This window comes from Muscardinus avellanarius (assembly GCF_963383645.1).
Source record: "Muscardinus avellanarius genome assembly, chromosome: 2".
Taxonomy (NCBI): domain Eukaryota; kingdom Metazoa; phylum Chordata; class Mammalia; order Rodentia; family Gliridae; genus Muscardinus; species Muscardinus avellanarius.
Window position 1 is genome coordinate 159,784,277 of NC_137787.1, and position 144,179 is coordinate 159,928,455.

Here is a 144,179-nt window from a genome sequence, read left to right on the forward strand (position 1 = left end):
CTTTTTTATGCCTCAGTAGTTTTTAATTTCACTATTTCAATTTCCCAAATTGTATTTAGTTTAGCAATACACCATATTGTTTACTGTTCCTATGCCCTTCATTAGTTTCTTCAAAGCTGTAACATCGGATTGTTTTCTCAGCTATTGTTCGGCCAGTTTCACCCCTGAAGGAAAAAAATAAATAAATAAACAAGAAGTTCCTGTAAATGTAATCCTAGGGATATCAAAGGACTGAATTTTTTATATAAAATGCCATATTTAGTAGGGCGTGGTGGCGCACGCTTGTAATCCCAGTATTCAGGAGGCTGAGACCTGGAGCATCGTGGTTCGCGGACAGCCTCAGCTACTTAGTGAGGCCCTCTACAACTCAGTGAAACCCGGTTTCAAAATAAAGAATAAAAAATAGGGCAGGGGGTTTAGCTCGGAGGTCAAATGCCCCTGGGTTCCATCCCCAGACTCTCAATAAATAAATAAATAGATACCATATTCAATGTTCAAGAAAATAATGAAGCAGTACAGACCCTGACATTAATTTTACTTTTCAAAATTCTTTTTATTACTTGTGTGTACATTTCTATGTTCTGCAAAACAGAAAGAAAGCTATTTTGCATTTTTCTCAACTAATATTCTTAGCTATTCTTGATAGCAGAACAGTAGTTTCCTTAAAATATTTTCAGATATTTATATGAAATCTCAAAAGATAAGTGGATATTAGACAGAAGATAGATAAGATAGATAAGATAGTTCAAGCAGAAACATGCACATGGATCTTATACTTTTTAGTTAAAAAATAACATCCTTGAGCCTCAGTTTCTTCACCTATGAAATGAGAATAAGAGTATGCAATGTTATTGCTATGAAGATTAAAAATCGAATATAAGCTACTTTGAAAAGTGATGGATTCATAATAAATATGAAATGATTGTTAGCAATTATGCTGTTACATCGTGTGTACATAGGCATTGCTGTAATCTGTTTAGGCATTCTTGAGAAAACTAGGGTGAAATTACATGTCAATAAAGAAAAAAATATGCAAAGAGGAAAAGTGAGATTAGTGTTGAAACATTAAATACATGTGGTCTTAGTCACAAAACCATACAAATACTAATAAAACAGTAGCTCAGTTAAAATCTTAATAGGTTTTTGTATGTGATATACAGTCACTGGATCTTTGTAACCTTGAACCTGAATTGTAACTTTGAATCCTGGAGTGTTAGTTTCTTTTTTTGAGGATGATCTTCACCTGCACTGGTTTCTTATAAAGATTTTTTGAGAAAAATGTAGTATCCTATGTAGCAACCTAAACTTGTATATATGTACAGTAGAGATCTTAATTATAATGGTAACTGTAGCTAGTCTTAAAGCCACCAAATCTCACTTGAAGTAAAAAAAAAAAGGTTTACTTTATTATCATCTCTTCCTTAAGGCCTTCATACATTCATAAGGGTTTCCCTTTAATTGTGAAGAAAATATTTACCCCTTGAACACAGCAATATAATGAAGTTTTAGTTACGCACATAGATCATTACATTCTTTATAAATAGTATGAGCAAATGTACATTAAAATACAATTATAGGAAAATATGCTTCCTAATATAAATGTCCAACATCAGTAGGATTTCATCTGAATACTCAAAAATACTATTTAAAGCTGGGTGTGGTGGCATATGTCTGTAGTTCCAGTATTTGGGAGACTGAGACAAGAGGATTGATTATAAGGCTCAATATCAACCTTGGAAACTTAACCAGAAGACCCTGCTTTAAAATAAAAAATAAAAAGGGCTGAGTGTGTAGCTCTGAGGTATAATGTCCATGGGTTAATTCCCCAGTAGCAAACAGCAACAAAAATACTGTTCATTTAATTTTTTTCTTATTCTTCAGCCCTGTCCAATGTGAATGCAAGCTGAGTAATGCAAAAATCACAGGCAGACTTTATGCTTCTTAAATTCATTAAATATACTGCAGTCATGCTGTTAAGATGGGTAGCAGTGTTAGATACTGCCAACCTCTCCCTCTCTTTTGAAGCATTGTTTATTCTTGACATCCATGACAAAGTTCAAATTTATTTTACTTCTAGATTATTAGTGGGTCCTTCCTCGTCTATTGAAATGTAATAATACTTTATATAAGTATTTCTAATTTATGAATTATTCAAGGGCATACCTCTGCTTACCCTGTAGCCTTTTCATTAGCCATTTTATATAAATCAAGTTTCAAGATACTAACTATACAAAAAGGTTTGGCTTTTTGTTTGTTTGTTTGTTTGTTTTGGCAGTACTTGGGATGGAACCCAGGGACATTCTACTTCTGAGCTAAACCCTCAGCCCAATTTTTTTTTTTTTTTTTTTTTTTGGAAACAGGGTCTCACTGAATGGTAAAGGGCCTCACTAAGTAGCTCAGGCTCTCTGTCAACCAAATCCTCCTGTCTCAGCCTCCCAAATGCTGGGATTACAAGTGTGCACCACCATGCCCGGCTACAAAAGTTTTTATTCATTTTTACTTTTATTTATTTATTTATTTTGTTGGTACTGGGAATGGAACTCTTCTACCTCAGAGCTACACTCCAGACCTATTTTATATTTTATTTGGAAACTGGGTCTCTTAAGCCAGCGTGCCTGGCTTCTCACCTGAGCAATTCTCCTGTCTCCGCCTCCCAAGAGCAGGAATTACAAACTTGCACCACCACTCCCAGCTCAAAAGTTTTTTAATTGTGTGTTTTTCAGAAGTTCCCCAGGAAACCTTGGTAATTTAACCTTCAATCCTTCCTTAAATTTTTTTTTTTTTTTTTTTTTTTTTTGTGGGTGGTCTGTGGATCATTGGTCAGTCTTATAGCATTCCACAGGAGCCCGTATTCCATTTTCACCAGGGAAAGGCATCAGATATGCTACCCTCCTCTTCTCTCACTGAACGCTCTTCCTCTACACAGGTAATGAACTCTTATTCACAATTCACAATTTCCAGTTCAAGTACCATCTCCTCAAGGAAAGCAATTCTTCCACAGTTTCTTGAATGGGGCAAAACACTCACATGTTTTATTTCTTACAACTCTTGATCATTTTATTTGTATATGCAGGTAAGTTTGTATGTTTATTAGCGTGTTTATTTGATATTTTGTAAGACTCTGTTGGCTTATGTGTGTATTTGATCATTAAACTTGTATGTGTGTAATGCAGTTTGAATGTTTATTTGATATTTCTGTCTCTGTTATAGAAATCAGTTTCATTAAAGTAGTAACTCAAACATTCTGCAAAACCAAAATATTTAGCCTTATCTCATGATAAATGCTTAGAAAATATTTAGTGAATTAATGTTTTTACAAATAGCATAAAGATTTGTTTTGACACCCATTATTTTGAAGAAATTTACACAATCTTCTAAAAAAATACTGATGAATCAATGAAATAGCAGTTTTAATATCTCAGAAAGGTTTCTGACTTGAAAAAAAAATCAGATGGTTGGAAATGCAGATGGACAGTGATTGAAATCTAGTAGGTCCTACTTTGTGTCTGTGTTTTCAAAAACCACTTTCTGGTCTAAGGAGACTTGGAGAGACACATTTTCTTCTGTAGTATCTTTACCACAATCCCTGTAGACATTGACAAGTACTCTTCAGCAATCTGCCTTACCACAGATTGTCCTCCCATTGCTAAAGCGTCAGCTTTGCCAATAATGGTGAGAATTCAGTGTTCAGTAAATTACTTCCTTTATAATATGTATTAATCTCCATAAAACAGTCTCTTTTATTATAGTCATCCCAATGGGTGTGAATTGGTATCATCTATGGCTCTTATTTGCTTCTCCCAGATGGATAACATCTGGGAGATGTTGAACATCTTTTTATATACTTGTTGGCCCTCTGTCTTCTTTGGAGTAACATTTATTTGGAATGTTCACTCGTTTTGTAAAATTAGATTATGTATCCTTTAATGTTGACATATAAAAGTTCTTTACATATTCTAGACATTGTTTTCTTCAAATAACTGGTTTTAAAATATGTTTTCACATCTATGCATTATCTTTTTATTTTCTTGATAGCCTACTTTGATTTTTTTTAATTTTAGGAAGTTCAAATTTCTTTTTTACTTGTGTTTTTGTGTCATATTTAAGAATTTATTACTAACTTCTATTATTTTTTGGGGGGTTGGAAATTAATATTAGCTCTTATATTTATGTCACCCAATTTTAGTTAATTTTATGTAAGCTATCAGCTTAAGTTCCAACATCATTTTTTGAATATGGATCTATAATTTCCCTGGATCTCTTATGAACAAGACCAAAAGACCAACTGACCATAAATATGATGGATAATTTTAGACTCTAAATTCTATTCCACTGATGTATGTGTCTATACTGATGCTAGTACAGTGCTGTCTAGATTACTGTGTTTTTGTATTTAGTTTTGATGTTGGAAAGTGTGAATCCTCCAATTTTTCTCTACCATTTTAGGACTGATTGGGCTATTCTAAATACTCTTCACCAAGTTGTTTTACAGATATTTTATAAATCTATGTATCAACTTGGGTAGTATTCATATTTTAACTGTCTTCTAATATAGGGTTATGTAATTTCTTTCAGTCTACTTAGGTTGTCTTCCATTTTTCAAATAATGTTTTATAGCCTTTAGTACATATGTCCTGCATTTGTTTTGTCAAATTTATATCTTTTATTATTTATATGTATTGTAAATGAATTATTTTCTTAAATTAATTTTTGAGTTTTCTGTTGTTAGCATATTAAAATCTACTGGGTGTAGTAACTGTTTTTACACTAATGAAACATGAGCACAGTACTCAGAATGTATTTGGGATTAGTACATACAATCCATTGGGAACTAAATCACTTCAAAAAGATATAGAGAAAAAGGTTTTAATGTATATGAATTTCTCAAGTTTTCTTAAGAATATGATTCCTTTTATGACATATAGAAAATATACACTCATACACATATTTTAATATAATAAAAGGTATAAAATATAATTATTATAAATGAATTTTTGGTTAAATTTACCTTTGTAAAAAAGGTGTTATAAAAATAGTGCAATATGTTTGTTTTGATGTCTTTTATTTCACCGTAACTTTTATGTATAAAAAATGTCCATTTGGCCTAAATGCAGCTATCATAACAAGACTGTGTGAAATCATCTGATTTTATTATTGTTTAATTTTCTAGTTTTCATGTAAATATTAGATATTGTACTCTTTAACTTTTTAAAAATTTTTATTTGTGCATTGTAATCATACATCTTAATGGAGTACAATTCTTGTTAACTCATTTCAGAGAGCAGCTATGCTGAGTTTAACTTATAAAAAAGCATTTATATTTGCATTTGTATGTCTCTCTAATTTCATCACATTCATAATTATGCATACATATCATATATGCACACTTGAATATACCACATACACACACGGGCGCACGGGCGCACGCACACACACAGAGACATTTTTCTCATCTCATTTTCATCAAAAGGACAAAGGATCTCCATCATCATTTGTCAACTGGTTTATTTCTGAGGGGTTTTACTTTAAATCCATGTATGACTTTTAATTATAATTTCACCACTTAATGAACCTCACAATAGCACCATTTTAGTATCTATGTACCGTGGCAGATGGCAAACTAATGAGGCCTGCTCTACTTGCACACTGATATATTTCTGACGTAACAATTCCCTGATCAATAGAGAGGTCAAAGAGCAAATGTTATTTATCTTCTTTGTTTCATTTGGTTTTTAAATATAATAAAGTTGACTATTAGAGAATATACATTTTACGCTTCATAATTGCACTCATTAATATTTCTATTATACTGATACAATGGAAAAAACGGTGCCTAAAATATGTTTTAACAATCTGAAAAGTTAAATGAAGTTTGGGGTTAACTTCAATCGTTTTGCAGAACATTAATTAAGTAGCCTTATCCTGAAGCAGAAAATAAAACGTTGTCAATTTATTTTTTATATATTTGAACACATATATGTATATGCATTAATACTTGTATATATGCATATTTAAAAATGCATATGTAATTTTACAATGGTTTATTAAAAATGTATCTTATTAATAACTTGTAAGTGCCTAAGATCTTCCCTGAGGCCTAAGCAAGCTTTCACATTTTAAAGACCAATCCATTAGTACTCATTTTAGTCTGAAGATAGCCTAAAATTTATCTCCATAGTCAGTGAATATTCATTCTCAGAAGCAAGTCCTCATTAAATGAAATTAGTTTCATGTGAGGAAATGCCTTATCTAGCTTGTCCATCACTAGCCTTTACAATGGTTGGCATAGAGTAGCTGTTCATTACATAATGACATAAAGTAATTGCCTTAATATTCAATTTATCTTGATACATTTCCATCTCTTTCAAATGCTGGTCAAAAGAATAATTTTGTACAATGAAAAGGTCTTATGAAGAGTTCAAAACTAGCTTGAAGTTATCCATAGCCACTGAACTAACATAGCTTATGTCAGAATTACATATGGCAAATATTTCTAAAAAATAGATAATTAAAATGCTACATTTATCAAATAATTTTAAACTTATGGCATAATATAATGTGTCAATACATGCATTCATTTTATTTTTGCCCTGTATACAAGACAGACATTGAAATTATTTATAATTAATTATTCATTTAACAAAAATCTCTCTCCTTATCTCTTTAGCAGTTTTGATGTTTGTATCCCTTTATTACTTTTCCCCCTCATGATTGATGAGCTTCATCAAATAAGTATCCCTAGTTTCTCACTCTTTTTTCATTCTACATGTCCAATTACACACTATTTTACAGAAACCAAACCCTCTGAGGTCACCAGGCGCCAAGTCAGTTACCATTACACAGTGGTTGACACCTACCTATCCTAAGTGATCTCTGTGGAGATAGTATCACTGTTTCCAATATTGCTATGTATTCCAAGTCTTTGTGGAACGTATTCTCATGCTGGACTGCTGAAAGAAGCCATGGTGAACTTAACCCAGTGAAGTTAAACTCACCCACTCTACCCAGGCCTGGGAAATTGCTGCAGGACACTTGTAGGATAGTTTGATTCTAAAATAACCCAAATCCTCAATATCAGATATAAGGAAACGTTTTTCTCTCTACTCCTGGAAAAGAAACCATGTGTCTCTTCAAAGACAGCCAAAAGTTGCCTTTCCTCAGGATGACTTTAGAATTTCTACAGCCAGGTAGACAATCATAGCTAGAAAAAAGTTAACACAGAAACAAAGAGGGTAGGTTTAAAAAGTGAACAGTATAAGAGCAAGCCATAAAGAGAGAACAATACGCTTTTTTTCTAGTAAAATAATCAGAGGGGACATGTGGACATATATTAGTTGAGGAGGTTTTACAGTAGGCCAAAAAATAGTGTACCTTGGCTTAGTCAAAATAGCATTTAATTGTCTATTAACTTGGCTCAATATTAATCTCCAAATAACTGATATTCTACTACTCTGAGACAATTCTGCTTTACATATGAACCTATGTAACCCACTTTCCCATTAAACTAGTTATTGCATGTTTGTTTTTACTGTAAAAATATGAACTTCTCTATAGGAGAAGCTTTAATTTATTCATAAGGGTGGACCCAAACTGTGGAATATAATTGAAATTCAATTATTATTTGCTGGAGGACTTATTGTATAGAAAAAAAAACAAAAAAAATTGGTTAATGTGCTTACTAAAACAGGATTTATCACTTAAAATTAGTTAATTTGGGATTCTTTTTATATTGGTTCATTTATGAATTTTACAACTTTTTGAAAAAAGTGATGTGAGTTTATTCTGTAAAAATTGTATTTGACTGATATAATCTCTTTGTTCCATTAATTGAAGAAACTCTTGCACAAAATTATTAAAATGTTCTATAGAAAGTATATTGTTCCCAGACACCTATAATTCTAGACACCTGTGAGGTTGAAGCAGAAGGATTGCATGTTTGAGGCCAGCCTAGACATCTTATGAAGACCTTGTCTAAAAAAAAAAAATTTAAGTATGTTGATATTTTTTTATAGTCACTGTTAGCTACCTATCAATACCAATCTCATTAAAACTAAAAGTATCATGTTTCTGTCTTAAGACAAACAGAAGAAAATAATGCTGAAAATTTTTTAAAATGTGAATCACAATTGTGTGTGTGTGTGTGTGTGTGTGTGTGTGTGTGTGTGTGTGTGTTACTGTGGGTGGAACCCAGGGGCTTTTCTTCCTCCAGGCTATACTCCCAAACCTATTTTATACTTTATTTAAAAACAGGGTCTCACTAAGTAGTTGAGGCTGGCTTTGAATCTGTGAGATCCTCCTGTCTCAGCCTCCCAAGCGCTGGGATTACTAGAGTGTGCCACCACGCCCGACCACTTCACAATTTTAATACAATGATTTCTAGATTCTGAAATCATTGGTCTGCTGGAAAACTAAGAAGGAAGCCACTTTTACTATTTTAAAATATGATAACTTTGATGGGCACAGTGGCACATGCCAGTAATCTCAATACTTAGAAGACTGAGACAGGAGGATGGCAGATTCAGGGCCAGCCTCATCAATTTAGCAAGACTCTCAGTGACTTAGATCCTGTTTCAAAGTAAAAATAAAATAAAGTTCGGGATGTAGCTCAGAGGCAAAATGCACCTATGTTCAATCCCCAGTGCAATAAATTATTTAAATTTGGTACCTTTAATAAACTAGAATGAATGTATACATATATCTTTTCTTGTTTTTGTTGTAATTCTATAAATTAAATATTTTATGCTAATTAGATGAGATACAAAGACAGAGAAAGTTGAGTGATGACAAATGAATATGACAGGTGCAGAGATTAACAAATTAATAATAAATATTTAATAAGTATCCTCTTAATAAATGAATCCAGTTTGGCAGTAGGTAAAGGTTAAAAGTCAATAAAATGGTTGTTCAATGACAAAGTTGGCGTCACTACAGACTTTAAATTTTTTATAATAATAAAACTTCTAATACTCAAATTACAGATTTAGAGATTTTGTTTCTGATCCACTTATTAAAATTCTCCAAGTCACTGTACAAAATAAAATCAAATATGTAATCTGGCAACAAAAACAGAACAAAGGTAGGAACCTGGCATTATTGACATAAGAAAAATTAAAATATTGTTGGACGATGTTGGGAATTGAATACTTATCATGTTCAGAAGTAATTTTTCCTGGACATTGTTTTTTTGTTACAGAAAGAAAACCGACATGAGAATCTCTTTTCTATTTCTTCCTGACTAGGTAGTTTGTAAAAGGACACTCAGGTGACCTAAGGTAGTTCAAAGAACACTTACATTTGAAATGAAGGGGAACTTCACAGAGAAGCCTGGCTGGTCTCCCAGAATACAGCATTGACTTATTCAGTTCAAAACTGGCCCTTAGTTTAAAGGCTAAAACTGGCCCTTAGTTCAAAGGCTAAGAAAACTGATTTGTCAGCAATTGGCCCGAGAGTGCAAATCTGTCTCTGAGAGAGGGATTCCTGTTAACTATGCTCTCAAAAGTGGGAATATTTAATTCACAGTATGGAGGATGGTGAACATCAGGGGCAGGGGGGGTGTTCTGTGGCTAAGCTCATTTTTTCTTATAGAAATTCTTCAGGAGTGTCAAATATACCTAATATGCAAATGCGTTTACTTGGAAAGAACCTTTTTAAATGATTTACCTAAATTATCTAATTTAACCTTCCCAGTAGTCTTATGAGAAAGATATTCTTGGTAACCTCATTTCACAGATGAGGAAACTAAGAGTTAGGTTAAGTAATTATCAGTTAAATTGCTGAATAATTGGAGAAGCTCAAATTTTAAATCAAGCAATCAGATTTAGGAATCAGGGCTTTAATGCAACATGTTACACTGCCTTTCTTGACATATGATTTGACAGTTTCATTTTTAGTTTAATAGTAATTTTGCCATACTAGAAAAATATTTGAAATCAAAAGAATACAACCTCTGCTTCAGAACCCCATTATCCTAAGCCAGTTATCTGGTAGATTCTACAGACATTGATGGTGGTAATTCTCTATTGACTAAATTTTTATCAAAAATATATTCTCCTTAGATATTTAAGTACTATAATCAAGCCATAGTCCAATTATAATTTTAAAGGCCTTGGAAGCAATTTCTGGTGGCCTCACATCTCCTTTTTTTGATTAATCCCACATTGGTTTTATAGTGTAACTTTCAGAGAGGTCTATGAATTGTAAATTATTAGGAAAAAACCTGCAATCCTCTTGGTAACTAGTAAGTAAAGATCTCTTTAGCTGCTTCTATTTTGCAAGGACAATTGAGTTTTTTTGTTTGTTTGTTTGTTTGTTTGTTTCTCTTTATCTGCAATAGGGAGATAGGAATATGTATAGGAGGAAACTTTTTCTTGTCAGTCTTCCCCTGTTCTATATTCTACAGTGATAGTTAAACCAATATGATAAACAACAGGAGTTTCAGCCATACTCATTATTATAGCCTCTAAGGGAAATTCCACTTGAGGTCTTTTAATTTTGCAATTAACAAAGAAAAATTTGACCTTGTCTGGAATCATGTCTAATTGCACAAAGTTCTAATTTAAAACACAACCTCTAAGGATTTGTGTGCTAGACACCTCCCCACATTGTGTGCTCATGCATCCACATACACAACACACACACACACTCATACACACAGAGTTCCTGATATTATAACCTCAGTGCTATGGTATGTTGAGAGGCATTAAAGGTGAAATCCTCAATCAACACTGACTGTGTCTATCACACAGAGTACCTCATTATTCTTTTTTTTCTATAAGTAGGACATGTTATGCTTAACGGCAGCACAATAAAAGTAGAGAAGAATGCAAGGACTTAAATATTAAATGCAAAGTTTAAGGGCTTAAAATATTAGTTATATTCTAATCTAATATTTAACTTGATTGTTTAATTTGACATATGATTTTTGTGTATTTTTACCTTCACTATCTCATGATCATACATCTGATTAATGGCACAGCCAGTAATGGAATTGTCAGAAACTAAACTAAAAATTTCAACTCTGATACACAGATTACCTCTTCATTCTGTAAAAGGCAAGCCACCTAAACTAACTATACTAGAAACCAGAGTAACTCCATGTTTGCCCCTACATTCACCCCTGCCTTCAACCTACAGTAACTGAAAATTTCCCTAAACCCTCACCATCCAATTAGCTTAAAGGTCAGGTCCCCAGGGGCCTAGAGAAATAACCAACATTCTGTTTCCCAGATCATGGCGCCCTGAACCTTGATAATTCCTTGACAATTTCCAGACCACGATGTCCTGAACCTTAGCAATAGCCAATCAATACCCAACACGGTTTGATAGCCGCCTCAACTGAAATGAACACCTGCTATTGCCTGTGGTTTTAGTCTTTATAAACCCCTACTTCTGGCCAGTCGGCACACCCCTCTAGTCAGATTTCTGGACTGAGGGTACCGCTGTTGGCTAGCTAATAAAGGCGTCAACTGGCACATTCCCTTGGACTCTCCAGTCTCTCATTTCTTGCTAAACCTGCATTCAAAAATTTAGTTTCCTTCTTTATTTTCAATTTGTTAATTTTTATTTTATTTTATATTTTTATTGGTGTATTGTAATCATACACCTGTTGAAATTCAGTGATAGAGGAATACGTGTGCACAGAACTGATTGAGTCCTTGACTAGTTCCCACTTCATTCCCTTCCCTTTTTCTCCTTCCTGTGGTCAGGACAGTGATTGGCTCCTCCTTTACTCCATTAAGGTTTGTCCTCCTTTGTTTGGAGTCCCTCCTGTGCTGCAATTCTTCCCTAGCTTCCACATATAAGAAAGAACATCCATCCAATCTTTCACTTTTTTTAATGACTAATCTCACTTAGTACAATGTTTTCCAGTTCCAGCCATTTCCCCGCAAGTTACACAATTTTGTTCCTTTTAATGGCTGAGTAGAATTCCATTGTGTACATATCCCATAATTGTGTAATCCATTCATCTGTTTATGGACATCTTGGCTGGTTCCATAATTTGGAAAACACTACCTCAAACAGAAATAACAATTCAAAATGTTAGACCTTAACTCTCCAATTAAAAGACATAAGGTAGCAAAATGGATTAAAAATCATAATCCATTTATATATTGCTGTGAGAAATTTACCTTATAGGTAAATATACTCACAAACTAAAGGTGAAGAACTGAAGCAAGGTAATCAATGCTGATGAAACTCAAAGACAAGCAGGGATAGCAAGCAACTCTCAAATAAGACAAAATAAACTTCAGGTCTCAACTTACCAGAAGAGGTAAATCATGTTATTTTTTACTAGTAAGAGGAACAATCCAGCAGAGGATATAACAATAGTCAACATTTGTACTCTAAACTTAGCTGCAAACATTTTTATAAAACAAACTCTTCAAGACATTCTCATATAGTTTTCTCATATATCAGTTCCCTAGATTATTTTATATGTCATGCTATAAAATTCAAACCTGTAATGTATAAATATTCAAGTGTAACAATCATATAAGATTTACATATTTCTGGTACCTAAAGGGGTTATAATTCTTGTGATCTATATATTCAGAAAAGCATCTGCAAAACAAAATCGTAAAATCTACTGCTGGATATTAAGGTCCTTCGGCAGTTGTTATCTCTATTCTGGACATTTAGTAATTGTGGTGGAAAGTTATACAAGGAATTGTGTAAAATTCTGGGCTACCCTTTAAAGTAGTAGCAATAACTTGCAGTGCATTTCTGATATGAGAGAAGAGTACAGAATTTATTGTGGACTTGAAAAAGGATATATTTTGGCCTATATCCATGCTAAATATCTAGGTTCAAAAAAAGTGCAATGGAGGTGAAGAAAATGTGTCAGAATCTCACCTTAGATACATGCATGTTCTTCTAGGCAGCTGCAGAGATTTAGAAAAGTTACTTCACTCTGAGTCTCTGCTGTCATCAGTGACATGAGCAGGGAATGTGGTAGGATTTCAACAACGACTTTCTTCTTTTAATTGTTCCCCACAAATTCTTATCAACTTTTCTGCAATCTATTGATTTATGTCCACCAGTCCAAGCCCTGGTGCACAGCACCCAGATTATTAGAAGACCCTTGCTCTGCTCGTCTTCCCACAACAATAGTTTAAATTATGTCATTATATTTCCATCACCAGGTACTGTAACGAATATTTTCCATGCAACTATTAAATTAACTGCTTAGATACGATAACTATTCACATTTTATATATGATTATGCTTCAGAAAGATATAGAAACTTTCTTTTCTATTTTTTTATTTTAATGATAAAAATTGATCTCAGAGTTTTATACATGCTAGGCTGCTAGGCAAGCACTACACCACTGAGGTACCTCTCCAGTTCCATCTCCCAAATTTTTTGAGAAGTTTTTCCAATTTTAAGCTACTGCTGGGTTTAAATTTCAATATTCTAACTTGTAACTTTTGTGATTAATCCTTTTGAGTCTGTTTATATTCATATAGCTAAAAGCACGTTGATATTGACTTATAGAAAAAGAACTTGTTACAGAGCCAGACACACCCAGGTATGAATCACATGTCTCTTATTTCAGTGGCTCGATTTCTAACTTTGTGAAACAAAAACTAAACTTTATTTTGTAGATTTTTATGGGAGAGAGGCAGCAAGGAATATCAATGAGTAAGAGTGAAACTGTAAGGGCAATAACTTAAGACAAAATAGGAGCACTATAAACTGAGAACGAAAACAAAGTTTAAACTGTCACTTATGTTTAGAACAAGAACCAATCAATACCTTAACAACTAATTGAAAACAATCGCTGTTTCAAGAAACAGTAAAATTGAAGTTGCAAAATTATAGAGAATTTTTTCTTATATAAACTTTATTATATTATAAATATTATTTTAAAATAGCAGTTGTTATTTTCCTACTTAACTGTTCAGATGAAGAAATAAGCCCAATGTCTATATTATCACATAATCTAATAGCTTAATAACCATATTGCTGATTCATTAATGATCAAGATGCTTATATAATAAGAAATTAAACTAAACCCCTGTAAACTGATTATAATTCAGCATCTGCCACACACTGAGAAACTGAAATGCTGTTTATATTTGTAAACTTGAAATATACTTCTGTATTTAGCCAGCATATATGAGTGTTTATATATATTATAATTAATACATTACTTTGAACTTAAGAAAACTGATTATTCATGCCAATTTTGATTGTTCTGTTTTTTATGGTTATATATGTGGCATTTAGGAGTTTTTTTTCAGTATTGTCTATTCAACATAAGGGGTTTTATGAATATGATTAAGTGCACAGTAATCTATTCATTATCTTAATTATTTGCATGGAATGCAAATTATAGTCTGAGGCTCTTCAATCAATGTATTTTTGGAAAAGTCATGCAGGGAATCAACATTAAACAAGTATTTGCTTTCAATTAAGAATGTGTGACTTTCTTAGGGCCAATCATTTGAAAATATAATCTGCACACTAATTGTAAATTGCGAAGTCATCTTCGAGTTCCACTGCTTCTGCCTCTTTTTTATAAAAAATGTTAATTGTAGCTTTTCATCTCTAGATGGTGCTCTAAGTATCTGCATCACAGCCAGGCCTATTAACAACACTGATATAAAAGGCAGAAGAAAGGAAAACTTAAAAAGTGCAGGTGAACCAAATATATTAATGTAGAAAAATTTCTGGAACTTTGTTTTAGATCAGAAGAGCATATCTGTCAGGTGACTAAGCCTAAGACAAAGATGAATGAGTAAGGTCCTTATTAAGATTAGGAAAACAGCTACCACAGAGAAATATTTAAATCTTGTTAGCAAATTCCTAACTGACATTTTCCAAACTAACTTATATTCCTTTTATGACAGGTGCATCCTGTATAATTAAATACTTGGTAGAAAAATAAATAAATATACCTAAATATATCCTTAAACTACAAATTAACTTTGTTCAAGTTCTTTAAGGTATCTTGGGACTAAAATTCTATTTGAGAGGTACAGATGTTACAAGAGCTTAGAATATTTTTACATGTCTAATTTCACTTTTAACTTTAAAAATATGCTTTGATTCATATGAAAATCATAAATTAAAATTTCTATGTCTATAAATAAAAGTTTCAAGGGGCACTGCCAAGCTTATTTGTTCAGTGTGGCCACTATCACACTAAAACAAAAGCTTATATAGTATTGTAACAGGGACACTATGCCTTCCAAAACCTAAAAAGTTATTATCTGGCCTTTATAGAGAAAGTTTGCTGACTTTTGGATTCAGTGAAAGTTAATGATATCAGTGAAAGTTAAATGATTTGGTTCACTAGTAACTGGTAATGTGTTTTTTGGAAAAACAACCCAAAGAAACATACTGAACTCTAAACCTGTACCCTAAGTTATAATAACAATTGAAAAAATTTAGTAATTCCAAGTGGAAAACTTAAGTAATTTTTAAATTCAGTACTTCAGAAAAGTAGTAGAATCACTGATTCTTCCATCTATCTAGAAAAAATATATTCAAAGATTAAATATTCAACCAAAGTCATCATTTGGTATTATGTAGAGAAGACAACAGCAATGCAAACTCATTGGAATTTTAATGAATTTAACTGGGTTATGTGAATCTGCTATCTAGACTTTGTTATATTCCACAATTTTCCTAATATGGCACTTGCATAATAATGAAAACTTTAGTCCTCCTAAGTATGTTATTTTTCATCAATTGTTCCAAAAAAGTATTTCTTTTGAAAAGAATTATAGGAACACATTTCTCCTGCTACACTTCAGAGCCTTATCACTGCCCTCTTTTATAATCCCTATGACCTTCATTCTTAAAATTGTGTTATCAGTATGCTGCTTTGCAAGAGAGAGAAAAACAAATTCAAAACTACTCAAGAGAGAGAGGAAAAAAGAACATTTAGGTGGTTTGGTTCATGTAATAGAAATGAAAATCAGAGTGGAATGATTAACTTTATTCCCCAATATGATTGTCTGTACTTGGCATTTTTGTGCTCTCATTTTATGGTAATGAACAAAGTTTTAGAGTACTTAAAAACATAAGAAAAAATAAGAACTAATTTTGAGAAAAAAATAATATTCCTTCTGTCACCTGTTCTTTATGAGTCTGTGTAGCATAGGTAATGGTGAAGTAATTATATAAATAATTGAGATATTATATTTGGTGTTGTTTCAGTATTCCATTCCCTTTTGTTAATACAGATTATCATATTAGGGTCAGAGTTATCAATTGTACAAGTACTATATATTCGGTGAGTTGTGAAAAAACAGTAACTGTACCAAAATATTGGAGGCAGGTGTTTGCAGCTACATCTTGTGCCATCTGATTTGTACTAAAATTATACCAGGAACAGACATTCTACCCACTTAACTAGAAAGTTTTAGAATATAATATTCTTTACAAATATAATAAATAGAAATTATTGATGCACTGTTTCTAGATAATAAAATAATGGAACAAAGGATAACTGTTTAAGATATTTTCTTTGGCTAAATGGCCAATTCAGTTTGCTGCATGGTCAATATGATTGACTGGGTAGTAACTAATTGGCAATTAACATGGACCCTACACAAACCACCATGAACTAATCTGATGACTGAGTGTAGAAAGGACCACTGTTCTGAACAGCATGCTATCAAGTAGAACTGTATTATTACCCTTTTGTAAACATTTTAATATATATTCATAGAAAATATATTCTGAAATGTATCCATTTATTTATTTTCTGCATTTTAATAATTTTCATGCATTTTAATAAGTTCTGACTCAATCTTTTAATATAAAAAGTCCAACTCTTTTTTCATATATCAATGTTTCTAGAATTTGTACCTAATCTCCATTTCTCTTTTTCTCACAACAAAATAAAATCAACTTTTAGGTCATTTCCTATTATTACATTATTTCTTTTTGTATCATCACCATCAATTATCCAAACTATAGTTTGTCTGTGACTTCTTTAACATATAGAGCCCATGATGAAAGTACAGATAGGACATTAATATGTTATTTATATGTCTCTAGTGTACTGTACTTTCGACAACTATGTTATGCTTTCTCTACAACAGTCTGACACATTCTAAATATTTTGTTTCACACTTGCTTCAATAAAATTTTGAATTCCATCCTCATTCTTACAGTATGACTGATGACTCCAAACCATCTCACACCTGCTGTGCCTAATCACTCTGCAAAATACTGTTAGAGATCCACAAAGAAACAAAAACAATGAATTATTTTTAAAAAATGAGTTAAAATTTGTTGCATAATTTAAATACAAAACCTGAAACCATAAAACTCCTAGAGAAAAATAAAAGGGGAAATCATCTTGACAATGTGTTTGATAGTGTTTTCTTGAATATTATACAAAAACACAAGCCATAAAAGGAAAAGTGAGCAACTGGGACCACATCAAATTGCAAGCTTCTGCAAAGCAAAGGTGTTATCAGCAGAGTGCAAAGGCAGCCCACAATGGAAATGGATAAATTATTCTCAAGCCATATATGTGATAAAGGTTAATTTCCAAAACACATATAGAATTGCTACAACTTTATAGCAAAATATAATAAAAGTAAGCAAAGACTTGAATACATATTTTATCAAAAATGGCCTATAAATGGCCAATGGGTATATGAATAGGTGCTCAGCATCACTAGTCATCAGAAAAAGGCAAGTAAAAATACCAGTCAAATATCACATCTGTTAGAATATTCATTATCCCCCAAAACTGAAAATAAAATGCTTTGATAAAGATATGAAAATATTAGAACTCTTATATACTGTTGATAAGACTGTAAAGTGGTATAGCCAGCTGCTAGGGTGCAAACATATAATATGGGAAATAATATGAAGATCCCTCCACAAATTAAAAAATATAGGTACTATTTTAGCCTTGCATTTTGGAGTATCTGTCTGAAAGAACTGAAAAGATCTCAAAGAGACCTTTGCACTATCCTGTTGATCATAATAGGCAAGAGGTGAAAGCAATCTAAATGTTCATCTATCATCAGTGAGTAAATGGATGAAGAGAGCAGCCTATTTAATTGAAATGGAATATTATTTAGTCTTATAAAAAGACTAAAATTTTGACATATGCTGCAACATTGATTAATCATGCCAAATGAATAAAATGGTCACAGTAGAACAGCTACTGCATGAATCCATTTACATTACATATCCAAAGTAGTCAATTAGTAGAAACAGAGTAAAAAGGTGGTTGCCAGGAAAGAGTTGGAGAAGGAGAAACTGGTAAATTTCTCTTAAATAAGATTAGAATTTAATTAAAGAAAATGAAAAATTTTAATAAATTTGTTGTAGCACAATTTGAATATAGTTAACAAGTGTCTACCATATACTTAAAAGATTTTAAGAGGATATATTTATGTTTTTACTATTATAAAAGTAAATAGATAAATGAATGACAAGAACTAAATAATTGTTAGGTGAAAGACAAGATTTTTGTTTGAGGAATTTGAAAAATAATTCTAATTAAAATAGAACCGAAGCCGGGCCTGTTTGCACATGCTTATAATTCCAGTGTTTGGAAGGCTGAGACCTGAGGATCACAGTTCTCAAACAGCCTCAGCTACTTAGCGAGGCCCTTCGCAACTCAATGAGAACCTGTTTCAAAAATAAAAAGAAGCTTTGCGTGGTGGCACACACTTGTAATCCCAGCACTTGTGAGGCTGGGACAGGAGGATTGTACAGGTTCAAAGCCAGCCTCAGCTACTTAGTGAGGCTCAGAAACTTAGCAAGACCCTGTTTCCAAATAAATTATAAAATAGGTCTGGGAGTATAGCCCGGAGGTAGAAAAGCCCCTGGGTTCTACCCCCAGTACTACTACTACGACGACTACTACTACTACTACTACTAATAATAATAATAATAAATAGACTAAAACTTAGGGCTGGGGTTGTAGCTCTGAGGTACAATGCTTCTGGGTTCTGTCTTCAGTACTGCAAAAAAAAAAAAAAAAAAGAAAGAAAGAAAGAAAATGAAATTGCTTCTAACATGGTTGCCTCAAATTGAATAAAATATTCAATACAGTCTTAGAGTGTGAAATTTTTTAAACAGTCTAGATATTTGGAAAACAGATTTTAGTCTTAACTGTTCAATTTACCATCTGAGAAATTATGCACCAATTATTTAAACTACAGCTTTCCCAGGTCAAATAAGTGTGAGAAATACTGCCTTATTTGCTACTTCCCAGATAATCATGTATTTCCACACATTCCCCCCAATTTTTCACACTATTCCTTCTGCTTGAAAAGCCCTTATTCTCATTTGGCTAAACATTTCATCTTATCCTTCGATTCTCCCATAATATTTTCCAATGTCTTCTCTGTAATATCAAAGAAAAGGGAACTCTGAGCAGAGAATGATAAAGGTATCAGTTAAGGAATGTTGGTCTGTCTCCTTACAGGAGTGCATGTGTAAGCTTTGGATTGGAGAACAGAAGGACACTGAGGGGTATCTTCAGGGACACCTGTGGGGAATTCTTCACTCATGTTAAAAATAAGATGAATGGGTTACAAAACTGTGGTATATACAAACAATGGGATTTAATTCTCCCATAAACAATGAGTGAAACTAAAGAATATTATGCTAAGTGAGATTAGCGAGTCTCAGAAAGTGAAGGGTCATGTGTTTTCTCTCATATGTAGAAAGTAAAGAAATTGAGAAACAGAGGGGATTTCAGATAAATGAGGAGGAATACCAATAGAACAGTAAATTTGGGGAGGGTAAAATAGAGAGGATGAAAGTAACAGTTTAGACAATCCTATGTATACTCTTGAAGCCATCAATACTAATTTCAATATTATGAATGGGAAAGAGAGGGATCGTGAGGGATTCCGCACCAGTTGCTGTGTGCCTGTCTTTTTATGAGACTAAACCTCAACATATGTTTAAAATATACCAATAAAAGTATATATTTTTTTAAAGTCTCTAAAATTGCTTTCAATGACACCATAAAAATGCCACTCTTTTATGCTTGAGACTGAACCCAGGGATATTCTACCACTGAGCTAAATTCTTCAGATATATAGATTTTTTTAAATTTTGAAATGAGGCCTTGCTAAGATTCTGAGTGCTGGCTACAAACCTGTGATTCTCTTGTCTGTGTCACCCAAGTACAGGGGTTATAAACGTGCACCACCACTACTAGTCAAGTAAATGCCTCTTTTATTGAAGCAATTACATAATAACATGTTATTTTCAAGATCTTTTTCAGAGGTCTGTAAAATTTTCCTAATTGCACAGAGATGAACTGTATCTGTTTTCTTCACCACTCAGCTTTCCTGAGCAAATTTTTTAGAGTATAGCCTCACTGTAGTTCAAGAAAAACTTACCACTAGTTATTTTTGCAGAAAATGTATGTTGTCTTGCCATATGTCTAAATAATGCTTAATTTCCAGCTCACCAGGTACTAGATGAGTCAGTATAAGTTAAATAATAACATTTCTCAGTTTGGTCTGGCTTTTTATGTTTTCCTAAATCACAACATTGACATGCTTTTTATTTCATTATTCATAGCACACATCCCAAGTGTAAAGCCACGTAACATGTCAATTGTGGAGTTGTAACTTCTGGTTGATAAAGTGATTTGAAAATAGTGATTTGTTTTTATTTTATTTAATTTTTACTTCAAAGCATATTATGACTTATTGTGTGAACTGTTAACTATTGGCTGAGAAGAAACAAAACAGAATGAAACACTGTAATCATAACAAAAGCTGAGTTCTATACCTAGGTCAATTCATCATTAGCTGAGTAATCTTATTTTTTGTTCGCTTTGCTGGTACAGGATATTGAATCCAGGGGCATTTACATCTGAGCTACATCCCAGCCTCATGTTACTGTTTTTATTTTGAAACAGGGTCTCACTGAGTAGCTGAGGGCCTTGACAAATTGATGAGACTAGCTTAGACCTTCAATCCTCCTGTCTCAGTATCCCAAGTACTGATATTACAGGTGTGTGTCACCACACCAGACTGTGAATAATCGTTAAAAATGAATTTCTCTGAGCCAGGCATGGTGGCGCATGCTTGTAATCCCAGCATTTGGGAGGCTGAGACAGGAGGATCATGATCACGGTTCGCACACAGCCTCGGCTACTTAGCGAAGCCCTTTGGAACTCAGTGAGACACTGTTTCAAAATAAAGAATAAAAAATAGGGCTGGGGGTGTAGCTTGGAGGTCAAATGCCCCTGGGTTCCATCCCCAGTACTGCAAAACAAGTAAATAATTAAATAAACAAATAATAAATAAATTTCTCTGATAGTTTTATTCTGAATGAATGATATGCACTAGGCCACACCTTGATAATTCTAAACCTTGTCTTTATTTTCAAAATGAGTTAGATGAATTAGATGAATCCCAATGTATAAGCGAGTTTACCTGGAAGTGATTAAGCACTTTCACCAATCTTTTCTAGATCATGGTTTTAATTTGTTCACCTTACCGATTAAATATCAAAATTTAAACAGAATAAGTAAAAGCATTAAAACCATTCAAACATTATAACAAAAGTTGAAAGCAAAAAAAACAACAGCTCTTCTATATAGAAAAGAAAAGCTGTTTGTTTTACATTTAATAAAGTTAATGGAATACCTTTTAAATCCAATGCCTGTAAACTGAAAATTAATTCTGTTTCTCCAGTGGGCAGAATAAGTTATTTAATGCAAAAGTTTTCTCTGAATGAAGTTTCTTCAGTTTGTATAGCACTTAGTGCTGTAAACACTATTCCTGATATACAATTCTACTAGACCTCAACAATTATACTGAGGAGTGTGTAGGGAAAAGTGAAGCTAAGGGAGAGAGAGTTGACTGGCACTGACCACTAAGACAGTGGGGCAAGTGAGTGGCAGTGTGGTGTTAGTTTCTACCCACTGAGAAAAAGCAGAACTACAAGAGTTAAAATGCTTGTCCAACGGCACAAACCAAATAAATAAAAGACTTTGATTTGACTTAAAGTTATGAATTCAGGTGCCATATTCTCTGTTTCTCCCCCTAGGAGATATGGGATTTTTAAAACACCATTGTTTTTAAAAGTAGAGGAGAAATGGATTCTTGATGAATAAACCAAGCACCAATATCTTATTTTAAACAATTTGCAATATTGGAAAACAGTAAAATTCTATTACCATTTAAAACCTTGAAGAGCTGTTTTAAGTAGGATGATAGAGGTATATCACATATGAAACAATTACTTAATGTAGTTGCTAAATTTAAGTATTAACATATGCATTTCAGAACAAAGGCTGAATTCATTAGCTAAAAACACTAGTTCCACAAATTGTTATTCTGACCAAAGATAAATAAAAATGTATCATGGAAGAGCATGACCAAAAATTTAAAATACTGTCAGGGGCCATCATTTTCAACCCAAATAGTAGCAGTTCTCTGGTGATTTTGATTGGCATTTTGAAATGTGCTTGTGAATAAAACAGAAAGGAAATGGCATACCTCACATGCAAATACCCACACAGAGATAATAATGGAAGCAATGTTTTATGGGTCACTGGGGAAGGCAATCCCATCTGAATATTTGTTCCCGAGGATGATAAGAATGTAGTGAATATTCTTCTGCATCATATAACCCAAACTAGAGGAAAGACTGATGGATGGTGATTGATTTAATACAAAGAGCCCGAGCAACAGACAGTGGAAGAAATAGAAAAAAAAAAAAAAAAGAACAGAAATTCTCCTGTGGTCTTTGACACTGTGATAAATTCAAAGCACTAAGTCCTGAACCCAGCCCTAGGTGTGCATCTCTATGAGTCCTCTTATGCCCTTAGGTGTAAAAGGATAATGGAACTGTTGAGAGAAGGCAGGCAAACTTTTAAGAGACAAGGCTTGTTTTCTTTTCCACAATTAGAATAAACACCTTCTAAACTTTCCAAGTAGATAGACATAAGCTCTAAAATGAAAGACAGTGGTCAAGGAGTTTCTCCAACTTGTTCAATAGCACATGGTCTGTGCTAGAAGGCAGTAATCAGAAACAAAATAAAATCCCTCTTAACACAGTGTTTTCAAGAAAGTTTGCATTTGCGAAGCAGCATGATAAATAGGATTGTCCTGTTTCTCACTGCTCTTTTGCTTTCTTGACCACTGAAAACTGCCTCCACATTCCCTCCCTTGTCCCTCATTCCTTATTTTAGGCAACTGAGTATAGTATTTTTAGGGACAGATGAAGAAATAAATAAAGATTAGTTAATATGTTTCCCTAACAGTTGTATATAAAAGTTAACTGGAACAGGGTGTGGTGATACACATCTGTAATTCCAGTACTTGTGAGGCTGAGACAAGAGGATCACAGGTTCAAGGACAGCTTCAGCAAAGTTGGGAGACTCTTAGCAACCTAGTGAGACCCTGTTTCAAAACAAAAAATAAAAAAGGACTGGAGATGTAACTCAGAGGTAGAATGCCAATAGGTTCAATCCCCAGCACCAAAAGAGAAACAAAAACAACAACAAAAAGACATCTAATTCATCTGATTCTTCCCTTTTTTTTTGTTTCACTAAGTAGACAAGAAATTATGCATACTCTATTGACCTGAAGCTGGTATATATTGTATTCATCTCACAGGCAAGAGAAAAAAGCATTTATTTTGTACAATAATTACTTAGATCCTGGTGGGAATTGGCCAGGTGATACTTTTGTCCATCAGCACACAAATAACACACTCACACACATGCACACACAGTTTGTGTGACTTTTATGGGATGACAGTTTTTGATAGCAGTTTAAATTCGCTAATGTGTTCATGTGACTTAAGTGTTAAGGCACCCTGACTGTGTTGCATTCCTTATTCAACCTTTGCATCAGCGGCTTTCTATGAACAATTAATTTGTTAACTGTCGGTCACTGTTAACTATACATTTAATGTGGATAATAAGCAAGTGCCTACAATTCACCTTTTATGACTTTGAGCATACTTCTGGGAGCAGTAAAGATGCCAAAATAAAATGCTAATATGAGTGATATATGAGGTACAACCAGGAGTTCCTTTAGGCTTTATCACTTATAGAAAGATGGACCCAGATACGAGAGCATTGTCAAATAAGATTTCAAACCACAGTGATTTTCTGTACAAAGATGTAATCAATGTTATATTTTTATGTTCTGTGTTTAATAAAATAATATAATATGATATGTTTAGCTTAAGTTCATTAGATATGAAAACTCAGAGGATGATGATTGGGTACAAGCAAAATAGATATTTTGTACGAAGAATATGTACCCAGGATTGCTTTTTATTTTGGAGAACCAAGGGTGAGTCCTAATATCAGTTTTGACAATATAATGTCACTGATGCCATTTTGTTTTATTTTATCTTTCTTGTTTTGTGGTATTCAGAAAATTAGACTAATCAATCAAACAAAGAGAATCAGCAATTTGACAGGAATATCAGGGTGACCTGTCTGAACATTTCATTGTGGTTTTGAAATGACATATTGTACTTTCTCAGATACAGTATTAGCATAAATTCAGCAAAAAGTGTAATAAACTGATACATCTATAAATATTTTTTAAATGCTGAGTTATATTTTGTTAATCTTCATCCTGAACTTTTCATTTTTATTTTTTGGTGGTACTAGGGATGGGTCCCAGGGGCATTCTACCTCTCATCTACAACTCCATCCAGCCCTATTTTTTATTCTTTATTTTGAAACAGCATCTCACTGAGCACAAAAGCCCTCTAAGTAGATGAAGCTGTCTGCAAACCACGATTCTCCTGTCTCAGCTTACCAAATGCTGGGATTACAAGCATGCACCACTATGCCCGGCTTCATCCTGAATTTCTCTACTTTAGATTTAATAATTGGAAAATGCTATTTGCCAAATATCTTTGGGCTTTATACTCATTCTAATTCTCAGATAATATCTATGCAAACTCTTTAAAGAAGGATAGATAGATAGATAGATAGATAGATATAATGTGGATGATGATTCTAAAACCTATATTCTACTTTATTGAGACTTTGGACAACTAAGAAATATTCTACCAGACTAGAGTTTCAATATTCTACCAGACTAGAGTTTCATTGGCATTCACTTAGTAATTTCTTGGCTAAATACTTTTATATTCATAAAACTTTTCTAATTTTACTATTTTTTATTTGGGTTGCTTAGTCAAAATGAAATACTTCCACTTGATTATAACTAGCCACATCTTGCCCTTTAACATAACTGTACAGAGAAAGTAAAAAAAATAATTACCTGAAATCATGACTTTCAAAAGATCATGATTGAATCAAAAGGCAAATGATTAAAAAAGAATCTCGGACATATTATAAGGTTAGAAGTGATGAAGGATAATGAAATTAAGAAAATATAAAGCCAGGCATGGTGTCCCACGCATGTAATTCTAGTACTTGGGAGGCTGAGTCTGGAGTGCCTGGGTTTGCAGCCTGCCTCAGCTACTTAGTGAGGTCCTCTGCAACTTAGTGAGACCTTGTTTCAAAATAAAGAATAACATATTGGGCTGGGCATGTAGCTCAGAGGTAGAATGCCCCTGAGTTCAATCCCCAGCACCAAATAAAAAAAAAAAAAGGGAAATTAAAAAAAAAAGTATATAAACCTAAAGGGGAGGCCAAAGTCCATACTCTTTCAGTTTTGATCCTCAACTCTAGAAAGCTTGCTTATGAGGTGTTGATCGCAGTTATTCTGCTGTTCAATAATAGCTGTCATATGACACAGAGGGTGCAAACTTGCGAAGGCTTTCTCTCGCATCTGTTCAAATGGAAATTCCTCATATTGCATAAGTGGCTTTGTTGAAGATATTGAAAAAATGCTCTCTTTCTTAGCAAGATAAATTATAAAATATTTCACTCATAAAATATTAGACCAAAAATAATGAAATCAAGTAAAGAATCTTTAAACCTTAAAGTTTGACAGCCTCCGTAGGAATAGAGATGCAATAATGGGCAAAATAGCAATAGAAATAACAATGATGATACAAAATACCATAATCAAATAAGGTTTAAAAAATCTGGAGAGGCACAACTTCATCATAGAAACTGGTGGAAGACCAAGTGGTTTTCCCTGAATTTATTTGTGTGTAAGGCAGGTTCCACTTTTATAAAGAACATCAGCCTGTTGAACACACTGTGAAAACATTACTCAGAAAATACCTTGGAGATTAACAAAAAGTTGCTTTCAATAAACACCATGGTATAATTTAGATAGGAAACTATATCCACAAGGAAAATAGTTTATATTAAATAACCAAATGGCTGCAATTGACTCAGGGTTTTTTCACTTGTTGTTTTGTTTTGTTTTTTTAATTACCAATGGTTCTGAGCAGCAAAGAGTTAACTATTTTTGGGGCTCCTGATGCTGATGGATATCTTTCATAGGTGTTTTACCCATTTGGATATTGTGGACAATATCCTCTAAACCCTTTAAAATTCACCTACTTTAAAATTGTTCTAGACACTGCTTCTAGTATGTTCACTTCTTTGTAAAGTTAAGCGGGTATTCTGTATTCCCCCCTCTTGAATCTGGACAATGTGAAATTCACTGGCATTTACTGTAATATAGCAGAAGTGACAGATACCACCCAGCCAAGGCACTTTTCTCTAGGTATAAGAACACCTGTACCTGGAGACCCAACTAAAGGAGCTGACTGGCCCAAAGCCTTCATTCTGCCAAGAAAATCACACAAGAGCATGGGAGGTCATTCCATCTTCTAAGATATTTACTAACTTCTTTTTTTAATGTTTTATAATTTTTCTAGTAGAGAGTTTTTTTAATTGGTTTTGTTTTACTTTCAAGGACCTCCCAAGTTCTAGTTAGGCAGAATAAATGTCATCAAAATGACCATTCTTCCAAAAGTAATCTACAGATTCAATGCAATACTCATTAAAATACCAAGATCATAAGCTGGGCATGGTGGTGCACGCTTGTAATCCCCACGCTTGGGAGGTGGAGACAGGAGGATCACTCAGATTCCGAGCCAGCCGTACTGGCTTAAGAGACCCTGTTTCCAAATTTTAAAAAAGTATAAAATAGGTTTGGGAGCATAGCCTGGAGGTAAAAGGGTTTCCAGGAACCCCAGTACCACCAATAAAATAAAATAAAATAAAATAAAATACCAAGATCATTCTTCATAGATATGAAAAATCAGTCTTTAAATTCTCTTAGAAAAACAACAATAATAAAAGAATAGCCAGAATAGCTCTCAGCAATAAGAACCATGCAAGAAGGACCACAACATCTGATTTCATATACTACAGAACCATAGTAATAAAACCAGCATGGTATTGGCACAAAAGCAGACACACAGACAAATGGAACAGAACAGGAGTCTCAGAAAAAGAAATACACACACAGCTAACTGATTTTTTGCAAATCAGTTAGGGCCAAAAACATACACTGGAAAAATAATAGCCTCTTCAACAAATGGTGTTGGCAAAACTGGTTATCCATATGCAGAAAAATGGAAATAAACCTCACTTTCTCACCCTCTACAAGAGTCAACTCAGGATGGACCAAAGACCTGAAAATTAGACCAGAGACCTTACAGTTGCTGAAAGAGGTCATAGGAGCAACACTACAGCACACAGGCACAGCCAGAAACTTTCTCAACAAGATCCAACAGGCACAAAAAATTAAAATAAGGATCAAAATTAAAATGATGATACAAAATACCATAATCAAATGTTTGATTGCATTAAACTAAAGAACTTCTGTGCAGCAAAGGAAACTATCAAGAACTTCAGGAGAAAGAGATACCTACAGAATGGGATAAGAATTTTGCCATCTACTCCTCTGATAGAGGACTAATATCTAGAATATACAGATAACCCACCATCAAAAATAATTCAATCATAAATGGGCAAGAGAACTAAATAGACACTTTACAAAAGAAGAAATACAAGTGGCCAATAAATAGCCAATAAATGAAAATTATTTAAAATCATTGACAATCAAAAAGATACAAACAAAACTAGCTGTAGACTTCACCTTACATCAATTAGAATAGAATTTTTTTTTTTTTTTTTTTTTTTTTAGTGGTAGTGGGGATGGAATCCGTGGGCATTCTAACCTCAGAGCTACACCCTCAGCCCTATTTTTTTTTTTTTTAACAGAGTCTCACTGAGTTGCAAAGGGTCTCACCAAGTAGCTGAGGCTGTCAGCAAACCATGATCCTTTTCTTTCAGCCTCCCAAATTCTGGGATTACAAGAATCTGCCACCATGTCTGGCAAGAATAGCAATAATTAAAAACACAAATAATAATAAATGCTGGTGAGTATGTGGAGAAGTAGAAACTTTGATACACTGTTGGTAGGATTGCAAATTTTTGCAACCACTTTGAAAAACTATGGAGGATCCTCAGAAAAATGGGAATGAACCTACCTCATGATCCAGTAATACCACTTCTGGGTATCTAAGCAAAAGAATGGAAACCAAACTACCAGAGTAATGCATGCATATCTATGTTTATAGCTGCACAATTCACAATTGCCAAACTAAGGAACCAGCCAAATGCCCATCAACAGATGAATAGGTTACAAAACTATGGCATATGTACACAATAGAATCCTACTCAGCCATAAAGAAGAACAAAATTCTGTCATTTGCAGGGAAATGATGGAACTAGAGAACATTATACTAGGTGAGATTAGTCAGTCACAAAAAGTAAAAGTTGGAAGTTCTCTCTCATATGGTAAGGATAGGGAGAAATTGGGACATAGTAGGGACTCCAGACAAAGGAAGAGAAATTTTAGTTGAGTGAAGAAGGGATCATAACTGAAAAAGATGAAAGGTGCAAGGGGAGGGGTAATACTTCAGTGTTCATTATGTACACACACAAACTTTTCAGAGCCAATCACTGCGCTGAGCAAAGGAAGTGGGGAAGAGGGAGGGAATAGGCTGAGAACTGGGAGAAGGCTCAGTGAGTACTATGTGAATGTATACCTCTATCACCCTGAACTTCAATAAGATGTATGATTACAATGCATCAATAATTATATATATATATATATATATATTTGCCTATATAATTATATATGTGTAATATATGCAATAATAACATATGTTCATATATAACCACATATTTTTATGAAAACGTTTGCATAAGCCCTTTCAGAGAAAATACATGGATAGATCCTGAAACCACATCAAGAAAAGAGATGTTCAGCTACCCACAGTCTGCTCCAGCTTTTCTACCAATTCTGACCACAGTCCAACTGCAACCTCCTGACACACTCAGAAGCAGTACTCTGAGGTTTGAATTTCTGGTATGCATGGAATTTCTCTTTTGAGCCCCTGTATTTTGTGATGAATTTTTAAATAGTTATAGATTTAATTCTCATCTGTCTATGCATGGGATTGGTAAACAAAGAAGTATAATTCCAAGATAGGATTGAAGTGTGGTTCACATTTTTAATTATTCAAAATCGAACCTTTAAGCCGGGCGTGGTGGCGCATGCTTGTAATCCCCGCGCTTGGGAGGCGGAGACAGGAGGATTGTGCAGGTTCGAAGTCAGCCGCGCTGGCTTAAGAGACCCTGTTTCCAAATAAAAATATAAAAAATAGGTCTGGGAGTGTAGCCCAGAGGTAGAAGGGCTTCCAGGAACCCCAGTACCACCAAAAAAAAAAAAAAAAAATAGAAACTTTATTTTACTTTTAATATTTTAAATATTTTAGTTACTTTTTTGGCAGTAGTTTTCTTTTCTGATAAAATTTAAATTATTTATCAGATTTATTTTGATTTCAACCATTTTTTTTCCCTTTGCAGTACTGGAGATCCAATACGCAGCCTCACACATGCTAAGAACTACCTCTGAGCTACATTCTCAGTTCAGATTTAATTTGAGTTTAAAGAAAATGTATATTCCTTCTATATAGTCCTCATATTTCATTTTGGGGGTCCTGGAGGTTGAACCCCAAAGCATTTACTTCCTAGCTATACCCTCAACTCTATTTTTTTGTTGTTGTTGTTTTGAAATAAAGTCTCACTAATTTCCGAAGGCCGGCCTCAGACCTGTAATTCTGTCTCAGTTTTCCAGATATTAGAATTACAGACATGCCTGGCTTCTATGCCTTCACTACGTACACTTTATAGGTCATTAAAATGGCAAAGCTTAGTATTACATATTAAGTGAGGTATAGTTCTCCTTTAGTGTCTAATTTGCTAAGATTATATCAGTTTAACAAAAGGGACAATATGTATATTTACAGAAAGCTGTAATATCAGATTTCATACTAAGTTTTAAGAGAATATTAGTAATTTGGGCCTATATTGCATGCTGTCTCTCTCCCTCTCTCTCTCTCTCTCTCTCTCTCTCTCTCTCTCTCTCTATATATATATATATATATATATATATACATATATATATGTACTCAATGAGTATATATATACATATATGTACCTAATTATGTATATATAGGTATATATATATATATGTATATGTGTATATATATATATATGTATATGTGTATATAGATACACTCTCTCTAAATATATATATGTGTATATATAGTCAACCTGTATACATATATATATACATACTCTATCCCTATATAAATAATCAATATATAATTACATATTTAAATTTATATATGTAATATATAAAGGTAAATACATATGTGTAAGTAGTATATATAAGATATTAATATATTAATATATATGTTTGCATTTTATATAAAATTTATTTTGTATAAGTATACTTTATTTATAAGTGCTCTGCGTGCGACAAAATCAGGTAAACTTTATTATAAAAACGAAGTGAAGGTGATTTACAGATCATGAGTGCTTTGTGAGAAAGGTTCTCAATATGAGGTGTCTTTGTAGAGTCACAGAAAAAAAGAACATAACTATTTTAGAAGTCAAACCTGGACTAAAATGAGTAGATAGATTAAATAAGTTATCAGGGCTTTGGGAGCATATTTAATTTTTATTACAAAATATTCAGACTTGTCTCTTCACTCCTCAATAGTTTTGATCTGATCACTTATTGAAGGTGATAGTTACTTTCACTGTCTGCTTTACATGCATTTGCATTGATGTATTTGCTTTTACTTTTACTATTTTAAATTAAACACATTAGTTTGACATTTCATGTTCTGCCAAGACCAAGCAAGTTTCCAAACTGAATGTAAAACTGGTGTGCTTAAGCCAACTCTTTTGGGTTCACAAGGTTTTGACAAGTATTGTCATATTTTACAAAGAAAAATGGAGATGAACTCAAATGAAATCACAAAATCCCATGAATTCTCAAGAATTTGCTGTAAAAAATGAATGGCTCAACGGAATTGAAACAGTGAACCTAGGTCTCAGCTAATCCAGAAACAATGAAATACTTCATTTCAAAACTTGACCAGGGTCTAGAAAAACTTGACTTTTTTCAAAAATTGAATTCCCAAATAGCTGACTTCGCATGCTATTGGACTTGAAATGAAATCTCACGTCGACTTGTGCTGAGATGAAAAGAATAAATTTAAAAAATTTATAAGAGAAAAATGTTTTAAATAGTCTGATTTACATTAGAAAAGTATCAAAAACATTTGTACAAGTACAAACTCAGTTTACTTTTGAAGTAAAGATAGTGACCTATTCTTTAATACTCTTTTTATCAAAATCTGGGTTTTATTTGTTCTCCCAGTAAAAATGAGTTTGGTCAGTAACCTACCAATAAAACACACAGATATATCACTGTGAAAATTTCTCTGGGTTTATCCTTTATAAGAATTACCAAGTCCTGTGTCCTTATTTTATAGCATTTGTTTTTGGTGACCTTGGTCATCATGTAAGGAATGTACTCACTAGATGAAAAATCAGGAAAGTGTAAAAATAGGGGTCTCCATGCACTACTCATTCAGGTCACCATGGCCAAAAGCTGGCATGTGAATGAAGACTTTCCTACTTCTAAACATTCCCAGAAGTTTGAGTAACAATAGACACCACCACAATGGACAATATTGACTACCCAGCTTTCAATAACTTATCTTACAAGTAATCTGATCAGTTTTATAAAGTTTGCACTGAAAATTTCTATTCCTATCAAGGAACCAATTATGTTACTAAATTATTTTTTTAAACTAAATCATCCCTCAAGAGTAACTTCACCATATGGCATACAAAATACAGGCACAAAATTTAAAAGCACATTGCATCAGTAATAATAATGATATACATAAAACATAAAAATATGAAGTACATAAATCATTATTTAAAATATCTTCCAGGCATTATACAAACAAGTCACCTTAATCTAACATGTGTTTTCTCACAAGACTAACAGTCATAGTTTGCTGTTTTTTCAGTTGATTCTGATTTTTGCAATATAAATGAACAATTTCTGCATCATTGATTCAACTAGTCATTCAGTCAATAGTACAACAGAAAACACCATGAAGAATAGACTATTTGAATGGTTTATTGTAAAATCTTAGCAATAGTTTTTACAAACATAAACTATATTGATGTTTACTCTGTTATAAAAGAATCATCTAATTCTTTGAGAATAATACCCCAAGGACAACTTTATATCTCAATAGAAAATTGAATTTAAAATATTTTTACTTCCTTATAAAGTGGAATTACTGAATAAAATGTTAATAAAAAGCAATAGATTAAAAAGGATTCAGAGTCAAGTGAACACCTAGGAGAAAATAAATGAGATAATGAAGAAACTACTGTATAAAATTCAAGAAGTAGTGTTATGCCACTTTCTCTGGGTCTACATTTTACAGAAATTTGCATATCCAGTGTTTTTATATTTAAAAAGATGGTAGCAAAATATCTAAATGATTCTGTTAAATATTGTATTTTAATTACTCTCAATAAAAATAATGATGGAATTTTTTTATATTCTAACACATTCAAACCATAAAAAATTCCTTGTGTCTAGGTCTATAAGCTATTAGCTTTGTAGATTCTGTACCTTCAATATTTTCAAGGTTACTTTTCATAGCATTTGAAGACTATCCTGTTTTAATACCTTTCTGCCTTTCACTTTACTCTCTAGCCCATGTTCTAGTCACTTGCATAGCACACCTGAGAAAAGGTGGCATAGATGATGCTTACACTACTCCCATGCTTTCTGAAGCAGCTCTTTCTCTTTGTGGACAGCTTTGAATGTTGAGGTGTTTTTCACTATATTGGACAGGAATGCAGCAATTACATTTCACTTCTACCCATTCATATTTTATCTCTTGGAAATATATGGAACATTTTACCTATCTGCATGAATATTTGGAATATCTATCATTTGCTCAGCATCAGGTCATTTCTCAAATAACGATAATAAAATCCTTCAATCATTCTTCACAATAGACTTGAGCTTCCTTACATGGCTATTCTGAATATGATTTTCTTGAAGCACAAGGCTCAGAATTGACGATAATATATTATCTGTGACCCAAGTTACATAGGCTATAACAGAATGACATGAATTTATTTGAGTGCTGTATGTTAATTCATACAATAAACTTTTTTGAGCACTTAAAATTATCATACATTGTCCTAAGACAGGAATATAGCAGTTGAAAAGAAAACAGAAAACCTCAGAAGTTTGGCCCTTATAAAGCATTTATCTAGTGTATATGTGTGGATATGGATAAAAGGGGATACTACGGAGACAAAAGAACAAGTAAAACACTAGTAATTGTGTTTTATCTTAGAAAAAAATGAACATTTTTTAAAATTGAAACATTTTTAGAGAGCTAAACATGGATCTGAATAACTCCATTTTGTTCCTCAAACCTGTCCTTTCAAGTTATGTTTTTGTTCCAGCTGCCTACAGGCAAACAGCTCATGCTGAGAATTGAAGCTGACTGGAAACTGCCCCGCAGGCTTTGGCGCCAGGAGGATGCTAGCAGAACCCCAAACCCACATTCGCAACTCTGCACAGCCTGACCAGACCAAACATATGTGCCTATCTCTAGGCTCCCTGAATTATGCTCTTCTCCTGTATAATCCTGAATCTGTGGTCAGTACAAGGAAAGGATTTCTTTTTTCTTTCATTTATATCTAGTATATTGGTGCATTGTAATTATACATCAGAGTGAGGTTCAAAATAATAGGAACATACAAGCACACAGCACTTGATGTTATTTTTCTCCACATCTCGCATCCCTTTTCCTTCCTCCCTTCCCATACATGTTAGTGACATTGATAGTGGTACCTTCATTTGTGGACATATTCTAAATTAGTTGTCTTCCTGTTTTTGTTTTAGTTTTGCCAAATTTCTTGTTTTAACATCTTTTCTCTCTTTGATAATTAAACTCTCAATGTGATTGCTATGAAGTTGAACATTAGAATTCATTTCTGAAACATGGCATTCTGAAAACACTTTATGCTTGAATAAAAGTTATGATTATCACTCTTTGGTTACAAAATTTTTTTCAAGAAAGAGCTTTATTTTTTTAGAAAATGAGGAACATTTAAATTTTTTATTTTATATATAGAGAATCATATGTCATTATATAAAATTTTATACTAAAAAGAAATGTAAAATTTCATGTAGAATCATATATATGCATAGTATATATAATCTCATATGATGCATAACATATGTATTTTGAAGTTGGGTGAAATCACTTCTACTATAGAAATTTCATGGGTTGGTGGATTATATACTGGAACAGAAGTAAGAGTATAATAACAATGACTAAAAATAGAGGAAAGAATAAGGATTGAACACATAGAAATGGGAGAAAAAGTATATTCAGGGATTGGAAAGCAAAGCAGTTCGAAGATGAAATATCAATCCCAGACTGAGGCCAAAAGATATCTTAAGACCGCATTTTAAAAGTTCTTGAAAGCCACTATAAGCATTACAACCTAAATGAATAATTTGGTTCAGGTGTGGTGGTTCATGCCTTTAGTTCTTTAGTTCTAGTATTTGGGAAGCTGAGACAGGTGGATCACAGGTTCTAGGCTAGCCTCAGAAAATTAGTTAAACTGTTTCAACAGAGAAAATAAAATAAAATAGGACAGAAAGTATAGCACAGAAATAGAATACCTCTGTGTTTAATACACAGTAACACCACACACACACACACACACACACACACACACACACAAATGCACAGTCATTAGAAGGTGGTTTTGAGTTGGTTTTTTGATACCATCAATTCACTTTTTTTCTAGAAGTAAAGATATTCAGGAAAGTTTAAAAGTTGTAAATAAAAAGGAATTTTTGTCATCAACATCAATGAAAGATTAAGACAAGTGTCACAAATTTGGGAGTATGAGAAAATATATTTAAATATCAGTGTCTATATCTCTAGGTTTTAGAAGATGTTTATTTAAAATATTGAATAAATTTATTAATTTGATTAAATTAATTAGTTTTGGTTAAAGTAAAAAACAAAAAAATGAAGAAAGATAAAATTAAATATTTACATAAAACTAAACTACACAAGTATATATCCATGCAAATGATTAGATTTAAAATAACAAATGCTTAGGAAACTATTTCCTCTATGCTCTGTGTCATTCAAGTGTGTGACATGTCAGCTTGGAAAGCTAATGCTATTTTAGACTTCATTATTTTAAATATAGCACACAGACCAAGAAAGCTAAGTCTCCCTGGGTATTGGTCAGAGATTATATAATATATCAGGGTGTTTCCTCCTAAAAGACATAGCTCTACTTCTTGCAAAATAAAATCTAGAGACATGTTATGGCTTTGTCCAACTTAACTCCAACTTGTGTGTTTGAAGCCATAGTCAACACAGTATAGTTTACTTTAAATTTGCAAATAAAGCAGATTTTAAGTGTTCTTACCCCCCAAAGCACACCTAAATACACACACACACACACACACACACACACACACACAAACACACACAAACACACACTCTCATGCATATGTACACACATATACAACACACACATGGAAGCTGTGGAACTGTGAATAGTGATAGATATGTAAATTAATTTGAGTATAATAATGATTTCATGATGCATATGCATATATAAAGTCATCATATTGTACACTTTGGTTATACACTGTTTTATACTTGTGAGTTAATTTTTAAATAGGCTAAAGGTAGACTGTGAGTGTGTTGATGAACAGAAGAGTAAGGACTTCATCCCAAGGCAGTCACTTCCAGTTCATAAGGGAGAGGCTTTACACTAAATACACATTTGTGGCTATTATTTACAAAAGAATTACTTAGCAAAGAACTTGTTTGTCAGTTTTCACTACTTAAGAAGATTTGTTTTCTCTCTCATTCTCTAATTTTATTTACAATTTTCTTCCACATGTATTTTAATGACACTTTTTTTTTAACATACCACATTTTTTTTTTATTGGTGCACTGTATTCATACATCATAGTGGGATACAAACTTTTGTAGACATACATGCACACATCGCCCAGTCAGCCCCCACCCGATCCCCACCCCATTCTCTCCCCATCCCTCCCTCCCATTCTTGGCTTAGTGGTTGGCATCTAGTATTATAGCAATTTATCCAAAATTAAAAATGATAATCTCACATAACAGTTTCATTTGTCTGATACTAAGCTTTTGATGACTTAAAGATAACATTTCAATATTTCTTTTTACTTTCTTTCTTACCAGAGAATTTTTTTTTCTATTTTTTTAGGTGAAACTATCATATATTTATATATTTATTTTTCAGAAAAAACTCTATCCTAATATGGAATATGGACTCTAGATACCCAAAACGATCTTGAAAAAGAACAAAGCTAGAAGATATATATTTTCTGATTTCAAACCATATAAAGCTACAATAATTGAAACAGTGTACTACTATTCTAAAGGCAGATATATAAACCATTGGAGTTAAATAAAAGCCTAAAGCTAAATTCTTCCCTATATTGTCAAGTTATTTTTGACAAGGTTTCCACAAACATTTGGTGGTAGAAATAATAATATTTTAACTAAATATTGTTGAAACATAATAATTACATGGAAAAGAATAAAGTTGGACCCTTACCTAATCCCATATACAAATATTAACTCAAAATAGATGAAAGACCTAAATATAAATCTTAAAACTATAAACTTTTAGGAGAAAATAAAACCTCACAACATTGAAATTGGCAGTGATTTCTTGGATATAATTTCAATGGCACAGGCAACAGAAGAGTATACAAACTCCCTAAAAAATAAAAAAAAAATATTGTATATCCAAAGACAATGTAAACAGAGTTAAGTTAGTAATAGAATGGGATAAAATATTTCCAAATGCTATATCTGAAGGTATATTAATATTCCAACTAGAAATCCTAAAAATTAACAACAATAAAGGCAAACAATACCATTTAGAGATAGGTAAAAGACTAACATAAGTAATGAATCTCCACAGATAACCAATCTTAGTTGACTGTTGGATGGAAACTCTTGTTTCTCTGGTTCTGGTGTGTGTTACCTATTTCTTCTTTGTAGTTAATCTCTTTGAGTATTTTCTCTAGTACTGGTTTTGAAGACAAAAATTCCTTCAGTTTCTGTTTGTCATGGAAGCTTCTTATTTCTCCATCTAATTTGATAGAAAGTTTTGCTGGGTAGGAAATTTTTGGCTGGAAGTTGTTTAATTTCAGAGTTTGGAATATGCTACTCCAAGCCCTTCTGGCTCTCATGACTTGGTTTGGGAAGTCTGGAGTGATTCTAATTGGCTTGCCTCTGAATGTCACTTGGCCCTTTGTTTTTGTTGCCTTTAAGATTCTCTGCTTGGCTTCCACATTGGTCATTTTGACAATTATGTGGTGTGGGGATCCTCTTCTCCGATCCTGTCTAAAGGGAGTTCTATAAGTTTCCTGGACCTGTGTATCAACCTCCTGCTCTATGTTTGGAAAATTTTCTGCTATTACTTCCTTGAAGAGATTGTTGATCCCTTTGGTTTCATTTTCTTTTCCCTCCTCTATTCCAATTATTCTTAGGTTAGCTCTCTTAAAATGGGCCCATATTTCTTCAATATCAGATTCCTGCTGTTGGATATTTTTTTCTAGATTAGAAACTATGCGTTCATTTTTGGAATGATCATCTTCTAAGAGCGAGATTCTGTTCTCCATGTGTTCTAATCGGTTGTTTGTGCTTTGAATTGAGGACTTTACTTCATTAATTGCATCCTTTATCTCTTTTTGGCTCTCTCTGAGTTCTTTTCGAAGCACCTCTATTATTTCTACAGTTATTTTCCTGATTTGATCTTCCAGTGGGGGAGTGGTGGTGGCAGAGATATCACACCATAGGAGAACGTGCAACCTGGCACCCCCCACAGTCTAAAGCAGCCTCTATCGACTCTCTGGGTCGGAGACTCTGTGATACAACCCAGTAAAGGATTAGTGGGGTCTGAGATACTACTGACTCGAGATCCAGAACACCTTAAGTGAAGTCATAGTGACCCAAGGGAAGAACCCAGAGAAGGCACAAACTTCCAAAATCATGGGAAAGAGGAATAATACTGGAGCAATGAATGCCCACAACCCCACAACACCAGAACCTGATACTTTTATTCAATATTCAAGCTTCAGAAGATATTACAGTTTTTCCATGAAGATGTCTCAGATGAGTAATTCAGGAAATATCCTCCCTATTATGTTACCACAGTAGTTTAAAGGTATATTTGCCTGGAGGATAATAGGATAATATATTAGTTTTATTTTTAAATACATTTAAATGCTTTTTCTCACCACAGTTGAACATATATACCTTACTCAAAACAGAACTTAAATTTCTATTTAAAAATATTAAAATAAGAACATTCAACTATGAAAAATTACAGATTGCAATTTGCATAAGCTGGTGTCTTATATTCAGAATGCCTATTCCTCACATTCACAATCTCAGTTTTTAGTTTATTGATTTATTTTACTCTCAAAGGAAATCCAGTATGGGCAATAAAATATGTGGTTAGCCTCCACCTCCATCCCCCAAACTTCTGCTTTCAAATGAGAATCACATTATTGACATCCAGAGGGGTGGCAATGAAGAAAGAACTTCATTTGGGGAACGAGATGGTGATAAAGCCTGCCTTATCCATTAGAACATGGCCTAAGGAAAACAAGCAAACACAATATATTGTTCATTAGAAAGCTGAGAGTCTATGTTTCTTCACTCCCCCACACATTCCCCACCTCACTCCCTCCCCACCCCTCCCTCTCATGCTTGGTTTAGTGGTTGACTATGATATGAATAAGTACATCATGTGCTTTAAAGAATTTCCTTCTCCCCTCCTCCCATCCCCACAGTTAAGTTGCCTTATTTGCGTCTCTATAGGATCTCCTTTTTCACCTGGAGTTCCTCCTATAACCCTTTTCACCTTAGCTTTCACATATTAGGTAAAGCATCAGATTCCTTACTTTTTGCAATAGACTAATTTCGCTTAGCATAATGTCCTCAAGATCCATCCATTTCCCTGCAAATGCTGCAATTGTGTTTTTTTAAATGGCTGAGTAAAGTTCCATTATGTACATATACAACAGTTTTGTAATCCATTCATCTTTTGATGGACATCTTGGCTGGTTCCATAGTTTTGCTATTCTTCCTAATGACTACCTTTTATTTTTTATGTATGATCACTATAATTTATCTCTGAGCTCTTTTGTTTAATTTTGAAAAACGCTGTAAAAATGAGTATTATTGACTACATACTATTTCACAAAGCTGACTTTATTTGTGATAAAATTCCTAGAAGTGAAATTGCCAAAAGAAAATACACATTTACATTTGTATTAATATTTTCTCCATAGAATATGGTTTAATTAATCCATAACTCCCACTAAATCCCCCAAGCTTCTGCCAATGTGGTATTTTTTATTTTTATTTTTATTTTTTTTATTTTTTGTGATACAGGTGATCAAACCCAGGGACATTCTACCTCTGAGCTACACCCCAGATCTATTTTTTATTCTTTATTTTGAAACAGGGTTTCACTAAGTTGCGGAGGGCCTCCCTAAGTAGCTGAGGCTGGTTATGAACCTGCAATCCTCTTGTCACAGCTTCTAAATTTCTTGGACTACAAGCATGTACTATGACTCCCAGATTTCAGTGTAGTATTTAATGAAATGTTTTGCCTTCTTTTTTCAATTTGATAGAGAAGTATGATTTTTACTTTAATCTTATTTTGAGAAGATGTGACCATTTTCTATGTGTTTCTGAATCTTTTTAAAATTTTCTGTGTATACTTTTTTGTCCTGTCTTTTGCTCAATTTTCTAATACGTTTACGAACATTTCATTTGAAACATTTGCAGCAGACTTATATACTAAGAATATTTTGTCTTTTTTAATTTTATGGGTGCATTGTAGTCATACATACATCTTAATGAAGTAGAAGATGGTAGAAGCATACATACATACATCACTCATTTAGCCCTTCCTCAATTTCCACCCCATTCTCTCTCCCCTCTCTCCTTCTCATGTTTGCTTAGTGATTGATGTTTATGTTTGTGAATGTACATCATGTACATTAAAAAATTTCCCTCTTCTCCCCTTTTATCCCCTCAGTTAGGTTGCCTTATTTGCTCATCTATGGTTTCTCCTTCCTAGTCTAGAGTTCTTCCCATGACTCTTTTTCTCCCTAGCTTCTGCATATTAGAGAGCATCTAAATTTTACTTTGTGTGACTGACTAATCTCACTTAGCATAATGTTTTCCAGTTCCATCCTTTTCTCTGCAAATGACATAATTTTGTTCTTCTTGATGGCTGTGTAAAATGTCATTGTTTACATATCTCATAGTTTTTTAATCAATTCATTTGTTGATGGTTATCTTGGTTGGTTTCATACTTTGGCAACTATAAATTCTGTAACTATGAATATAGATATTCATGCATTAGTTTGGTAGTTTGATTTTTATTCTTTTGGGTAGACACCAGCAGTGGTATTACTGATTCATGTGTAGTTTCATTCTTATTCATCTGAGAATTCTCCATGCTGTTTTCCAAAGTGGTTGTGCTAAATTACAACCCCACCAATAATGTATTAGAGTTTGCACTTCTCCACATTCTCCTCAGCACTTGTTGTTGTTGTTTATGTTTTGAATAATTGCCATTCTAGTTGGAGTTATGTGAAAAAAAATGTTCAACATCATTAGCCATAAGGGAGATACAAATCAAAACTACACTGAGATTCCATCTAACCCCAATCAGAGTGGCAAGCATAAAGAAGTCAAATAACAACAAATGCCAGCAGATATGTGGAGAAATAGTAACTCTTTTATACTGTTGGTGGAAGTGCAGACTTATTCAGCCACTATGGATATCAGTGTGGAGATTACTTAGAAAACTGGGAATATATTCACTGTATGATCTGGCTATACCACTCTTGGATATCTTTCCAAAGGGGTTGAAATCAGAGAACTACAGTAACATATGCATACCCAGGTTCATAGCAGCACAATCTGTAAGAGCCAAAATATGAAACCAATCTAGATATCCATCAACAGATGACTGGATTGCAAAATTATGTGAAATAATGGAATTCTACTCAGCAATAAAGAAAAACAAAATCATGTGATTCTCAAGAAAATGAAAAGACCTGGAGAACATTATATTAAGTGAGATCACTCAAGCACTAAAAGAGAAGAGACATATGTTTTCTGTAATATACCCAAACTAGGGAGTACTGAGGATACTAGAGAGACTCCAGATAATGGAGGAGAAACCTCAGCAAAGCTAGAAAGGAAGGGTAGGAAAGGAAGAAGGATGAGGCTGATTAATGGAGGAGCTACTTTTGAATATGTGTAAATGTGTGAATGTAGCATGGTCAACCTGGACACTCATTGTTGGGAGGGAAGAAAGGGGAAGTGGGGGAGAGAGGGCACCAAACACTATCTGAATGTATGCCATTTTCAATATGATCCACATAAAAATATAAAAAGGAAAAAAAAAAGAAAAAAGAAAGATAATAAAATCATAAAAAAGTATAAATAATGCTAGAATAATTAATGAGAAAAATTTAACACTCATAAAAGATTATAACATGAGTTATAAAGAAGCTTTCAAATACAGTATCTAATTTAGATCTTACCATGTTAACAAGTAATGGTAGTCAATAGTATCCATAAAGGGTTGCAATGGTTCACCTCTCACTGAGTGTAAAGCCAATAATCACAACTAGGAGATAAAAGAGTGAAAAAAGGCTTTATTGGAAATTATTCTCAAAGTGGTGCTTCCTTGAACAAAGAAAGCAAGGGGCTTTTTTAGGAAATATGTCACACATTCATCTAGGAACCTATTTTGATGTGGAAACATCTCTGAGTACATGAATTTTGAGGTTATGTATCACACATCCAATAAATGGCAGACAGGGATGTCTCTAGAAGGAACATATAGTATTACAATGAACAAAATTTACTTTAGGTCACCTAAAACATGTAAGAAGAAGTGACTCCACAATTTTACTGTATTCTTATAAGTAATTGTATCTAGAGGTCTTTATTTGAAACAAATAGCTTTAAAGGAGTATTAATAGTCGTTGAGAAGGGCAGAATTTTTTCCTCATAGGAACAGAGAAAAGCAAGCTGATTGACTCTGAGTACTTGAGTGGCAGCTAACATATCTTCATTTTAAGGAGTAAAAACTGATAGTAGTAGAGTTTTATTATTTGGCTAATAGCTAAGGAGATTTTTAAGTTGCCCTTATTTGAAAATTTAAATTTGTTTTTGCTTTGTATTGTCCTACCTTTACCAACTTTCCAGAGTCATCACTAAAAACCCTAAAAAGTCAAAATTGATGGGGATGAAACATTTAAGAAAAATATGAAACACTAATAAATATGTCCTACTATCTATGCAGCTCTATTGAGAGGATTTATTTTATTTTTATATGGATTATATTGAAAATGACATACATTCAGAGAGTGTTTGGTGCCCTCTACCCCCAACTTCTCCTTTCTCCCCTCCCAACAATGACTGTCCAGGTTGACCATGCTACATTCACACGTTTATACATATTCAAAAGTAGCTTCTCCATTAATCAACCTCAGCCTTCTTTATTTTGCAATCCAGTCATCTGTTGACAGAGACCTAGATTGGTTTCATATTTTGGCTCTTACGGATTATGCTGCTATGAACATGGGTATGCATATGTTATTGTAGTTCTCTGATTTCAAACCCTTTGGAAAGATACCCAGGAGTGGTAAAGACAGATCATATGGTAGATACATTCCCAGTTTTCTAAGTAATCTCCACACTGATCTCCATAGCAGCTGAGCAAGTCTTCACTCCCACCAGCAGTGTCCCTGGATATGTCCCTGGACAAGCAGCCTCATGATAATCTGGAAATTTAGTCTAAAATTGAAGATAGAGGCTCCAATTCAAAATTATGCAAGTAATGTTCCAAAGTAGTGTTTGAGAACCACTATTCTGCACCATGAAATTGAATTAACTGGTAGCTCCGTAATACAAGGAGCCAAATTAGTGAAGAAAGGTACATGTAGTTCTAGGAGAAGGACTCTCTTAGAAATTGTAATGAGGTATATAAAGTATTTTACCTACTTCATAATTTTGCTTTGAGCTACTATGTTTACACAAATGCTTTGACAAGGAAAGATTTTTCAGTATGATGGAAAATGATCACATGCATCGTTGGGGTGCAAGATGAACCAGCTCTATTGCTCCAGCAGCATTGATAGCCAGATAAAAATGAGCTTCTGCACTACCTATTAATCTTGACTAGCTTAATGGGGTTAGATATTGTTAGTATTTTCTTATTTACATGTCTAAATTTGTTCTTAGATTATATCTTTTTTTATTTGGTTCTTGCTGTCTCCTTAATTTTGTTGGATTTTGCATTTTAATTGTTTAAACTCATATATGTATGTAGCTTACACTCACTATGGTAGTAAAACCTTACTTATACAAACAACTAAGCAATTTTAAATGCTATAAATTGCTATTATTTTCTTCTCTTCTACCTTATTACTGTGATACAATGACCTTCAAATTATAGCTTTTTAATTTTGATATAATATATTTAGTGGTATTGGTAAAATTTTAAAAAAGTGTTCAATGTCAATTTTCTCCCTTAAGGAATAAACTCTGTACTGGGAAATTAGTATAAGTTTAGAAGTTGATGTCAAAGTAGAAGTATATCAGTTCAATCAAACTAATAAACTCATAGTCTCAGTAATATGAGAAGGACAGGAATAGGTGATACTAGGAAAATGTAGATCTTTAATTATTGGGCTTAAATACTCTGCAGATTCTAAGTATGACAACTTCTTGAAAACTGGCATTTGTATAAAATAAAAATCGAAGAAAAAAAATTTAACTTACACAAGCCAGATTCAGGATTATTCTATCACCTGTTAAATCTAAAACAGAGCTAACCATTTCAAGATTATATAGTCTTAGAAGAACACAACTTATTTTATCATAAAAGAGAAAGAAAAATATTAGTTAAAAAGCCATAATAGAAAAACAACTTTATATATTCAGATGATGCTGTATCTTAACAGAGTGTGAATACACCAGAAACCAAAGATATCAAATGTAATCTATTAGTAAATTTCTGTAGTTCTCAGTTATCTGTACAATTTTAGTTTGTGCTGTAAATGAAGGTTAGAAAAAAGATAATGGTCTAGGCTGCTGTGACCTTAAATAAATAAATAAATAAATAAAAAACCACAGGCAGCAATATAAATAAGTAATGGAAGTATAGAAAAAAAGGAAAATGCAGAAGTACAGAGAGGATTTATTTTTTTTTCTGAAAAGTTCCACATTAACTTGCAATTTAAAAGCTGTCTTTAACTTGGAAGTGCTTATACTGAGGCAAAATTGACTTGATGAAAGAACTTAAGGATGCTTTCAAAATAACAACAAATGAAAGTGACGATGAAGCCACGAGGAAGAAGGCAGCAAGTTAAAGAAAGCCAGTCTGACTGGTACTGACAACTCTGCATCTGATTTCCAGGATTCATGACTAGAAGCTTTGAGCATAAAATTAATGGCATGACTGGCTCAGAAAAAATAGAAATGGAGTCTGGAATAAATTTCTTGAAGAAAGTGTTAGCTGTTGAGAGAAAAAGGAAAGGAAAGCAGATCCTTGATCATGAAATAAAAGATTTTTATTCAAAATGAAACTATAGTATGAGAACAGATTCATCGGTCAATTTGATGGAAAAATTCTTCCAAAGTGATGGAATTTATAAAAAAAAAGTGTTCAATTTTGTTCAAATGAATGGGATTCCATTTTACAGCCTAGCTAGGTGTAATTGATACACTATGCTCTATTTGCTAAAGTACAATAATGGTGGAAGCCTGCTATGAAATTAAAGGAGATATGGTATTGATCTTCTTTGATCTTTGTTATATTTTAGTGACATGTACAATATACACTGTAGGAGATTTATATATTTAAATATCATTCTGCTCCTCAAAAAGTAGTGGTTTATACAAATAGTTTAATATGAATACATGTTTGATTACTAGAAATATATTCATTAAATCCATCACTAATTTTTTATTAATCTTTGTAGACCTGAAATTAACTTGCTTCAAAAGCACAAGATATTGCCTTTACATTTTATTTCATGTTATTTTGTCTTAACATTTAATTAGTCTTTTTAAATACATGGTTCTAAGTTTTTTTTAAAAAAGTCTTAATTTTTCTCAGCAATAAAATTCAAAGAAATGTGTTCTTGATATATAATTAAACTACATTTAAATAAGGCACAAATAGTAACATTTTATTTTTAACTTTAAAGCTAAGAAAACACAGTTAAAAATTTGAACAAAACAAAGTAGAAAGATACCAATGTTCTTGGTTTTCTTTGGCTCCTTTCATTATATATATATATATATATATATATTTTTTTTTTTTTTTTTCTTTTTCTTTTTGCGGGTCTGGGGATGGAACCCAGGGGCATTCGACCTCTGCGCTACACCCACTGCCCAATTTTTTATTCTTTATTTTGAAACAGGCTCTCACTGAGTTGCACAGGGCCTCACTTTGTATCCGAGGCTGTCCGCGAACCGCAATCCTCTGGTCTCAGCCTCCCAGATGCTGGGATTATTATAAGCATGTGCCGCCACGCCCAGCTCTTTCATTATATTTAATTGCGTAAGGTATGCATAGATAGTTTACAATCATCTTCTTTAGAACAAATATTGGGAGTTTAATGATTAGATCCATTTTTGCTGAAAGAATACTGTTTGAAAGAGTACTATTAACGTTTGGAATAGAGAAAAGTTTCCTGCCAAATAAATATTTAACGTGTGTTTCCAGTTTTAGGTTCCCTGCCGTAGTTGCTGCAGTCACAAAAGACTGACTTTTCTCAGTGCCATCGACTATCACTCATTTCTTTACACATATACCTTTTTAGACTGAAAGAAAACACGACAACAACATGTAGGATGTATATTCTTCTTTCATGTTTTTCTTAGAAATTCTATTAAATTTACTAGTTTAAAAAGTGAGTTTTAGGCTTGTAATCCCAGTACTTGGGAGGCTGAGACAGAAAGATCACATGGTATTGGCTAGCCTCCACTACTAAGTGAGACACTCCATAACTTAGACCCTGTTTCAAAATAAAGAATATAAAAAAATAGGTCTGGGGTGTATCTCAGAGTAGAATGCCCCTGGGTTCAATTTCCAGTGTCACAAGGAAGGCAAGTTTTATCAGGTAATATTTATCACAATGGTCTTGACATTATGTCAATTAGAAATTGTTTTGCCTCACAGAATATAATCTTCTCTCTTTGTTTCAAAATTTTTGCATACACAGGTCTCTTACTTGATGTCTATCTTTGGAAAGAAGTCTGTTGGTTACAATGAGGCACTGGCAATTTCCTTAGCAACAGTCTTTGTGCTGCATTGAACACTGGATTGATTTTTCTACAAGTAATAATTTTCAGAGGTGGATATTTTCATTAATTGTGAGATAGGGCTAATATCTTTTTCTTCAGTTGGGCTAGAGTTAGCCTAAGTTATCACTTGACAGTGATGCTAAAAAGCTGACTAACAAAATCAGATCTGGACTGAGGACCAGCCAATACATGGCCAGTTCCATTTTTATCAGCATAGCCACATGGCAACATCTTTGCTGCTTCCAAAACTGCAGAGCTGCCTGCAGCTGCACATAAGCCTCTGGTCACTTCCACGCACCATAAAAATCCAGAGATTCACCTAGTTCATTCATTCTTGGTGCCTCTGCTGCCATTAGTAAATGCAACAATGAGCTGTCACATAGCACCTTGTGAAAAACTCAAGAAAGATTTCTGACTTTTTAGATTAAATGAAAGGCAGGCATTAGTCATGTAAAGTCAGGAGGTATTAGGTGAGGAAACAGCCTTAACAAAGACACACAGATTTTAAAAAATAGCATGGAGAATGTCTTGGGAGTTGATTAGCCTTCAAAATCATGTGTGGTGAGATGAGACTGACAATGTGGGCAGGTGTCAGAAAGCAAAACTTGAGAAAACATCTCTACCAGCTTAAGGAGCTGAGATTTTGCACTAGTTAAAATAGAGAAAAGCTGCAGACTTTTATCTAGTGTGCACCAAAATTCAGTTTGTTTTTAATACAGTTAAGATGGTCACTAGGAAAATAAAAATAATAATAATAATAATACTGTCAACAGTAAAGAAAATAAAGACATTTTTTGGAGTCACATAGTTAAGAAAAGTAAATACCCTAATTAGAAATGGAGATATAAAGCTACCATGAATTTGAAAGATATTTTAATATTGATTTAACAATGTGAATATAGCAGTGAGAAGAGTATAAGTTTTCTCTTTGGGGTAGCTGCATTGATGGAAGCACCTCCAATTAAAATGTAAAAAGAAAATGAAAAAAGAAAAAGTAGGGATTGAGGGTATATAGCTCAGTGGTATTGCATATATCTGGCAGGTGCACAGCCCTAGATGTGATGCCCAGAAACAAAAAAAGGAAGAAAAAAGATGAAAATGGATATTGTAAATGTTGATTGTATATATTTATGAAAGATCCCCAAACAAATATTCAGAAACTAATAAAATAAACATGTCTGATGTTCTGTAAATTATTATGGGCTGGGGTACTGAATTACAGTGGTTAACAGTTACACCTGCCTTAGTACTGAGTTGATAGTCTATGTTGTATCTGAAAATGAAATTATTACAAGGCCGATGAACAGGGAAAAAAAAGCATACAGGTTTTGTTAATTTTCATGTGTATGTACATGGTTGCTCTTGAAATAGAATGAAGACCTGAAGAAATAGCCAAAGAAGAAAATTGTTTGCCTTTTAGGCAAATCATATATTTGTGGAAATGAAAAAAAAATGATAAAAAAGGAGTTAGGGCTGGGGGTAGTAAAACATGGGAGGAGTGAAATATAAAGTCATAAAGTATATAGGTTAGTTCAGTGAGTTTATTTGCTCATATAGTGCCACATATATTCCCAGTCTCTGGTAATGAGAGTTAGTTTTCCATTCTGGTAGAGGAAGGGCATCTTTCCTCAAGGGTAGTTATGCAGGTCAGGTCGTCCTATATGCATCAACTCTTTTCCCAAATGTCTTCAGTTCAAAACAATCAATGTGCCAAATTGGCCTATATGGGGATGGTGTAGTCCAAACTCCTTCAATTGAGACATCCTTATTGCATAGAGCAAAAAATAAAATTCTGAATAACAATACTATTTAGTTAGTCATCAGTAAAAAAAAAAAAAAAAAAAAAAAAAGATTCCACAAAGATTACATAATGAATTAAGCAAAGGAAGGGAGAATAGTGTCTCATTAAAATATTAACAGAAATGGAGATTTCTTGAGTGAGTAGGTGTCTACCAACAGAGGAAACAAAGGAAAAACATATGAGCTATGGAAGGGTAGTTATAGTTTGAGAATGTCATCACCAAGCATATTGATGAAAATATATTCTAGTTGTAAACTTAGTCACTGGTAAGTAAAAAAAAAAAAAAAAAAAAAAGAAAGGAGCAAATGTGCACTCCTTTTCAAGAAACTTAGATAAAAGAGAACAGATATAGATTGGTCCTACCATTCAATGTCAGGTCAAGGCAGAAAAGTCAATAATGTGGTGAACCAAGAGTAAGTAAGCCAAGAGCAGAAGGGAGAATGTCTATATGAGAAAGACCGGTGACCAAGGCAAAGGTGCAAATATATAAGCATTTATTGAGGTTTCTGAAAATAAGACATTTGCTTTCTTATTAACATGTGTTTATGGTATTTTATATGCATATAACAGTGTTTAGATGAAAGTATGTCTATGTCTATTTTATCTTCATTCCGGATTACAATATCGGCCAATAAATCAAGTCCTTGTCAGATTTATAGTGAAATACAAGAGTTACATACAGATTTCATAATTTCTAAGCAGTTTTTTAAAATGTGTAAAGAAAGGAGAACCTAAAAACATGCTAACAAGAAGCAAACATCTTCTTTTTAGACTTCAAAAGCTACTGAGAGATATTCCTGAGAAAGACAAGGAAACTATTACATGAGTTCATATAAATATTTAGCAGAGTGACTGATAAATTCTTCTCAAGTGTAACAGCAGATTCACAGCCCTTCAGTCTTTCCACTCCTGACTGCACTAACACCTGTTCTACCAATTCTGAAATAAAATGTACATCAGATTTTCTTAGTGGATTGTAAACATGTTCAAAAGCAGTTCAGGGTGAGGATGTGTTTCTGGTGTAAATTGCTTTTTAATATTCCTAGACATATAAACCTCCCCTCAGCCGCCCTCCTCACACAACTTCATATTAACCTAATGATCTGACGATAACAAATTGTCCAACTGCATTTGGCTGCCAAACTGCTTTACAGTTAAGCTGTTGCTTTCTGCTGGCCCCTTTCTGTTCAGCCAAATAATTTGCTACTCAGCTTCATGGCATAGTAAAAAGTGATACACGGGGATTTGGAAAGGATGTAATCATGTACCCAGCAAGACAAATACCATCAATTTATTTCCCATGTATTCTGCCATACATATTTTGTATTTAGTAGTAAAATTACAGCTTTATTGAGAAAACATGATGTAGAGAGTTTTGTTTTATGGTTTCTTACCATTCAAAAATAACATTTGTTAGTCTATCATGATAATTTACAATAGCAAATATTGCCTAGCATTTTCCTGTTCACAAAATGCTTTATAACTCTTAATTTCATTGTTAGATGAACAACTTATAATAACATAATAATAATATTTGACTTCTGTGTACGTCAGGTATAATTTTTAACTATGATTTAAGTGGCATTCAATTATTAAAGAAATATGTTATTCTTTCTCTGAGAAGAGATACTATAACCAGGGATACACTGGGATAGTTGCCCAATAAAGCAAATATAGTGACAATCACTTATTTTATTTACCAGTAGTCTTTATTTTATGAGTTTCTCATTTTAAAATCACTATGGCCATTTAATTATTCTATATTTTATTCAATAATAAATTAAATTCCTGTGGCTTTTTATCACATAGGATATCATACTACCTGGGTTGTGTTTAAATTAATCATTCAGAACTGCTATTATAATGTTTATAGTTCAGATTTAGATATTGATAAAGTTTTCAACTTAAAGCTTTTTAAAATGTTTTCCATTTTTCTCAATAATTGTGAAAATATCAAAATGACTAGTTATAATTTTTTGATTTAGACAATTTTTTAAAATTACTTTCTCCTGGAAATAAAGTAGATGTTTTCAGGAGGACTTTTATTTTCTTTTGTTTTAATTGGTGTATTATAGTCTCACATTATAGTGTAGTTCATGTTGACAATGGCAGGGAGACTTTTTATGTATTTATTCTTCAGGTCAGTCATATTAATTTATTTATTTATGTATTTATTCATTTATTGACTAATCTGTTCTAGTCACCATTATAGATTACAGTCACTGTTCTCAAGAAACTACTTCTCTTTTCTTGATTTTTTTTTTTTTATTAGAGCATTGGAGATCAAACCCAGGGTCCAATTCTGATTCATTCAAGACAACTGCTTTTCCACTGAGCTATACCCAGTACACTAGTTCTTGTTTATCTTCCCTCTCCCTCTCTCTCTCTCTCTCTCCCTCTCCCTCTCCCTCTCCCTCCCTCTCCCTCTCCCCCTCCCCCTCCCCCTCCCCCTCCCCCCCCTCTCTCCCCCTTTCCTGGGAATTAAACCTAGAGGCATATTACTTCCTCTGAGCTATATCCCCAGGATTTTTTAATTTTTGTTTTGAAACAGAGTGTCCCTAAGTTGCTGAGGGTCTTGCTAAGTTCCCAAGATTGGCCTCAAATCCGTGATTCTCTTATTTCATTCTCCCAAATAGTGGAATTATAGGAGTGAACCACTCTGCAGAGCTATGTTAATTATTTATAAATGTTCTTGCCCAGTGCTGGAATTCTTTGAAATACAATTACTTTGAAATAGATTATCTTCTCTTCTTACATTAAATTAATGTATTTAAATGTATAAATAAGAAAATGTAATGAAAAATGCAAGAGTTTATCTTAATAAGAATAAAAATTAAACACTTCAACATATAGGTACAGGTAAAAACTTTCTCAATAAGACCTCCAAAGTGCAGGAAATTAAAACACAAATTAACAAGTGGATGGCATCAAATTAAAAAGTTTCTGTTCATCAAAGGAAACCATCAAGAACCTAAACAGAAAGCCTATAGAATGGGAGGTCTTTACCAGCCAATACTCTGTTAGAAGGCTAATATAAAAAATATACAAAGCTCAAAAGACTCTACACTAGCAAAACAAATAACTTCACAAAAGATCTAAATGGCCAACAGATAAATGAAAAAATGTTCAACATCATTATCCAGTAGAAAGATGCAAATCAAAACTACACTGAGATTCCATCTAACCCCAATCAGAGTGTCAAGCATAAAGAAGTCAAATAACAATAAATACTGGCAGAGATGTGGGGAAAGAGGAATTCTTTTACACTGTTGGTGCAAGTGCAAACTAGTTCAGCCACTATGGAGATTAGTGTGGAGATTACTTAGAACACTAGGAATGAATCCACCGTATGATCTGGCTACACCACTCCTGGGTATCTTTCCAAAAAGATTGAAATCAGAGAATTACAGTAACATATGCATACCCATGTTCAGAGCAGCACAATTTGCAATAGCCAAAATATGGAACCAACCTAGATCTCCATCAACAGATGAATGGATTGCAAAATTATGGGAGATACACACAATGGAATTCTACTCAGCAATAAAAAAGAACAAAACCACATCATTTGCAAGAAGAAGGAAAGATCTGGAGAACATTATGTTGATATCAGCCAAGCACAGAAAGAGAAGAGACATATGTTTTCTCCATTATGCCCAAACTAGGGAGTATTAGGGATACCAAAGGAACTCTAGATAAAGGAGGGAAAAGCTCAGCAAAGCTAGAAAGGAAGGATAGAGCAGGAAGAAGGCTGAGATTTATTGAGTGGCTACATTAAAATGTGTGTTTAAGTGTGAATGGTCAACCTGGGTACTCATTGTTGGGAAGAGGGGAAGAGAAAGCGGGGCAGAGGGCACTAAGTACTGTGTGAATATATACTTTTGTCAATATGATCCACTTTATGATGTGAAACTATAGTTTACCAATAAAAAATAAAATAAAATCTTAGCCAGGAGTGGTGGTGCTCAGGAGACTGAAGCAGATGTATTATGAGTTCAAGGCTAGCCTTTCATCAACCTACCCCATCTCAAAATAAAAACAATACTGTGATGAACCCTGGTGCTACTCACAGAACTATGGTGTGGATGAAGACATTTTTTGGAGATGAGATTGTAGAACTGAATATGCCTATGTGACATTGAGTAAACAAGATCAGGTTGCTGGCTGTACGGAAGTTTTATAAGTAGTTGGTATGGGTTGAGGCGCCCTCCTTCTCTTCAATACAAGAAGATTTAGAACTGTGTTAAAATTTCCTGAAATGTTTCACAGATATAGTTTTTTCAAAGATATTAAGAAATATCATGAGAGAACCTACTGAGTGGTGATTTTCTTATACACAGAGATGGACTTATTGAAAGAAGAAAGAGCAAACAGCTCTTCTGATTTTCAGTCCAATGATCTCAAAATTGTGTTCACATTTTTTTGTTGTTGTTGTTTTAGAGAATTACACCTAATTGATATAATGGTATTTGCAAAAATTTCATGTCACAGGCAGAAAATACTCAACACTTGACTGAGAAAACTTCTATACAGGACATGATAGTAATATAATTTTATATTTTAGGTGTTTTAAACTACTTTTCGGGCAAGAACATCTTTATCACAACTATATTTAAAGAAGAGGCAACAATGATTCCAGGCATGGTGGCACATGCCTGCGATCCCAGTATTTGGGAAGCTGAGACAAGAGGATTATAGGTTTAAGAGTAGTCTGAGGTTGTAGCTTGGAGGCAGAGTGGCTCTGGGTTCAATTCCCAGTATGAAAAAAAAAGTCAGTAAAAATTCATAATCTTAGAAAACATTCTATCTGAGTCTGCATGGTATTAAACATTGGCTCACAATTTCTTAGAATAATGAAGATTATCTTCATTATTTTCTTTTAACTAAACCACTTACTAATAGAAAATGTGTTCCTAGCAGATTGTTCTGAATTGTACTAGATTTTTTACGTGTGAGTAGAATGAGAAAAATCATCAGTGATTGTGTTTTTCAGAAGAAATTTATCTTGAGTTTATGAAAATTAAAATTATTTTTTGATACTACAATAAGAATATTTCATATTCTTTACCATTGTGCAGAGCAATTTAAATATGTTTGACCATGCACTTCTTATTAAAATTCAGTACTAGGTTCTTAGCATTCTGTTCACCTACAATAGAGTTATTATACAATGAAAAGAAATATGAGGAGTCTAAGGTATCTCTTCTACACAGTTTTTCATGTTTTTTTCTTGCCAGAGAAGTGATTCCTTGGCCCCTCTGTATTTGGCTTGCTGGCTCTTCTCTGATTCCTTTTCAGGGCAATGAATAATGTGTCAGAATGTGAGGTGCATATGAATTGAACCAAAAAAGGGAAGTTATTATTAACATTCAATTGTTAAAAAATTTTGCATTATATTTATTTGATTGGGATGGAAAAAGGAGAATTAGAATCTGGCTCAGATCCATGCTTCATTTTTTTTTTCTTAGTGCTAAAACATTCTAGACATTTCCTCTGAAATAAAAAATGCATCTTTTTAAAACAAGAAAAAGAGTGTCTTTCTAAAATTTTTCATTAAAAATAATCTTAGGTTATTTTTAATGCCTAAGATTAAATTGAAATAAATATGACATGTACATAATCATCACTTATCTTTTAGATAAGGTATATTTTTGAATGGATAATAAAGTCATTTTTTACTTCAACTATAATGATGGTTTGAAGATTAAAAAGCATCAACTTAACAAGTAAGACAAAAATCACAGAAGAACACAGAAAAAGTGAAATGTTAAAATGTCCTCATTTATCACTTGTGGGGGTAAGGTGTATTGTACTTTTATTAAATGTTTAATGTAGCTGTTGGCAGGTGTGTATAATGAGCTATGTTTCACATTGGGGAGACTGCTAATATAACTATTTCTCATTCAACTACTGCAAAATGTAGAAGTCATTGCTACTCTTCCAGAAATTCATTACGGTCTTTTTTTCTTTAAGTAAAGATTGTTCGTGGCACATAGTGGTTTTAAAATTTTATTTGCTCTGAATAAAATGGACATTTTTTCTTGTAGAAAAAAATGAAACAGTATCTGGGAGATTATACTTGTTATAAGAAAAGTTTATTGAAGGTCATGTGCATTAGAAAGTACTGCTTTTTTATTACATTTCACAGAATTACTTAAATTTAAGAATTTTCTCTAACGTCATTCTCTGCTGTGTTGTACTTTATTAAATTAAATCATTTTATTTTTGGTCATCTTTTGGATATTTGATTTAATTTATTAAATTGAATATTGTTTTACCAATTCAACTTGTACATAAATGAAATTAACAAAATACTAGGTATTTAAATTTGAAAAATTTTGATAGACAAAAAGTGGAGGTTGAGCCAGGCATGGTGGTACACGCTGCAATCCTCTTGCTTGGGAGGTTGAGACAGGAGGATCTCGCAGATTTGAAGCCAGCCTCAGCTGGCTTGAGACCCTGTTTCCAAATAAAATATAAAATAGGTCTGGGAGTGTAGCCTGGAGGTAGAAGTCCCCTGGGTTCCATCCCCAGTACCACCAAAAAAATAAAATAAAATAAAATTGGAGGTATGTAAATATTTTGTAAAAATATCATTTAGATATTCCCATACTCTAGTACTCTAGTTCAGAATAAATACTACTGTAGTTCAGAATAAACCATCTAAATTGTTTTAGGAAAATTTTTTTTGTGTGTGTGTGGGTCTGGGGATGGAACCCAGGGGCATTCGACCTCCATGCTACACCCCCTGCCCTAGTTTTTATTCTTTCATTTGAAACTGTCTCACTGCTGAGGGCCTAAGTAGCTGAGACTGTCCGTGAACTGCTATCCTCTGGCCTCAGCCTCCCGAATGCTGGGATTACAAGCGTGCACCACCACGTCCGGCTAATTTTTTTAACTTTTTTTTATTGGTGCACTGTATCCATACATCACAATGGGATAAAAAAAAAAAAAAAAAAAAAAAAAAAACTTTTGAAGACATACATGCACACATCGCCCAGTCAGCCCCTACCCGATTCCACCCCGTTCCCTCCCCATCCCTTCTTCCCATTCTTGGCTTAGTGGTTGACATCTAGTATTATAGCAATTTATCCAAAATTAACAATGATAATCTCACAGAACAGTTTCATTGTCTGATACCAAGCTTTTGATGACCTAAAGATAACATTTAAATATTTCTTTGTGCTTTCTTTCTTACCAGAGAATATATTTAGGTGAAATTATCAACATTAATTTATTTATTTTTCAGAAAAAAATCTATTCTAAATGGAATATGGACTCTAGATACCCAAAACGATCTTGAAAAAGAACAAAGCTAGAAGATGTATATTTTCTGATTTCAAACCATATAAAGCTACAATAATTGAAACAGTGTAGTACTGTTATAAAGGCAGATATATAAACCATTGGAGTTAAATAAAAGCCTAAAGATAAATTCTTCCATATATTGTCAATTTATTTTTGACAAGGTTTCCACAAACATTTGGTGGAGGAAATAATCTTTTGACTAAATATTGTTGAAAAATAATAATTACATGGAAAAGAATAAAATTGGACCCTTACCTAATCCCATATACAAATATTAACTCAAAATAGATTAAAGACCTAAATATAAATCTTAAGACTATAAACTTTTAGAAGAAAATCTGGGTCATTAAACCTCACAACACTGAAATTGGTAGTGATTTCTTGGATATGATTTCAATGGCACAGGCAACAGAAGGGTAAACAAACGCCCTAAAAATTAAAAAAAATATATTGTATATCCAAAGACAATGTAAACAGAGTTAAAAGATACTGATAGAATGGGATAAAATATTTCCAAATGCTATATCTGAAGGTATATTAATATTCCAACTAGAAATCCTAAAAATTAGCAACAATAAAAGCAAAAAATACAATTTAGAGATATGTAAAAGACTAACATAAATAATGAATCTCCACAGATAACCAATCTTAGTTGTCTGTTGGATGGAAAATCCTGTTTCTCTGGTTCTGGTCTGTGTTACCTAATTCTTCATTGTAGTTTATCTCTTTGAGTATTTTCTCTAGCATTGGTTTTGAAGACATAAATTCCTTCAGTTTCTGTTTGTCATGGAAGCTTCTTATTTCCCCATCTAATTTGATAGAAAGTTTTGCTGGGTAGGAAATTTTTGTCTGGAACTTGTTTTCTTTCAGAATTTGGAATATGTTACTCCAAGCCCTTCTGGCTCTCATGACTTGGTTTGGGAAGTCTGGAGTGATTCTAATTGGTTTGCCTCTGAATGTCACTTGGCCCTTTGTTTTTGTTGCCTTTAAGATTCTCTGCTTGGCTTCTACATTGGTCATTTTGACAATTATGTGGTGTGGGGATCCTCTTCTCTGATCCTGTCTAAAGGGGGTTCTATAAGTTTCCTGGACCTGTGTATTGACTTCTTGCTCTATGTTTGGAAATTTTTCTGCTACTACTTCCTTGAAGAGATTGTTGATCCCTTTGGTTTCACCTTCTTTTCCCTCCTCTATTCCAATTGTTCTTAGGTTAGCTCTCTTAAAATGGGCCCATATTTCTTCAATGTCAGATTCCTGCTGTTGGATTTTTTTTTCTAAATTAGAAACTATGCATTCATTTTTGGAGTGATCATCTTCTAAGAGTGAAATTCTATTCTCCATGTGGTCTAATTGGTTGTTTGTACTTTGAATTGAGGATGTTACTTCATTAATTACATCCTTTATCTCTTTTTGGCTCTCTTGAAATTCTTTTTGAAACAGCTCTATTATTTCTACAGTTATTTTCCTGATTTGATCTTCTAGAAATCTCTGAATTTCTATTTTATCAGGTTCTGATGTTGTGGGGTTGTGGGCATTCATTGCTCCATTTTTATTCCTCTTTATGATTTCGGAAGTTTGTTCCTTCTCTGGTTTCTTCCCTTGGGTCACTAAGACTTCACTTAAGGTGCTCTGGATCTCAGTCCCCACTACTCCTTTACTGGGTTGTATTGCAGAGTCTCAGACCCAGGGAGTCAAATGAGGCTGCTTTAGACCATGGGGGGGGTGCCAGGTTGGGTGTTCTCCTTTGGTGTGATATCTCTGCCACCGCCACTCCCCCAATGGGTCAAGTCCCTGGGAGAGCAGTACTGGGATTTCTCCCCTAGGGGCTGCAATTTGACTTACTGTTGATGAGTTTGCTGATGGAGCTGTAGTGGACTTGGTGAATTTGCTGCTGTTGCTGCTGGTGGTAATATGATGCCGCTGTCACACCCTCGGCCATGAGGCTGGCGTATTTCTTCTCTGTTTTTGAGCTCCGCTCTGAGTCCCTGCAGAGTGTGCTGAGTCCAGCCACTGGGAGCTTTAGATGCTCCCTGCACCGAAAAATCTGCCGAATTCCACCCGGCTGATCCACAGCGGCTCACCTCAGCTTGCTGTCCGCCACTCCTCTCTCGAGCCTGGTGGGCTGTTGATTGAGTTGGTCTGGTGCCGTCCGGTGAGCTCGCCTCTGCCGCTGGCAATAAGGCGCTGCTGCTGCATCCTCGGGATTGAGGCCGGCGTATCTCCTCTGTGGCTCTGAGCTCTGTTCTGAGTTCCCCTCCTCTCTGGGGCCTGGTGCTGCAAGGAAAGATGGCACCCGACACTCCGCGCCACGGCTCCGGCTGCAGCACTGCAGTCTGGTTTCTTTCTGGTGTCTAGTTTTTCCAGCCGTCTTTTTCTCTGTCCCTTGTAATTACATTTTTTTGTTTTCTGCTGATGGTGTTTTCTGACTATGAAAGGCGCTGATTTTGTAGTAATAGAAATTGGTTGTTAGCGGGGCTCATAAGCCCCTCTTTTCTCCATTGCCATCTTCCTGGAAGTCCCTGGCTAATGTTTTAGGAAAATTTAAGGCATCATTTTAAAATACTTTAATTCATGAGACTCAATAAAACATTCAGCACTATAAAATGTTCCGTGTGAATTTCATGCAAATGGTAAACCAACCAAAACAGAGGTGTACACCAAAGAATCCTAAAGAATTGATAACAAATATTAAAGATACATCTTAAAATACTCTGCAAAATAACAAGAAGCAATGTGTAAGCACAGAATATAAATAGTATAGTACTGAATATAATATAATCTTTGAAGAAGACACACATTTTCTCTTTCTCAGGCATCTCTAGCTCTATCAATGGCATTATATTACTGATGTGATTATTTCCTAGGATACTTTTTACTCAAAAAGAAAAAAAATTAGTATTTGTTTTATAAATATATAGAATGCATGGGCTTTTGAAGTAAACATTCTAAGTTACCAATTATCATCATTCTGTAGAGATTTACACTTATTAAAAATGTGTATTATAGCCGGGCATGGTGGCGCACTCTTGTAATTATAATCCCTGCACTTGGGAGGCAGAGACAGGAGGATCGTGCAGGTTCAAAGCCAGCCTCTCTGGCTTAAGAGACCCTGTTTCCAAGTAAAAATATAAAAAATAGGTGTCTGAAAGTATATCCCAGGGGTAGAAGGGTTTCCAGGAACCCCAATACCACCAAAAAAAATGTGAATTATAAACACCTGTGGTGCCTAGTGAAAGCACATAGTCTTGGGTCCTACATTTCAAGTTTCTGACTCAATAACTCTTGATTATACAGCAGAATTATACTTTGTAGTACCATCCCATAATGTTGTTCTAACCCAACTGATATGTGTTCCATATTCCTAGAACACTGTTCAGAGCTTAACAGATTACAAGTGAGAAAATTATACAGCATATACAACTGGTTGAAGTATTATCAGTATAAAATCTGGACTGTGTCCACATGAAGAAGCAATTCAGTTTTTTCTCTTTCAACAGTCAAAGTCACCTAACTTTCTTAGGTAGTTAGGCAGACACAAGCACTGGGATGCCAGCTGCCTTAGCTCCCCACAGAACTTCTCACCCTGGACATGAGTGCTTAGGACCTGAGGACAGGACCATGTTACTAAATATTCTCTCAGAGTTTTCAACCCTTGAGGACTTCCCACTTTCTGAGATCGCCTCAGGCTTTCCCATTAATAGGCAGAAATACCAAACCTTAAAAATGTTCACAGACCCATTCATACTCTGGATCCACCCAAGAACCACGTCAAAACAGATTGTCCTCTAAACTTGCTCTAATGTGGCTGTGGTTAAACCTTTTTTCTAAGAATTAGAACTTTGCATTTTAGGATAAATACTCCTAAAAGTAGTTCATGAGCCTACTTGCACAGAGGGGGGCCCACACCAACCTAAAGTGACCTCAGTCTAATTATGATGCTTTAAATATAGCATTAGCATTGCATTTTTGTTATTCTTACCCCAGTGTGCTTCCCTTGGGTAGTTATATGTAAGCACATCAACAATGGCCAAAAAAGATGTGTAAGGGCTTCTCCTGTTCAGTTCTGTCAATCAAATTATATCAGAGTCCCTCAAAGATCAGAAAACAAAGTCAGATATATAAATGTACCAACGCCTCTTCCTGGGCTTTCTAACCATCTGATTGAAACCCCCTTTCATTTTTCTTTGAGAATATTTTGTTGCTTGTTATCAATACTTTTGCTTACACATCACACTGATTGGGTGTCTAGTCTGAATGCTTTTATTGGAGCACACAAGAACAGGAACAGAGTATCCATTTGGGAGATCCCCATTTACAGTGGTAAGAGCTTATCCTGTTAAAAAAATTTCTCTCTGCTGGGCATGGTGGCACACGTTTGTAATCCCCCGCTCTTGGGAGGCAGAGACAGGAGGATCACTCAGGTTTAAAGCCAACTGTGCTGGCTTAAGAGACCCTGTTTCCAAATAAAAAGTATAAAATAGGTCTGGGAGTGTCGCCTGGAGATAGAAGGGTTTTCATGAACCCCAGTACCACCAAAAAAAAAAAAAAAATTATCTCTACTTTTCAGATACATTTAAACGAATAGTAATAATCATAAAAAATCTCTTCAGTAAAAATATTAGATTAAATTAATATTGTTCTTAGGTAAGGTCTAGAGAAAAATGTGAATGAAAATAAAAATGATTTGAACCTAATTACAAAGAAGGAACATAATATAGATGATCTGTTTATATTTTGGGGTTTTAAGTAATACAAAACATATTTGAATAAAGTTATCATTTGGCTATTTGTGTTAGATACTTTTTATCTAGTTCAACTCAAGAAAAGAATAACATCATTCAGTCTTCACCAGGAAATCAGGAGTTAAATTCTGAATTTCTTACTCCCTCTGTAATCAGTAAATCTCACATCCTCACATCAGTTTTCATATTCATTTTTTTCTTTTTCAAAATAAGCTTTTCCTGCCTCTCCACATGAATGAGTTGAAAAATATTCATTTCCAGCTCCTATGTTGTCAGTTTTCTTTTTCATCCAATTTTTATGCTCCAAAGAATGATATTTTATAGGAAACATTATTTTTAAAATATATATTCTTAGCTTATATTTTGACATCATTTAAGTCAAATGTTTTCACAATCCTCCATCCGGGGCGTTAAACATTTATTTATTCAAGAAACATTTATCTAGAATCAACAATGTACTTGACACTCATCATAAATTTGGAAGGAAAAAAATACATGACAACTTATAGTTAGAAAAATAAAAATCTAGTAGAAAGAGAGGCAAGTGACTAAATTACATATAAGAAGCTATGTAACACGAGGATATAGGAGCACGTGCCTGAGCCACCTTATGTAGTAAAATGAGATATCCCAGAGAAGGCCATATTGCCAGTGCTTGAAGGACAAGTATGTTCTTTCCAGATGCACACACACACACACACACACACACACACACACACACACACACACACAACATCTGAATTAGAGGGGAGATAAACTACAAAGTTAGGTGCGTGTAAAACCTGTCAGGGCATTGTCTATCAAGGCAAAGATCAATTTGGCTTTAAGAAAAAGGCATGAGATACAGTAGGGAAATAGATTAAAAATAAATAAAAAGATCATCAAGCTACAATATAAATCAGTAGATAATGAATTTTATGCACATGTACAAATGTGTAACAATGAATCTCCCTATTATGTATAGTCAAAATGCACCAATAAATAAGTCTTAAAATAAACTTTAAAAAATGGAAGAAAATTGTACCTATTAGTCAAAAACTTTTACATCTAGTAACCAATTATCTGATTACTGCAGGTTTCCTCAGCATAACTCACTCTCACATTCTTAAAGACTGTTGAAGGAGGTCCAAAAAGATTTCAAATTAAGTATTATATTATTGTCCAAAATGGTAAAAAGAAAAAATAAGAATTTGGGTACTAGCCTGACATGGTGGCACACGCTTGTAATCCCCGCTTTTGGATGGCTGATACCAGAGGATCACAGTTTGCAGACAGCCTCAGCTACTTAACGAGGCCCTTCTCAACTCAGTGAGAACCTATTTAAAAAATTAAAAGACTAAGGCCGGGCGTGGTGGCGCAGGTCTGTAATTCCCGCGCTTGGGAGGTGGAGACAGGAGGATCCGCAGGTTCTAAGCCAGCCGTGCTGGCTTAAGAGACCCTGTTTCCAAATAAAAGATATAAAATAGGTCTGGGAATATAGCCCAGAGGTAGAAGGGCCTCGAGGAATCCCAGTATCACCAAAAAATAAAAAAATAAAAAATAAATAAATAAATAAATAATAAAAATAAATAAAAAATAAAAAGACTAAAAAATAGGGCTGGGAGTGTAGCTCGGAGGTACAATGTCCCTGTGTTCTATCCCCAGGACCGCAAAAAATAAAATAAAATAAAATAAAATAAAAAAATTTTAAAAAAGAATTTGGGTAAGAAAACCAGAAATTTTGGGGGGAGGAAACAAAATTTCAAAGCTCAAAAATAAAATAACTAGAAAATTTTTGTTGTCAATTGCTTTTTCTCAGCTGAAATGATCATATTAATTCTATCTTTGTAGTTTGTGGATACATTAAATTGTATTAATTAATTTTCAATTGATTTTCCAAACAAACTGTACATTTTTAGGATAAACCCACTTAGTTGTGGTGTATGACCCTTGTTCTCATTATTGAATTCTTCTTTCTAAAATTATGTTTACAATGTGTGCACCTATAATAATAAAGAATATTGTAATGTCTTTGTGCAAATTTGGTACAAATCAATATATCACAACATGGATATTAAGCAAAGGACATGAACACAAAAAATATATAAAATATACAATTTCATCCAAAGGAATAAAATATATGTAATCTGTTTGCATAAAATTCAAGAAATAATTTAGGAAAATGGTAGAGAGTAAGACATGTGTGATAAAAGTATAAAGAAAAGAAACAAAGTGATTGTCACAGATGTTGGGATAATGGCTCACTGTGAGGTAGGATGGACTCAAGGAGGAATAGCAACTTGGATGGGTGCAAAAGGGAGAAATGGCAGATTTGGAGAGGTGTTATTCTATTTTTTATACTTTGTGCTGATTACAAATGTATTCAATTTGTGAGAAGTCGCTGAATAGTTCTTTTATTGTGTTCTCCGAGAATCAGGCGATAGGAATGGCAGGTATACATTTTGGTATGTATATTATTTTTACTAATAAATATTTAACAATGAATGATTTAACAATCTTAAGATACTTTAATAATCAATAAAGCAATAATGAACCAGATAATTCTTTAGAGTAAAATTAATCTATAACTTAGATGTAAACTCTGTGCATATGATCTGTAGGCAACTATGCAAGTTATTTTCAGCTCACAGAGTCTCAGTTTTATTTTTAAAATGAAAACAAAATCTTTGGCATGGCAAAAAATATATCTGAACAATCATTATAAAGATTAAATGGAGGAATGTTGATTGTACCAGTCTCCTCTCCACATTTATTTCTAAAGCCTGTACTCAACAGAATCAACATCTGGATTTCTCTGTTTTCAATTCATCCTTAAACATCATATTTTTGTAAAATAAATTACTAATATTCTTTTTTTTTTTTTTTGCAATATTAGGTATTATACTTAGAGCCTCAGGTATATAAGAGCAAGTGCTTTGCCATTAAGCCACACTCCCAGCCCTCAGATTGGTAATATTCTACCCTCACTGAACATTTTTTTAGAAACCATTCAGTACAAGATGAAACTTGATTTCTTCAGAGTGGCAGAAAATTCTGTTTTCTAATTCTATACTTCACTCCTCCTTATTTCTCACATCCCAAAATTGTATTTCAGGAAACTTAGATTTTCACCACAAAACTTCTGGTTCCCCAAGCTCCCTGCCTTTAAACAAAGTGATGTCTGTGTCTCAAATGTTCCTTCCCAAATGATGTTTGATAAATATCTATTTATCCTTCCATGTGTAGCTGAAATTATCCTTTTATATGAAATCTTATGGGTTCGCACTAACCTAGTCAACATGTTGAAGCTCTGACCTACTTTCTTTCAGTATTTCATCAATGGATCTGTGCAGCTCTGGAGAAAATTTGACATGATTTGATGGGGTGTGTCTAAACAGCGCCTAAGGAAATTCGGCCTGAGCGCCCTACGGCCTAAGGCAAAACTTTAAGTAAAGTGATTCAGCAAAAAAGGGGCAAAGATGGCGCCTGGAGGAAGCTAGGAAGGCGTGGTTTCCCCATTCATTATGGGTGGGGAGACTGAGCGGTTTTTCCCTTTCTACCTTTAAAGGAGCTTTCCGCACACATGAATGGCTCATGTACTGGCCTGGGATTGGCTGTAAACTACGTGCTAGTGATCTTTATCCCGGATAGGCTAGGCTATTTCTCACGGAAATTCCCCTCGTGGCTTGGTGTTATATAAAGGATGGCTTGGAGAGAGATAAATGAGATCTCGCTTGACTTGACTCCCGGCTCGTGGGTTTGTGTTCGAGTCGTAGGTACTCATCATCTCGCCAAGCCCTGTCAGCTGTCGGGCTGCATTCCCGACAATGATTTATTAGCTAATAACAAAATTATTTAACTAAGTTTTAAAACCTTGCTCAGATTTTTTATAAAAGAGATTTTTTTTTACCTTTTCTAATAAGTCCAGAAGAAAAAAGAAACAGAGAAAAAAAGAAAAGATAAGAACTCTCAGGTAGAAGCAGAGCAGGAGGTGGGGAGGATATGTCAAATCCTCTGAGATAAACCAGAGAGGCATATTGTTGTCCTTCACCTAACTATTCTCCCAAAATTTTGTGCAGTGTCAAGGTATTCTTAAGAGAACCAAGAAAAGGAACAACTATTGTTCTATCACTGAACTGGAAAAAGGCTAATTGAACACATTTTATGAAAGAGGAGAAATGATAATAGAACAATACACATGTTAGAGGATTCCTCCTAGTATATAAACCCAGTCCATACACCATATTGTACATCACATAAAGTCAGTAGTCAATTCTGATGATGATTACCCATATCTAATCTTGCTTCCTCCATATTTTTCTAATGTTAGCTAACTGGATTTTACTAAAGTAAAATTAAAAATTTACCAAGAATCCTAGTCATGTTCACTTACTTTACACCCTGCTAACACTGAGTAATACTCAGGGTTATTTGAAAGCATTCTTCCATGAATAAATTTTGTTCCTACTCAAATAGACTATGTCCTGATTTGCTCTTGTAAAATGGAGCTCCATCACCATCCTATAATTTGGAGTGTGAAATTTGGAAACCTTTTAAATAGATTTAGGGTTTATTTGAAGCCAATGTGTTTCATGCATCCAGTGTTTCTCTCATGATTAGCATTTACATGGACTATTTATTGAAGATCAGTTTCAGTTAATTTGGAAGATAATTGCTTATCTTACCTAAATACACACCAGAGACACACAAAGCAGACTTTGGATTCCCCAGGATGTCCCAAATGCTGGGATACAATTCCCCATGGGTTTCACATATTTTTACATATTTTGTGAGAGAGATACTTAACTGCCCTTCTCTTTGGAGTAATTTTGAAGGACATTTGTACTACCCCTATTCTAGGAACTTTACAAACAATAATCTTATTTGTAGAATTTTTTTCCTTTGTGTGTGTGTGTGTGTGTGTGTGTGTGTGTGTGTGTGTGTTACTGAGGTTTGAATGCAGGAGCATTCTATCTCTAAATTATATTTCCAGCCCTATTTTACTTTTTATTTTGAAACTAGGTCTTACTAAATTGAAGAGTGCCTCACTAAATTACTGAGGCTGGCTATAAACCTACAATTCTCCTTCCTCAGCCTCCAAAGCACTGGGATTACAAACCTGGACCATGAAGCCAGGCTAGAGTAAGTCCATGTTTATCAAAAACTGGTCAGATATTACAAACATTCTGTATACCTCCAGTTTTTCCATAATTACATATTTATTTGTGTGATATTTTCTTAAAATAGATGATCTGTATTGCTACAATATTACTAACTAAAGTTCACAATTCATAGTAGAGTTGACATTTTGTGTTTTATAATTCTATGGGTTTTGACAAATTTATAATGTCATGTATTTGCTATTTTAGCAATATACAGTTAAATTTTGCTGCTCTAAATATCCCTGTGCACCACTTACTCATCTGTTTCTTCCTCTAACACCTAGAAACAATGATCCCTTTTGGTCTGTATATTTTTTCCTTTTTCTATATGGCCTACGTTTGTAAGGAATATCCTTTCATACTGGCTCCATTCCCTATGCAATATTTTGTTTAACATCTTTTCATGTATATTATAACTTGGCCACTCATGTATTTTTATTGCTGAGATAAATTCTATCACATGGGATCCTTTGTTTATTCATTCACATTTAGAAGTCATTCTTGTTTGTTCTCATTTGGGAGCAATTATGAAGAAAGCTCCTATGAACATTGCATTCAGCTTTTGGTGTGGAAATATGTTTTTATGTCAGCTAGATAAATTCTAAGGTATGAATGGTTAATAGTTCATGTGATTAGAGTGTTTAACTGACTAAGAAACTTGTACTATATATTGCAAAGTGACTCTCTCTCTTCGCATTTCTACCAGTAATGCATGTGGAATCTTACTGTTCTACATTTTGTTTTTTGAATTTTTTTATTGATACATTGTAGTCATACATCTTAATGGAGTACAAGAAGATGATTTGCTCTCTAACTTTTAGTATTCTTTAGTATATTTTGAATTAAAGTATCTAATAATACTTGTGACATATATTTTCAACATGTAGCTTGTCTTTTAATTCTCTTAAACAGTGCCAGTTGTATAGCAGAGGTTTTTAATTTTAATAAATTTTTGCTTACTATTTTGTTCTTTAATAAATCATGCTTTTATTGGACATAAAAGCTCATTTCTAAAAAATAAAATAAATTTTATTCTATATCATCTTCTAGAATGTCTATAGTTTTTTGTTGTTGTTGTTGTTATTGTTGTTGTTTATCTTTTTCTTTGTGTGTGTGTGTGTGTGTGTGTGTGTGTGTGTGGTACTGAGAATAGAGCCCAGGGGTATTCATTCTATCTCTGAGTTACACCCTCAGCTGTATTTTTATTCTTTATTTTGAAACAGGGTCTCACTGAGTTGCAAAGGGCCTCATTCAATAGCTGAGGCTATCCTCAAACAGTTATCCTTTTGTCTCGGTCATCCAAATGCTGGGATTAGAAGGTTGTGCCACCACGACCAGCTGAGAATGTCTATAGTTTCATAGTCTTTATTTAGGTCTATGATCTGTTACTGCTAATTTTGTGGGAGGTATAGAGTCTTGTCAGATTTGCTTTTATTTTTGTTTTCACAAGTGCATGTTAAATTATTTTACATAATTTATTGAAAATTATTTATTCTTCATTTACTCCATTACCATTGCTCCTTTGTCAAAACTAAGATTTGTGGGTCTGTTTCTAATCTTCTGTTCTATTGGTCTGTTTACTCATTTTGTCTCAATTACTGTACTTTTCTGATCGTTGAAGCCGCATAGGTTTGTTGTTGTATACGTAATAAGTTTTGAAGTCTGATAGAGTCGGTCTGGCAGTTTGTTCTTACTCATTACTATGATAATTGCGTGTTCTTTTTTCTTTTAAGATTTTAAACACTTACTACATCTATTACTGCTTGAAAGGTTTGGAATAAGAACTTTAATGTAATTCATATCCTTGTTTCCTAATAGCTAAAGTGTTGCTATTCTGCTCTCATTTCTTTATAGTTCTTATATTCATCTAATATTCTGCAATTTGGGTTTTTGAAGGGGTTTTTTTGGTGGTACTGGGGATCCTGGAAACACTTCTACCTCTGGGCTACACTCCCAGTGCGGGGATTACAAGTCTTCACCACCACGCCTGGCAATATTCTACAATTTAAATATGAAATACCTAGATGGAGATATTTTTCTAATTCTTAGGGTTATTTGAGTATTTTGTATACATGGTTTGTCTTTGTCATTAATTTTTTAAAATAATCAGACATTGTTACTTTAATTATTTCTTCTGCTCTTCCTTCTCCTCTTGTATTTTAATTAGATATGAGTTTTAAATTTTCCCATAATTTTTGGTTATTTTTTACATTTTTTAAATTTCTTTTTTTTCTTTGCATTTCAGTTTGGTAATTTAGTATTTACTACTTTCAAGGTCAAACATACTTTACTTGGAAATGTATAGTGTACTGGTGAATCAATCAAAGGCATTCCTCATCTCTGTTAAAATGATTTTGATGCAGCACTTTTTTTGTACTAAAACTTGAACCCATGGCACTCTATGTCTAAGCTGCATCTGAGTATATTTTATTTTATAATTTGAAATAGTGTCTTGTTATCAGGTGCTGGCCTCAAACCTACAATCCTCCTATTTTAATCTATCAAGTACTGGGATTAGAAACATGTGTCACAGCACCTGGCATGTAGCACTGTATTTTTTATTTTTTATAATTTCAACCTTTCTGCCTCTTTTTCCATCTTTTGTTATGTTATGTTTCCATCTTTTTGTTATGTTTTCTACTTAATCATTGATTTCCTTAGGAATATTCTTTATAGTCACTTATTTAACTTAATTGCTTATCCGATAATTTAAAAATCTCCATTCTTTCATTTTCTCTCCAGACTAATTTTTCTTGCCTTATTGCTGACTTATAATTTTAGTTGAAAGCCAAGAATGACATACAAACTAACAGAGACTGAGAAATTGCCTTATTATGAGAAATTATATTTGTTTGAGTATGAGGTATACTGTGTTCATTATTTGTTAAAATTTTAGATGTCAGAAGTTTTTGTTTTATCTAGAAACATATTTTTGTCCCATTTGTTGCTACTGATTTTCCCTAGAAACTCTTTCTTAGAGGGTGAACCTTATCCTTTTATCATCTGTAATCCTGTGTTATGCAAAAACACTTGTAAATATGAGAAAGAGGAACCATCTTACAATCATATGATTATATGGTGGTGTGGGCATATGGCTTTGAGATATGACTTTTACAAATTATTTGATGCTCCTCTTCCTCCATCTCCTCTTCCTCCTTTTTCTTCTCCTTGTATTTGGTGAGACATAAAGGCTAGAATATTCCTAAATGATGTATTTCTCTTCTCCATATTTTAGATAGATGAAATTGTTTTCTCTGAAGATGGATAGGTGACATATAACTTTGGGATTATTTAGAAAATTTATAATTTCTCAGATTGATATTTGAGAGATTTTTTTTTCTGATTTTATCCATGAGAATCTGTTAGAGTTTCTGGAGGTAACTAATGAATGAAGCTGTTTAAGACTGCACAGCCAGAAAATTTAACTCCTATTCCACATTCAGTTCCCAGAATTTCACCAGAGTGTAAATTTTTCTTTCAGTTTTCTGACTCAAGAGTCATTTGTTTCTGCTAAGCTGTGATTCTCCCTATTCTACATTGAGGGTGTAGGTTTGCCCTGTGAGATCAATTATCTGATGGATCTAAACAACAGTTGTTGACTTTTAGTTTGTCTCTTTTCTTGTTGTAATAATTGGACTGACAAGCTGAAGCTAGGCTATTTACAAGTTAAAGCAGGAAATAAAACAAAATTAATTTCATTATGACATTTGTATTACTAATAACACATAAAAATAGAGGAAGTGCTCCCTTACTGTTCAAAAAAGTCAGGTGTCTTACAGCATTTGAAAATATAACATTCCCTCTATGTCAAATAGCACACATGTTTATGGTCTAAAATTGCAAAGAAAATATCTCCTTCTAGAGCAAAGACTTGACATGCTGTCTCTTATACCAGACTGAGATATTCTGTTCTCATTCATCTCCAAGGAAGTCAATAAAAACTAGAATTCTATTCTTCCAAGTGTATCATAGAAGTTAGAAGACTATCCCAAAAGCCAGTCATAAAAGTTAGAAATATTGCTTTAGCCTTCCCGGTCTCCAGTATAAAATCTGGCCATAAAGAAATTCACAGACTATGTTAGGTTTTGTTTTGTTTTGTTTTACTGTAACAAATAATTGAGATAAAGCAACTTAAAAAGATGGAAGGTAAATTTGGGGCTTGTCAGGGGCCTGTTCAAGGTCCAGCTATGGTTGCAGGGGAGATTTTGGTGCTGAGTTCCACAGAGAGAAAAGAAACTTGCAGAGCCTCCATCTGGAGGAGAACAAAAAGCAACTTAATTTCTAAGCCCATTCCTTATATAAAGTTCCTGGCAAAATGGCATATGTCGATGTATTTGTGAAAGTGCACATGAATGCTACATTCTTGGCATGGATATGTGCATGTGTTAATGGCACAGGCCTCTGTTAGCATGACATGCTCATGAGGGTTGTTTTGATTAGTCCTACCTTACATAACTGATGTTGCACTTGCTGTGAACTCATCCAATGCTGTGCAAAACGTTTGCCCATCTGCTGCTGCATGTGTTAGTTGGTGTGATGTCCACACTGCTAGACTGTACTCCCTCTGGGCCTGCCTCCACAATCCATCCCCTACATGGTGGTGGTGCACAAATGGGCCCAGTGAGCATTACATTGGGCCCCAAGACAGAAACAGTAATAAAAGGGCACAATAGGTCAGGATTATTTCTCCAGCTACAGAGATGAGGACAGCCCATACCTATTTACAGGAGGAGCCCAGTGAATGCCACCAGTTTGCATGTGGGTCTTCCTATAAGAACCAAATAGCTTATACATCTGCAGTCATCTCCACTAAGTCTTGGTATACCTGCTCTTGGTGGTCTGTAATATATACACATCATTCTACATAAAAAAGAGCCCATTGTTCTTTCTTGGGCAGTAATAAACATCTCTAACCCCATTCTATTCCACAAAAACACTTACTTCTTGCATCCATGTGGCCTCATCACAGAAGTGGTGCACAAATTCTAATACTAGGCTAATTGTTAAAGTAAGAAAATAAGACCCCTAAGACCCTTCACATGCTGAGCATGATTGTGCACATTCGCTATCCCAGTGTTTGGAAGGCTGAGCCAGGAGGATCACAGGTTCAAGGCAAGCCTCAGCAATTTAGTGAGACCCTGCTTCAAAATAAAAAATAAAATAGAGCTGGGGCTTAATCTCAGATGTAGAATATCCCTGGGTTTAATCCCAAATAACACACACACACACACACACACACACACACACACACACACACACGCCACAGAGACTTTCATAATTTTTTTTTGATACTAGAGATTCAACCTAATGGTATCTAGAGATAGGCACCCAGGATTTTTTAATATTCATTTTGAAATAGGTTCTTGCTAAGTTGCTGAGAATCTCACTAAGTTTCAAAAGCTGGCCTGGAACCTATAAGCCTTCTTTCTCAGCCTTCCACATACTGGATTACAGGTGTGTGGCAGTACAGCTGGCAACCTTTTATGATTCTTGAGATAAAAAAGACATCCTGATGTCAGAAAAAGTATTTATTTATTTATAAATATATTTTAGATATATTTCTGTTATTCAATAATAACAGAAATGTTGATATTATTTATATAGAAAAATTTCGGTTCCTAGTATAGCATAAGATGCACAAGAAATGCCACTTGAGGCATCAGTTCATAAGTGATTTTTGTGATGGCTAATTTTGTGTCACATTGGAGAGGGTTTTTGAACAAGTATTTAAATTGGAGAATACTGAGTAAGCAGATTACCCTGTCTAACATAGATGATCCTCTTCCAGTCAAAGCCTGAATAGAACAAAAAGACCAGCATCCTTAAGCAAAGGGAATCTCCAGCAGAGAGCTTTGAGAATTTATTTGCACCATTGTTTCTCCTGGGCCTCAGCCTCTTAGCCTTTAAAATTAACTGAATCATCTGCTCTCTTAGGTCTCAAGCCTGCCAGCCCAGACTGCGTATTGTTAACATACTAAAATACTCCATAATCACATGAGATAATTCCTTAGGATATATTTCCATACACACACACACACACACACACACACACACACACACACACACATATATATACACATATATATGAGTCATGTTGTCTGTTTTCCTGAATAACCCTGACTGATATAAATATATATTGATTTATTATGCTCTGAGAAATAATTAAAAATTTGGGACAATATATAGCCAAATAGTAAATCTCAGAGTTGCTTTTTCTTTTTCATTTTTTTTCCAAAAAGATAACATATTGAAAGTCTGGAAACTGAGTGTGATTTAATTTTGGCAGTTCATGAACTTTATATTAACATGGCCTCACTTTACTTGGAAACTATAATAAGGCAACTCACCTGCCTTATTCTAAAGGAACCTTCTTGTTTTCATATCTTCATAGTTTTGAGAGAGATTAATGTATACTTTTATCCTATCCAAATGCCTAGAATATACTTGAAAAAGTAAAAAAAAAAAAAGAAAAAATCAAAAACAAAAATGAAAGGTTAAAACCTAACAGCTTACTAAGTTATTCATCATCTTATTTTTTTTTCTACATGAGATTTCAAAGAGTAAAGACATGCATAATTTGCATTTGAACTGATGATCTGGCTATATTGGCCACAGGGATGGAATGCTATATCTGGTGAGGCAGCATTGATCTACAAAGCACCAGATACAGTCAGGAAAACCATCTAGAGGGCTATGATATTGTGAAGCAGAGTCAATGTCTTCAATATTTTACAAAATGATATCAAACAAAGCTTAGCGATTTCTTGGAGAAATAAGACACTGGGAAATAATCATAAGCATATTAATAAACATGAAAATGAAATATTTATGTGAATATAAAATGAATTCCATTGAGAGTGTACTTGACAAAGGCCAATGCTCAACTCTCATTTGAATAGATTCTTAGTAGAATTATAGGTTATTTTTCTGCACATTTTTAGGTTATAAAATTTCTTGCATTATTGCCTAACTTTTATGATAATACTTGGCTTCATGATCACACATTATTAAAAGATAAATTATAAACATTTACATTAAAATAAATTATTATTAATAATTCCATCTGAAAGATTGTCATATTTTCTAAGAATTTATATTTAATAAAAAATTAAATTTGTTAAGCAATCAACAAAGATCACACATGGTAATGCTTTGAATTCCTTAACAAGAGTTTTCCAATTGTAGATTTATGTTTTGACAATATGCATAGGCTTTATAATATGACACCACCTTTTTAAACAATATAAAACCACAGTTTCACTAATGATTTTTTTCTGTTTGGTTATATGACATTGACTCATTAAATACGGTTGTCAGCATGGAAATTTAAATATAAAATATCAATGATGATCTATTTTTCTCTATTACTTGAATGTTTATATTTTTCATTTTGTCCCTGTTATTTATAACTTTAAATTGTAATGCATATGAGTCACGAACAGTTTTTATTTAGGAAAAGTTAAGAACTAAAAGGAATATGATATTTTGATAATCTTTCTAATAACTGGTTTTATTCTTATTATAATTCTTTAAGGCAATTCAGTACACATTAAAATCAAATTGGAAATATTTTATATTATAATTTTTATTTTAAATATTAAATCAGAATAAAATTATTTTTTATTTTGTATAATTATGTATGTTTGTAAATAAATTTAAAATGATTCTGGAATACTTTAAAGATTAAGAATAATTAGCTGGTCACATATATTTTTTTATAATAGAAATACATAGGTATACTAGAAAACCTAGAAAATATATGTGAGGGGCACAGCCCATGTGCCGTCCCTCTGTCTGCTCCTGCCACCATGTCCTGACATCTGCAGTACCAGCCTCACATAGGCTGAGCCCAAAACCAGAAGAAAATAAAGCTTCTTTCTGCTAAGTTACATGGTCAGGTCTTTAGATCATGACTATGAAAATGCTGACTAGAACAACCACTCATTGATAATCCTTATGATACAGAAAAAATTAATTGAAGGCTATGACCTTTCCTTACTTCTGTTACATTATCTTGTGTATAGCAAGATACATGTTGACTTTCAAACAGATGATTCATCAATATGAGCTGAATTTAACAAGTTTTACATTGTGCTTTTAAAAGCCTCTAAACAGATAATTAGTGTTCAGAAAAACATTAAAAGTCAAAAGAGGGTAAAGATATGTTTCACTGGACATCTTTGACAATTTGTCTATAATTCTCTGGAGGACACTAAAAAGGGAAGTTGAAATTAGCTAAGACCTGGACACATCTGGACATAAACTCTTTAAATAACAATATGCTTAGGTTATTTTATTGTAAATGTCTCCTGAATCCACTCAAGGACAGTTTGAAACTGGCTGAAAAAGAATGAACCTGTGCCAAAAGAGCCAACCTGCATGGTCAATGATATTTTGGTTTAAGATCAAAATTACTGAAAGCAAAACATGATAATCCTCCACCTCCAGAAAATAAACATGTAACCTGTGAAGAGACATGATGACTGTCTCCACCTGCAACTCCCACTTCTTACCATCCAATCAACAACCAACTTCTCCACTCTCCTTCTACATTTTCTGCTATGATCCGTTAGGAGAGGCAGATCTGAACTTTTCATTCCTATATTTTATGCTATTTGATCATGCAATAAAGTTCTTGCAAAAACCTGTGAAATATCCAGGCGTGGTGGCACATGCTTGTAATCCCAACATCTGGGAGGCTGAGACAAGGGAATTATAGATCAAGGACAGCCTCTGCTACTACTTAGTGAGGCCCTTTGCAACCCAGTGAGACACTGTTTCAAAATAAAGAATAAAAAATAGGGCTGGGGATGTAACTTTTAGGTAAAATGCCCTTGGATTCCATGTCCAGTACTGCAAAACAAGCAAGCAAACAAACAAACAAATAAACAAACAAAAAACTATAACATAAGGTTGGCTTCCATGGTCAGGAAGCCCTTGCTGAATATCAAAGGGTGATGAAGAACATCTCTAACCTCTGACTGACTAAGTAGCTGTTGTATTAGAACAGAATTCTTTTACATAGAGAAGAGAGATGATTAGACAATTTTACTTAATTTTACTTAAATATTTAATTAATTTTAGTAGCACCTCAGAATGCTATCTGGGCCAGTTAATGATGTCCAGAAACTATTTAAATACAGTAAGTTTTTTGTGTTTGGTATTGGCAATGAAGTAGCAGAGATTAAGGATACCTTCTAAGTATTGCACTTGAACATCAAGAAATGTTTATTGAGACAGCAAAAAGCAACAATGGAAAGGATATGGCATGAGAAATATGATGACTTAAGAATCAATAAGCTGGCATAGTAGCACAAGACTCAACCCTAGAATTTAGGAGGCTAAGATAGAAGGATTACGGGTTCAAGGCTAACATCAGCAACATGCCAAAGAATTAAAAAAAAAATTAAAAGGGCTGAAGTGTAAATAGAAAGTAGAATACCCCTGGGTTCAATGCCCATTATCACATACACACACACTTGGTTTTGGTGATATACAAATTAATCTTTTTTGTGTCAAATATGTTAAAATATTACATGCTTAAGCTTATATTTATTGTATTATCCCATTAAAAGAAAATTGAGTATATAAATATTTTATGTTCAAATTGTCTTTGTTTCAACACTTCCAAAATATTACTAAATGTATTCTCACAAATCATGCTGTTGTTTCAAATTCTGAAATCAGTCAAATTTTTTTCTTTTGTAGGCAATCTGCCCTTAACTCATTGTTTTTAATGAATTTAAATTTTACTTTAATATGATTAGATTCATTTTCCTTGTCAGTCTTGTTAGATACTTTATAAGCCTTTACTGTCAGTAGTTTAAGTTTCTCTTTAATTCTTAGAAATTCATCGCCCTTATTTCTTTAAATATCTTTTATTCTTTATAAAAATTTCCCCCCTTTGGTAATTTTAATATCTAGGTTTGAGTAAGGCACCTCACCCATTATAAGGGATATGACTGACACTTCTATTACAAAAGCAAGTTATAAAGCAAAAAAAGCCTAAGAAATTTAATCAAAGTTATATGTTACATAGGAGCCTTTAGAAATGTAGACTTAAAGACCTAGGGAAAAACTATGGTTTTATGCTAAGGTTCTATGAAGACTGAATAGTCACATAGAAATGTGATTGGATAAAAAGGAAATGATCGAATGGTAAAAGACTGCATGAGAAAAAAAATCAGCAAGGCTTCTCTTCAGTTTCTTCTTGGTCTCTCTCTGTGGTATTCTTTCCTCCTGGTTTGGAGTAGGACCCCTTCTGGAGTAATAATCTTATGATGTACTATCAGATATGATAGATCAATGCTATAGTTTAGATCTGGATTGTCCCCCAAAGGCCTATGTGTCAAAGGTTATATCCCAAGTCCATGGCACTATTGGCAGCTGGTAGCACCTTTAAGAATTAGGGCCAAGTTGCAGGAAGTAGAGCTCTTGGGGCATTCCCTATAGTGGATGTTAGGACCCCAGCTCCTTCCTCTCTCTCTGCTTCTCAGTTGCCATGAAATGAGAAGCCTTCTCTGCCATGTGTTCTCACTGTAATGGCTGCTTTGGTACAGGCCCCAAAGCAATGATGGGTCTACTGATTTGGGAGATGTCAATCTCCAAAACTGTGGCCCTTTAAGAGTCCAGAGGGAATACAGACTGGCAGCATGGACAAGACATTTTTGGGCCACACAGCCCTAGATCACCTTATACAACTGCAATTGTGTAAGTTAAGACTATTAAACACACAATGCTCATAAGCACATCATGCTGACAAGGATCTGTGCCCTATAAGCATGTGCACATTCAAGCCAAGGATGTACCACATCTGTGCTGATGTGGATGTGTGTCATTTTTCCTGGAATCTTATATAAGAGAAGGACTTGAGAAAAAGTTGCTATTTTGTTCTCTTTCAGATGAAGGCAGTACATGCCTCCCCCCCCCCCCTCTGGGTACCTCACTGCCAAAACCTCCCCTGAAACCACAAGCAGCCCTTGACCAGGGCCTTGATAATTGGCATGACTGGCAGGATGAGAACTAGAAGCGGCTGCATGCAGCTTCTGAGCCACTCTCCAGGAGTGGGAATGAGCATCAACGAAGAAAGTCTAGGGATCTGGGTATTTTTTCAAATTCTTCGGATTCATCTGGTCTGGTGATAACCAAAGCTGTGATAAATAAGATACAAGCTTATCCTCAACTTGAAACAGTCAAAACATTACTTGTTTACTACAAAATGGTGGTGAAATGAACAAAAATTAGTAGGGATCAAGCCCACTGTTTTTCTCCCAGATGGCTCTTTCTAGGTCTGTGGATATTATGACTGGCTGTGCCTCCCTGTTTTGGGGGTGGAACTATGTACCTGGGTGAGGCAGTACATACAGAAATGGATACTCCTGACTCTTTCATGTAAGCCTAATAATTGGAAATCTGCATATCACCCCTGACACCATGTGCACTAGGCTTCTGGGTGAATTGTGCATTAGTCTTGTATATTCCAGGGTGCAGTACTAAAGATATAGAGATGCAGGTGAAAGCCTTAGCCCAACATGTTGCAGTAGCTTTATATACATCCTGTTAGGCTCTTCCACTTTTAATTGATGAGGCCACCCAGATGCAGGAAATTTCTTTTTTTTTTTTAGAATAGAATGGGGTTATATATGCCTACTGCTTCCCAGGGAGGAACTTGTACCCTTCTTTATGTAGAATGTTGTGTGTATATTCTAGACCACCAGCAGCAGGTATAACAAGCCTTAGTGGATATGGATGCAGAGGTATAAGCTATTTGGGCCTTACAGTAGGACTCATTTACAAATTGGTGGAACACACTGGGCTTCTCCTGGAGATGGGTATGGATTATCCTTACTTGTGTAGCTGAAGAAATAATATTTACCTGTATGCCCATTTATTTCTATTGCTGTCTTTGGGACCAATGTAATGCTCTCTTGGTCAAGTCATGCACTACCAACTTGTAGGGAGAGGAGTGTAGAGACCAAGAGAGAGTACATGCTAGAAGTACGGATATCACCTCAACCAGCCCATGCAGCAGCAGATGTGTACATATCCTGCACAGACTTAGATGAGTTCACATCAAATGCAGCTATAATTGTGTAAGGTGTGCCTAGGCAAAGCAATTCTCATGCACATGTCATACTGACAGGGATGTGTGTCATATATACATATACAAGTCCATGCCAAGGATATGGGATGCATATGTCTATACACACCGACATAAACATGAACCCTTTTGCCAGGAACTCTATATAAGAAATGGACCCAAGAATTAAGTTGCTGGTTGTTTATTCTCCTACAGATAGAGGCTCTCCTTTTTTTCTTTATCTCCCTGGGGAACTCACCACCAACACTTCCCCTGCAACCATAGCTATCCTTGATCAGACCCCTGACAGGTCCAAAATTAATCTTTTTAAGTTGCTTCATCTTAAGTATTTGTTACAATAAGAAGAAACTAACATAGTCTGTGGATTTCTTTATGACCAGATTTTATGCAGGAGAATGGGAAGGATAGAGTAATATTTCTAATTTTTGTAACTGGCTTTTGGGATGGTCTTCTAACTTCTATAATATATTTTGAATAGGAGAATTCTAGTTTTTATGGACTGCCTCTGGGGAGAAATGAGAGCAGAAGATGGGCAGGAGAAGGTCAAAGAAGCCCTTCTAAAATGTCATACTTTAAGCTATAATTTTCCGAAATCAAACCATGTTATTTATATTTCTTCATGTATCCTACATGTTCTTGCCACTTTCTTGAAAACTTATTTCACTGTATTTTTTTTAGCTGTAGTATATATTCTTTCCATCTGGATATATTTTTTTTCTGGAGGTTTTTAGTCTCTGTGCCCAGGGTATGGCAAATGCTTAAGCTGGGGATATACTCAGATGCCTCGGAGGATAGAGGGATTAGAGTAACAAACCAGTTTGGTACCAATAGAAAACCACATACAGCTAGTGTTGCTCCACATCACAGAAGTTAGGTTCACTGAGTAATTGATATCAGAGAACAGTGCCTTCCTCTCTCCTCCCCATCACAGCCTGCACTCTCTTTAGAATAAAACTCAGGGTGAGCTTGTTGTCAGAGGCATTCCTCCTTTCTAAGACTATCTTGTGTGGTCCTGCCTGCCCAGTCAATACAGCAGGGTGTCTACAAGAGTCCTTAGATGTGCTTGTGCTGGGTTTTCTCACCCCAATAGCAGTAAAGTCTTTGACAATAGGACCATTATCAAGATGGCTCCAGGCTATAGCACTCTGATTGCTGAGAGATGCAGGAAAGTTCTTCTCTAAAGGTAGCTTGCTGTGCAGACTTTCTTATTTGAGATATTTGTTTGTAGGATACAGCCTTCTGTGCCCTGCCCTGACAATTTCTCTTTCATTTTATCTCCAAAGAGAAGAGACTCCCCTTTCCCTAAACAAGGTGTTCAGTATAGTCTGCATTTCTTGCTTTGTCATTTTTCCTAGTTTCTGTATTTCACCAAGTTTCATGTTCTTTTATGTAAATTTTCAGTGTTTACTAAGGGTCATTCACCTCCATGTGTGAGCACCTACACATGTGTTGCTTTGGTTTTATTCCCTGGGAGATCTGATAAATACTGCATATCTCTACTCCACCATCTAGACACATCATCATTCTCAAAACACTTTTAATGATTTCTCTAACACTATTAAACCTTTAACAAGTAATTTACTTACCAGATATTTATCATTAGTTTTCTTAGTGTACTTGCTATTATAAACTTGTTCTCTGCTTCCTTAGGACATAAACCTTCTTCCAACAGGATGTCTTATACAACTGAGAGCTATTCTTTTGAAATGTAGCCAGTCAGCCCTGAGAATGGTGGGACATGCTTGTAATTCCAGTACTTGGGAGATTGAGACAGGAGGGTCACAGGTTCAAGGCCAGCTTCAGTTATTAGTGAGGGCCTCTGCAACTTAGTGAGACCCTAAAAATAATGAATGAAAAATAGGGCTTGAGGATAACTCAGAGGTAGAATGCCCCAGGGCTCAATTCCTGGTAATACACACACACACACACACACACACACACACACACACACACACGTAGTTAGTCATCAGAAAAGATACCACCTATTTCCTACTCCCTAATTTCTCTAAGCACACCAGTTAACAAACATTGATACATAAAAGGAAAGACATTCACTAACTCTCTAAAATATCTTCCAGAATTTCTTCTAGCTCACAAAAATGCTAAAAACACTTAGATTTTTTGCTTCAATGAAGCTGAGTTTAGGCTACATCTTCTATGGTAATGGTCTTGATCTTTATTATAATATTTTTATATAACTTTTTCCCAGGTCAATCCATCTACCTATCTCTTTAAAAGATTAATAATCTAAAATTTAATTTTTAGAACAATGGGTATTGGTAAAACCTAGCAGTATAAATAACAATTTCCTTTTTTTCTTGTACTTAATCCTCAAGAAATATTTGGGATTATTTATTTATTTGTGGTTTTGATAAAGGAGTGTCTCCTCTTAAAGAGTTGTTGTCCAGTGGATTTCAATGAAGTCTAAAGACTAGTGAATGGTATAAAATATAAAAGTTTATCTATAAGTCAAGAAAATAAAATATAGCCCCCACACACACATGGAGTGTTACAATTTGACACCCTTAGAAAGAGGGAAAGCTGGAGCTTAGAGCAAAGCACCAGGCCAGAGTGACATAGTGGGATGACCCCAAACAAACTTAGCCCCGCGTGGGCGCCAAATATGTTACGGATTGGGAGAATATGGTCGTGGGGAAATTGTTCCCGGGGACCCCTGTTAGGGTCCCGGACACACTTTCCCTCAAACCACAACAAAACCCAAAATGACCAAAAACAGGAAAAAAAAAAAATGGGTTCTTGTCCTAAGTTATGAATAAATATGCATAGCTTGGAAAGTTGCTGAAGATTCAAAGAAGTTTATTAGAAAGATAGAAATGCAGAAAATAGAAATATAGCCCCATGCCAAAGTGGCATGGAGGGGTGACTCGAATGAATACACCAAATGGATCACATGTGGACTTGTGGACTCGACCTTTTTATACCCATGACCTACATCTTGTTTGCGTAATTCTGACAAAGTGAAAGTCCCTGTAAGGTACCTCCCCTTACCCTTTAAGGTACTTCTCCCAGCAAGGTGTGGCAAGGTGTCTCCTTTCATGAAGGTCGACCTCTCCTACTATTTTAGCTAGCTTACTAATCATGTTGATCTGTCTTTAGATAGAGAAAGGCCTAGTTCTCCTCTCCTATTGACTTGCTAATTACATTTAGCTAAGTCAATCTAAGTTTCAATAGCTGTTTGCTTCCTGACCAAAGCCAAGCCTTTCTCTCTTCAGGTCGGCCACCATTTTGACACAATTATTTTTTAAATATACTAATATATCAGAGCTTTCTCAAATCTTCCTAGGCCATTCCCAATACTGGTACAATTAATAGATATATTTCAGAAATAATTGTGTCAAAATGGCAGACCTGGAAAGAGAAAGGCCTGGCTTAGGTCAGGAAGCAAACAGCTATTGAAACTTAGATTAGTTTGACTTAGCTAAAATTAATTAGCAAGTCAATAGAAGAGAGGAGCTAGGGCTTCCTCCTTCTAAAGACAGATCTGAATAATAATCTACCAAGGATAGACCTTCAACCTTTGTGAAAGGAGACACGTTGCCACACCTTGCTGGGGGAGGTAACTTACAGGGACGGTTACTATGTCAGAATTATATAAACAAGATGGAGGTCATGGGTATAAAAAAAGCTGGGTCCATGTGTGGTCCCTTTGGTGTATTCCCTTGAATCACCCCCCCATCCATGCCAAATGGCATGGGGATTTAACTGTCTTCTGTATTTCTATCTTTTTTAATAAACTTTTTCAAATCTTCAGCAAGAGTCTGAGCTAACATGTTTTTACCCTTAGCTCAGGACAAGAACCCGCAGTTTTTCTGGTTTTGGTTGTTTGGGGTTTTGTTGTGGTTTGAGGGAAATTTTGTCCAGGACCCTAACAAGGGTCCCCGGGAACAGTTTCCCCACCCCATAACATTCCAAATACCATATTCTCCTAATCCGTAACAACACTACCCAGCCTTATTTTTTATTCTTTATTTTGAAACAGGGTTTCCCTGAGTTGCAAAGGGCCTCACTAAGTAGTAGCTGAGGCTCTCTGCAAACCATGATCCTCCTGTCTCAGCCTTTAGAATGCTGGGATTACAAGTGTGTGCCATCACACCCTGTTCTCATCCCTATTTAAACACATTGCTTTTAAAATACAGCCCACAGAAGGGGCTGAAGTTTTGTTTTAATTTCCATAGAACTTGTCCAGTCATTGTTACCTTATATTTTATTTATCTTTCCTGTTTTTGCTTTTTATACAGATGACCTTCTTTTTAACTTGGCCTGTTCCCAGGTCCTTTGCCTTGTCTCTGTTTGAACAAAGTACATACTCCTTTTCTTACCAGACATTATTATGCTTTTGGCAATATGTGAATCTTGTCAGTTACAGCTATCACTACTCACCATTTTATTTATAAAAGCTATGATCTGAATGAATGATAAACTATGAAGTTCTCCAAAAGAAACCAAAAAATAATCACTTTCTAGAAAATACAATGAGTATTAAATGATGCTGAATACTATTGCTATTATTTTTACAAATGGACATTGCATTATTAGTTGGATTCTTTTTCTCTTCTCTCACTCAGTATGAGTGGAATAATCTTATGATTTGTGAAGGAAACTTTCTAGCAACTTTAGCTGAAGGACATAGGAAGCTTGAGTCCTGAGCAGTTAGGCAAAACCAGTCAAAAATGAAAAGGCCTCAGCATTCAACCCTTCCCAATCCTTTCCTACTCTTTAATTCTGGTAAAGGTCTTGTCATAGGAGAAGCTTTGATTCCATGAAGGGTCAAGAACAAAACTCCAGGTCAGCAGAGTCCTTAGTTTACGCGACAGAAAAAAAATTTCAGCATGCACCAGTCAGAGAAGACAGAGATTTATATGGAAATACAAGAAATAGAAGACATTCAAGGGAGATTGTAATCCACCTTAAAAGGGAGAGGCACCCTTGAAAGTGCAGGGCTCTTATTTTATCTGGGACTTTTGTGAAAAATGGACAGGAGGAAGCATGTGAGGATGACACTGTTCAGGTTATCACAAGATGAGTTAGGTAGTTTTTGTCATCTTTCATATCCTGATAGGAATTTTACATCTTATTCATAAGTACCTATTCAGTTTAAATTGTTCAAGGACAGCCAACAGTGCCCAAGAAGCTTGCTCTTTCCTTTAGACTATTTACATGTGGGATGGCTTAAAAAGCCCAAGGAGATTCTTCTTTTATGTGATGTCAGCTCTCTGGTCAACAGATACCTCCCTGAGTAGAGTCAATAGTGTTCCAGGTAATGAGCAAAGACTTATTTAAATCCTCAGAAAGTTTTGGGACTAACAAGTCTTGCTGAGGAGTAAGGGTATTGAGGGGATTTTGTCACAGACTTCCATATCATATTTTCTTGTATGCTTCCTTTCTATATATTTATTTTATTTTTTTCCTCCTATCTCTGTCTCATGCAGGTTCTTCAGAAAGATTATAAGTTATGGCCGGGCGTGGTGGCGCACGCTTGTAATCCCCGCACTTGGGAGGAAGAGACAGGAGGATCGCGCAGGTTCGAAGCCAGCCACGCGCGCTGGCTTAGGAGACCCTGTTTCCAAAAATAAAAAAGTATAAAATAGGTCTGGGGAGTGTAGCCTGGAGGTAGAAGGGCTTCCAGGAACCCTAGTAGCACAAAAAAAAAAAAAAAAAAAAATTATAAGTTATGTAAATCTATTAAGAGCTCTGAAAAATTCTACTCTTGGGGAAAAATGTTTAATTTTTTTGTTTCTAAACTTTGTTATTTTTTAAAATTCTCTTACCCTAAAATTCACAATCAGTCCAATATTATAATCAGATTTCAGGTCAAGTAGAAGACAGTTGTTTCTCCTTTTGTATATTGGTGTATTGCAAATAAGAACATTTCAACATCTTCTGTTAATACTAAGCAACTGAGAAGTAAAAAAATTTAAAGGTATATTTTAATGTACTGAAGACTACTTTTAATGTCTTTTAACGTTCTTTAGATCAACTTGCTCAGCATAACAAAAATACATCTTTTTTTTGAAGGAGAAAAAGGTACTGGAAATTAAACTGAAGACATTTGCTCTGAGTTAAAATTCTAGCACCTTTTTTTTTTTTAAATTTTGAAACAGAATTTCCCTAATTTGCTGAGGTTGGCCTAAAACCTGTGATCCTCCTGTGTTTCTTTTCCAAATTTTCTGATTACAGGAACATACCTATATTATGATATAGAAATAGATATAGATATAGTAGAGATGGGCAGCTTGGGAAAAGAAATGGAACAGTGGATTTTGCCAACTTCAAAAGAAGAGAAAATTAGCTATAGTTGTTTTTTTACAGACACCCCCCTACACACACACACACACACACACACACACACACACACACACATATACATATACTCTGAGGGTTTTACTTAAACTTCTGGGAGAAAGTCTCAAACAGGGCTGAAACAATGCAGAAGCTCTAAGCTATGGCTGGAAAAGAGATAGACTTCCCCAAATGCAAATACACTAGGAGAAAGGTTTTCAGGTTGAATAAAACTGGTCACAGGAAGACTCAAAGTTGTTTTCCATTCCTGAAGATGAAGATGACTCTATTGATATCCTCTTTCTGGAGTGTAACTCCTTTTCTTTTCTTTTCTTTTCTTTTCTTTTCTTTTCTCTCTTTTTTTTTTTTTTTTTTTTGGTGGTACTGGGGTTCCTGGAAACCCTTCTACTTCCGGGTTACAGTCCCAGACCTATTTTTGTACTTTTTTTTTAAATTTGGAAACAGTGTCTCTTAAGCCAGCAAGGCTGGCTGAGAACCTGCCCGATCCTCCTGTCTCCGCCTCCCAAGTGCAGGGATTACAAGCATGCACCACCACGCCCAGCGTGTTACTCCTTTTCTTAATTTCTCATAATCTTACTCTTTCTTTGGAATGTAACCCCCTTTATCATGACCTTTTTTTATTACTTTGTCTCACTTTCTAAGTAAATCTCTTGAATTCTTATTGTGTATATTTTCTTTCAAATTATTTTCTCAGGAAGTAAAGACTGAAGTATTGCACTATAACATATCAAGATGGAAATCATTACCTGGTAACGTGTGTGTGTGTGTGTTTTGTGTGTGTGTGTGTGTGGTGTGTGTGTGTGTGTGTGTGTGTGTGTGTGTTTGTGTGAGAAAAAATATATATATATATATTCTACCTAGACCCACTCTACCACTGAGCTATTCCCTCAGAACTTTTTAGTTTTCTTTTTTCTCTTTTTTTTTTTTTTTTTTTTGCAGTATTGGGGATGGAACCCAGGGTCATTCTACCTCCGAGTTACATCCCCAGCCCTATTTTTTATTCTTTATTTTAAAACAGAGTCTCACTGAGCTCCAAAGGGCCTCACTAAGTAGCTGAGGCTGTGCGCGAACTGTGATCCTCTGGTCTCAGCCTCCCAAATGCTGGGATTACAGCGTGCGCCTCCATGCCCGGCTCACTTTTTACTTTTTATTCTAAAACAGGGACTCACTAAGTTGCTGAGGTTCAGCCCAATTAGAGGTGATTACAGGTGTGTACTACCACACCTGGAAAAATACCATAATTTGAAGGTTATGTCTTCTCATCCCATATAACACTTATTTAAATATATAAAACTTTGTCATAAATTTTATTAGCACAATTGTATTCATCTTATCCTGTGTGGTAGTAAAAATAGTATGGAAAAATTTATAAATGTTATCCATGTTACATGCTTTTCCAGTTTAGCCAAATAAAACCTTTTGATTGCAGTTAAATGGAGAAATGTTTCAATGTCATAAATATAGTTTAAAATGCTCATAGTTCTGGTAAGATTGCTGTAGAAATAATACATAAAATAGAGTGACTCACATTAACAGAACACTTTGTGGTGAAATAAGATTTTAAAGCAGAGTATAGCTAGAGTAGTTATTAAAAGACATCGAAGCAAAACCAAATAGGAAGAATTTATGCTCTTGAGTGCTTTGCTGAAATTCTTTCAGTCCTGTTGAAGCAAGATTGAGTCTGTTCTTTTCCAGTTTTGTGTGTCAGGTAAAACATAGCAGGGGGTGAAATGAATTCATCTTTCTGTCTTCAAGTAAACTAAAAGCAATTTTTGTCTTCCCATGTGGTCACTTGAGGTGCTTGTCATGTTCAAGCTAATGATATCAGGCACCCTCAGGTTGTTTAAGTATTCATGAAGTAATTAAATTCTCATTAACATATAAATAAAAGAAAACTGAAAACAAGTTTAGCAGGCACCTAACATCTGTTCTAATGCTTTTAAGTATTAAAATGTGCCACACACAGAAGGAAAAGTGCATTCTGTTCAGGGAAGTATTTTACATAGATTATTTATAGAAACTGTAATTAAACTGATTTGGCATATTAACGAAAGCTAACAGCAGAGCATTATTTAGGTAGTTTGTTGATCTCTGTCACCTAAATAAAAAATTAAAAATAGATATAAGTGAAGCAAAATCGCTTTGTTTGTTATACATTTTAGATAAAATTGTAAGTGTAATTGAAATTTATTTCTGTCCTGAAATAAGATAGCCATATTTTTGTCTATACAAGCATATATCTAACTTAACCCAAAGTCCATTACATTGTGGATTATAACAGGCATTTGTCTGAACATTTCACTTGATCTTGTAAATTTATCTCATTCACAAGTACAGATGATTTTCTTATTAAGTGTTTTTCAAATATGGGGTTGTCAAATGGTGAAAAGGAATGTAATAAAGAGAATATTGCCTTACATTATGACATTTTTGTTTTATGATATTTTCTACTAATAACTAATACCTTTATATAATATAGTAAATCTCATATCTGAAAATAGATTCTTAGAGTATTTTTCTATATAAAAGGCATATTATCAATAGAAAAATGAATAGTTTACTAACATTGCTGATCTCGAAACACTTTACTCCAAAGTGTGATTTCTTGTACTTTTAATGAAGGAAACTGAAAAGGCCTCAGTAGCAAGGTCTTCTGAGTTCATCTGGTCCTCCTGTCTCCTGTACCTTCTTTGGTCTGAAAATGAATAATAGAATCCAGAATTTCTCTCTCCTAAGGTAGATAATAAAACCCCTTTGCACTAAAGTGATCCATAATGTTTTGACGATTACTCTCCATGCTCTTTTAAACTGAGTCCAGAAGCATTTTACCCCATACTTGGGATGCAAAAGTACTATCTGAAGAAAAGCCAAAAGTCTAGTTAGACAAACCTTACTAGGTTATCGCCTGCAGCAGTGGTCACTCCTTTAAGAGATGTCCTTGGAGAAGATGATTTTACTTCCCCTCACTGGGACCCACATTCAACATTTTAAATAAGAGCTACACTTAAATGATTAGGAGGTTAGCTGCTAGTGTCGGGAATCCAGCCCAACAGCAGCGGGGCTTGACGAGATGATGAGTACCGATGACTCGAACACAAACCCACGAGCCGGGAATCAAGTCAAGCAAGATCTTCTTTATTTCTCTCCAAGCAATCATATATATATCACCAAGCCATGAGGTGAATTCCCATGAGAAATAGCCTAGCCTATCTGGGATAAAGATCACTAGCATGTAGTTTACAGCCAATCCCAGGCCAGTACATGAGCCATTCATGTGTGCAGAAAGCTCCTTTAAAGGTAGAAGGGGAAAAACCGCTCAGTCTCCCCACCCATAATGAATGGGGAAACCACGCCTTCGTAGCTTCCTCCAGGCGCCATCTTTAGCCCATTTTCTGCTGAATCACTTTACTTAAAGTTTTGACTTAGGCTGTGGGCCGCTCAGGCCGAGGAAGGCTGCATCTCCTTAGGCTCTGTATGGACACACCCCATCATGCTAGATAATCTTTATTTAGATTTACATACCCCAGGCCATCTTGTGACTCATATAACACCAAAATATGTCATGTTCTTTCTTATTCTTTAATTCTGTGCATAATCAACATATATAAAGCATATAAATTACTGTAATTTTTAACTATATAGAAATAATACATTTGTAACTAAATTCAGGTGGCCAAAGTTAAATGCAATGTTCCAGCCAGGGGTTGGGGGGATGGGATGAGGAGTTGGACAAGTCTGAATAAAAAAGACTCTGAGCCTGTGTGGTGGCCCACCCTTGTAATCCCAGCATTTGGGTGGCTGAGACAGGAAGATCACAGTTCACAGACAGCATTAGCTACTTAGTGATGCCCTTTGCAACTCAGTGAGAGCCTGTTTTAAAATAAAATAATAAAAAATGGGGCTGGGTGTGTAGTTTGGAAATAGAATGCCCCTGATTTCTATTTCCATTAGCGAGCACGTGCGCACACACACACACACACACACACACACACACACACACATTATGGTTTGAGATGATATCGTTTTGGGGAAACTATCCCCGAGGATCCCTGTTAGGGTTCCGGACACAATTTCCCTCAACACACACACACACCAAAAAACCCCAAAACAGAAAAAAACCAGAAAAATCGTGTGTTCTTGTGCTGACCTAAGGATAAATAAACATTAACCCGGATTCTTGCTGAAGATTTAAAGAAGTTTATTAAAAAGATAGAAATGCAGAAGATAGTTACAGTCCCATGCCAGAATGGCATGGAGGGGGGTGGTTCAAATGAATGCCCCACAAAAGATACAACAGGTGGACTGGACTTTTTATACCCCTGACCTCCATCTTGTTTACATAATTCTGACATAGTAAACGTCCCTGTAAGGTTCCTCCCCCAGCAAGGTGTGGCAAGGTGTCTCCTTTCAGGAAGGTCGACCCCCCTCCCATCCTACCTAGCTAGATTACCCAATTATTATATAAACCTGCCTTTAGAATGAAGACAAGGAAGTCCTAGTTCCCCTCTCATAAAGACTTGCTAATTACCTTTAGCTAGGTTAATTTACATTGGAATAATTGCCTCCTTCTCGGCAGAAATCAAGTCCTTTCACAGATTTGCCTCTCACCCACCCAATTTTTGGAATATATTAATACTCATAGTGTTCTCAAATCTTCCTAGGCCATTCCCATTACTGGTACAAAAAAGACTGCTCAGCGTAGAGTTTCCTGCCCTCTGTCCTACTGTACATTCTTCCTCTTCCTGTAAAAGCCCTTTTCATATCCCTGAGTTATTTAAAGTGGAGTTTGAGGAGAATAGCTTACTCCATGTTTATAGGCCTGGCCTGTGGGTAAACCTCATTTCCTACCCTCTAATTCTCATCTATTGAGTACTGGCTTTCTAGTGAGTGTATTTGATTATATCTTCTCAACAATTATATACATATATATATATATATATATATATATATATATATATATATTTTTTTTTTTTTTTTTTTTTTTGGTGTTCCTGGGGATGGAACCCACGCTACGCTCCCAGACCTATTTTATATTTTATTTGGAAACAGGGTCTCGCTAAGTTGCTGAGAGCCTCACTAAGTAGCTGAAGCTGGCTTTGAACCTGTGTGATCCTCCTGTCTCAGCCTCCCAAGCGTGAGTTATTCATTCTTCATTAATTTTAGTCATAAAGTTTTTCCTTGAGTCTTTGGATCTTCATTATTGAATGTGTTTATGCCATGAACAATTTTGATTAAATGAATTTATTATAATTTTGACTTATTAACCTGTCTTTTGTTATAGGCATGCCAGCCTTGATGGTTATGATTGGTGAAGAAAGGCACTGAGGTAGCATAGAAAAAATAAAATAAATAGGTAGAAAGGAGAGAAAGGAAAAAAAAGGAAAATGTAACTTTAATACAAAAGTGGTAAAATTTTCTAATATATGTATGTATGTATGTATGTATGTATACACACACACATACATACATACACACACACACATATATAATATATATATATATATATATATATATATATATATATATATATATATATGGAGACAAGGGAATTAGTAGTCTTCAACATGGTGGTTTTGAATTTAAGTTTATACAGCATCTTCAACTTTTGTTCTTTAATGGTATATTTTTAGAGAGGTAAAAAGACAAAGTAAAAATACTGGAAGTCTACAAAGGCAACAACTTGTTAAGAAGTAAGTAAATAGTAGATTAAAAAATAGGTAGTAAAACATGTAAGTGTAGCTTTCTCTAGTACGTCTATATACAATAAGGGTTTGAATTTAATTCATTGGTAAGCCTTTGTCTTATCTGATAGAAGAGGGACAAGATGTACTTTGGCATCATAAATCTATGTCCTGCCATTAGGCAAATATAGGGAGAGATCAGAGCTTTTCTGCCTCTACTTCTTAATTACCCTTATCTTAACAATCCTTTCTATTGTAGTGTGGTATATCTGGTCTCCAATAGTTGTTAAAATGTGTAGATTTTCTTTAAAATTATTTGTTAAAATATTGTGAAAAATTAAATGACTTTTTAAGAAGTACTTAAATTTGACATTAAATAAACACACTTGAAAGCCATTTTAGTATTAGCTTTAACATTCTATTTTTTAATTAAAATTTTGCATTTTTATTAGCATTCCCTAGTGTTCCGATCAGCATTCTTGCAGCTATATTATAAAATACAGAGCACATAATTTAGAGAAAAGAAAATTTATTTTCTTACTGTTCTGAGTTTAGTCCATGTGAGGCCAGGGACCTCAGATCTCAGGACATGGCCGCAGTAAGTGAAGAGAGGGAGAACACATGAGGTATGATGAAATCATGGATTCTCAAGGCGAGAGAGAGAGAGAGAGAGTAGGAGATAGACGAACTCATATAACCTCCATGGCTGCACCCCCAGGTATCTACCCACCATAGCTACATCCTATGGGCTTAGACATACCTCAGATAAATATATTAAAATGCCGAGATTACAACCCTCATGACCCAATTACATTAGCTACAAACATTAATAAGTGAACTCTTCAAGGCGTCATTCTCTATTGAACTGAAACATCTAAGATTTGGCAAATGATTAAAGAAATATAAACCAGATATTTTGTGTTAAGAGATAGGCCAAAGAGAAAGAAAAATGGACCAAAATGACCAAATTTATAGATTTTTTGCAGCATTTATACCCTCTTTTCCAAAAAAGAAAACATAAAAAATGGCTAACTGTGCTTAAAATTTTGAGTAGGGATGGCTAATGCTAAAATTTTGGCTCTTTTAAGTATATAAAAAAATTTATAGTTTAAAATTTTTATAGACCTTAAACTTCCAGACTATTTTGTGCAATTTAAATTTTTATTATAAAAATTTTAGAGCATTAATGACATCTTAAAAGTGAATTATTGAATTTCTTTTAAAATTGTATCTTTATACTTTCAAGAACTTTCTCCTAGCCTTATCTATTTAATATTTTGGGAAATCTAATTTTAACAAGAATACTGGTATGCCAGCTTTTTTCCTTTTTTATTGGTACATTGTAGTCACACATATTAATTAGTTACAAGGTGGTAGAGTCTTACTTGCACACATTACTCATTTAGCCCTTTCTAAGAATTTTCCACCACATTTCCTCCCATCTTCTCATTTTTGGCTTAGTAATTGACTTTGATATGTTTGTGAATGTACATCATGTACATTCAAGAATTTTCCTCTTCCTCCCTCCCATCTCTCTCAGTTAGGACTCCATATTTGGCTTATCTATAGCTTCTTTTTCTTTGACTAGAGTTTCTTCTATGACTTTTTTCTTCCTAGCTTCTGAAAATTAGAGAGTCCATCTGAAAATTAGAGAGTCCATCCAATTTTTTACTTTTTGTGACTAATTTTACTTAGCATAATCTTCTCCTTTTTCATCCATTTCCCTGTAAATGAAGTAATTTTGTTCTTCTTTAGAGATGAGTAAAATTTCATTGTGCACATATTTTATAGTTCTATAATCCATTTATCTACTGATGGACATTTTGGCTGATTCTATACTTTGACAATTGTGAATTGTGAGGCAATAAACATAAATACACATGCAATAGTTTCATAGTTGCTTTCTATTCTTTTAGGTAGATACCCAGAAGTGATATTACTATATCATATGGTAGGTTTGTTTCCATTCTTCTGAGGATCAACAATGAGTTTCTACTTCTCCACACCTTTGCCAGCATTTGTAGTTGTTTGTGTTTTGAATGATTGCCATTCTAGTTGGAGTTAGGTAAAATCTCAGGGTAGTTTTGATTTGCATTCCTCTGATTGCTAATGATCTTGAACATTTTTATATATTTATTGGCCATTTGAATTTTAGTTTTTCCAGAATTTTCTATCTCACATATTTGATCACACTCAATATTCATGAGGGTTCTCCCTCCCTACAAATGAAGGGCAGAGGGCCTGGGAATGGAAAGAATTAAAGCAGCCATTTGCATTTCCCTCTCTGTGAGGCTGGGGGAGGTAAGCAGGGAGGTGAGAGACTGATGGGTGCCATGGAATCAGGGCCCTGGCCAACTCACAGATAATCATCTAAATTAAGGATCAAAGCACTGCAAAGTTATTGGTTTCCCAAAACCCAATTTTTCCAAGTCATAAGAGAACAGATAAAAAAATCTAAAAGAAGGCTTAAAATTTCACTTCCCTATAACTTCAAAATAACTCCCTTTCCAGGACTTCCCTTTGGAGTGAGGCTGCTTTATCCTCTCTCTCTAACTTAAAATAAACTTTCATATTTCTATATTCTTCACTAGTCCTTGGACTTCATTCATTGAGATCTAGTGGACAATTACCCTAAAAAGAAAAAGCAATCATGTTTCACAATCTTCCAGGTGATATCTGATCACCTTGAGCTCTTTATGGAAAACATTTTTAAGTCAATTCAGCCAGAATTTCCCTATCTCTGATGATCTTAATAAATTCTCTTCATTGACTCTCACTCTGTGCCTTGCATGTAAATTTTTACTTGCCCATGATAAATTTCAAAGAGAGCCAGTCCTATGCTGCTTTTTTTCCCTATTGCAATAATCCTAAATAAAATCTGTTTTTAACACTTTATTATCTACCTCAGATTTTTGTTTGACACAAGTGATCTTTGCTCATTCTTAAGGTTCTTAAAAATAATCAATAATTAAGAAATAATTAATTTACTGATCATCTTATTAATTATTCTAGGGATTATATAATAAAAGTCTTAGATTTTTTTAACCATGTATAAAGCATTTTATAACTTTTTAAAAAACTTTTTATTGGTGCATTAAAGTCATACATCTTAATGGAGTACAATATAATGGAGGTATACATGAACACATCACTGAATTAGCCCTTACCCAATTTTCTCCCCATTCACTCTCCTTTCCTCCTTTTCCTGTTGGGCTTAGTAATTGACTTTGATATGTTTGTTAATCTACATCATAACCATTAGAGAATTTTCCTTTTCTCTCCTTCCATAACCTCAGGCTGCCTTATTTGCATATCTATAACATCTCCTTCTTTATCTAGAGTCCCACCTATGACCAATTTTCTATCATTTTCATATTAGGGATAGCATCCAATTTCTTACTTTTTGTGACTGATTTGTCTCACTTAAAATAATGTTCTCCAGTTCCATTCATTTTCTTGTAAATGATGCAATTGTGGTTTTTTATGGCTGAATAAAATTTCATTGTGTACATATCCCATTGAACATAGATACACAAGCATTAGTTTCATAGTTTGGTTTACATTCTGTTGGGTAGATACCCAGAAGTGATATTGCTGTATCATATGGTAAGTTCATTCCTATTTTTCTGAGGATCCTCTTAATTGCAGTTCCACCAACAATGTGGTAGAGTTCCCACTTGCCACATCATCTCCAGCATTTGTTGTTCTTTGTGTTTTGAATGATTGCCATTTTAGTTAGAGTTAGGTGAAATCTCAGGGTAGTTTTGATTTGCATCTTTCTGATTGCTAATGATGTTAAACATTTTTTATGCATTTATTAGCCATTTAAATTTCTTCTTTTGTGAAGTGTCTATTTAGTTCCCTTGACTATTTTGTATGTGTGTGTGTGTGTGTGTGTGTGTGTGTGTGTATGTGTCTGGTGATGGAACCCAGGGCACTCAACCACGGAGCTACATGCCCTGCCCTATTTTTTATTCTTTATTTTGAAACAGAGTCTCATTAAGTTACAGAATGCCTCACTAAGTAGCTGAGGCTGTCCACAAAGTACAATCCTCCGTCTCAGCCTCCCGAATGCTAGGATTGTAAGTGTGTGCCACCATGCCTTGCTCCTCTGACTATTTTTGATTGGCTTATTTGTTTTCTTGAGTTTCTTGAGCTCTATATAGTCTAGATATTAGTCCTCTATTAAAGAAATAGGTGGTGAAAATCCTCATTTTGTTGGCTGCCAGTTGAGGTTCTTAATAGTTTCTTTTGCTGTACAGAAGCTCTTCAGTTTGATGCAATTCATGAATTGATCTGCCTTTAGTTATTGTGCCTTTGGGTCTTGTTGAGAAAGTTTTTATATGTGCTGTGTGTTGCAGTGTTGGACCTATGCCCTTTTCAAGGAGCCACAAGGTTTCCAAGTCTTTGATCCATCTTGAATTGAATCTTGTGCAAGGTGAGAAAGTGGGGTTTATTTCCATTTTTTCTGCATATGGTTACCAGTTTTGCCAACATCATTTGTGGAAAAGACTATTTTTTCAGTGTATGTTTTTGGCTCCTTTGTCAAAAATCAATTGGCTGTAAGTGTGCAGATTTGTTTCTGAGTCTTCTACTCTGTCAAGTGTTCTATGTGTCCATTTTTGTGCCAGTACCATGCTCTTTTCATTATTCTGACTTTGTAAGTATAGTTTAAAGTCAGGTACTGTGACTCATCCTGCATGGTTTTTATTGCTGAGAACTACTTCGGTTATTCTGTTGTTCCAAATGAATTTCAGGAATGATATTTCTATGTCTGTGAGGAATGACTTTGGTAATTTAATGGGTATTGTGTTGAATCTGTAGATCATTTTTGGAAGTATGTCCATTTTGATAATATTTATTCTGTCTATCCATGAATATGGGAAATCTTTCCATCTTCTAAGGTCTTACATATCTTTTAAAAATGTTTTATAATTTTTCTTGTAGAGATCTTTTACCTCCTTGGTTAAGTTTATTTGTAAGTATTTTATATTTTGTGGACTATTTTGTGTGGAAATGTTTTCTGGATTTCTTTTTCAGTAGATTTATAGTTGGTATACAAAAAACCTGATTTTTTAAGTTTGATTTTATATCCAGACACCATGCTGAATTTGTTGGTTAGTTTTATAAGCCTTTTGGTTGAGTTTGCTGGATCTTCTAAGTATAGTATCATATCATCTGCAAATAATGAACGTTGGAGTTCTTCTTTTTCTATTTGTACTACTTCAATTTTCTTTTCTTGCCTTACTGATCTGGCTAGAGTCTCACGTACTATAAGGAAGAGAATTGGTGATAATAGACATTCTTATCTTGTTCCTATTTTTAGGGAAAATTCTCACAGTTTTTTTCCCCACTTAATATGATGTTGGCTGTGGGCTTATTGTAGATTGCCTTTATGATTTTGAGGTATGTTCCTTCTTTTCTGATTCTCTGCAGTGCTTTTAGTATAAATGAATGTTAAATTTTGTCAAATGCTTTTTCAGCATCTATTAAAATGATCATGTGAATTTTGTCTTTGGTTCTGTTTATGTGATAAATTACAGAGTTTGATTTTGTATACTGAAGCAGACTTGCATACCTGGGATTAACCCTACTAGGTCATGGTGTATGAATTTCTTGATGTGGTTTTGAATGTGTGTTGCTAGTATTTTGTTTAGCAGTTTTGCATTAAAGTTCATCAATGATATAGGCCTATAGTTTTCTTTCCTTGAGTTGCCTTTATTTGGTTTTGGTATAAATGTGATGTTGGCTTCACAGAATGTATTTGAGATAGTCTCATTTCTTTTTATTTCATTAAATAGATTGAGGAATATTGGGATTAGCTCTTCTATAAAAGTTTTATAAAGTTCACTTGGGAAATTATTTGGTCCTGGGCTTTTCTTTGGTGGTAGGCTCTTTATTGCTATTTAATTATACTGGATTGCTTTTGGTTGGTTTAAATTTTCTATATCTTCTTGACTCAGTTTAGGAATGTTTTATTTATATAGAAAGTTGTTAACTTATTCCAGATTTTCCATTTTGTTGGAGTATAATTTTTAAAAGTAGTTTCTGATAATCCTCTAGATTTCTATACTGAAAGTGGTAATATCTCTTTTTTATCCCTTATTTTCATAATTTGGGTTAATTTTCACTTTTTGTGGTTATGTTGGCTAGCATCTTATCTATTTTGTTAATTTTTTTGAGAAACCAGCTTTTGGTTTGTTGAATTTATGTAGTTTTTTAAATTCTCTACTTCATTGATTTCTACTTCATTGATTGATTAAAATCAAATTTACTGTCTTCTACTGGCTTTGAGGTTAGACTATTTCTCTTTTGCAAGGGCTTTGAGGTGTGTTATTAGATTATTTATTAGGCAATTTTCTGTTTTTCTTATGTGGGCACTCAATTCTATGATATTTCCTTTTAATACTGCCTTCAAAGAGTCCCATAAGTTTTGATATGTTATATCTCTATTTTTGTTTGTTTCTAGAAATGTCTGAATTTCACCCCTTCTTCTATCATTCATTCTTCATTCAGCAGTGTGGTGTTCAATCTTTACATGTTTATGTGGTTTCTCTAGGTTTTCTTATAGTTGATTTCTAGTTCCATTTCATTATGATCTGAAAAGACACAGGGAAGTATGCCACATTTTTAAAATTTGATAGTGCTCACTTTATGAACTCTCCTGCAGTTGGGTGGGATATTCAGATGTGTCTAATAGGTCCATTTGGTTGATGGTTTTCTTTAGGTATGAGGCATCATTACTAATTTTTTTTCTAGAAGAAATTGTCTAACAGTGTGAGAGGGGTGTTGATATCTCTCAGTATTATTGTATTGGGATTTATGTGTGACTTAATGTCACCAAGATTTTTTGTTTTATGAAAGTAGCTGAACCTTTGTTTGGGGGCATAAATATTGACTATCATTATTTTCTCATGTTGGATTGTTCCATTTACCAGTAAAAAATAACTTGCTTTGTCTCTTCTAATGAGCTTTGGCTTGAAGTCTAACTTGTCAGAATTAGTTCCTACTCTTGCATGTTTTTTTAGTTTCATTGGCATGGATTACCTTGCTCCAGCCCTCTACATTTATTTTGTGACTATCTTTACTTGTAAGATGTGTTTCTTGCAGGCAGCAGATAGATGAATCCTGGATTTTAATACATTTTATCATCTTATGTTTTTTTATTGGGAAGTTGAGGCCACTTATGTACATGTGTTTATTGAGTGATGATTTTTAATTCCTAACATATTGAGATTTAATTTCTTTTTGAGGTAGTGTTTGTACTTCTTTGCTTTGTTGCTTTCTGGGTGGAAATTTTTGTTTCTCTGGTTCCGGAATTCACTGATTATTTCTTCTTTGCAGTTAATCTCTTTGAGTATTTTCTCTAGTGCTGGTTTGTAAGACAAGAATTTCTTCAGCTTCTGTTTCTCATGGAAGATTTTTATTTTTCTGTCTAATTTGAGAAACAGGTTTGTGGGGCAAGAAATATTTGGAAGCAACTTGTTTTCTTTCAGAGTTTGGAATATGTCACTGCAAACCCTTCTGGTCTTCATGACTTGGTTTGGGAAGTCTGGAGTGATTCTAATTGGCTAGTCTATAAATGTCACTTTGTCTTTTGTTTTTGTTGCCTTTAAGATTTTCTCCTTTGCTTCTATGTTGGTCAGTTTGACTATTATGTGGTGTGGTGAATCTTTTCTCTGATATTATCTAAAGGAATTTCTATATTTTTTCTGTACCTGTGTATCAACCTCTATTTCTGTTTAGAAATTTTTATTTATTTTATTTATTTTATTTTTATTTTTTGGTGGAACTGGGGGTAGAACCCAGATGCTTTCTACCTGTGGGCTATACTCCCAGACCTATTTTATATTTTATTTGGAAACAGGGTATCACCAAGTTGCTGATAGCCTCACTAAGTAGTTGAGGATGACTTTGCACCTATGTGATCTTCCTCTCTCAACCTCCCAAGTGTGAGGATTATAAGTGTGTGCACCACAGCTGGCTGTTTGGAAACTTTTCTGATATTACTTCTTTGAAAAGAATGTTTATCCCTTTGGTTTTCTCTTCTATTCCCTCTTATATGCCAATTATTATTAAGTTAGCTCTTTTAAAATGGATTCACATTTCTTCAATGTCCAATTAATGCTGTCAATTTGTTTCTTCTAACTTATATACTGTACATGCATTTTTGTATTGATTATCTTCTAGGAGCGAGATTCTATTTTCCATGTGGTCTAACTAATTGATTATAGTTTTAATTGATGCCTTCACTTCAATGATTGCATCCTTTGTTTTTTTCAAACTCTGTCTAAATTCTTTTCACAAGTCTTTTATTATTTCTACAGTTACATTCCTAATTTGACCTTCTGGAGATCTCCACAATTATTCATTTTCAGGTTATGTTATATATTCTCATAATTTCAGAAGTTTGTATTGTTGCTTTTGGTAGATTTCTCTCAGTTTGTAGGTGTCAGCTGGTGTATCCAAGAGCAAATTGTTTTGTATTCAACAGTGAAGTTTGAGTGAGGATGAAAGTGAAGTCATAAATACAAGAATAGGGTAAAGCCACTGATAGGATCAAATAGAATGAGAGTATGATTTGGTAAGGTAATATATAATAGAGTTTAGAGCCAGTGAATATTTAGTAGTATTCTAGTAACCAATATAGAGTTTTTACTATAGTGGTATGCAGTAGATTTAATATAAGACAAAGATGAAAAGATGAAGACAGAAAAGAAAGGAAAAGGGATGGAGGGAAGAGAGTTCATATGTACAATGAAAGAACAGTGGGAGAGGGGTTGGAAATAGAGAAATCAAACAAGCCATACACACAAAAAATACAAAAACCAAAAACAAAATAATGCAAACCGATAATATATGAATATTCAGCAGATTAGGCCTCTGATGTCTCTCTGTGTAGATATTGAGTGTTACCGGCACCTTTCCTGCTACAAGCCTCATTCTTTGAGTCTTTCTCAGTCTATGCAGATTAACAGTATAAATGGGGCTGGATCTAGTGTTAAGCATAGATCATCCTTAACACTTTCCACAGATGTGCATGCAATCTTGGTCTCTCCCAGCCTCCATAGGTGGCAGATGCATCCAAGACTAAACTCAGTCTAAGAGTCTCTTTTTTGCACAGCTAAGGCTGGGTTGGTCTAACTTCTCCCTGTTCAACAAGACTGGGTGGTTTGTGGTGATCTCAGAAATCCTACTAGTTGGATCTAATGTTAAGCATAGGACTCCCTCCACACTTTATACTGATGCAGAGTCTGAGTCTGTAAAAGCATCTGCTATGTCCAACAGCAAACTCCATCCCCACCTTTGCAGGATTGAACTGCAAAGTGTCAGAATCAGTGAGTTTATTGCTTCTGTGCAAGTCTCTGGGGGCATCCCACTGAGTGCTCTTTTGTGGGCATCGTGGCTTCACTTATGGTGTTGTTGCACACAAGTCTAGATCTCTGGGGGGCATGGTGAGCTTGACCACCACTGCTAAAAGTTATAACCAGTGTTTCCTCAGGAGGAACTAAAGACTTACAGTTCTGATGGTCTGTAGCCGCTTACTTTAGATCCTTGGTTATTTTTCTATTTGTCTCTGGAGTTTGGTACAGTGAGACAAGATGGTTCTGGGGTGGTGCCTGTGGCCAGAAGCCAAGCAGGTTTCTTTTATCGTATTTTTGAGCACTGCTCTGGATCTCTGGAGGGCGTGGTGAGTTCAGCTGCCACTGATGCAAATTGTAGCTGTTGTTTATAGGAGAAACTGATGGCTTACAGTTCTGATAATCTGCCACCGCTTGTTTACTTCAGATACTTTGATTTCCTGTTTGTCTTGAGTTGGGTACAGTAAGGCAAGATGGTGATGGTGTGTTGCCCATGGGGTGAGGTGGGCAATTTTCTTTTCTGCTTTCTGATTGGTATTCTGGCTTTTTTTTTTTATTCTGCCTCCTTTGTTCTTTTTAAAGTTGTAGTGTTTCTGGCTTTTCTTCTTTTTTTTTTTTTTTTTTTTTTGGTGGTACTGGGGTTCCTGGAAGCCCTTCTACCCCCGGGCTACACTCCCAGACCCATTTTTACATTTTTATTTGGAAACAGGGTCTCCTAAGCCAGCGTGCGCGATTGGCTTCGAACCTGCGCGATCCTCCTGTCTCTGCCTCCCAAGCGCGGGGATTACAAGAGTGCGCCACCACGCCCGGCCAATGTTTCTGGCTTTTCTAAGAATGCTGTTTTTAAGGCAATTAAGTTCAGTTGTCATAAGGACTGATGTGTGCTACTTCCCTCAGTCGCCATCCTCCTGGAAAACATCTTGTAACTTAAAAAATATTTTCTAATTATAATTTGAATCTTGGGTATAGAAAACATAAATATTTTATAGGAAAAAGCATATTTTTTCTTAAAAGTTGAAGGGATTACTGACTCATTCTGTAATTAAGTTAGATTTATAATTTTTAATAATTAATTCTTAATAACTTATGATTATTTTTCCTCTGGAGAAAATAATTTTAATCCTGTTATTTTACATAAAAATCAACAATTCATTAATTAATTTAAAACTGTTTACCATTTATTGGTAACAAGCACTGTGTTTTGGATCTGGACATGTGAGAACTATTAAGAAAAACAACAAAAAAGATAAAGACAGGTATATATGTAGATATTTTGTAAATCTACATACTAAATCATGTATCTACATATAGATGAGGTCTACATACTTATACAGTTATATATCATTATTTGGCATTAATAAAAAAGACTCAAGATATGAAAGCAAGCTGGTGTGGTGACACACACCTGTACTTCCAGTACAAGGGAGGCTGAGACAAGAGGATCACAGGTTTAAGACCAGACTTAGCAATATAGTGGGACCCTGTTTCAAAATAAAAAGCAAAAAGTGCTGAGGGTGTAGCTTCAAGGTAGAATGTAGAATTACCCTGGTTTTAATCCTCAGTCCACTCGGAAAAAAAAAGAAAGTGTTAAGTAAAATTTTATGTTATAGCTAGTAAAGACCTTAATGAAAATATATTTGAGCAAAATATCTGATTTTGAGGCATGTGATTATCTATGAGAAGAGATTTTAAGCAAGTACAAAGGGTTCAAGGTTGAACTGTACTTGTCATACTCTATCAGAGTAGCTGGGGTAGACAATGAAGAAGGAAGCATTCTAAGAGATAAATTCAGAGAGCTATTGGAGACTAGGCCTTTTGACTCTTTGTAGGATATAGTACAAACTTCATGTTTTGGCTTGGAGAAGCCAAGTTCCATTGTAGGCAATTAAGCAAAAGATTGATATAATTCAACCTATCCTAAGACTATGGATTTTTTAAATTCTTTGTTGAGAATAAACTCTAGGGAGGCAAGAATAAGAACAGAGGAGCCAGTAGAAAGAGCACAGAAATACTTCACCCTTAAATAATCATCTGGTTATGATGCTTTGTAGATGGAACGAATGACATGTATGGCATGAGATAGAGAAGAGAAGGAAAGTTCAAGTTATTGGTCTTTGTGAACTTGAAAAGTGAAGTTTTTATTTACTGAGATAAAGGCAATAGGTGTTGCAGTTCTAGGGAGTGATTTTGAATGTGTTATATTTGAAATGTTTATCATTAAATCAAGTACATAAATCAAGTAGGCAGTTGCATAAGTGTGACTAGTTTTCAGAGGCCAGATTTATCTTGGGAGGTAACAGAAAATAAACGGTATTTGGTGCCATTATAATAAATGAGATCACAAAAACATAAGTACAGATGAAGTAGAGAAAAGGACTAAGGACTGAGCTATTTGGCTATACCAAAATTTTAAGGTTAGGAAAATAAAAAAATATGTAAATAAATGTTCCATGAGGTCAGAGAACCACTAGTATACTGGTTTCTTGGAATCAAGTGAAAAAAGATTTCAGGTATAAAAACGTAATTAAAATTACCAAAGATCACATAAGGTGAGCACTGAATATTTACTACTAAATTTTTAAAACTGAGTGTTATAGTTAGATTAATAAATCTCTAAAAACCCAATTTTAATATTCACGGTTGGTATAATTGGGTCATAAGGGCTGTAATCCCAGAAGTGGGTAAATTCATTGTAACATATTTACCTGTGAGGTACCTGGTAGGCTAGTAGGGTGTGGCTGGAGCAGGTGGCCTCTGGCGGTGCAGCCTTGGAGGTAATATACATGGTTCTTCTCCCCTGGATCGATTTTTTGCTTCTGGTGTAAGTACAGTCCATGTGCTCTTTCTATACTTTCTTTTGCCTTGCTCTGAGGTCCTTTGTTCCTTGCTTCACATACATGGACTGACCTTGAAACCTTAAGAAAATATATTTGCTTTCTTCTAAGTTATGTGGTTAATCCTTTAGATAAAATATACAAAAATGCTGACAGATACACTGGGGCTCACTGATGTTTTGATCTGAAAGCTTTGTTGAAGAGGTATAGGTTATGACTGCTTTATTGAAATAAATGGAAATTTCAAGGGAGAAATGTGGAACAGGGAATAGACAACTAAGAATTAGGTTTTAATATCCAACACATCTGTGTTATTTAGTATAAGGCAATTATCTGCTTAGATCAGTGGTTTTCCCATAGTAGGTAGTAAATATTCACAAGATATATGGACAAATGAATTAATAATGAAAAAAAGGATCAAAAGCTCAGGCTTACAAAACTGATTTGTGTTAGCCTCTGCTTTAAAGCAGAGAGCAGAGAGTACCACACCAAAAAAAAAAAAAAAAAAAAACAAAGAGAGAGAGCTCACTAGTTACCTTGTTGAAGAGGGTCTTTGAAAAGCAAAAAGTCATTAAAAATTATTTTTTCCTATATCATGGCTACAAAAGTTTATCTAATGTTTTAGTGGATATTTATTATTTTCTTAGGTTCTCATGCATGCTGCTGGGGCTCTGCAAATTACATTTCTCAGGCTCCCTTGACATTGATCTTTTTATTTATTTTTCCCAGTGGCAGTTACAGGTAGGACATTCTAAGGTTGAAGTTGTGGATAGTGTGTTTGCAAGGCCACATTCTATGCAGATAACCTTATTCCCAGCAGATGGTGTCCCTCTGGCAGTTTCAGCTTTGGCAGTGATGGTGCCTTTGGTGATTCAAACCTTATCTTTAACAGTGTCCTCTAATGATCCCAGCACCACCAGCAGCAACTGTACCTTAAACAGAGAGGAGCTTGTGAACTCAAGATCTTTCAAAGTAGCACTGACCTTATTTTTTACACACCAATCCATTTATTTTATTCTTCTATCCATTGACTATCATTTTTCACACGTGTGTGTGTGTGTGTGTGTGTGTGTGTGTGTGTGTGTGTGCTGTTAGTGGCTGAACACAGGGATGTTTTATTTATGAGGTATACCTCCAGTTATTTTTCATTTTTTATTTTGAAACATGGTTTAATCAAGTTGCTGAGAGCCTCATTAAGGTGCTGAGGTTGGTCCTGAACCTCTGATCTTCCTGTCCCAGGCTCCCATGGTCTGGGATTACAGGCATGCACACCATGTCCATCTGTCTTAAAATTTTTTATGTATTTGTAAGTAATTCTGTTAATCATAGTTTCTGTATTTTTAACTAGACCTAAATGTGAAAATTAACAGCTGTGGTTTTCATGTATATACCTTTATTATTTGTTCCTTTCTTGACAATATTCTTTAATTTTTCATCTGGATTTTAGTGCAGCATCAAAGCTTCTGTTAATCTCTATGTGAAAGTTTTCCAGGTGACTCAGGTTGATTAAATGAACAGTGTTTTTCTCCAAACTATAGTAATAATTAGTTGAAATAAATAAATATTTCAAATAATATAGTAGCAGACATTTATCTGACTAATGCATTGCCAAGGATGATTCCATCTCAAAAATTCTGCCATCAACTGCTGCTAACATCTAAGGACAGTACATCTGAGGTCCCAATTGCTCGTATCTTATGAATGTTCTAGTTTTCTCACTATTAACTGTCATCCCTTCCTTGACCCTTGTCTTTCACTTGACATAAAAATTGAAACAACATAATTTTTCTGTCCCAGGTTTAGCAATACTGAGAATAAGCAAAATAAACATAGCTACTTTCCCTAGGAGAAAGTTGATACACAGAATGAGAATGCAAACTACATGATATAGTTTATTTAAGAATAATAGGCAGGGCATGAGGATACACACCTGTAATCCTAGTACATAGGAGGATGAGACAGCAAGATCATAGGATTGAGGCCAGCTTCAGCAACTAAGGGAGACCCTATTTCAAAGTACAAAAAAAAAAAAAAAACTACAAAGAGGTTGGGGGTGTAATTTGGAGGTAGAACTCTATGCTCAATCCTCAGTACTAGAAGAAGGAGAAAAAGAAAAAGAAGGAAGAGGAGAAAGAGAATTTGTTCATCACAGTTTGTTTCAAGACTGTCACCCCAGGGTTTTCACCAGTTCAGAGATATATTACAATATCTGCCTCCGAACAAATATTATTTTATGAATTTCTTTTCTGAAATACTAAGAAGATAATGGCAATATAAAATTCTCCCTTATTACATTGCATCTAAAACAATTAGCAATCTAAAACAAATAGCAATCAAAGGCTATTATTAGTTTTTCTAAAGATATTTTGGGGAATCAATATATGACTGGTTGTTGGTCCAGAATAATATTTCTCAACTGGATGGATCTGATGATATGCCCACTATGTCCCTACATCATTACTCTACTCTCTAAGTCACATAAACTATATGAATGGTTCTGGCAGGCAGTAGTACTAATATGAGTACCAAGAAGCTCATATTTATATGGCCAAGCACAGATATTTTTACATAGCACATAAGGCAGTCTTTTTCCAATGTCACAAAATTTATATGGGAAATGTCATTTTTGTCCTTAGAAATTCTATCAGGTCTCTTTCCTTTGCCAAATTTCAGAGAGATGCCAAGTTGGGATTCATATTATAATTTGTAAATTTTCTTTCTACTCCCTGTGATCTGTGTGATAGAAATAGGAATAGTTCTCCATTTCTTCTTTCTTTTGGACTTCCCTTGGATAAAACTCTACACTTGCCCATTTAGTCATTTGTTAAGCTCAAGGGAAATTTATTCTGTCAAAAAAGCTCGACTTTGAGACCAGGATTTGATCAATGGCTCTTTTCCCTAGTCCCGTGGTTCTCAACTAGGTTCAATTTTGCTCCCAGAGGATATTTGAAAATATCTGAAGACATTTTGATTGTTGCAACTTGAAGGATGTTATAGGCCTCTGCTGCTAAACATCCTTCAATGCATAGGACACCTTCTGAACAACAAAGATTTATCCAAGCCAATATGTCAGCTGTGTTAAGGTTGAGAAATCCTGTTATACACAATATCACTCCTTTTTACAATGTATTACTGATTTAAACAAAATAACTTTTCATACCTTTTATCAATGAGCAAAACACATTCTGTTTATTCATTCATGTATGTATTCATGTTTGTCTGTCTGATTGTATGATTCTCTGTCTAGAGACAGAGCTGCTGAAACCTTGATGTTTGGAGTAATTATAGTGTACTAGATTTTGCAGAAGTTTTTCAGATTCACAGAGTCTTAATTTGAAGTACAATTTTGTTAGCATTTACATACTACACAACTATTATGTGTATGCATTCCTGAAGTATCCAAATATTTGTAAATGAAAGGTTCCTTCAATCCAAAGGCTTAGCCAGTGAGACCTACTCAGACAAAAACTATAATAAAGGTTAAGAAAGCCAGGCATAGTGGCACCCACTTATAATCCCCCTGCTTGGAAGTCTGAGACAGGAGGATTGCATAAGTTTGAAGCCAGCCTCAGCTACTTGGTGAGGCTCTCAGCAACTTAGTGAGACACTGTTTCCAAATAAAATATAAAACAGATCTGGGAGTATAGCCAGGAGGTTAGAAAAAAAGTCCCTGGGTTCCATCCCCAGTACCACAAACAAAAAAGAAAAAAGAAAAAAGTGAGTCAAAGGTTAAGAAGAATTATTTGAAAGAAGACAGGAGGAGAGGGGCAAAAGATTAATTCCTACTGGGAAACAGTAGGAAAGTTTTATTCAAGAAGTAGACTTTTGTTTTGATTTTTGTTTTTCAGAACTGGGAATTGAACCAAAGAACACTATCTCCAAGCTACACTCCCAGCCTCCTCCTCCCCCCCCTTTTTTTATTATTGCTTTAAACCAGGGTCTCACTAGGTTTTTGAAAGTCTTTCTATACTGCTGAGGCTAGTCTCAAACCTTCAATCAATTCTCCTGTTCCAACCTTCTAAGCACTGAGATTACATATCTACGACACCATGCCTGCCCAAGCAGTAGGTTTTAAATACATTGGAAAATAATGTGAAAGTATTCAATATAAAAAATCTTATAGACAAGTTCAGCAGTGTAAATTCTTTGGTCAAGATGAATTAATTCTAATCACTTAAAATATTTGTATTATATGAGTAATGAATACTTAGATGAGATTTAAAGATTTATTTATTTTTTTAATTTAGAAAAGGTCACTTCCCGGAAGATGGCGACCGAGAAAAGCGGGGCTTAAGAGTCCCGCTAACAACCAATCTCCATTACCACAAAAAGAGCGCCTTTCATAGCCAGAAAACACCATCACCAGAAAAACAAAAAAAAACACCAGGCTCCAGAGAGAAAGCGGACTGAGAACAGAGCTCAGGGCCACAGAGGAGACACACGTGCCCGAGGACGCGGCAGCAGCGCCATACTGCCGGCGGCAGCGGCGAACTCAACGGACGGCTACAGCAAGCCAGGTGAGCCGCTGCGGAACAGCCAGGCGGGATCTTTCGGCGCAGACAGAATTTAAAGCTCCCAGTGGCTGAGCTCAGCACACGCTGCAGGGATTCAGAGTAGAAATCAAAACCAGAGAAGAAAAAATACGCCAGCCTCATGGCCGAGGGCGTGGCAGAGGCGCCATATTGCCACTGGCGGCAGCAGCAGCAGTGAATTCACCGAGTCCAGTACAGCTACATCTGCGTACTCAAGAACAGTGAGTCAAATTGCGGGCCACAGAGGAGAAATCGCAGTATTGGGCCTCCTAGGACTTGACCCAGTGAGGGAGTGGTGGTGGCAGAGATATCACACCATAGGAGAACGTGCAACCTGGCACCCCCCATAGTTTAAAGCAGCCTCTATCGACTCCCTGGGTCAGAGACTCTGTGATACAACCCAGTAAAGGAGTAGTGGGGTCTGAGATAATACAGACTCGAGATCCAGAGCACCTTAAGTGAAGCCATAGTGACCCAAGGGAAGAACCCAGAGAAGGCACAAACCTCCGAAATCATGGGAAAGAGGAATAACACTGGAGTAATGAATGTGCACAACCCCACAACATCAGAACCTGATAAAACAGAAAATCAGAGATTTCTAGAAGATCAAATCAGGAAAATAACTGTAGAAATAATAGAGGTGCTTCGAAAAGAACTCAGAGAGAGCCAAAAAGAGATAAAGGATGCAATTAATGAAGTAAAGGCCTCAATTCAAAGCACAAACAACCGATTAGACCACATGGAGAACAGAATCTCGCTCTTAGAAGATGATCATTCCAAAAATGAACGCATAGTTTCTAATCTAGAAAAAAATATCCAACAGCAGGAATCTGACATTGAAGAAATATGGGCCCATCTTAAGAGAGCTAACCTAAGAATAATTGGAATAGAGGAGGGAAAAGAAAGTGATACCAAAGGGATCAACAATCTCTTCAAGGAAGTAATAGCAGAAAATTTTCCAAATATATAGCAAGAGGTTGATACACAGATCCAGGAAACTTATAGAACTCCCTTTAGACAGGATCGGAGAAGAGGATCCCCACGCCATATAATTGTCAAAATGACCAATGTGGAAGCCAAGCAGAGAATCTTAAAGGCAACAAAAACAAAGGGCCAACTGACATTCAGAGGCAAACCAGTTAGAATCACTCCAGACTTCCCAAACCAAGTCATGAGAGCCAGAAGGGCTTGGAGTAACATATTCCAAACTCTGAAAGAAAACAACTTCCAGCCAAAAATTTCCTATCCAGCAAAACTTTCTATCAAATTAGATGGAGAAATAAGAAGCTTCCATGACAAACAGAAACTGAAGGAATTTATGTCTTCAAAACCAGCGCTAGAGAAAATACTCAAAGAGATTAACTACAAAGAAGAAATAAGTAACACACACCAGAACCAGAGAAACAAGAGTTTCCATCCAACAGACAACTAAGATTGGTTATCTGTGGAGATTCATTATTTATGTTAGTCTTTTACCTATCTCTAAGTTGTATTGTTTACCTTTATTGTTGTTAATTTTTAGGATTTCTAGTTGGAATATTAATATACCTTCAGATATAGCATTTGGAAATATTTTATCCAATTCTATTAGTAACTTTTAACTCTGTTTACATTGTCTTTGGATATACAATATTTTCTTTTATTTTTTAGGGAGTTTGTATATTCTTCTGTTGCCTGTGCCATTGAAATCATATCCAAGAAATCACTGCCAATTTCAATGTTGTGAGGTTTTATGACCCAGATTTTCTCCTAAAAGTTTATAGTCTTAAGATTTATATTTAGGTCTTTTATCTATTTTGAGTTAATACTTGTATATGGGATTAGGTAAAGGTCCAATTTTATTCTTTTCCATGTAATTATTATTTTCCAACAATATTTAGTTAAAAGATTATTATTTCCACCACCAAATGTTCGTGGAAACCTTGTCAAAAATAACTTGACAATATAGGGAAGAATTTAGCTCTAGGCTTGTATTTAACTCCAATGGTCTATATATCTGCCTTTAGAACAGTACTACACTGTCTCAATTATTGTAGCTTTATATGGTTTGAAATCAGAAAATATATATCTGCTAGCTTTGTTCTTTTTCAAGATCGTTTTGGGTATCTAGAATTCATATTCCATATTAGGATAGATTTTTTTCTGAAAAATAAATATATAAATATATGATAGTTTCACCTAAAAAAAACAGAAAAAAATATGCTCTAGTAAGAAAGAAAGCAAAAAGTAATATTGAAATGCTATCTTTAAATCATCAAACACTTGGTATCAGACAAATGAAACTGTTATGTGAGATTATCATTTTTAATTTTGGATAAATTGCTACAATACTAGATGTCAACCACTAAGCCAAGCATGGGAAGGAGGGATGGGGAGAGAATGGGGTGGGGATCGGGTGGGGGCTGACTGGGCGATGTGTGCATGTATGTCTACAAAAGTTTGTATCCCACTATGATGTATGAATACAGTGCACCAATAAAATAAAATTAAAAAAAAATAGAAAAGGAAAGTTGTAATTTGATTGTTAGAAACCCTACGATTAACTTAAAGATATATATGAAAAATTGTAGCAATATGGTCATCATAGAAATGGAGTACTAGGATATCATATCTGTTGTTTTACATACTATATACTAATAAGTCTTTATTTTGAATTTTTTTGGAAGAGAAAATTGAATCATTTAGCTAATCAACAACATATGTTCATCTTCAAACTTGTATCTGCTTGGAAACCAAAATTTGATTTGATCAGAGGATAGTGAGATTGGTTTTTGTTTTAGCCATATTTAATGCTGATTTTATAGGGCTTTGGAGATAACATGTTAATATCTTCTTCTAACTGTATACAGTAAAATTGGAAAAATACCGTTAAATCAATTCATTTTATGCAATTTTTTTTCAGGTTGCAAACTAGAAAATATGCGGAGTAAAAGGAAAATGTTTTCTCTGTGGGCCATTAAAAGTCAGTAAAATTTCATCAACAACTTCTTCAAAGGTCAACAGTTTGTGTCTGTTAAAGGAACTTTCAATTATCTTGGACACGTTTAGCAACTGCCACGTTATTTTATGTATTATGCTTGACTATTCAAACTAAGCTAAAAAGTGCATTTGTGAGGTTCATTAGTCACCCCTAGATGGGAAAGTCTTTAATTTTAGTCTTGCGTAAAATTTTAAGGCATACTTGCTTATTTTGAAATAATGATGTTCACATATACTTTATCTTGTAACTGAACATTTAAGCATCAATATCAAAACTATTTTATTTGATGTTCTAATGTTATATTATTTTCAAAACAGTTGGCAGGAGTGTGTGTGTGTGTGTGTGTGTGTGTGTGCATGTGTGTGTTTGTGTGTGTGATGACTGAAACTTCAGTCCTATTTATTTTTTTATTTAGTTTTTGTTTTGAAACAAGAACTCACTAAATTGTAAAGGACCTTGCTAAGTTGCTGAGGCTGTCCTTGGACTTATGATCCTCCTTTATTTATTTATTTATTTATTTATTTATTTATTTATTTATTTTTTGGTGGTACTGGGGTTCCTGGAAGCCCTTCTACCTCCGGGCTACTCTCCCAGACCTATTTTTACATTTTTATTTGGAAACAGGATCTCCTTAGCCAGCGCGTGAGGCTGGCTTCGAACCTGCGCGATCCTGTGCGATCCTCCTGTCTCTGCCTCCCAAGCGCGGGGATTACAAGCGTGCGCCACCACGCCCGGCTATGATCCTCCTTTCTAAACCTCCCAAGTAATGGGATTACAGGCTTCTGCCACCACACTCAGCTTGTTGATAGCTCTTGAATATTGAGGATTTATCTTTAAAAGTGATACTAAATAAAATTTAATCAAATTCACATAAACATGTTATTATATCCAAATCCTTCACTACTTATAACAGGTATCTTTTAAATATCAGTATTAAATAAAAGGCCCAACATTTAATAAGAAACATTAGTTCATGTTTATTTTACATACCTTTTATATTGATTTAATACATAACTCCACTAGAATGACAATCATTAAAAACATAGCAACAAATGCCCACAAATATATGGAGAAGTGGGAACTCTAATAAATTGTTGGTGAGATTGCAAACTAGTGCAACCACTTTGGAAAACAATATGGAAGATCCTCATAAGAATGGCTACAAACCTACCAAATGATTTAGCAATACCACTTCTGGGTATCTACCCCAAAGAATGAAAACCAAACTACCAAACTAATGCATGTGTATCTATGTTCATAGCTGCACAATTCACCATTGCCCAACTATGAAACCAGCCAAGATGTCCATCAACAGATGAATGGATTATAAAATGATGGGATATGTACACAATGGGATTTTACTCAAACATAAAGAAGAGCAAAATTCCATCATTTATAGGGAAATGGATGGATCTCACATTATGCTAAGTAACATTAGACAGTCACAAAAAATAAAGAATCGGATGCTCTCCCTAATATGGAGAAGCTAGAGAGAAAATGTGTCATAGAGGAATTCTAGACAAGGAAGGAGAAACCATAGTTGAGCCAATAAGGTGACATAACTGAGGGGGATGTGAGCAGAAAAGAGGAAAATTCATAAATATACATGATGTATATTCACAAATATATCAAAGTCAATCAGTAAGCCAAACATGAGAAGGAAGGAGGAGGAAGAAGGAAGGAGGGAGTGAATAGGGAGGGAATTGGGTAAGGGCTGAGTGATGTGTGCATGTGTGCCTCTACTATCTTGTACCTCATTAAGATGTATGACTACAGTGCCCCAATAAAAAATTAAGAAAATACAAGTGAACTGAGAATATGTTAACCCCAGTTATTTGACAATAATAAAAAAGGTATTCCCAAATGTTTATGAAATTCATTTAGACCCCTTATCATTTATTTTATTTTATTTTATTTTATTTTATTTTATTTTATTTTATTTTTGGTGGTACTGGGATTCCTGGAAACCCTTCTACCTCTGGGCTACACTCCCAGACACCTATTTTTTTATATTTTTATTTGGAAACAGGGTCTCTTAAGCCAGTGAGGCTGGCTTCGAACCTGCGTGATCCTCCTGTCTCCGCCTCCCAAGCGCAGGGATTACAAGCGTGCGCCACCACACCCGGCTATTTATTATTCTTAAATGTCACTTTATGGACAGTAAAAATAATATCTTTATGAATGAGGAAAAATAATATCTTCTTAAATATATGTGATTTGTGACACCCAAGGCATTTCTACATATTGCTGGCAGAATGGGTTTACTCCTAATAAACTCATTCATTACCAATATTCAGTAATAAATATTGAACACAATTATGAAATTACCAATGTATAATGTTACCTGCCCACAAATAGAAATAAATGGATGTTTTCATAACATGGACATATCTTCTATACATATAATGTAACTGATGTGCAGAAGTAAAAAATACTCTGGCCTTTCAAGCCAGCAGGTGAACATTTTGTAGTTATAATAATATAACATAGACTCAAGGTTCCTGAAAAAAAAATGACACTGTGAAAATAAAAATCAACATTTTGAGAGACAAAGTATTTTATGATAAAATCATACTTTTAAGCAAACATTCTGCAAATGCAAAGGTGAGGTGGAAAATAATATATTAAATAAACCTTTCTGGTTTAAAATAATTAACTTTGTGCCAGAGGGTAACTTGAGCCCTGAGTGTAACAGCCTCAATTGAGTAGCTGGGTTCCATTGTAATTATGCACCATTTTAGCACTAGAGTTAAGAAAGGTAATTTAAATGAAATTGATCATAATCGCAAAGTAGGTAAATAGGAAAAAAGGTTCGAACTTTCAGCCTTAGTGACTCTCCATTAGAATCACAAGTACTTTTATAATAAAGGCTTTTTATTCACTCCTAAGAGAGGGTCAACAATCCCCTTTCTTTAGTGTGTTGGATTCAAGCCTCTTATTGGAATAATGGTTTGCTGAGAGCTCTGCAGGCTCTCCATTATCAAACATGTTTACCACACACAAGAGTAAGACAAATTGAGCTTTCAGCATTGCTGATGAGATCAGTCCATTTTGAGGGTTGGAGTCTTCATTTCATTCTAGAGCTTCTCATCTGACCAAATAACTGAAGTCTTACAGAGTCCGACTTGAAATGGGAATATTTTCTCAAAATGCATGAACAAGTAGGCAAAACAATGAAAAATATATTTCATTTTCAGTTAGTGCTAATTCTATACTTCTGAAGGCAAATACTAGTTTTGTATTTTATCCCCTTAATTGCAAAATTTGTACAACTATAGATACATATGTGGAATATCCTAGAGACTATTGTGGCACATTGTGTATCCTTCTGTTTTGTTATATCTAAATTATTTTATTTGATGAATGGATTTATTGAAACCTGATATGTCTTTGTTTTGAGTAAAACAAAAATTTGGGACAATCTTTAGAAGTAATTAATGCTTTGTTATATTTAATATTTAAGCACCATACAAATGAACACACTGGAAACAAATGCAATACACATAGCTCACATACGTTGTCAAAGCTGAATAATAATTATCTGTTCTTCTAGGTAAAGTATAAAAATTTGGGCCCATCCCTAAAATAATCAGTGGCTTAAATAAATAAAGCAGCCATATAATATTGAAATAGATCAATATAATAAAATTATTTTATTATTTTGCCGTTAAAGTAAGCAAGCAAGGACAATTTAAAATATACTTCTGTAAGCCATGTTTCCATAGACTGCTTTTTATCATTGATGCTTAGCAATAGTATTAGAGTATCATTACCCTCAGCTCATGTCTACGTATGAGAGTTTAAGAATTAAGTGAAAAGAAATTTTTGTACCAAAATTTGAATTCAAGGGTATTCTAACTAGGTGAGCTACACCCCTATCAATATTTTAATTTTTATTTGGAAACTGGGTCTGGCTAAATTGCTGACAGTGTTACTAAGTTTCCCAGGCTGTCATTGACTATGTGATCCTCCTGTCTCAACCTCTCACGTACTGGGATTATAGGCACGTACCCCACAGCTGACTTAAAATTAAGTGAATTTTTATGATCACACATAAAACACCAATGTATAAAATAATTTTAATGATATCATGCTAAAAGTGGTCATCTAAATATATCTAATAAATATATTACCTCTATGAGATGATGTAATTCAGTGCAACTCTGGAAACAAGATAACTGGGCATGCAAATTTGACCTGTTATTTGCTAACTTTTTAAGGCATTTCCTATCATTATACCTACACATAGTATAAACATTGTAAAATAATAAATATAAAGCATTTAGAGTAACGCATAGCATATAAAACGTACCAAATGTACTTAATTCCTTGTTTAATATTTAATGTCATTTTAAAAATTATTTGCTATGCTCAACTCAAATGTGGAATCTTATGAAAATGCGAGTGGTTTTTCTGTGGAATATTGATAAATATTTTCTCACATCCCATTGTGTGTGTGTGTGTGTGTGTGTGTGTGTATACATACTTGTATGTTCAAATCAAAATTTTCTTCTTTTACTCTACATATACCTTTGAGCTCTAAAATTGCATGAACAGTAGAAATTATATTCAGATAGCTAATAAGTTAATAGTACCTTGTCCTTGTCAAGTATATTCATTGTCCAAAAGTGGTATTAAAACTAAGTCTTATAATATGATAGATAAAATAAACACTGCATAAGGGCTCAGGAAAGATCATCAAGGGAAAATAACACTTAAAAAAAAGAGTGATAAATGGAATACTGATTATACAAGAAACAAACTGTGAAGGACGAAGGAGATAAATGTATTCAGTGAGGAGCAGGCAATTGAGGAGGCCCAGAGACAAAGTCCAAAACCTTTAAAAGACTCAAAGATCTGCACTAAAGAATGGAGAAAGTGAGAGAAAAGATATAAGTACAAGAAGCATGCGAAATTATGTAAAATTTACCATTCAGGAAATAGAATGTTGCTGAAAGAAATTACACATAATGGTATAATTTTCATAACTCACCTTTATGCAAAATCACACTGTATATTTTCTGGAGAATAAACTATATAGGAGAAAATATATTTTGCAGTAGTCTAAAAGAGATTTGTAAGTCACTAAGACAGAAGATCTAGAAAAATGTGTTCATTTAAGAGTTATTTAGGAAGCATAATAGACTCGACTGGATGTTGACAATAAGTGTGAGGGAAAAATAGTTGTAAATATATCTTTTTAAAGAGAAGACATTCAATGTTGGAAGAGAAGTAGGTTGGCATGGAGGAATTACATGATATCCGGCTTAATATCCCAGGTGCTCCTGTGTATTTTAAAATATAATTTAGAAAGTATGGCATGCAAGCTTATCTTTTGGAGTAATCATTAAATTGCAGCTAATTGAACACATGAGAAAAATGAACAAGCCCAAGTGTAAACCAACTGTTACGGCTGTCTTGGTGAAACTAACAGTGTTAAAACAGTGTTAAAAAATGTAAGAATAAAAAATATGAGAATAATAAATTATGTTCTACTTTCACCAATGTTTTTACTTGGGTTAATCCAGTTAATTTCACTGTTTAATAAAGTATAAGATATGTATCAAGGTAAGCCTAAGTTATGTGGCCAAAGTCACACATGTATATCTGATCTGGAATTTCACCAGAGCTCTTAAAATCTACTCCTATGCTGTGAATATAATACTCATTTCTTTCACACACACGTGCCCATGTACACATACACACACAGAACTGTCAGCTGTGTAAATACTGAAACTGGGGTGCAAAGACAATTATTTTTCTAGTACAAGAGGCTAAACCCAGGAGGTATTCTGCCTCTGAGCTATACTATACTCAACCCTGTACTATTTCATTTTTTATTTTGAAACAGGATCTCACTTAGTTCTAGAGACATTGGTAAACTGCTGAGGCTGCTATGACCTGAAATCCTCCTGTTTCAGCTTCCGAAGCAGTAGCATCACAGGTCTGCACTACCATCCCCAGCTCAAATCTGCTTTAAGAATGTCTCAAAAACCTCAGGATTTCTCTGCATCCACCACATCTAGAATGTGGCACTCATCCATATGGTTCAAGATAGCACATGAGCATCAGAGAGGAAAGAAATGGAAAGAAAGGAATAAGTTATAGTCTTTGTATAGCTGAGCTTGGTAGACTGCCTATAATCCCAGTATTTGGGAAGCTAAAACAGGAAGATCACAGGGGTGAAACCAAAGTACAGTAAATTAGTGAATAGTGAAACCCAGTTTCATAAAAATAAATAAATAAAAGGACTGAAAAGGACTGGTGATATTTTTCAGAAGTGTAATGACTCTGGGTACAACAGCACAGAGCAAACAAACAAACATTTCTACAAATAGCCATGGCCATATTTAGAAAAATAAGTAGAAATTTTGCTTTTAGTGTTTAGTAGATATGCATATAACTGATAGTATTATGTTATCCGAAGAGAAAATGAACATTGGAGGAAACCAAGTAGACTCAATATCCATATTTCCAACTAATAAGCCTAAATATTTAATTTGAATATTAGGCATTATAATTTTATTTATTTCTATGAAAGATGAGGACTTAGGTCTCTGGCATGTTTATACAAATACTCACAGTGCAAATAATAGCCATCTCCTAATCGTGTCATAGATATTTTTCTTCTACAATGTTTTATTTTTCTGGAGTTGATAATTCACATTAGTGTATGCTTACTTGGTACCTATATTCCAGTCAGCCACTCTCAAGTTCTCCAACCACAAAGCAAGTGTCACATATTCTGTTAATTTTATTTACATGGTAGTATTATCATAGAATAACAGTCTTCTTGCTGTGATAAGGAATGATTGCTCTCTAGCTCCACAGCATCCCCATTATGTGGTTTCCCTTCACTATCACATTAGGAATCTTCTGCCTGCCAAACCTGTAACAAACACATGCACCTCACGTTTTCTGAAAACATGGCTCCATTGCTTTACTTTCTCTGGTGGTAGAGAAAACATGTCTTTAAGCATCCAAAATCTTGCTTGTTTTATAATGTCGCTATTGATCCTAAAAGTGATCTAGTATTTTTGCCAGGAGCAGAATATAGGGCATAAATCATTTGCTCTGGTTTAGAAAGGGTGATTGGCATTAACTATGTTTTCTTCTCTTGGAGATTTTATAAAATTATAATTGAAACTTAATAATCTGAAGTTTTAATTTATGAGCTTTAATATTACATTTGTTTTTCATCAGGTTTTCTGGTCATATTTTAAGTTTTATAATTTGGGGAAATATATCTTTTAAATTTATTTCAAAAGACACACACACACACACACACACACACACACACACACACACACACATTAAACCTGTGGGAAATTTCTCAGACAACTACCCACAAAAAGTTTCTGGATTCATTTAAGATAAAATCAATATGTTTCAGCCTTTCATAACAAATGACTCTTATGGGGTTTAAGCTTCTCTAGTGAGTAGAACAAGATGGATGGTATTCTGGTTCTTTAAAAAATTGTCATCATACTGATATCTAAAAGTTTTCATTAAAGACAAAAGGAACTGAGTCATATAGACAGAAGAAAAAGTACTGAAATAGTAATGTTAATGCATCATCTTCAACATTTTATAAATGCTATAAAACATCAAGGTTAAGCAGAGTGATTGCCAGGAATATAACCAATTATGTTTTGATAACTAGGTTATATTTAATCAATGAGAAAGAAAAGCAGTGAACCAGATGTGGTGGCATACATCTATAAGCTCAGTACTTGGGAGGCTGAGACAGGAGGATTGCAGGTTTAAAGCCTGCCTCAGAAATTTAGTGAGAACCTTAGCAAGACCCTGTTTTAAAACAAACAAACAAACAAAAAAATTACAAAGGTCCAGGGCTATAGCTTGGAGGGAGAAAGCCTCTGGGTTGAATCCTTATTACAAAAAATAAAATCAAAGCAAGAGAAAAAAAAAGCAATGATTATAAAATATAAACATCTCCATGGGTTCTTAGTAGATAATTTGATAAATTTCACCACTAAGATGAAAGCTCTAGGAAGATAAACACTTTAGCAGCTCCACATTGTCCAGAAAATGTCTGGAGTACTCTAAGATTTACTTTGTTGTCTTTCTATAATACAATAAAAATATATGACCATTCGAAACCAACACATACTATGACATTTTTTAGATGTGAAACACAGGAGGAATTTCCATTACTCTCCCAGGAAATGTGTAAACCAGGAATGAGAGTAAGGAGTGAGAGAAGGCTGTTCTTGAAGCACAGGCTCAAATGGTGGATAGTAGCATCGAGTGGGCAAGTGAGCCTGTCAGGCAGAAGAGTACTCTTAAGTTGTGTAAGAGGCAGCCTGCAGAAGCCTGCTAGAAGTTGTATTTCTCTGTGCTAATGCAACAGAAAAATCACAAAGAACAAACCCTTCTTAACTATAATAACGCTTTCCACCAAACCCCTACAAGAAAAGTCCTTGACACTTGTTCTTTGCACTGTCTCAAATACAAACTGTCACTGAATGATCCAATATGCTAATGGAGGATGAAAAACGGCACCAGTTTGAGCTAATCAGTACTTATCTATACTAGTCTTCACTTAGGTTCCCAATTAACCAACCACTCATCTTACAATATAAAATGCCCATCCTAGACTAGACTGGTGGCTTTCTCTGTTCTGCCAAGAGAAAGTCCCTCTCAGACTTGCATTAAAGTTTCTATTTATGTTATTGAGATACATTCCTTGTCCTTTTTTTCTAACATTAAGTGCAAAAGAGGAATGCATAAGCAAGGATTTAGCATCATTATCAATAATCACAAAAAAAAAATACAGTAGTACTAAACTAACATGACTTTTTTTTTTTTGGTGGTGGTACTGGGGTTCCTGGAAACCCTTCTACTTGCGTGATACCCTCCCAGGCCTATATTTTTTATTTGGAAACAGGGTCTCTTAAGCCAGCGTGGCTGGCTTCGAACCTGCATGATCCTCCTGTCTCTGCCTCCCAAGTGCGGGGATTACAAGTGTGCACCACCATGCCTGGCAACATTTTTTTTTTTTTTTTTTTACCAGTGACAGTGAGTAGCAAATATATATGCCAAATAAGGACAAGTCACACTAATCACAGATGAGAGTTGCTGAACCAGGTGCTGTGTGCATGTATGTTTCTGTCCCACAAAACTTCAATATGATATATGGTTACAATGCACCAATGTAATTATTTTAAGAGAGTTTCCACTTTGCCACATCCTTGCCAGCAATTGTTGTTGTTTATGTTTTAATGATTGCTATTCTAGGTGGAGTTAGGTGAAATCTTAGGGTAGTTTTGATTTGCATCTCTCTGATTGCTAATGATGTTGAGCATTTTTTAATACATTTATTGGCCATTTGAGTTTCTTCTTTTGTGGAGTGTCTTTTAGTTCCCCTGCCCATTTTTGATTGGGTTATTTATTTTCTTAGTGCTGAGATTCTTGAATTCTCTGTATAATTCTAGATAGTAGTCCTTTATTGAAGAAATAGTTGGCAAAACATTTCTCCCTTTCTGTCAGCTCTTTGTTGAGATTCTTGATAGTTTCTTTTGCTTTACAGAAGCTCGTCAATTTCACACAATCCCATCTACTATTGATATGCCTTTTAGTTTCTTGTGACTTTGGGGTCTTGTTGAAAAAGTTTTTACCTGTGCATATGTGTTACAATGTTGAACCTGTACCGTGTTCAAGGAACTTCAAGGTCTCTTGTCTAATTTCCAAGTCTTTGATCCATCTTGAGTTGAATCTTGTGCAGGGTGAGAAAGTAGGGTTTGTTTCTATTTTTCTACATATGTTTAACCAGTTTTGCCAACATCATTTATTAAAAAGGCTATATTTTTTTTCAGCTTATGTTTTTTGTCTTTTCGTCAAAAATAAATTGCCTCTAAGTATGTAGATTTGTTTCTGAGTGTTCTATTCTCCTCTGTTGGACCGTTTGTTTTGTGCAAGTGCCATGCTGTTTTTATTACTATGGCTTTGTAGTATACTTTAAAATCAGGTATTGTGATTCTTCCTGCATGTTTTTGTTGTTGAGAACTACTTTGGCTATTCTGGATTTTTTGTTGTTCCAAATGAATTAGTGAAACCACTTTGAAAAACAGTATAAAGGATCCTCAGATGAATGGGAATGAACCTACCATAATATCTAGGAATACCATTTCTAGATATCTACCCAAAAGAATAGAAACCAAAATACCAAACTAATACATGTGTATCTATGTTCATAGCTGCACAATTTACCATTGCCAAATTATGGAACCAGCCAAGATGTTCATCACAGATGAATGAATTACAAAACTATGGAATATGTACACAATGGAATTTTACTTAGCCATAAAGAAGAAAAAAATCATGTCATTTACAGGGAAATAGAAGGACCTGGAGAACATTATGTTAAGTGAGATTGTTCAGACTCAAAAAAATAAGAAATCAGATGCTCACCCTAATACATAGAAGCTAAGGAGAAAATGGGTCATAGGAGGAACTCTTGACGAAGGAGAAACTATAGATGAACAAATAAGGTGACCAAACTGAGGAGGATGGAGGGAGGAAGAGAAAAATTTCCTAATGTACATGTCATACATTCACAAATAAATCAAAGTCAATCACTAAGCCAAACATTTGAAGGAGGGAGGGGTGAGGGAATGGGGTAGAAATTGGGGAAGGGCTAAATGAATGATGTGTGCATGTATGCCTCTACTATCTTGTACTCCATTAAGATGTATGACTACAATGCACCAATAAAAAGAAAAAGAAAAGAAAAAAAGAAAGTAAGAGAGAAAGAAAGAGATGCTAGAGTTTGATGCACTGATATGGAAGGTGAGTGGAAATTTGTTAAGTGTAATTTGATGATCCCCTTAATTAGAGGTAGATTAAAGGAACATTTGACTTCAACACATTGAAATCTGTACTTAAAAATTAAATATGATTAAGAGAGATTGTTCCATATTAATGTGTAATGTGATTTAGAAAAAATTGTCTAACTTTTTAGAAAAGTAAATCTCACAACTCAAGCTATCCAACAAAGACTAGATAACATTGGCTTGTAATGAAATATTGAAACCATAGATGAATAAAAATGTAGCAAGATCTTTTTAAAGACCTCAGTTTAGAAACTTTTAATAAAATGAATGATAGCCTTGACTGCCATGATACCTGTCAGTTGCTTACACAATAGCTTTTACTACCTAAAAATCCCATTCCTGTCTATTCCTTTCTCTGAATTACAGTTTGGTTCACTGGAAATTGAGAAGTAGATGCAATCTACTGCTGAGCTTATGGAAGAATTTTCCTTCCTTCCTCCATTTCTTCCTTTCTTCTTTCTTTCTTTTTTTTTTTTTTTTTTTTTTGTCCTCTTAGATTTTTTTCCTGTATTACTGAGACTGAAGCCAGTGCATTGTGCCTCTGAACTACACCATAGCCCTTTTTATTTTTTGTTTTTAAAACAGGGTCTGCCCCTGTGGTCCGGGCCTCTGGTCCCAACACTGGGTGGGAGGGCAGACGCTGGTGGGGCACCCCTAGGCCTTTCCACCTGGAAGGACCCTGTGGTCCAGGCCTCTGGGCCCGACCCTGGGCAGGTGGGCAGGCACTGGCGGGGCACCCTTCGGCGACCCCCTTTCCACCTGGAAGGACCCTGTGGTTCGGGCCTCTGGCCCCCACCATGGGCGAGTGGGCAGGCGCTGGTGGGGCACCCCTAGGTGACCCCCTCTCCACCCGGAAGGACCCTGTAAAAAAAGGAAAAGAAAAAGAAAAAAGGAAAATATCGGAGAGGAGTCAAGGAGGCCGTGGCAGATGCCAGGATACTGGAGATGCAGACAAAACATCCAAATGAACTGGAATTATTGGAAAAATTCCCTGCTAAGGAGGACTGCTTCTTCTCTACATTGTTAAGAATCTTGGACATCACCTATAAGGAGAGAGACTTTAGCAGAAACCAAGGAGAAAGGTGGTGCTGAAAGCGGTCTCCACATTGTCAGTGGAGACTTGAAGCCAAGAAAAGCAGAAATCGAAGCCTACCAGCCTTATTTTATTTTATTTTATTTTATTTATTTTTTTTTTTTGGAGAAATTACACCAAAGGTCGAATGCTACCGTTGCACATGCTTAGGAACACTGGACAACATTCAGAGTGAAAAAGAGCTTGGGAAAGATTTGAAATGGTGGAGACAGTGGCAATGGCAGTGGCCAGTTGTCGGGGCCCACTCGGCTGGACCGAGATGGCACCCAGGGTTGTTGCCAGCGTGGATTCAAGATGGCGCCTAGGCTTGCAGCCAAGTCATGAGACTCACAAGATGGACGTCTCCTTGAGCATGCGCAGTGTGCCATGCTACGTGCCTGCAGAATGATCAGTGATGCAAAGCCTTGTGCTGCCACCAGCCTGCCTATGAGAGAGTCAGAAATGTGCATGCCCTAGCTGTGGAAGTTTGGGGTTGGTAGGGAATAGAAGGAGGGATTATGATGCTGATATATATTGTGCTTGCTCTACGCATTGAGAAGGAAGAAGAGACATATTATTGAGACATATTAAGGATCCATTAAAGAAGAATTCATATTTCAGCTGAAGAGGTGTCTGTGTCGTTCTCTAAGCCCCTGCGGGTCGGAGTCTTAGGGGATGATAGCCAGTACTCAGGGGAGGCAGAGATCTGATACATTACACCTGGAACCTTTGAAGTAATGACCACAGAGGCAGAATGCTACCACCATGCACCCTTGAGAATGTGGGACAAATGGTTGGGCAAAGAGGGTGCTCGGATTAGAGCCTGCCAAGGGGTGAGGCCAGTGACGGACACAGCAAAGCTGGGATTGGAGCCTGTTGTGAGGCAAGGCCGGTGCTGGAGCCTTCAAGGCCGGGATCGGAGCCTGCCGGGTGGTTAGGCCGGTGCTGGGGCCAGTGAAGCCAGGATAGGATCATGCTGTGAGGCAAGGTTGGTGCTGGGGACTTTGAAGCCGGGATTAGAGCTGGCTGAGGGGTTATGCCGGTTCCGGGGCCAACAAGGCCAGGATGAGCCTGCTGTGAGGCAAGGCTAGTACTGGGGCCTCTGAGGCTGGGATTGGAGCCTTCCGAGGGGTTAGGCCGGTGCCAGGGCCAGCAGCTGGCATCAGAGCCTTCTGTGAGGCAAGGCTGTTATTGAGGCCTCCGAGGCCAGGATCGGAGCCTGCCAAGGGGTTAGGACGGTGCTGGGGCCTCTAAAGCTGGGATCGGAGCCTGTCGTGAGGCAAGGCCGGTTCTGGGGCCTCCGGGCCCGGGATCAGAGCCTGCTGAGGGGTTAGGCTGGTGCCGGGGCCAGTGGCTGGCATCGGAGCCTTCTGTGAGGCAAGGTCGCTATTGAGGCCTCCAAGGCCAGAATCGGAGCCTGCCGAGGGTTTAGGCTGGTGCTGGACCTAGCGAGGCCTGCATCGGAGCCTGTCATGAGACAAGGCCAGTGCTGGGGCTTCCGAGGCTAGGATCGGAGCCTGCCGAGGTGTTAGTCCTGTGCCGGGACCAGTGGCTGGCATCGGAGCCTTCCGTGAAGGAAGGCCGCTACTGAGGCCTCCGAGGCCTGGATCGGAGCCTGCTGAGGGGTTAGGCTGATGCCGGGGCCATCGGCTAGCATCAGAGCCTTCTGTGAGGATAGGCCGGTGCTGGGGACTCCGAGGCCGGGATCGGAGCCAGCTGAGAGGTTAGGCCAGTGTCAGGGCCAGCAAGACCAGAATCAGGGCCTCCCATGAGGTAAGGCCACTGCTTGAGCCAGCAAGGTCTGGATCAGTCCACCGGGTAGCCAGGCTACATCTGGGACCGTCTAGAGTGGTATCGGTATTTTCAACACAGCATGCACAGAGAAATATCGCAGAAAATTAAAACCAGATGCTTCCCCTAATCAGCAATAACTAGGAGGAAAGGGGCAACAGGAAGTGGTCGAGCTATAGAAAGGGCCCTATAGTGAAGCAGTTAAGGTGACCAATCAAAGGGTATGGAATAGGGGAGGATGGAGCCTCTTTAAAAAGCAGGAAGTACATAAACGTATGTATGAAAGTTAAGCACCAAACAAGCATGGGATCGAGGGAGTGGGAGGGAATGGGATGGGGACTGGATGAGGGTTAATTGGGTGATGTGTGCTTGTATACCCTCTCAAGTCTTGTATTCTAATGTGATGTATGATGACAATGCACCAATAAAAATAAATTAAAATAAATAAATAAATAAAAATAAATAAAAATAAATAAAAATAAAAATAAAAAGTACTATAAAACAAACAAACAAACAAAAAAAAACAGGGTCTGGCAAGATTGCTGAGAGTCTTGCTAGGTTTCTGAGGCTGGTCTTGAAGCTACCATCCTCCTATCTCTGTCTCTCAAGTACTGGGATTTCAAGAATGCATCACCACTGTCAGATTCTGGAGGTATTTCGATGATGATGATGATGATGATGATGATGATAGCAATAATAACAACAACAAATTATTCACATAATTAATTAATTTTCATGATATCTGGACAACTGCAGATATTCAGCAAACAGTTGAAAAATTAATGCTGAACATTTTTATGTTTATAGAAGTATATTGTACATATATCAATAAATCTTTGTCAAAATGCTGCTGCCAACACCATTAAAATCATTGAGAGAAATAGTTATCACTACCACTGCTTGCCATTTCTGCTGCTAGAAACAGTGCCTGACATGGTTGCTGAAATACTTTATTTCAAGGGTTTTCTTTTTTAAATCAAATGCCTAAAATAAAAAGTCTATATTCATTTTAAAGAAAAGAATTTTATGTGATACTGGGGGTTTATTGTTTATTTTTATTTTTATTGGTGCATTATAGTCTCACATCATAATGCAGGTCATAGTTATGGTAACATACATGCTCACAGCACTTGGTGGGCTTTCCCCCATCTCCCTCCTCATTCCCCAAACACTTTCCTATATAGGATATTAAGACTGACCTTTTTAATTTCACATATGTACCTATTGTCAATGAAAGTGATCCCTTCCTTGATTCCCCCTCTCTCCTTCCCTAGACCACCTTCCTCACCCCACTGGAATTTTTCCCCTGTTATCTAAAATTCCTCTGGTACCCTGATTATTCTCTAGTTTCCACACAGGAGAGAAAACATATGAGCTTTCACTTTTTGTGGATGGTTAATTTCAGTATAATGTTCTCCAGGTCCACCAATTTTTCTGAAAATTATGTAATTTTGTTAATTTTTATTGCTGAGTAGAATTCCATTTTGTGTAATTCACAATAGTCAAATTATGAAAACAACGTAGGTGCCCATCAACAGATAATGAGTTATAAAATTATAGGATACTGGGGATTTAACCCAGGGTCATTCTAACTCTGACTATCATTCCATCCCAATTTTATTTATTAATTTTTCTTGAAAGGGTATCTCACTAAGTTTCTGAAGCTGGCTTCTTAAACCTGTAATCCTCTTGTTTCAGCCTCTCAAGTACTGAAATTACAGGCATGTCATATGTGGGGTCAAAAATGATTTTATATAAATATCATACAGTATATTTGTATGGCTTGTATATATAATATTGGTATCTGTCTTAATGCACTTCAGTCACAGGTGTAAGTTTCAATCATGTTGTTGCATGTTTCAGGGTATCATTTGCTTTTTTTTAAAATGCAAAGCATCATCCATTGTATGAATCATCTTGTTGATTTCCAGCTGACAACTCATCCAATTTTTAATGATTCATATCTGTTGTCACTAGTTTTTTGGCCATTATTAATAATGCTGTCGTAGCCGCATATGATTTAGTGTTTCTGGATAAAAATCCAGACAAAGACTTTCTGAGTAACACAGTAGATATACGTGTAAAATTTTAAGAAATCACAAATGTTTTTCCAAAGTACTTGACCCATATTACTCTTTCCCCAGCAGTGAATGTGACTCGTGGTTATTTCCAACTTTGCTTTTCTTAGCTAATAAAATAAATGGGTATGTTTTATTGCCTTTTTATTTTTTATATTTTTCTGATGGCTAATGCTATTGATCACTTTTTGTAATCTTTCTTATTAATTTGATTTTTTTCTGTGAAGTGTTTGTTCTCAGTTTCTATTGGATTATATTTTCGTATTGGAGTTGAAATATTCTTAATATGTCCTGGCTTCAACTTCCTTTAAATATTTTGGATATTTATTTGTTTCATTATAGTTTCTTGTAATAAGGAGAAAATTCTAATTTCATTGAAGTACAATTTTTTTTAAATTGTTATTTATTTCTTTGGACATTAATGAATTTTGCCTATACTCAGGTTATATTTTTTCTATTTATCTTTTTAAAATATTGCATTTTTATTTTTAAATTTAGGACACTGATTCATCTAAAATTGATTTTCATGCATGGCAGAAAATAGAGGTTGGGTTCTTTTATTTTCCGTATGCTGATATTAAGTTGTTCTAGCACCATTTGGTGAGTAGATTTTTGTTCCCTATTGAATTGTTTTGGCATACTTGAAAGTCATTTCACCATCTATATACGAGTCTATTTCTGTTGTTTCTATTCTGCTCCATTGATCTATTTGTCTCTGTTTTTGGCAAGACTGTATTATCTGGAGTACTGTAGCATTATAATCAATCTGGAAGTCCCTCAACTTTTTAATTCACTTTTCTAAGTTGTTTTTGCTATTATTTTTAGTCATTTGTCCTTCTAAATAAGTTCAAAATCATCTTGCTGATTTCCAGAAAATCCAGCTTGGATTATGATTGAGATTGTATTGATACTATTATTTAATATATGAATAATTAATAACAAACAATATTGAGTCTCAATCTAGTTATAAAATAAATTAATTCAATTTCGTTGAATACTTATGTTACCTAGTATTAAAAAGAAAATATTATTAGTGGACATTTTTTCTTGTCAGATACAATTAATTATAAATAAACAAGGGTATAAAGTAATATGTACAAGGAAGCATATTGATGAATTATTCTTAATATTTATAATCTATAGTAAACCAATATTAATAGCAGATGTATAACTATTAAACCATCAAAGTTATGGAATAATGTGATATCATTAATATGAGGCTTAAAATTACTTTGTAGATATAGAGTTGTAACACATTCATATGGAAAAACTAAGAATAAATAATATGTACACTGATTTTTATAATTTTTATGTTAGACCACTTACAAAATATGAGTTGATATTTAATTTTCAATTTTTTGCTACCATATTATTTTGTGTAAAATAATGCTGTAGTGAATGAAGAGTTACATATAACATGATGGCTTCATAAATACTAATGGAGCTGAAAAATTCTTCTCAAGTATGTGATCATTGTAGATGGTAATACAGTATATTACTTATGTGTTTGTGATGATACAGGTGTAAAAAACATACTGCTATCCAGAGTTATAAAGCAGACTATTACAACTGTATATAGTATAACATACTTCATAATGATATTAATAAATCATATTACTGGTTTATATAGTTACTATTTATATTTTATCATTGTTTTAACACATACTCCTTCTACTTCTAAAACTTCTTACTGCAAAACCATATACCATGTTATTTTTACAGCAGCCTCTTGTATTTTGTGTTTACTGTATTTCTGGATTATATCAACAGGCCATGATAAGTAATTAACCTTACCAACTAGGTTTGTAAAAGTATATAGTATAATGTTTTCAAAATGATATAGTTACTTAATGATATATTTCTCAATAACCTGTTCTTGCTATATTTTCAAAATAGAAGTAGCCTTATGTTCACTGAATATGCTATCTTAATATGTTCATATTCTTTTTCATTACTTAATTCACAAACTATTTTTGCTGATTGTAACGATTAAAACTAAAAATTTGCTAGGATGATAAACATGTCTCCTACACATTGTCCAGCTTCATCTGCTGAATAAAAACCCAACTCGTGTATTTCAAAGTACAAGTGTCAGTTTTATAAATTATAAAAACATGAGATATATAATATGTTCATACTAGACTGATAACTCTAAAAGCTTATTATAAAACTGTCCATTATGATGATTTTTTCCTCACTCCATCTCTTATAATTAGAAGACAATTTCTCTGGCTGTTGAAAATTGCAGTGTTTTCCTGGGATAAATTTTATCATCTCTGTATCCTTCTCTTGTTTCTATATTACATATGAGTTACTACTGTAATAAGAATAAGTTCAGTGAATATTATTTTAATATCATATATAACTGATTTTTTTCAAATTGATGCTTTCTGAAAAATATTTTCCCTTTCAATGACCTATGTCATATTAATTTTTTTCTATATTTCTCAGAATAGTCTATGTTATTGCACTTCTTCAAATTCTGATTTAAGAAAACCTTTCTCTTTGGTCAGAGATAGATGTATTGGTAAGACTTTGTCCTGTCTCGGGAAATTGTTATATCTTGCTACTTAATATTAAGAGACTGAGACAGCTCCATTCTCTCTCATTAGGAAACCAGAGTTATTACTTGCATTTGAAAGAAATAAAATGTCTTTGAATATTTTATAAATAAGACAAGCCACATAATATGTTATTCTGAATTTTCCAATGTTGTGGATACTGCATAATGTGATGCAGCCTGACATTACAGAGATCAGCTTCTTTTTTGTTTGATGCTGTTTTAAAAATATTTTATAGCAAATCATTATGCAACATGTGCATTTATCTTCATATTACAGTGACAATGTATTTGTAAATCACTGGGTTACTGCATTATATTTGCATTTATTTTCTTTGGTAAAACACTAGTTATATATTTTATTCTTATAATTTATACAACCTTATTCTAACAACAGGAGCAATAAAAAGCCCTAGATTCCTTTTTTTTCCTTTTTTTTTGTAATCACACAGCTGTAAACTCACTAAAGAAAAGCTGTGATAATGAAAAGCTATTGGGGATACAATGAAGATGCCACTGAGAGAGATGCAGTTGTTCATTTTAAGATTGTCATTAATTTTTTAGGCTTTACTGTAATCTAGGTGGCAGCCAGGGAAAATTCTTATGTAGTCATTATGAAGGTAGTTGAACAAAAAGCTTTTAAATGCCTACTATGTAGCAGGCCTGTCAACTTTAGAAGATATAAGATTAAAAAATTAATAACTGTCTTGTGAAAATGCCTTTTTTGAGAGGGTGGTACTAAGATTAAATCCATGGGTATTCTACTTCTGAGGTATATTTTCTGCTTCTAATTTATTTTATATTTTATTTTCAAACAGAGTTTCTGTAAGTAGCTGAAGAGTCTCACCAATTTGCTAAGACTGGCCTTGAACCTGCAAACCACTTGTCTCAGCTTCCCAAATCCTGGGATTGCAAGCATGTTCCACCATGGCTGGCTCAGGATTGCATTTTAATAAAATAAGGCAAGTTATAAAGAGAAAAGCAATGAATATATAGTGTTTCAGATAGTAAATGCTGAAGAGAAAGCAAATTAAGGGGTAGAAAACCAGGAATTTCTACTATTAGAAACAAATTTCTGTTCTCTATTGGGTAGTCAACAAATATCCCACTGAAAAGCTAGCCGTTGAGTGGAGGGAGAGAATCTTGTGTTTAGGAAAAGAGCAAGCACAAAGATCCTTGAGTGAATAATTTTCTATGGGCCTAATCAACAGCAAGAACTGTGGCTTCTTACTCAGAACACAAAGCTTGTTACTATTAAGTGTCCTTTTAAATTTTTATCACCTATGAAGTCAGGAATTAAGTTAGTAGTGGTTTAATGAAGTTGAAAGAAGATTGAGAGAGGAAGAATAAGCCACAGTCATCAATTCATAGTATTTATACACTTAACTATGTGAAATGTTTTTAGTATGCTTCATGCATAAGCATCTATAATTTAATTTATTAGAGAATAATTGTATATGTTTTTTGTAAATGGTGCTTAAACTAGAAATACTGTGATTGTTTGCACTGTCAATAAGCACTCTGAATTCTTGTACATATAATTATGTAGCACTTGTATTTAATTATTTTATTTTCTTTATTTTAGTGTACTGACTTTGGGGACTGTTTTGTTTTGGTTAAAAGGAAGCTATATAAACACAGCATTTTTTCTTTGAACTTTTAAAAACAACAATTGCATGGTAATTTTGTCTGCCCTTTAAAAAATAAATATTAAAATTTAGTAAATTTTCAAAAATTAAAATTTCAATGTGACATTAAGAAGATATTTTTAAGAAGCATATATATTTTTCATAATCAGCAAAAAATATTTTTTCTGATAACCTAAATAATAATTATGTAATGAGAATATATGCTGATTTTATATAAACTATTCTATTACCTAAATCATTATCTAATGGATTTCATTACATGTAGAATACTTTCTATATGTTTTAGTCTTATAAATTAGAAAAAATACATAAAATAGAAGTTATCAATTTTACTGTTTATATGAGCAAACTGAATGGTAATAATTTAGAAACATCAACTATCTATATTTATTTAGGTATAAAACTGAATCATAAAATGATAGGTTAAATGAAATACAATCATCACACAACTTTTGTTCAAATATTTTTCTTATAAATAATGCTTGGTCATTGCTAATAAAATTGTCACCATGTATGTGATCTAATTGCCTTTAGAGGGAGCTGTGATGTGTTCCATTGAAATAACAAGCCATTTTCACAAATTCTTTAAATCTTATTTGACTAATCTTTAGAATAGTACTCATTCTATTTCCATGTTCTCCAACTGTACTTTATCATTTCTTATGGTATTCATCATATAATGAGAAAATACCAAGCAGCATAAAACAGAATAAAATTTATTTAAAATAAAATTTACCAAAAATATATATCATATACATATATGATCTATATCATATGCATATATATGACATGCATATTATATATATATATCAAACTACAGGTTTATTTAATGTAATATATTAATTTATATCATTTAAGATAAAAATTATCTTCTACTTTGTACTATATTGTCCAAAAGTAGTCAGTTTTCTGCTTGTCTATCTCCTCTTAAAAATCACAAAGCACCCATCAGTTTCCACCAGTACCTGAAAGAGCAGCAATGTTGATCGCGGATGTGAGTGGCCATGCTCGGTGTTCGCAGTGTCTCTTATTATGTATTTCTTTTTTCTTTCCTAAAGAAACTTTCTTCCCCTGAAATCTTCTGCAAAGTTTACTTTACACCTCATCAGCTACAACTCAAAGTAAGAGTAATATTTATCTGAATTGGTCTGATTTGTGACCTTTCCTCTCATTAAGTATTAAATTCTTATAGATTGCTTATATCAGGGCTCAAAACATAATATCCTTATATATGACATCCTCATCTTGAGCATATTAAACTTATGGAAAGTGAGAAAACATCAGAAGCAGGATCTGACCTCATTGACTGGCTTCCTTCTCTATGCTTTGAGGTAAAATGACACAAAAATGCCAAGTACAAACAGATGGCCTTGGTAAGTTGTCCTTGCTTATACCATTATATCACATCCCCAAAGATTAATGATATTTCTATAACTGACTACTCTTTATCAAATTTAGAAATTAACACACAGCCGGGCGTGGTGCGCACGCTTGTAATCCCTGTGCTTGGGAGGCAGAGACAGGAGGATCACGCAGGTTTGAAGCCAGCCGTGCGTGCTGGCTTAGGAGACCCTGTTTCCAAATAAAAATGTAAAAATAGGTCTGGGAGTGTAGCCCAGAGGTAGAAGGGCTTCCAGGAACCCCAGTACCACCAAAAAAAAAAAAAGAAAGAAAAAAAGAAAAAGAAATTAAAACACAGGTTTCCCCATTTATTTGATTCTTCATTCTTTTAGTCTCTCCTGTCATGTGAATGGTTGGCTTAAAAATGAGTTGTCCTATTCTTTGTTACAGGGACATCACCCATGAGCCTTGCACTGGGTAAGGAAGAGCCAGGACTCTTTCTTCCCTGTACTTGCGGATGAGGTGCTAAGTCAAACCCTCCTCCTAGCCCTACACTTTTAGACTCAGCAGCTGTTGACAGACTGTTCCTAACCTCTGGCGCATTTTCACAGGATGACAACTCCAGAATGCCATTTTGTCCTAAAGCAGGACTCTGTTCCTATTGGTGGGTCCCTCTGCTGCAGCAGTTCCTAGAAATGTCAAAGCGGTTCTGTTTGATTTTGCAACACTCACAAATATGAAGAGGTCAGTGGATTTCCTGGTCAACATCAGAGAACTGCTTTTAAGCAGAAAAAAGAAAAATTAAGTCATCCTGAGTATTTGTTGCAAGGACAAGCTCCAAAGAAGCCCATATTATATGGAGTAGAGTAAGAATGGTTTCTCATGGGTGGCTCTTCTTAAGGACATCTTGTATGCTCTACTAATCCTGAGTGGTTTTTACTTAGATTAGTCTGCTATCCACAATGGAAAATGGCCCTATTCTCTGTAAGCTACCACTTACTATTCAATTAAACTATTATTTGACTATAATCAGTGTCAAATATAGACACATTCTTAATGAACATTCCAAGTCTAAGCTCCCAACACTGATAAAACCAGTCTGAAAATGCAACAGTACTTCATGGAGAGCTTGAGGAGCACAAAACAGCATGTAGTGCGGGAACTTTTAAGAAAAAGAAAAACATTACAATACTGCATGTCTTTTAGAATTAGCTACCGAAGATTTTCAGTGACTTTTATATAGGGTCTGAATGCATTTATTGCTTCTATTTTTACCTAAATGAAATTCCTTAACCACTTGCCACCTACTGGCATCTAGGCCCTCAGTTCCCATTTTATTTCAGGGAAGAAAAATAACAATAAAGAAACTTTCATTACTTACATAATTATACAAAACAGACCTCAACTACATCATCATCATGATCTTCTCAGAAAAAAAAAAAAAAATTACCCAGAGGAAAACCATTTTGGAGAGTAATATTTGAGACAATTGGGTATTGTTTAAAAACCTTTTATTTACTAAAATACTATTATTTCTCTATCACCAAAGGCCCATTTAATTGATTCCCATAGTCTCACTTCTCCCAAAAGATCACCTTCCCCTAACTGAACTTTACCTGTAACTAGTAAAACTTTGGAATTGCATTTTCTCTAATTCTTACAGTTTATTATCAGATATTGGAGCTAAGTCTCAGAAGATCCTCCATAACAAGAGCTTTATAAAACATCTCTAGAATTAGTTTTTTCAGTAGACTATACTATAGTTCTTTTAAAATAGGGGCAGACTGAATAAATCTTAAGATGATAATCAACATAGTTGAATATGTAATGACTTGGTTACCTTAGGCACAAGAAGTTAAATTGATTGAAAGTCCTTCCTATTTCCAATATTTTTTGAGAAGTTTACCAGAAGTGTTTCCTTCTCCTAACCTACACTCTAGGGATGAACAAAAACAACAAAATAATTTATTGAAACCATACCTGTACTCTGTGAGTGTAAACTGTTGTTTTCTCAGTTCATAAGTTTGAAATATTAATAAAACAATTTCTGTTATCTTCAGATCCCTCTTATTCCCTCACTTATTTTAATAGAACATAAAGTATTCTATGCTCTTTGCCTCAGGGAAAGATATGTTAGCCTAAAGCAGGTTCTTCTAACCTTTGAATTCCAGATGATTATCCCTGGAGGAGAGTTAAAAGACTTAGGACATAAACAATAGACTTGGAGAGAAACATGAATAAACAGAATGCAAAGCCCTTTTAAACTGTAGCAAGGAATGCCTAAATCCAAGGTAAAAGGAGATGGTTTAAAAGTAGTAGTAGATAGACTGGAGCATTTTATGTGAAAGACATCTTTGTTTCCCTGTCCTATCATCCAAGTCCAAGAAAGATAAAAACATCCCCAAATATTTTTGCACAGTTTAAATAAGAGAAATATATTTTGTTTTTCGGGTAGAACTACAGGGTGGGAGAAGCAAAAACTCAGGGATTCAAGGGGAAAAAAATCAAAGGCTACATGAAGAATCCAAGTAGATATTTAAAAATAATTCCATAGAGTTTCCTGAGCAAGAGGAAAAGAATGATTTCCTTCAGTGGGACTTTGAGGATTGAGATGAAGGATGAATCAGTGGCAACCCATATGCACTGACAACGAAGGACAGGACAGGATGATGAATGTTTCAGCAAATGCCATCATGGACAGATGATGAGGAGGACCAGATGGCACCCTTTCAGCAGCAAGTAACAAACAACCCAGCTGACAATGACTTCAGCAATGAGGGCATTCTTTGTCCCACAGTACAAGAATTCAAGAGGCTCTATTAATTCAGCAGCACAATGATGTCATCAAGGCCCTGGAGTGTTTCACATTCTTCTCAGTTAACTTCAGCTGTTTGGCTCTTATTGTGTCTTTTCCTGAAGGATCACTGTACAGCTATCATAGATCTTGGGAACATGTTCATGACACTACCTCCCAAGAAAATAAGTGTACTTTGTCCTAAAAATATATTTGTATTAGAAAGAAAAAAATTCACAATGAATATATAATGACATCTTACTATTTATATTTTATAGAATACATAAAAAAGTTGAAATTCAGGCTGAACAGTCAACTTTTTGACATTATCTGGCCTCTGTAAAGGGAGATGTTTTGTATATTTCTATGTGATTTTCAATTAAGTGTGGTCACAAGAAGATACATAGAAAAGAGTCAGGAAAAAAACTATGATATTCATGGGCCTTAGTTACAATTAGCAAAGCAGGCCACTTGGCAAAGACACTATAGTGCTCAGGAGTCAGAAGACAGGAAGGAAAGAGGATGTGCTTAAGCCCTGGCTTTTACTAGGGGTTATGAAACAAAGCAGGATAAACTGTTCGGACTGGATAAATGATTTAGGTGGGCTTTCAGCTATTTGGATAGTCTTTTATTGCTGGCACCTTGCTTTGGCATGGTTAAGGCAGAGGAATATAGCCTTCTGGGTTTTACCAGCCAGATTGAGGTGGTAGGGTGCTGGCTTGGTTAATTTGCACATCCAAGCATGCTTTTGATCCAACTCTTTGCTATCTATAGGAATTTGCTGGTCCTAGGATAGTCAGTATCTCCTTAGCCAGAAAGATTCCTTTAAGATCTCAAAACATCATAATACCGGTATATAGGAAATTTATATATTTTGTTCACATTCAACCCACAATACATATGAATACACATACGCACATAAAATAAATGGAGAACTCTGTCATCAGGAATGATAAAAATGGGAAAAGGGAGAGAAAAACGTATTTGCCACACAATCTGGAAGGAGAGAAGAAGAGAAACCTATCATGTTCCCATGAGAACACGGAATCATTTCTGTGATACCCTGAAAAATGCATAAAAAGAATTTAGTATTGTCATGATGAGAAACCATCAGATAAAATTAGGCTGATGAACATTATATTAAATAATTGCCCTTAACTCTCTAAAATTTTGGGTAACAGTTTCAAACAGAAACAGTCTAAACATATACCATAACCAAAAGCCAAATAGAACTGTGAGTTAGTATATTTCATTATTGAGATTTTCAGTGGAATCACAATGGGATCTGGGAGTTAGATGCTATTACTGTCAACATAAATTTTCTGATCTTGATGTTGTTCATTTGATACATCAGAGAATTCACTGTAGACTAATTGGTAAGTATTATGTCTGAAAGCTACTGTACCAGATAACGTGAAGATATATCTGCAAACTCTTCTTAAATTGTTCAGATAAAGTGGTTTTTATACACTATTAGTTTATTTTACATTGAAATGTTAATAAATAAAAACAAAACTTCAATAATAGCAACAGAACCAGGAGGATAAGAGCTAGCAATATAGGCAGAAAATCTCTTCTGCCAAAGGCCTTCTGGACTTGACATGGATTTTTAGTGAGCCTGACACAGAAGGAAACAGAACTATCTAGAATGTGCAGGCTTGCTGCAAGGGATATGAAAGTAGAATAATTTGTTGAGGGGCTAGTGCCACCAGTTTTGTGAATCCTGTAATAAAATGTCTTTCTTTCAGTGTAACGGCGAATCTAGGACTGAGAATAACATTCCTCCCTTAAACACTGTTGGAAGGTCCCCTGAGAAATAGTGTACTATCTTTGACTAAAGAGAAAAGGATCTATAAATCATTGAGGTCTGTTTAACATTTATATTTTTAATAGTATTTATGTAGTTTATCATGCATAGACATTTTTTGTAATTCTGTTGATGCTGAGCAGAGGAATTGTGTAAGGAGAAGGATATGAGAAAACTTTATCATGACTCTTGAATTACTATATGCATACTCTTGTCTTTTCACAGAAAAAATAATGATTGGGTAGAACTTTTCCATTTTTTACACTACTTATGTTACTTATCCTTTTTTTCTGCTTAGTACAGTAAATATATTTCTAAGTTTAGAAATTAATAGTGAGAATAGGTACAAACATTTGGATTTTTTTCAGACAACTTCAGCTTATTGTATGATGGATAATTAAATCATTGGTAGGTCATCTTTAATGCATTTATATAACCTTAGGAACAGTATATATTTTATATAAATTCTTATACTCTGCTGCCTGATAGCTGAGAATTTTCTGGTTTAGGGAGTCACTATGAGTATTCTAAAGAATTTGTAGTTGCCTACATATCAGAAAGTTTTATCCAGATGTTATTATGTACTCCAATTCACAACTGTGCAAATATTTAAGTTCCAAATTGAATGGAATCAACCCTAAATTTTAGGGTTTGTAATAATAAAAAACTAATGATTTTATAAGAAATAAAATGTAGAATATAAAATCTTAGGAAGCACAAGTAGATGGAACAGAATAGGTAGAAACTTATCCAATTTAGAAAAGCTATTTTGCTCTTACACCATAATCCAAGTGCATTACAAATATTGTTAATAGTATAACAGAAGACTACTCTGTAATATGAGTAGTGCTGCATATAGTGACATATACTGATTCAAATACGGAGAAATCAGTTGGATGTATATTTTAGGCACAGATTCTTTTTAAATATGAAAAATATGCCATTATACTTTGTTTACTATCAAAAACAGGATTCATATAATCAAACACTGCCACTAAGTACCGCTGTTAATAAAAAGGTTTTAATAACAGGGCAACCCCTACTTACCGGATTTAGTAAGGGTAAATAAAAATTTCACGTATAATTTTGTGAGCATGTTTTGAAAACTATCTCATTCCATGAATACATATGATGATGTAAGAAATAAACTATGTATGGAGGAGTTTGTGGAACTTTCAAAATGAAAAATATTATCTAAAAAATTCCTAGATAAAGAATTTTTAAATAAAGGATATAAAAAGAAATATAAAAAGAAATAAAATATTTTATTTCTTAATAAAACAAATATCTCCATGTTATTTGCATATCTACATGCACAACTGAAGTGTATTTTACTAATTTTCTTGTTTTATTTCAGTTTTTTTAATCTAAGTGTAAACAACATATATAAAGAGGTTAACAGATGTGATCACTTTTCTTTATTATTATGAAAGTTATTGACCAATTATAAGTTACTAAAATTCTTTTCCTTTTATTGTATTGTGGTTACAATAATACTATTTGTGGAACAAATAATACTGAATGAATTATTTGTTCAATAAAATTAAATATATTTGACACTAGAGTATTCTGGATGAGAGTACTCATTAATTTTTGTCAAATATCTGACATTATTATTTAGTATTTCTGAATAAATATTTTAATCATTATAAAATTATTTTAAGATATATCCATCATATTACCATAAGGAAAATGATAATTTTCCAATATTGAGCAATTTTATATTCCTGAAATTTTGAAATATACTTGTGATTCAATCATTCTGTTATTTTCAATGATTTTGTTATTTTCCTTTCTGTTACTTTCCTTAAGTATTTAATTTTGTAGATGTGTTGAATTTTGACTTCCAGCTTTTATATGTAACAACAGTTGTCAAGTTCTTTTTTATATCAAGCTACTTTGTGTGTTGGTAAAGTCTTCAGAGAACCCCTCCCCAAATCATTTCCTCTTAAGTGTAAAATATTTCAGTGAAACATATTAGGCAGTAAAAAATAACCATCACATGTTTTGAAGGTAATTGGGGTGCTAGATGATTCAATAGGAATTATGTTTGTCGGAAAGCATGAACTATGCAAAATATTCAAGGCGTGTGTGGCCAAGTCAGTGATATTTCTAAACATCATGTGGTCTAGAACAAGTTAAAAAGGAAGTCAGGTGCAGAAATATTAGAGTTAGTCATCCTGGATCTCTGCTGAGTCTGAGACCAAAGCTCCAGAAACTGTCTTCTTTCTGAATTTTATTACAAGAAAGAAAGAATAAATTTTTCATCATGTTTAAAGTCTACATTTAAAAAAATTTGTTGTTGATGTTATTTGCAGCTGAACTTAATTATAATTTCAACAGGCTTCATACTGAGATCCCGAGTATTGCATTTGTTCCTGTTTGCAGAATTTAAATCAATATACTTATAATCTGGCAGAATTCCCATATTGTCAGGGAAAGCCAAGTGGAAATAATTAGAACTTTTCATACTTACTCAACTATCAGTCTAAGTGGAATAAACCATCACTGTGGGAATCACAGAGATTAATGCTATGGCCAAACTTCGGCAGCTATAGAGATGCTTATCATTGACACATTAATTTCCCTGATCTGAACTATACAACAAGTCTGGCATGTATTGGAAACTGACAATAGACTATAAGAAATTAATTGTAGTTGTTTTTCCAAATGTGGTTTCTTTTCTTGAAGAAAAAGAGAATGAGACCTCTAATGTTTGAAAATAGTTATTTCTCTGCAAACTTGCTGGTGCAATGGGACACATTGATTCAGAACAAAAAGTTGGACATCTTGTGACATGAAACAAGATAATATGATCTTGATTCATGATGAGCAAATTGAGAGATACAAACAGAAATTACCTAATAAATTAGAAGGTAAATATAATTGGTAGATATCTTCGTGCATGTAGGCAAGTATTTGCCATTCTATTCACCTGCTGTTGTCTGTTTACTTATACCTAAAACATTACCAGTTGTGTTCATTAATAATGATTGGAATAGTTTCCCATTTAACCTCACATATGTAGTAAGCCTCTCTAAATTTTGAGTAGCTCATGACTAGGAAGGGTTAATTGCACTGGTGGTATACTAACTGGATTGTGATACTTTATTGTGTCTGAACATTTCTAAAATAGAAATCACATCAGATCAAAGTTCCATGAATAACTGTAGGTCACTTTTAAAAATAAGCAGACTCCTTTAAAAATTGCTCTTTTCTGGTGACTGCAGAGCACTGCTGGATATTCAATGATTAGAAATGGGAAACTTGGGGACAATGCAACATTAGCAGACCTTATGAATTAAATAATTTCTAACCAAACTAGTCATCAATCAAGCTTATTTAATGTTTTTCTCTTTATCATCAAGTACAAATAGTTTACTCAGTATCCTGCACAAAATGACAAACAGAATCTGGTATGTCAAATTGTCCCAGACTCTTAACCACATTAGCATTTAATTCTTTGCCAACTAATGAATTTAGTTATTTATATAATTTTAATTTATGTATGCATTTATTTATCTCCTGGGTTTGAACCCAGGAGAGTTCTTGCTGAGTTATACCTCTTTCTTTCTTTCTTTCTTTCTTTCTTTCTTTCTTTCTTTCTTTCTTTCTTTCTTTCTTTCTTTCTTTCTTTCTCTTCTTTGTCTAGAGTCCCTCCTGTTATTTCTTTTTTGGGGGTGGGGTTTGAAACAGATTCTCCGTAGACTGCTGAGAGTCTCAGTACTTTGTCTAGGCTGTCTTCAAACCTGCAATCAACCTGTCTCAGTGTCCCAAGTACTGCGATTACAGAACTACACCACCACAACTGTTGTCAACCACTGTATTTAGACTCAAGGACACTCCTGTAATGATGTTAGTGATGCATACCATCATGAAATTACTTTTTAGAATCCAAATTTGCTCAGGAGAAAAAAGAAAACTGATAATATTGTATCTTGTAAAATGATAAAAATCTTTTAACTAGTGTATAGCATAAAGTGCTGCTTCTCCTACTGCCTTAGTGTGCATGCCTGTGTGTGTGTGTGTGTGTGTGTGTGTGTGTGTGTGTGCTTGTACATGGGTGTGTTTGCTGGTAACACTGTAGAAATGTATGCTAGCAGAAAGAATTTTGAATGACTTCACCCTAAAGAAATGCCAAATGTTTGAGAAGAGATAAATATGCTTACCTTGATTGACATATTACACAGTATATGTACATATTGAAACATCATATAATAACTTTTAAATAAGATCTGTTTTATGGATTTACATTATTGGTAAAAAATAAATTTAAATTTAAAAAATTGAGAAGAGATAAATATGCTTACCTTGATTGAAATATTACAAAGTACATGTATATATTGAAACATCATATAATAACTTTTAAATAAGATCTGTTTTATGGATTTACATTATTAGTAAAAAATAAATTTAAATTTAAAAAATGAAAGGGTAAATGCTATTTTATAAGTATATAGTTAATGACTCACCTAACAGTGTTGTTTTTAATCTCTAACCATGTGAGCTCTGTTTGGAGGTGTTCCTCATCACAAGTGAAAATTATACCAAGGAATATAATAAAGAACCCCAAAAGATGGCTAAAATTGTTACCTGGTAATTTCAAACAACTCTTGCCAAGAAGAAAGTGGGATAAAGGTACATAGGAAATAGTTTATAGAGAGTCTAACATTTACTTGTATTTCTACCTTCACATAAGCTATAATTTATATTTAATCTTTCCTTTAAAAGCTGTTAGGAGTAATAAAATCTTATGCTTAAAACTGGATGCCATCAAAATACATGGTTGAAGATTGCTTATTTTCAATATAAGGGATATCATGTGTGAGTGTTTTAGTGTGTGCATATGGTTAATTGATGAGGGAGAGTACTCATGTAATAGATATTTTAATTGCACCTATATCAAATGATTATTTTTCTTGTATTAGAGAAGGTATGAATTTTGTACTTTATCTTCTTCTCCTTCTTAGTATTCCCTGCCCTATGTCAGTAATAAGAATGCATAAACAACATTTTTCTCATTCCACAAAGTTTTATTGAGATTGACCATCACTCTGCCCCAAATGCCATCAGCCTCTTCACTGAAGGATGACCTATACTTCATCTAGTCAGACACTCACTTCTCACATAGAATCTAGTGTCTAGTATCATAGACTTCACTTATTTTGGATCTGATGACAGTAGCCAAAAAGAAATTCTCTGTAATTCTGTGTTGCTGTTCTTGCTTAAGATTTAATTTTATATTTTTCTTTCATTTAGTAAGCTGCCAAGTATCCTTTCAATAAATGTCTGTTTTGATTGTGCCCATGAGGTTCAACTTACACTGTCTATAAAAAAAGATTCTAAACTGGTATCATTGCTTTGACTTTACCATACAAAACAAGAATTCTGATCTTCTGTTAGCAACAACGATCTTACTAGAGTGGCTGAAACACACAGGGATGATTCTACAATGTTGAAGATAGGTCCTTTCGTTGGCACGCGACTTCCACAGTTAACAGTTATCAGGGAACCAGGCTCCTTTTATCATTCTGCACCACAACCCTGGATTCTGATTTGAATTATCCCTCATGTGTAAGATGATTATGTGAGCATCATTATAACTTCCACATTACATGAAGAAAAAAGAATAAAAGGAGAAAGATAAAAACAAAACCCTTTAGGAAAGTCATCTTCCCACACAGTATTTTCTTGCGTGACTCATTATCCAGAGTATGGTCATCTGTCCATTCTGATTTCAAAAGAAATTGTGAAATATGGTCTTCATTGCAGCACACTGCATGCTAAGCTAGGAATAAATATTCTGTTCTTAAGGAATAATACATGGAGTATAGCATTTTTATCTACTATCTTTTCCATGAACACTATTTGTAACTTGTTACATGTTTTTGAGCATGGCTTAGATGTTTGTTTGAAAACTCATATTGTCTACACTTCGCATCCTTTTTTGCAAGTATTCAATCACTTTGTTTTCTATAAATAATATGTTTGGAAATCCAAAAGAGACCATACCAAAAAAAAAAATTAAAGAAAACAAATTTTTTTTTTTTTTTTACTTTAGTAAAATTTTGTAAGAAAGGGCAGCTTAACATGTAACCACTATTTTGGACCTTGGAAGTGATTATTTAGGGCTTAATGATGGTTATTTTGTGAGAAAAAATGAAACACATTTCATTTCCTTTTCTGTGTGTGTGTGTGTGTGTGTGTGTGTGTGTGTGTGTGTGTGTTACTGGTAATGAAACCCAGGGATATTCTACTTCTGAGCTACACCCAGCTGTATTTTATTTTTATTTTGAAACAGTACTCACTAGGTTGATATCAGTTTCTCTCTTGCTGAGGCTGTACTTGAACCTGTGATCCCCTCCTGTCTCAGCCTCCCAAGTGCTGGAATTATAGGCATGTACCAACACACCTGGCTTTATCTTTATTTTTATTTTGCATTTTACATTAAACATTTTATCATTTATTTTTACTTACTTAACTCTTTAATTTAGTCATAATATTTATACATATTTATGGGGTACAGTGAAATAATTAATTAATATACACAAGGTGTAATGACCAAATCAAATCGATTCTCATTCCTTTTGCCTTATCATCTAATTATGTTTGGAGTAGTAGTAAAGGGTAGTAGTAAAAGTACTACTCTTCTAGTTTATCATGAAATACATAATAAGTTTTAATTTATGGTAATCTTACTGAACCATAGGATACTAGAATTTCTTTTTCTGTGTTTTGGTACCTGTGATACGATCTATGTTTCATTCTGATTTCTCCATTAACTGTTGCTCTAGCTAAGGCTTCTAGTATGTCATATATTTTTTTCTCTCTGTCAATTTTAAAAAATGTATTATATTTGGTAGACAGACTTTGTAGTATCAGAGTTTGTATTTTGCATAGAATGGTTAAAATACATTCGGTTTAAAATTCTGATTAAAATTTAAAATTAAATGAAGCGGGAAAGGAATCTTCTTGGATTTCTACTTTGTCAATTTTCCTTACATTTGATTTTCATATTGATAATCAAAATATGCAGTTAGTATTAATTCAAAAGACTAGATTTGGAAGTTTAAAACTGGCTCAGTAAATAAAATATCTCTATTATTTATTCAAAATTTGTCTCTTTGTTTCTATGGGAATTGCAAAGATTCAATTAGATTAACTGAGACTTGGTGGGAAGAGAATTTGTTGCTTCGGTTCAATAAAGGTTATCTAAGCCTGTAAATGTACTTTGAAAATCATACAGCAAATAGTATATTTAGTCAACTAGAAAACATCACTCAGCTTAGTGTTGAGCTTTAAGAATAATAAAGAACTCAAATCCCAAATTTATTCACATATCTTTTATGAGTGATTAACTTCAAAATTACATTCCAATACTATACTTTGCAAAAGGTATAATTTTTTAATAATCATTGTTTAGTCACTCAAATTTATTTATATAAAATATTCACATATAAAGTTATATATGTTATACATACCTACAAGGTCACACAGAAACATATATACATATATATGTATATGTTCTTAAAAATATATTTGGAAAGTCACAACCAGAAAGTAATCAAATTTCTTTAATTTCAAACTGTGGCATCATGCTGAATGATAAGACAATATGCATAAACTAAGAAACTCCAAAAATTTATAATAGTTTCTTTTTGCTGTAATTCGAATTTCAAAGCACTTCCTGAGTTTTAAAATTCCCCAGCTTCTTTGGGATTGAACCAATCTAATATAAATCAAAGACATTTTATTGAGAAATAATGGGTATAGCATTTTTGTGCTAGCACATTAGTTTCCATGGAAACATATAGCAATATTCTTTATGCTATTTCTTTTTAACAGAATGTGTTATGAATTATTTTTAAAGTTACTTTGTGTGACTTAGATATTATATTACTAATAGAAGTATACTACTGGACTTCATAATAGACAGCTAGGGTTTGTAAAATGTAGAAAATAATGAATTCTTTTCTTAGAGAAAATCTCTCAGACTTACAAACATGCCTCACATTTTTTTTTTCTTTTTTTTCTTGAACTGCTGCACAAGAATAATTTTTAACAAGGAAATTCTACTCTGCTTTGTGGCTAACTCTTAAAGGCTAAGAACAGATTCAGTAGAGTGAGAAATCACCTCATGACTCTTGAACTTTCATAAGCTAAATAAAATTGTTTGTGGTGATCCCTTGAAAACTTTATCTGACACTCAATACTAGCTGAAGTGGAAAAATCATGGCTCAGAATTCTATAATGCTGTAAAGAAGAAATTGGGTCATATTGGCCGGGGTTAGTGAGGGCATGATTGAAAAGCTGAACAGGAGTGAGGTTTGACTCTAGTGAGATCCCGCTAAGCTGTTAGGTCAAAGTTGTGCTGACAGGGAGCTATACCCAAGAGCCAGACAGGATTCAAGGATTGTGCTGTTGATATGGCCAAAGAGCTTTCCTTAGACCAACACATTGGGAAGATTACATTGAGATACATACAAATATCCCAAGGCATATACTATTTGAGAGTAATATCAATATCAGAGTTTGGCCAATTGCACAAATTCCTTATGCACAAGAAAATAAAGGAAAGCTTCTGAGGGACTGAAGAAATAAATTATGAACATGTACTCCCAGATTATGAAATTATCATATAGATTTAAGTTTGTAATGTAGAATGCAGTCAAATAAAGTAGAAGATGACATGACAATATATAATTAGGA